Raw genomic sequence first — 136,680 nt, forward strand, 5'->3', positions numbered from 1 at the left:
TTGTGGTCTGACTTCTGTGTTTGCAAGATTCCCCAGCTTCATGTTTTTCTGGGTTCTTTTATATTGGAGGATAACAAGTGAGTATAACAGAGGTCACTCCATGGCTTTGTCCAATAGCAGGTGTCTTGGAGAAATTATATGACTGTCAAGTGTGCACAGTGTTGCCCCTATGTACTTGTCTAGCCTCCAGGTATTTGAGACGTGGAGGCTTTTACCTAGACACAGCTTCTATCAGTGTAATAACCCTCAACATGCTTTTCTTGTATCAGCCTGTTGAAAAGCCCTTTGAATCTGAGCAAACTGCCAGAGCTATGAAAGCTGGAGAGTTTTATATTTTTCCCAGATAAAGCTGCCCTACTGACACCAACAACAGAGGAGGGGTTAGAAAAAGCAACCAGGTCAAATCAGAAAAGGTAGAAAGCTGGGGTCTGAGGTCCTTGGTGGGTATTGGAAAACTACCTCAAATTTCTTCTCTATGTACTGATACTTTATGTGTCTGTCTGCCATCACTTTTCACTTTAAACTCATAGAATCACAGGAAACAGGACTAGAAAAGAGCTCAAAATCATCTGTTGTAGGGCTATGTCACACACTGGCTGTGCTTGTGTCAATTTGTGTGCTTGCATCACTTTGTGTGCTTGACTAGCCTCTGACACCCCTGTTGATGAAAGCCCAGTGACCTCGCTAGGCAGTCTGTGCAAATACTTTGCTCATTTAGGAAGTATTTTCATTGTCCAAATTCTAACTTGCTTCAATTTGTTTATTCATTCTTCTCGTGTCTGTAGTGGCTGCTAAAAGAAAAAAGTTTTTTTCTAATTCTCTTTAAAGCAGTTGTAATATATTTGAAGGCTATCATTACATATGCAGAAGTCTTCTGTTCTCTGGACAAAACACTTGCATGTCTTCAATCTTTCTTCTAAGGCCATACCTACTGGACTTTTGATCAGTGTCTAAGGTTATCATCTGGAATTTACTCTTCCTTTGTCTATAAAGCTTGTAATGGCTATAGAAAGGAATAGGGTATACTTGGCATGATTTTTTTTCTTGACAAAAAATGTGCTGGAACTTTGCTGTTCCACTTTTTTCTAGAAATGGGATGCCTCGAATTCAGTTCTCCAGTTGAGGCCGAATCAGTACTGAAGATCATTTTCATCTTGCAGTCTTTCATGCTCCGGTGTATAATTAAGAGTATGTACTATATTTTTACATCAGCATAATGACTTTGACTTGAGTTCAGCTTAAAACCCCCTATTGCTTTCAGTATGTTTTCTAAAGAGTTGCTACCTATGCAATTGTATTCTCTATCACTTTTGCTTATGTTTTGTAGCTATGAGATCTTTTTCACTATTGAACTGCAACCTGTTTTATCAGATCACACCTTCAATTTGTCAAGATAAAAATGTAAACACGACAGGACTCAAGGCAGAGCCTGCTATCTGAAAGTGAGTTACTGCTACTCAGTATTTTTAATCATTATCTACTAGCTCTTTAGACTTCTTTCCTATATTGCATATGTGAAGTTGTCATGCAAGACAGCAGCAAAAATCTACTACAGTCAAACTATATTCTGCTTATTTTAGCTCATATGATGTGGATTAATTAAGTGGTCACTACTTTATACATCACTATGAAACATGAATTATTAATCTGGTATTTATTCACTTAAAATTTGTCTTAAGATTTTTTTTTTAAACTCTCATTTAAAAGCCTCTGAAACAATGGGAGTGAACACTTAATATGCAATCATCTTGGGAGTGAAAATGCAAACACATGTATGTATTCTAATATTTTCAAAGGGGAAGGAAAAAATACTTAATTCTGAAATCCTGGAGCTAACTTCCATATCTGAGGAACTTTGACAGTAACTGCTCTGTACAAGTAAGCAAAGAAAAAGACATAAATTAAAAACTCATCTTACCACTTACTGCTTTGCATGACCTTGAGTATTGCAACACAACAAGTCTGTATTGGTTTACAGAAAACCCAAAAATCCAACTGTGCATTGATTAGAAGAGAGACTTGGTGAGGAAGTATTTTTTTAGGTTAGAATGCTTACTGAGTTGAAAAAACTCTGAAAGATTCAGTGTAGAAAAAAAAGCAAGCCACAAAAAAATAAAGCAGTGCTTAAAAATAGCTCTGAAAAGAATTTTCCTCAGCAAATCAAAGTGCATTAGGGAAAGAATAGCTTCAGTTTTTCACATCACCAGAAAATACAGACAAAACAAATACTGTTAGAACTGGGGGAAAAAAAAAAAAAAAACGAGACACTGAGTAGGTGGGCCTTATTGTTGTATTTTTAAAAGGCACATTATTATTTAGGAAAGTAGTTTGTCTTAGATATAAGAGATTGAGTTTTTAGTTGGTAGTATAACATATGGTTTAAGTTGACTCTGTGTCAACACAATTTGTTCTAGGTACTTAGAGTCACTGTGGCTGGTGATTACTAGTAGCAAGGGTGCCACTGTCCCCAAAACAGGGCAGACTTTAAAGGCATACACAGCTCTTACGAAGCTCTGCTACTTAATTTGCTGTTTCTGTTTCTAAATCCTTAATTTGAGAGTATTACACTTCTTGCATTTGTTTTCAGAAACAGTAGAAGAGTCGTTGTACCTGCATGTACTGGCATGTTGTGCGGACAAAAGCAATATGTTTTCATATTTAGCTTGTCAGTATTGTATACCATAGTTGCTGCTATTGCCTTTAAAGAAGGAGAAGCTTTTTCCCTTATATATTTGGTTTCCTTGGGGAAAATTTTTTTTAGCCTGAACTCTACAATTGAGAGAAGAACAAAAACCCCGAGATCAGTATGCTATTCCTCTTCCCATCTTCCACCCAGATTCTGTCATTAGAACAGCTGAAACCTTCGCTTCCTGAAAACTTCAATGCAAAATAAGAAATTGCAAAGACCTTTCTCCATTCTTGTCCAGATACTGCAGTGTAGAAGGTCTGGAAGGTCATTTACAATGAAAAAAAGAACAGTGATCCCATACAAAGTTAATGACCTTGTACCTTGTCAGATATGGGTTTGGCAAATTCCAGGGAAATACCTGCCTGAAACCTTTGCATACCTCGCCAAAGCTAAAGTTATTTGCACACTGGAAATATTCAGATACACGTGAACAAAGAGGACATAATCTGACAATATTATAAAGTGTCCTGTAAATAGGATACAATGCAGGTAAGTCAAAGATTGTTTTTACAATGCTGCTTCTGATCTTTCCAGGCTAAGAGGAAGTCAGTGGGGTTGGAAAAGAGATATATAGATCCAGGAAGGAAGTTTTCAGAACAGTAGCTGTAAACTTGATTCATCTGCAGTGCAGAAATGTTTTGTGGACCACTAAATGTACAATCTGGGAAGGGGGAGCCATTATCATGAACAACACCCTTTCTCAGATCTGTCAGTTGCCAGAATCAAATGCTGGTATTGCTATGCATGTTGCAAAAGCTAATAATCTAATACTTAAGGATACAAGAACCCTTAAAAGGATAAAAAAATTCTGCCTCTGCTTTCAGTCCAATTGACTGAGGGGCAGGAGGAAAGAAACGTGAAGTCCCCGAAAACCTTTAGGGATGATACTGCACTGTCTAAACAATGGATTAGTTGTGAAGAGCCATCCTTTCTTCTGGAGAACACATTTTCCTTCTAAGCTGCCAGATACTTCCGTGGTTGGCCTGTTTACTTTTGGAATCTTGAAGACCATTTTTGTCTTAAATCTTTTTGTTTCTTAGAATGTGACGTGATATTAAATATGACCCCTAATTAACTGTTCCTTGGGTGGAGGGAGTATCATACTATGCTTCTGGTATGATGTTGCAACAAGTATTGTAACTCCAGACAAGAAACTCTTGTAATTATTTTGTTTGTCACCACACACGGATTTCTGCCATGGAATTTTATATGGGGCATATCAGCTTCCATGACTACATCAGAGCCTTCTTCTGAAAATACCTTTATCTTTCCAAGGAAGCTATGTAAATACTTCCTGACACCATTAGACTTCAAATCTGAAGGCTGGTGGATGGCTATGTGGTTCTCCTTAGTGTTCTATGTAGTTTTTAACAAGCAACTATGGAACAACATAGAAACAGTGGGTCAACACGTTAAGTTTCTCTGTGCTAGATTGCAAATGAGTTATAGCTTGATGTTTGCTCTTTGAGGAGGGGTTAGGTTTTTCAACTGCTATGCCAGAAAATCCTGGTATATTGGCAGTGTAACTGAAGTGTGCATTCACTGGTTCAGTTGGTCACTTTAGAGACAACTTTGCTAAATCAGGAAGAAAATTCTTTTCAGTGGTGTATGCTGCATCCTCAGCTGAAGGTGATGCTGGCATAGGTGTGTTTTGCAATCAACATTGTTCATAACAAACGGGACTACAGGAGGCTATATGCACCTATGTTCTATATGTACCAGATACGAAACAGGGTTATGTTGAAACTTACCAGGCTCCATGCTCGCCACTGACTAGTGATCAACATATATTCAGCATGATGTGATGTCTTCTCTTTTTGTTCAGTCCAACTTGATTCATTTGGACCTTTCAGACCTCACCCTCCTTGCATCTGCAGCTAGGACAAAATAGAACACAGGTGTAACATACGCGTCTGCTCGAGTAGCAGTTGTCAGACTTGCACTCAGCAAGACTGACTTTATTTCCACCAGTGGCCCTTTTATGAACCAGAAAGGACAAATACCAACACCAACAGCACATGAAGCCCATTTATAAGATCTTATGGTCAATGGCTGATTAAATAAAAATATAAATGCTGGTACAGGTGGCCAGGCAGTTGAGAATATCAGATTAATGTCACAGCACCCATTACACTACAGAGACTGGTGTCTGTTTTGTCCAGTGCTATAGCATTTTGCCTGTTTTGCTTAAGCTGAATAAGATAGATAACTCTGTTTCATGTCGGAATAATAACGGATGAAGTTTATAAATGAAAATAATTAGTCTTATATACTTCAAGGGCTTAAAACCAAAACATGTAAATGCATTGCAAATTATGCTGATCTGTTTCTTCTATGTGAAGTTAAATGTAATTTTTAAAGGTTCAAAATGAAGCACCTCCAACTTTTTTTTATTTGAAGAGAAAAATACTGAGGCCTTCATAAAGTAGAAAATGATTTTAAAATATTCATAGCCCTAGGAAAAAGTCAGAGACAGGGAAAATGATGCCAACATTTTAATCTGATATATATTAAAACAGATTGGCCTTCATTCAAAAAAGTATTCTAGTCTACAAAAATATTAAGTATACTCAATTATGCATATGGAAACTTTGGAGCTGGATCTTAGAGCAAAATTTAACTACTCTTTTAATTTTCTCGTACGACTGAAACAGTTGCTCCAGGCAACTTAATTCCTCTCTGTTCAATGTATTTGTTTTTGAGGTGTTATAAATCTGTATAAGTAAGAATTCTATACTCCATTTTAATGATTTTTAATTTTTACTATATTAGCAGTTAGTGTCTAGGCTATCACTCTAGGTTTCTAACCTGTGTATCTGATTATTTATATTCCCAAAGTCATTCTTCCAACCATGTTGTGGGGTTCCTTCTTTTTTCTTGTCAAAGTGAGTGCCTCATCTAATTGATCAGAGCAGTTGCTCATATATTGAATGGTACCATGCAGCTCTCCATATATCTGTGTGTATACATGTCTGTTGATGAGAATATACATTACCTATGTTCAGATTTTTTTTTAAAGATTTGTGATCTACCATATGACTATAGATACTAAACACATAATGGCATCATTGTGCACAATATATAAGGGTATTAGAAAGTTGTCAAAGGGAGTCTCATGTTCAGCTAGCCCTGTTTGAGGATTTTCATTTTATTTTTCCCTAGATGTCTGCCTACAGCCTGGAGAAATCCAACTGATGCAAAACAGTACACACACATTTATGATGATGTAGTCACTGTCCTATTGTAACTAAAATCCTGGACATTTTTTCATTCCTACCAAGTGACACCAATCCAAATTTTTTCTAATATTTTGGGAACTAGAAGCTTTTAATACTTAACTTCTACTGTTTATACTTCTGTTAATGCCTCTGGAAGAATACTAAGAGAAAGAGGTTGTTACGCTCCAGTGGTCTTATTATTAATATTAGCAGTACAATTTAAAAACATCTATAAATATAGCATTTTAAAAACTTTTTTCCTTTTCCCTTGTCATGGTTTGAGCATGGTCAGCAGCCAACCACCCCCCAGCTGCTCACCCACCCTCCCCCTCAACCTGGGAATGGGGGAGGGAATTGGAGGGGTAAAGGGAGACTCGCAGGTTGAGATAGAAACAGTTTAATAATGGTAATAAAATGAAAACAATGACAGCAATAGAAAATATAAATGGGCAATGCACAATGCAATTGCTCACCACTCACTGACCAATACCCAGCCCGTTCCCAGCTAGTGATCCCGAAATACCAAGATCCTGCAATCGCAATCCTGGAATTGAGAGTTCCTTCCTGACCACCCCTCCTCTATATAGTGAGCATGACGTTCTTGGGTCTGGTGCTCTGGCCGTGCTCCCTCTCTGCTTCTTGTGCATAGGCACAACATGGGGAGTCAGAGAGTCCTTAAAATCTCAGCAGCAGCCAAAAATATCAGAGTGCTATCAGCATTCTTCTCATACTAAACCCACTGCTGAGTCCAAAACACAGCACTGTTCTAGTTACCAAAAAGGAACAGTAACTCTATTCTAGCCCAAATTGGGACATCCCTCTACTTGCCTCACATAACTCTGTACTTGTTTCTGACTGCACAATCATACATAACCAAATCCCTTTTCTAACTACAATGCTACTTCAGTTTAGAGACCAACACTATGTATGATGCAACCTGAAATCTCAACAGAAATTTACCATCTTTGTAGAAGTTCAGGGTTGAATATTGTAGTTTTTTAGAAAACAGTACTGCTGTCACGTTTGCAGCCTGCTGAAGTGTAACTTCATTCTCCCTGTTCAAACTCGATTGTGTGTGGTATTAGAATACAATGCCTCTGCTGGGTATGTTGTAAGAACATACAGGATGGTACTCTTTGGACAGAGTTGTTTGGGTTCCTGTAGGGTTGCTAAATTTCTGGCATTCCATGTGAGTTCCCTTGATAACAATCCCCCAAAGTGAAGGGTTATGTGGTTTCCAAAGTGAATCTGAATCTGGAATACAGAAATAATGAGGATAAATCCCAATGACATTTGAGAAAATGTAGTGCTCAGGGAAAGTGTTATGTAGCATTAAAGTGTCTTTGGGTATTGTTTCTGGTGAGAATACCCCATTCTCTTAAGCAGACATATCTGTAAGTACAACAGATACAGTATTTCAGACGTGAGAGGTCCCAGTTATTAAATTAAAAAAGAAATCTGGACTTCTGAGACAGGGTGAAGCCTATCTGTGTTTCAGGCTTCACAGTCGACTCCATCTCTCCAGTTTGAGTCCCGCCTGCTCACCTCTCTCCCTCTCACACCTGCCTTCAGGCTACAGCGCTGCACAAACCCTAGTGAAAAGCCACCCCGCTGGCGTAGGCCGATCGTCCGAGTGGTGCAGGGCCCCAAGGCTGTGACTGGGTGGCGAAGAGCCATTTTCTCTGGAAACGAAGGCCGGGCTACGGCCGAGGAACGCGCTTCAACACTGCTTCTGTGGCTCACGCCACCACCTTGGGAAGCCGCGGCCTGCGCCGAGGCGCGAGCAGCCGGTGTTGTAAACCCGAAGGCCTCGACTTTCCTGTCGCGACAGTCACACGATGCGATGGAGCAAACCCGCCCGCCCCGTCCCGTCACCCCTCGACGGCGCGAAGCCGCCGGGCGGGCGGGCGCGCGCGAGCGCGCGCGCAGCCGGGTCCCGCCCCCCGGGCCGCTGCCCCGCCGGGCGCGCGCGCCCCCTGCAGCCGCCGCGCCCCGCCCCGCCCCGTCCCCGCGGCCCGCGCGCGGCGGGGGCCCCGCCGGCCGGCTGGCTCCGCCCCTCTGCCTCAGGAGCCGGGGGAGCCCCGCAACCAGCCCCTCTTCCTGCCCCCTCCCCCGGGCGGGCTGTCTCTCTCTCGCTCGCTCTCTTTCCCTCTTTCCCGGTGGGATGGAAGTCCCCGGGAGTCCTCCTCCCTGGTAGCTGGCGGCGGGCCGTGTCGGTGCAAAATGCTGGGCATGTACGTGCCGGATAGGTTTGCCCTGAAGTCGTCAAAAGTGCAGGACGGGATGGGGCTCTACACGGCCCGCAGAGTCAAAAAGGTGGGTGATGGCCGGGCGAGCAGGGTAGCGGCCCGGCCTGGCCCGGCGGGGAGCGGCTGCCACGTCTGAGAGGGGGAGCGGGGCGGCCCCTCCGCCCCTCGCCGCCGCGCTCCCAGCTGCACCTCAGCGCCGCTTTGTCGGCGCTGCCTCCGCCTCCGGCCGGCCGGGCTCCCGCTCCTCCGGGGAGGAGCCGCCCGGTGCCCGCGGCGCTGCCGCTTGGGGCGGGGACGGGCCGGCAGCCACCCTGGGGGTCCGTGGAAGCTTCTCTTTGTGGTTTTGGCTTTTTTTTTTTTTTTTTTTTTTTTTAATATCTGTTTTGTTTCCCCCGTTTCTTTTAACTTCGCTCGTGTGTCTGGCGCTGTGATGAGGGTAGACCTCCGGGCGGGATGGCCTCCCTGATTGTCGCTTGGCTTCAGACCGCAGTCGCGTCTCAGAGGTGGAGGTACCGGCCTGTCGGCCGCAGGATCCTGTCGCCTCCCTGCTCCTAGAGCGCCTTGGGATGGGTGATTTAATTCGTCGTTTCGGGATGATCAAGCCGGGCCTGTGAAAGATGTGATTCAGCAGAACTGCAGGTCTCTCATACCCCAGTCAGGTCACATCCCTTGACACCTTGTAATTGAAGTGAAAGTCTCTTGATTATCTGAAATCCCAATTATAGCTGTCCAGGCGGCTTGTTAGAACAGATAAGGGCATGCCTCAGTTATGAACCCTGCATTAGTATACACCTCTATGCATTCTGTATGTTTTGCTTTTCATCTTTGTCCAGATTTTGGCTCTGAGTGGGTTGGCAGGGCTGCCTAATTTTTCAGTGGTTTCATCAACAAGGCTTAGACACCATGGGGTAGGGGTCTCTCATTTTTAAGGTGTCCCTGAGTGTTAACGAGGGATGAAAGGGGAACAATTTTATATCACTTGGCTTAATTTTTCTCCACTGAGGTTCTGAACTTTCAACTGAAAGCTTTGGGAGTTCACACCGTAAGGAAGGCTGTACACTACTAGCATATATTAACCCCTGGCCTCAGAAGCAGAGCAAGGTCTAGAGTGAAGCTCATAGAAATCATCATCTGCATGTCAATATTGATTCAGAATTTCTGTTCAGGGTCTAAGTCCCATTCCTTTACACTGTTGTCAACTGAACCATTAGAGCTGCATGCTAGGAAAACCAGAGCATTTCCTTTCCTGAACTACTCCATGTTGCTTTTGAACTCTATAAAGGCAAAGTATATGCTGTCAGAGCTCTGCCTGTGCAGCTCAGCCAGGGTGAGTGTGTCATACAGGACATCCTAGTGAAGCCTAGTGAAGCAAAACTGAAATGTTGCAAGTGTGACGTGTATGGCATGTGGAATGCAGAAGGTAAAGGCAGAAGCAGTTGTAGTAAGATCTATTTGTTTAGGAGTGTCTGGTGACAGTGTTTGTTACAGGCTTGTCCTCTGGCAGTGAATCCTCTGTGCTGGTAGCAGACAATTGTGGTATGCAAAGCCCTGATCAGAAGTATGTGTCTGACAGGCAGACTTTGCTTTTTGATAGGCTGAGGAACCAGCTCCTGAGTTGCTCCATAGGCATTTGTTGAAACAGGTATTCCTAAAAATGGTTGGAGGCCTAAGCACTGCGTGTCGCCACGGCTGTTCAGGGAAGGGTGGATGTGTAAGTGACACAGATGATATAGTTAGGCTGTGCGCTACTCTTTTCCATGGAAAGAAAAATCACATCTGAGGTGCTCTCAACATACTCTCCTGCCCAGTGATGAGGCAGCAGTACTACACTTCGTGGCTGTAGCTAATAGCTGTTAATTACTTTGAGGTTTGGGACTGGGAGAAGGTGTTGAATATGACACTTAATTGTGAAGTAACAACTGTGTTGCCAGGTAGGAAATCCTGCACATTTTCTCTACATTGCTGTCACACCACTGCAGTGGTCTTAACTGAAAGTAACACACATTTCAGATGATCTTGTAATCAAAAACTGCAGTACTAACTCTCCAAGTGCTAACTAATCATGAAGTGGGCCTCTGAAAATTCTGCTGTGAGCAAAACTGGGTAATAATTCATTTTGAACTGCTGTTGTCTGCCATCTGCTTTTGCCCCTTTAGGCATTATGCTGTGCTTTCAAGCTTTTGTTTGTAAACTTCTGTCATACAAGGTGGAAACTTTCTGTTTTGTTTTGCTACCTTAACAAAAGCTGTGGTTTTCTTGTAATTTCTTTTTTCCAACATGTGGCCTTTGATTACAGCACCAGTATCATAAAGCCCTTGGTATAATCAGCAGAGAACTGCTAAATTTCTCAGTGTTTTGCTGTGACTGGAAGATTAGTTACTGCTGCCTTCTTGAAAGCAACTGTTGAAAATAGCTTTTTTGACATTTGAATGATGTACCTTTCATATCTTGAGTCATTTCTGTAGTTGACTTTAGTCTGTGTTGTGTGTCTCACTTTAACTGATCAGAGAGGAAATTGAAGTCTTAGTATGTTTTGGATCAGTATATGTTGGCATATGACAGCATGTTTATTATATTAACTAGGACTAGTAAATACATATATGAAGAAAATGCTCCGAAAATCTAAATGAATAATTATACTTATTTCCATGGACCAGTGTGTTCCAAGGCAAGAGGTTTTGATGTACCTAATTTCTGCTTTCCCTCCAAATTTGAGAAGCTACAAAAAGTGCTTAGAAGTCTGAATCACCTACTCTTCATGCTACATTTACTTTGCATTTAGAAATGGATGTCTTGCCTTTTGCATTTGCTATTGTTTTGAGCTTCTAGAAGGTCTTAAACAGATTTCAGAAGTTTATTGATTTGGAGTAGCTGAGATATGAATGATATATGGTGTTTCTTGTTTTGAGTCAGTATGAAGTATTAAGCTGTTGCTGTGCTTCATCCCAGAGGTGATGTGTGCTTCAGTGATGGGTAAAATTAACACTGTGGGTACTTTATAAGGTATCTAGGGATCCTTTGGATTGCGGGGATGAAAGTATTACTGAGGTGAGGGTTGTGGAAGCCTTCCAAGTAGTTAAGAAAGAAATTAATCTCTTTATGCTGTCTTAAAAAGTGTTATTCTACTGCTGAAGTGAGTGTGGGAAACTATTTTTTTCAGGTTCCTTATTCATTACATCTTCAAATAATTTCTGCATGAAATATATGGAGTTTTTTCCTTTTCTTTCTATAGTACTAATCTAGATTATAATACAATAAGATTTTTTTTTTGTTTTTATAATTGCTATGAGTAATGAGAGATTCTGCAGGTGTGATTATGCCTTCTCATAGAGCTCAGCAATTTTAGTGAGCTGCTTTCCGTGTTCCACCAAAACTACTTGGTTAGTTTCGAAGTGAATGGGGAAAGCCAGTTCAGCCTGGCAGGAGGTGTCTGCAGCAGAAAGGGACTCCCTTATCTTTACTGAGCTAGATAGGACCGCACATTTCCAGAGCATTTCCAGGTTTCCTTTGCCACCATCTTGACTTGTCCTCCTCCTTAATCCAAGCAAACAATGCGATCTAAGCAATTGCCTCCCACGTGATACCTGCATGGCCCCTATGAGACAGCAGTATGTTTGCTGGGGTGGCACTCGGTGTAAGATGAGAATGTTGATGGCTGCACACATATAACTCTCTTGACCTGTTTTCACCTTCATTGCTCATGAGGAGAAAGAAGGAAATTTCAGTTTGAGTATTAAATCTCGGGGTTTATGAAGCTAGCAGGGGAGGAACTTGTACCTTGTTTAATTAGCAAAATGATGAGTGGTATGGAGGTAGTGCCAGTTTTTGTTATCACTGCCTATGTTTGTGTCTCGATTACTGCTCTGGGCTCCAGTTGTTTTCTGCTGTTCTCATCTTTTTACCTTCTGCTTTGCTGTTTTTTCTAATGAAATATTTGTTGTACACATTAAAAAATACCGGCCCTCGATTCTGTTTTGTTATGCAATGCCAATTTTCTTTTCCTTTGTTTATTACCTCTTCAGGTTTAATTTTAAATACCATGATTTTTAAAATTTGGTTAGTTGTTTCTAAGCGGAATGATCCTTGAAGTTTTCCATTCCACTTTTTCCTCTGCGCTCTACCTGTAGGCAGTCTTTAAAAACTAAGCGAGAGGGAAAACATGTAGCAGGCTGTTTCTGGGATCAGAGAATGTGCCTGGGGGAAGGGACATGTGGACAAGATTGATACTTTCGTTAGCCAAAATACTGTTATTTTTAAATAAACACTGAAGTTGCATTTCACTACATAGTTATAATCTCTAATGCTTAAAAATATATAGTTTTTTGATCTGAATACTGAACATAGCAGTCTGCATTCCAGTTTGTGGGGCTTGTCGCTGCAAATAAGGGCAAAGGGGGAGTGGGGGAAGTTAGGTCTGTGGAAGAAGAAAGTCCTATTTAAATTACTTAACCCTGCTGCTAGTGTGATGTCTGTGAAGGAAAAAAAAAAAAAGCGATACCCAAAACTTTCAGAAGAACATATCAATGGATGCTTTCACAGCATGTGTTATGACTAGCAGGTGGTGTAACATATTAATTTTGTTTATGAAGGCTTAAATTAATTCATAGACACGTGCATACTTCCTACGATTTTAAATGAATCTCTCTGTATGATCAAAACCTCAGTTATTCAATGTTTTGATTTGTGGCACTTCAAAAAGTGGTGGTGCAAATAATCTTGCTAATAAATCTAATGTAAACTTTGTTCTTGCCAAATACTTTACATTTTAGTTGGATGTCTATTGCAAGGTGCTTCATGAAAGATGTAAGAACTTTGACTTGTAAATTTCAGCCTTATTTAAATAAAGAAAAATGCTGTTTCCCAAAGGGGAAATAAACATGTAAAGGAAAGGTATCATTTTAAGAGATTCCCCAAGCTATGAAAAGAATGGGAATGAGCTTGAAGTTGAACACTCAAGTCTGTGTACCTTCTTGGCATATAGTAGGATGACAAAGGAAAACTGTCCTTTTCCATTTGAAGCTAAAAATGATAAAATGATACCTCTGCTGGAGTTTGGTAAATCACTTGCCTTTTTTTTTTTTTTTTTTTTTTTTACTGATTCTCTTTCTTTTATAATTATTCCTTAGGGTGAAAAATTTGGCCCCTTTGCAGGGGAGAAGCGAATGCCGCAGGAACTGGATGAGAACACAGACTGCAGGCTCATGTGGGAAGTGAGTAGTCTAGTGTGACATCATCACACCTGCCAAAAAATGTTGTCAGAATGAAGTTTTACTGTAACAAATACTTTTTTTTTTTTAATTTTTTTTCCCTAGCTTAAAGATACTGTAGTGAGATTTCTTACTTATTGCTGCTTTTAAAATCTGCATTATGGGCAGAGGGAGGATCGACTTCTTTATAAAGAAATAGCAAATTATAGTTTCTAATCAATAAAGTGTGAAAAATATTAAGTCAGGCAAAACACAAAAGTATAACAGCATTGTGAAGAAATATTGAAAAATGTGAAAATAATTAAAAAATAAAATAATTTGAATAGGGGAAGATAATTGTAAGTTACTGAGATACTGATTCATGCTGATCAACAGGTGTCAGCTCATAGCTTCCTCCAGCTGTAATATAAAACGCGTCCTGCTGTGACACTTGTGCTAGTGTTTGGCAGTTGTATAAGTGAAGTTTTTAAATTTTAGCAACTTTGTAATGCAATCTGTAGTTGTGAGATCTTTAGTAAAATAAAAACCTGGTGCTGTGGGCAGATGAAGGCATAATGAGTTTCAGGGCTCTTCTAAACTTTTAAAATATGTATTAGGCAGCAACAATAGTTTATATACTAGATCTTGTAATTAGGTCCTTAACCCATCCTAGTTTCAGTCATAGCTGTGTTTCCCTGTAGCAAAAATCTGTCTGAGATTACACTAACTGAGAAGTACTTGCAATAACAACATTTCCAACTTGCTATAAATTCCTGCTTTTCAGTGCTTCTATTTTGTCTTTGTAATCTTTCTTTACTGCTGTAGTTCTTTGAGCAGAATTCCTTTCCTATTTTCCTTCCCTGCCCCATCCAGGTAGCTTCTATTGAATGCATATTTAGTCCTGTTTTACGCTGAGAAGGGGACTAATTTCCTACTTTTTCACCTTTCTGCAATTAGAGGTGTAAGGATGACTTTTATTTTCATGTTGTGTGGCACTGTACAGGAAAAGCTCATGTTTGACATCTGGCTTAAAGAACTATCTGTGCATTTACTACAAAATAAATGTTTATTTGAAGAAAACTCGATCATTAACGTTGCTGAGCGGCTTAATAAAGGGAGCATAGTATTGATACAGTCTTAGCAGAGCTATAAACATTGTACACACTGGGACAATGAGTGAGAGAATGTTAAAAGCCCATCTTATTAAACATATAAAAGTCAGTATAAATACAGTGAGTGGCAAAATGTTCCTAGATGAGCATTAACTCAACTCTGTGAATCCCTGTGCCTTTGTTTTCCCCCCTTTCCTTTTTTTTTGGTTTTGTTTGTTTGTTTGTTTTTCATTTTTAATCTAGGAGTGTGCTCAAAATAGCCTTTCCCAGAGAGGAGGAATGGACAATTAATTTCCTTCTCTCCTTTGGTTATATACTCAGAGCAACTGATTTCATCTCCCTTCTCAGCTGAAAACAAAATAATACAATGTGCTTTTATTGCAGCTGTTTGCTGAATACAATACATGTTAATACACCCTGGCTCACTTGCCTTTTCATGATGTTTCTGCAGGTTATTTCAAATCAGTAAAATACTTGAGCTAAAACAAGGTTTTCAGAAGGTGGGTGGATTATGGCAACGAGAAGGTCTTAAATAATTTCAGTTTTTTGGAAAGTCATGTGATTTTTTCCAGATTCTTCATTGGCGATGATTAAATGAGATTTATCTGTTTCTCTGTAAAACAGGAAATAAAAGTCAAATACAGATATTTACTGATGACACTAGTATGACCCCATTGACAGCAAATCAGAAAATTATTTTTTTATGAGCTGTTCTAAAAGCATTTCATAATATCTTATTGTAACCTAGTTTAGAGAGCCTTGAAAAGATTCTTGCATACCAAATTTTATGACTTCCTGAATGTTTGAACCCAAGTTGCTCATGTTTACTGAAGTTGATCTGAACGTGAGCTTTATAATACAATTTAAGTCATGCTGAGAGTAGTCTTAAGTTGAAAATAGAGACCAGGAATGCAGAAAATTAAAAGTTGAACAGTCCAAGTAGATGGTTATTCCAGATACTGTGGGAGGCAGTCACATCAACTAGCCAAGTTTATGTGTCAGCACTACCACAGATATTAAAAATAATTAATTTGAAGACTCCTGGATGAAGGCACACTAAAGCCTGACCTTACAGTCTGAAGGCAGTCAAAAGTATTTTTCAGATAGAAGGCTCAGTAGTAGAGGCTTTCTAGAAGTCAAGTAAAAATTAACAGTGGAACATTTATTTTCTTGGTATGTGATGCCTGGGGTCTGAGCTTCAATTTTGTGGAATAGTTTTCTGTGAGGAAGTTTACCACATACATTTCTAGTTCTGTAGAGTTGTGGTCTGTGATGTGGTCTGTTTTGATCAAGCTATTTTTTTGCGAGACCAGCATTGTGAGTTGGCATCTTTAAGACATCATGTTGAGACACTTCTACACGTTATGTTTTCTTTTGGTCTTTGGGAAAACATGGAACCCAAAAAATTTATTTGGTCCAATGATTTTCTTAAAGTTCTGCGGATGTTACAGTTTGTGTTTACATTGAATATAGCCAAATACCACTAGTCTGCCTATAGCTTGAATAGTTTTGAAGAAATCAAAGATGTATACTTGCTCAGTCAACAAATTCCAGAGGATCTGGGGCAGTGGGGGAAGCATCCTTGATCTTGCTGTTATCTTTGAAAAGAGCTACATGCTGAAATGTTTTATTTGCAAGTGATATGAAAGGGAAAAAACCCAAACCTGTAGTAACCATATAGTTAGGAGTAATAATAAAAAGCCAAGAAAATGTCCAGATGGCTTTGTGCTTTTTCTCTCTTTCTGTCAAAAAACCACCTCCCTGTTATCCCCCAACACCCATGTCATTATCTCTCAGACTGAATTGCATGTTGTACTAGTTAAGTATGCAGCTAGCTGGTGGTGATGAATTGAGAGTTTTGTTTTTATTCTTAGCATCCCACAAACACACCTTGATTAAATACTGCTTTGTTGGTTTGTATTAGTATACTTGGCACAGCAATTTTAAATTATATGTATTTGCTGGAAGAGCAAGTGCTTTAAGGCAAGAACAGAATAATCTTTAGGTATTAAAGTTCACAGAAGTTTTTGCCTCTGGAGGCTCAGATGTCCCTTTGCAAAGGGAAGATATCTGTTCAGTTTATTTTTTTTATTGTCCCTAAATCAAGAAAGTGGCATTCATTTCACTAGTATCGGATTGTGGCAGACTTACACTTTTGGTGGTGACTTTGGTAAATGTTAAAACAAGGAGGGCTGGAAAGACTTAATACTTCTTCAAATACTCGGACATACCATGAAGAAATGTTGGCCAGGATTGAGTGGCACATAATACGCCGTGTAATGCTGAATCTTCCATGTTTCAGGGTTGGTTTTTGTCTATCTGCCAAGATTATGTTCTCTTCATTGTTATATTAAAACCAAGAAGAACAGAAACATTCTGGAAATCAGCCTTCCAATGGAAGCTAATGTTCATGTTTGTTTGTATGAGAAAATGAAATGAACTTATGTTTCTACTATTTACCTCCTCACTTTCGCAGTGATAATTGTTCTCAGTTCAGTAAACCTGCCTGAAAACTAGTGAAGGCAACAGAAAATCTGCTGTTGGCTACTACCAGCTTTAGATCAGAGCTTTAATGTTTAGGATTGAGGTATGAGAAGTCAAGCACTTTAAGCTAATGGTATGGGGTTTGTGGGTATTTTGTTTGGTTGGTTGTGTTTTTTGTGTGGTTTTGTTTTTCTTTTGTATTTTTTCTTTGCTATCTTGCCTGTAAAATATGGTCCTGGCATAGGAAGGCTTTTACATGCAAGGCATTAAGTTGAATTATGTCCCGAGTTTCATGATAAAATAAATCTTAATTTGAAGAATTCTGTCTTTAATCTCAAGATTAATGTAATTCATATTAGAAATCTAGTTCTTAACAATGTAGTCTTTGTTTTTTTCTGTATAAGGACTACCTTCCCAGTCATTACTCCTCAGGTAGTATTTACATTTAAAATTGTTTGCTTTTAATGTTTTTGTGTGAGTCTTTGTTTAATTTTCAGAAATGATTTTTTCTCATTTCTTAGGCAAGTGCATCTGGATGCATTTTTACACAAATTGCATTTAAAATTACTTTTGCCACACATCAGACATGATTGCCCTATCAGTTGCAAGTTTGTGTCCTAGATTTTAAATTTTGTTAAAGTAATACCCACTGGGATAGATACATGTCCAAAGTAGTTATTAATATTCTCACCAGTTTGTTTATTTAGCTTAATTTCATTAATTGACTCCCTTAGAGTTTGATTTAGTCACCTTTATTCATGTTAAGTGCAGGACTTTTTATTAATTTTAGTGACTTTTAGAACAGACATCTTAATGATCTTCTGGTTTTGGTGATGAGAAGGAAGTAATGAGAATGTTAGCCTGACATCTTCAGTTATGGGTTTTAATTTCAGATGTTAGAAAGCACATGTTGATAGGCTGAGTTGCTAGCATTCTAATCTGAGCTTGTTATAGAAGATCACACACAATTTGCTTAAGGAGGTTTGGGTATCCTTCCAGTGAACATGAAGTTCAACCTTTCTTGTGAAAGCTCCATAAAACATTAACAGAAGTCTAGGAATGAACTTTCCGAACCGTTCTCTCTGACGTCAGATAACATCATGCACCAGAAGGATCTTCATTAACATGAAAAACTGTTGCTGTATATTTTGTTTGAAGAAAAATGTCACACGCTATCTATGTCCTAATACTTCTTAGTGAGTAAGCAAATCAACAGTTACTGCCTCATGTTTCCTTTGCAAGTGTTATTTTAATACTTTCTACAGCAATGTTATAATGTGAATTTCTACTCTACAGTGAACTCTGTGATGGAGGCCTGAAACTGGGAGTGTAGAAGTATTGCATCTAGCTGTTTTATACTATTAACAATAAAAATGTTTTCAGCTAATCAAAAAAAATGCAATGCAGAAAACAGTCCTTTTCTTTACATGATTGTTTGAACATAGATTTTTAGGTTTATAAATGTTTAGAAAATGATTTCCAGAAAGTAGGCAGTGTGTTTACTGCCTTCAGCAAAGATAACCATCTGCTTATTTTCAGTGAAGTCTTTTTTTCTTCTTCTCTTGCCAGGTGTGCATGGTAGAGTGTTTGCAATTGCACTCATGAGCATTTTGAAGTAGCATACATGACAACTTCAGAAGTATTTTGAAAATCTGGAGATAATTTCATTGCAGCGTAAAAGGCTAGTAGATGGAGTGGTGCATATTGTTGATGGGCATTACAAGCAGCTTAGATATCGTTTAGGCCTGTGAAGGGTTTCATATGGTGGTTTATACAATGACTAGGGGCACATTTTTTTCCGAATGCTTCTGTAGTGACATGGTGTTTATTGATGTGGCATAATTCAGTGATGTCCTGATTCATCTTGAGGTAAAACCCTCTGTGTGGTGACAGTGAAGTCAGGCATTTTGTCTTGCAATGAAGACATTTGACTAAATTAGTTCAGTAATGCCTTTTGTGTTGATTCTCAAGAAGATAATTCTTAGGCACCTCAGTTTAAGGTGCCCTCGTGTCTGCTGCATGCTTTGGATGTGTATGCAGTTTAGGTGTTGATTGTAGTGAGTGACCAAATATTGAGTGTGTAGTAGTAAAATGGAAAGATAACTTGCCATGGGTTATCAGGCATGAATCCAAATCAGACCTGCTCTGGGCTCATGCCAAAGTCTGCATATCCTTAAATATGAAATGAATTGCTATTTGATTATTTAGCCTGGGAAATCAAAGGTGACTTAATGTCTGTTCACATCACTCACTGGTAATAGAAACTCCAAGTTATTGCCATTGGTTACAGAAACTAAAGGAACATCTTGGTCTCAGTGGTTGAAAGGGCCTCAGCAATAAATGGGTCCTAAACCAAGATGGTCTACTGAACTACAGCAGGGAGCTTCAACTTTTGCGGATGTACCCCTTTGTTTAGAGGAAATAGGGATAAGGTCCTGTTTCCTGTTTTTAAACAGGAACAGGCATATCATACAATCCTTCTAGGTCTCTGTTGACCTATGAAGATGACTGAATCTTTTTTTACTTAGGAGTGGTCTCATGACTTAAGAGCATTTTTAGTTTGGTGACCTTAGAAAATCAATCAGAAATACTTTTGTACTTGACTTGTTAAAATAGTTTTTAAAATCCTTTCTGGAATAACCACTGTAGCTTAAGTATCTTAAGGAACACATCTCAAGCTAAGTGGATGACTTTGCTTAGCTCAGGTAATACCAACTGTATAGAAACTGTGAAAATACCATTCAAACATGGAATTATTCATGTAGACAGGTGACAAGCTCAAATGTCACAATTTTTAAATACAAATATTTTCATTAGCATTGGGAAACTGATCCTACTTAATAAAATTATCAGGCAACCTCAGTGCTGTAAAAATATTTTGCCTCTATTTTAGGTACCTTATAGCTATGAAAGATTGCAACAGTTCACATATGTGGGGGAAATGCAGTACTTTGCTCGCAGACACATTAAGAAAATCTTCCTTAAAGAATTTTCTACTTTTGTTTGTGATACACAAAAGTATTTTTTATTTCCTCTCCCTAAAATACATCCTCAGTTTTCCAGCAATTTCCTGTCAGTGATATTTGTGGTAGGCAGGTTGTCCTGAAGGTACTTGGAGTGGTTGGGTGGTGGGAAAGGAGTCACTTGGGAGCTGACTGGAAGCTTTCTTGCAGAATGAATCCTGTTTAGTTCTCCAGGTCTCCTATGGAGTTAAGTGGTAAGGATATGTATGGGAATAATTGTGGAAGAGGGTTCTCGGAGATAAAGAAAGACAAGAAACCTTATTCAGTATGGGGAGGTTTTTTTTGTCATGCTCCAGAAATGTACATGCTGAATCTGGATTCTGTGGCGTAGAGAAGTAAATTGCAGTATCTTAAAGTTTCTTGAGGAGCACATAATCAGCTTGACACCGTGGTCCCATTTTATTCCCTTGCTGCTACAGCTGGTGCAACTGCCAGGCTTGAGGGCAGATACTGGAGCTGCACAGAACATTTTTCATGATTTCCAGTGTCACTGATGGAGGGGTGCAGGAGGGAAAATTCCTTGTTGCTGTGGCTAGTAGAATTGTGCGGACCTATGGTGCAACATCTGTATTAGTGACAGCCATCTCTGGCCCTGTCTCTGTGATTGTAAGAACAGATTTACAAGCAGACCTAGGTGTAAGCATTTTAGCTTGTATTTGTTGATATATCTTCTAATTAAACTGATTTTCTTGTTTGGTGATCGTGCCACAAAGCAGAGGATGACTGAGGACTTTAGTGGACTGTTATTGGAGGGAGCACACCCTTTGGGATGTATTCCAAACTTCATTTTGATTTGTTAATAATTCAATATGGATGACATTGAGGTGCACTTACTTTAAACTGAAAATGTAGAGTCTATCTGTTTACGTCGTTAACTACCATGATTAGCTTGTACTGGCTTTGAGTTTGAGAAATATATTTGCAAAGCAAGAACTGGTCTTTTTGTTAGTTTGTTTTAAATATTAAGTTTAGGATTCACTGCTATGGTACATGTTCATTTAGGAAACTCACCTATCCATGCAAACAGTGAGAAAAGGAGTGGTCAATGTCACCAGTCTAGTCCATGTTAAGTACAGTGGTTTGATTGTTTTTCTTTACTTTTCTTCCTCACATCTGTGTATTTAATGTAGCATTATTTCTTTGCAAGGTGAAAAAAGCAATAGAAAATGTAGCATGTCTTTAAGGGATTTATTCTTTTATGAGTAGTTTCCTTATGTGTTAAGTCTTTGCTTTGTGTTCGATATTTCTTTATGGATTGGCAGAGACTGAGAAACCACAACTGAGATGATAGTGTAACATTGAAGTGAATATAAATTATTCTTATATAATTTAAATATCAGGCAAATGAAGAATGGATGAAAATGTAGACAGTGTAACATACGATTTTTGTAATAGGATCGTGACTGCTTCTCTTTCCAACTGAAGGCAAGGTCTAATGGAAACCTTTGTAGGATGTACATAGTGGGCTTCTGTTACCCATACTTTGGTAGGTAAATCACAAAGCTATTAGCTTGACTTTATTTACTCAAATATGTTAATATTCAGTGTTAACCATTTTCACTCAAAGTTTCACTCAAAGTGGGGTTCTGCTCTGTGGATTACATATTTAGAACTGGATGGTTATTACAATATAATCAAGGCAGTACTTCTGCTCGTCAGATGGCTTTTCAGGGGGTGAATACACTGTTAGCATGTATTTTTGTGTAAATTTGGAGCTTGCTTTTATGGTTTGATTGCATTCCCACATTCCTAATGAAAGCAACAGTTCCAATGACAAGCAGGGATTACTTCCCAAGGTGGTAGTCACAGAATGACAGAACGGCTGAGGTTAGAAGGCATTTCTGGAGGTCATCTGGTCCAACTAGCGCCAGCTGCCTAGGACAGCTTTTGTGTGTCTACATTTCTGAGGATGGAGACAATACAACCTTTCTGGGAAACTCATTGCAATGCTCACTGTTAGATAATATTGTTTCTAGGTGCATTCAGATGTGTAGGTTTCATATTTTTCACTACGGTTAATCTGTGTCTTTGAAAGTAAATCAACTTTAAAAGTTTGAAATATTGGCACTTTTTCATGATGTGTCCTTCTTAAGATACGATGTCTTCCTTTGGAAGAAGAGAAATAAATTCTGAAGACTGTTTGCAGAACTACAGTGGGATTTTTTGTTTTAATCTGAGAACAACATGCTGTCACCAGCTATTATTGTAATGGAACACAGTTTTTTCTTTCCAATGATATCCTAAATGTTTAGGTAATTTAAGCAGTCGTACTGAAGAAATATGATATTACATCTATTAGAAACAAATATAGCAAGAATGTGAGCAATTTAAATACAAAGCTATGGAGACTATCTAATTTTGATCTCACATAGCTGAAATCCCTAGCTCCTAGGAAATACCTGGTCTGGATACTTCTTGTTGACAGATGAAAAAGAAAATATGTTCATTATATAAATAAATCACATGGAATAATAGTGTGGCTGTATGACCTTTTTGTATGGCTCTCTGTCATCTGTATCAGTGGAGATTCAAGTGATCTATTACTTAAAACAAAACAAGCCATTTTTTATATTGCAGTGGCAGCTGTATTTTTTCTGCAGTATGTCTTTGTGTTTTGAAGGGGAAGAATGAGTTTGTTGATAGTAAGTTTCTATTTCTGTTTTTTTGTTGTTGTTGTTTTCTTCAATGTGAGCTGGAATTCTGTCAGTCATAGAAATTCTATGGATCTCTAATGATAGCCAAAAGCTCCTGATATGGTGTTGATCTATCTTGTGTGCCATCCACAGGCAAGATGGATTTTGCCCTTGGTAAAGGAAAAAAAAAAATTGCAAAACAAAACCCACAAAATCAAACCCATAGAAGACTTGAGAGGGAAATGAGGAATATGGTTTTCAATAAATGGATTTGGAATTTGCATGAAGAAGAAAAGTTATATTTGGTGAGGAAGAAGCAAAAAGAGCATTTAGTGATGGAGTAGTGGGATGGGAATGGAAAAAACCTGATAATTCAGGTTGGAAGCCAGCTGAGCAACTAACAACTTTACTGAAGAGGGAAGTGGCAAAGATAGTGGAAAAGTTGAATTCAGATATGGACATACTCTGTTTGTAATGGTTGCCAGTTAAGGTTGAGATGCTTCTGGGTGTGAAACTAGGCAGAAATAGATGGTTTTAGGAATTGGCTGTAGATGGTGAATAGGATGTGCTAGAACATAATTACCAGTAACCATGTCGGATTTGGGAGACCCAGGAGTCAATCATAATACTTGTTTACTAAAGGAAAGGCTAAGAAAAGAGAGGGGCAGCTCAATAAAGGAAGCCGACACCAATTGCTGGATTTGAGTTGCCCCCCTGTTCTGAGGTGAATAAATATGCTTATACAAAATGGTGAATGTGCACCGCAGCTGTGAGTACCTGTTGAATGTAAGATTCACTTGCAGAGTGCAAGCATGCCTCCTTAGTGTTTTACATGTTTGTGTGTGCTTGGTAAACAATTTTAATTTTGCTTGGTTTATTTATTTTTAATGTTTCAGGTTCGTGGGAGTAAAGGTGAGGTCCTTTATGTCCTGGATGCAAGCAATCCACGCCATTCTAATTGGCTGCGTTTTGTCCATGAGGCTCCATCACAGGAACAGAAGAACCTGGCAGCCATCCAGGTAGATTTCATGGATTCCTACCATTTTCTTCCTCTTACTGATTTACTAATCTGATCTCCTCTTTGGTCTTTATCTCTTGCACTAAAATTGCAAGAGGTGAGAAAAGTAGCAAACTGCTTTCCTTTTTCTACCTTTCTTTTTAGAAGTGAATTCTTGTGCTTAAATGTAATACCATAAATAAGATTGATAGGATGAAAGAACAAAGAGGTCCTTAGAATCTGATATTCTTTGCAAGGTTTGTATTAATCCACTGTGATGGAATTGCACTGAATCACTTACATGAAATATTTCTCCTGGCTTAAAATGAAGCGAACAGTTTACATTAAAAAAATACAGTAATTTCCAGAGTAGTTGACTTACTACTGTAACAGAAATTTAATTTTCTCACTACAGCCTTATTCAGCCAAGTTAAACTTTTTCTTGAGTGCAATTGTTTTCTGTCAACCTAGCTGGTTATCTACCAGCCTTCACTTGATTTTGTGCCTCCTACTTTCCAAAGCTCTGGTTTTACTGAACGTCAGCCTCTGACATTCCATCACATATTGTGGGCTGAACATGACTTCAATTTTGCTGCTGATACTGTTCCCTTGGACCTTGTTGCTGTTCCTGGTTTAGGTCACTGTGGGCAACTTAATCATCTGCTTTTCCTCTGGGCCTCTACTCTAGGTTGTCATCTTTGGTTCAGACCTCTTTATGTCTTAACATCCAGGCTACAGTTGAATTTTGAGAAATGGATAAGAAAAAGCGTTCACTATTCATCTATTCAGCAAAAACTCTTGCCAGAACTGCCTGAATGACTGCTTTATTATGCTTTTCCTGATGTCCATGACAAGTCAGTGGTTAATTTAGTACAACCACTGCCTATACAATTATTTCTGTTTTCCTTCTGTCTTTGTCTCTGTTATACAAAGATCTATCAAAAGATTTGTTGTCCTGATTATAGCACCAAATATGAAAGGTCCTCATAGGTGAGGAGTCGTAGGCATCAGTCAGTGGTTAGCATGTCATCAGTGCATAGGCAGGGTGATAGCAAATGACAGTTAATGTTAGCAAATGCAAAGTAAGGTTCTCAAGAGGGAGCAGTGTGAACAGTTACTGTTTATTATTATTTTTTAAATATAACACTCAGTAAAATGACCTGAACTTCTGATTAGAAGTTTTAATGGAGTATCTAGTGCATACCAGTGGGTTTTTTGATAATGAGAATGATTATTTAAATAAAGAAATGGAAAGGAATTGTTATGCTGTGTTTGCATAATGTTATACCTTCCTTTAGAGTGTGCTTAGGTTTTTTTACCCTGCTTTCAGCGGGTAAAACATTGGTGGAATGCTTCCACTAATGATACCCTTTAATTTGAATTGAAGTTGCCTGCTTGCCACCAAGATGATAAAATGATGTTTTACAAATAGGAAGAAGTTATGAATTACATCAATAAAGTTGTTTCAGCTTCATTATTATTGCTCAAGCTAATGTGGCTGTGAAAAAAAAAAGAAGTTGCATTGCTGAACAAGTACCTAAAATAATTTAAAAAATAGAAAGAATTTGTAATACAGATTATAACATCAAACAAAAAAAACCTCCTAGTTTTAAACCAACTGAATGATTTTTATAAAATAAATTAGAATATGCCTGCATAGTTATAGAAGGGGCAAATTTGCTAAATATGAGAAGAAATTAGAATATTTAGAGGTGGTTAGAGCCTTTGTGTTCTAACCAGCACATTGTGATTATCCTCATGAAATGTAAATTTTCTCCAGACAGTTGTATTTTATGAAGATTTTTGTGGGGATGGCTGAATTTTTAAACAAGTACTTGATTTTTCTCTCTCAGTTCTACTGCTTACTCTTTCAAGTGAATCTTCAACAGTGAATCTCACAAGCTAAAATTGATTAATGGAGAATATTTGAGCAAGACTAATGAAACTAGCCTACAAAATGTGAAAATGAAGTAAACCACAGTGGTAGAACACTTGCTTGTCCTAAGTCTGTTCTGCAAGTGCTGAAGAACGTAACACTGGCTGTGTGCTTCACAGCTGCCCCTCTGCAATTCTCTAGGAGACTTTGTATGAACTAACAAAAATGTGAACAGAAAATAATTATTTCCTTGTTTATACCCACTAATGTTGATTTTCACTAATTATATTTTCTGCTAGTTTTCTTTCCAGTCTCCAAATACTCCAACAGGAACTTTTTGGGATATTCTGAGAACATTTTCAATCCTCATGGCATCACGCTAGTAGTGATAAACATTATAATCTCATATCCAAAATAATGATTGATAATCAGTTTACTGTTTGATGCCTAGTGCTCGGTATTCAGTTTAAAGAAGTGTGTCCTTGTATACCAATAAAGTAAACCACATCCTGGGTTGACTGCAAAATACGATTAATTCATCGTGGCTTGATTGTACCCAGTGATCATGTTTAGATTGTGCAAAATGCTTCCTGTAGTGAAAAAGCAACTTAGAGGATATAGGATTTTTTTTCTTAAGTAAATTTGGTGGGGTTTTTTTTGTTTGTTTTGGTGTCTTTTTGGGGACATGGTGGGTGGGTTTGTTTTTTTGGTGGGTGGGTTAGTTGGTTGTTTTGTTTTGTTTTGTTTTTTAACTTCTCCCTGTAATGCTGTGTATTTTGTAAAACCGTGGTTCTGGTGAGAGCTCTTGGTGGTGTTGTGGGGAGCGTTCTGGGCACTGGGTTCTTCCTGCAGAGAGCTGTGGTGTTTGGGTTGCCTTTCACTGGGAAGGCACTGGAAGTATTTTTAACAACTGTGCAGTGAGTAATACCACCGGGTGACTGCTGGAGAAGGATGGAAAGGTGGGAGGGTACCTGCATATGTAACAATTGCTTTTCTGAGCATTTTGCACAACTGAAGTGCTGGAGGCTTCTCTAACTTATTTCAAGTAGTAATTGAGTGAGTTAATCCTCTACTATATTTAAAGTAGCTCTTGAATTACAACTTTTGCATTAACAGAAATTGCATGAATTGTAATCTTTTTTGCCCTGGGCTATTCCTACCTATTTACTTAGAAATAGGACTTCTGAAATGTAGGAAAAATGCAATGTAATTATCATAATCAAAAGGAAATGGCTCCTACCAAACCCACCAGTTTTGTTTTTTCAGTTCTTAGGCTGGTAGAGTAATATATTTTCAATATCCCTTTATCTAATGGATAAATTTATCTGTTTGTCAGTTGTAATTTTATTAAACGTTCTCTGCTTGGAGGTTAGAGGACAGTTTTCAGGACTACTTGAAACTTACTGATGGCTTGAGTGCTGCGAAGGAAAGATTGATTTGTTATGCAATGTAAGAAGGAACATGAACATAGTTGTTGGCTTCCTGCATGCTCAGAGGAGAGAACTAGAAATCTGCTTGATTTTTAATTTTTTTGTAGGGTAAAGGAGAATTTTTAAGTTCCAGGATCATATGCATTTATCTGTTGAGTACATATTGGTGCTGTTCAGAAACTTCTAATTTTGAATTTTTCAATAAAAGAATACCTGAAGAGTGAAATAAGTGTTTTTCTTTGTCAGATTGCTTCAACTATACCTGTTACATTTTTATTTTTTGCAATAGGAGCCTCAGTAATAGCAAGCAACTGTGAGTGTGAAAATCATTTAGACCCTTTTCAGAACTGAGGTTACAGAATTTTTTTTTTTTTAATTTAAATGTAACTAATTTCTGATTTTAGTCTCTCTTAATTCTAATCTGGTGCACAGAGTAGTGATATTAAGCTTCAAAAAGAGTTACCATTTTATCTCTCCATGAATTTCTAAGGGCCTCTTTTCCCAAGTTTTGCTATCACTAAGTGCTTTTTCTTGCCGAGATACTCTGTTATAAAGTAAAAATTCAGAATATGGCATTTGTTATTATCACTACATTTTTTTCTTAAATGTTTGGGAAGAAAAAAAAAAGTTTTAGCATTATATGATAAATAGTACCTTTTCAAGTAAATATAGTTATTGTCATCTATGTGTATTATTTTGAATGGGGAGCAGGGTGGGAGAGAGGCAAGTAAAGGGAGGAAAGAAATCCCTGCAGGAATCAAATTCTTGTTACTTCAGATATGCCTGGGAACATAATCAATTGTAAGAAAGACAGCAATAAGGGATATGAACATGTTCGAATATGTGCAGGGCGATGTGTGCTCATGTTATCTGCCAAGTCAAAAAGGTCTAATTTTTTCCAGAGAAGCCAAGGCCTTTAAGAGGCTGAGTCATCCAAAGTACCCTCATGATTAGATCCTCCTCATGCTTGCTAATTACTCTAGCCCTCCTAATTCCGTTTGTAGCTTCAGATATTTCTGTTCACTGTGGGGAGTGATCTTACTACATTTGATATCAATGAAAGTCTCATTGCATTTGGAAAGCTTTAAATCTAAGTTGCTCTGTCAAAAACATGCTAAAGAGCTCCTGGAGGTGTTGATCAGGTGCTTGGACTTTGCGAGTTAACGGAGAGTGCTTGGCATGTTTTACAGTGTATGGGTGCCATACGAGATGGTTCCTTGTTGTTGAAAGGTTGTTCAGTTGCTGAGTTCAGTGGTTACTTGTGGCAGTGAAAGTCACATATGTGAACTTCTATATATGTTTTACATGGTTTTAAGTTTTACTAAGCCAGCATTTCTTAAAACAGTGAAATGCCACTTTAGTTAAAGATAGATTTTGCGTGGAACGCTAAATCTGAACATCTGTAAACTTTGGTAAAATTGGGATTTAGATCCAAAGCGGGAGCCAATGACTATGGCTGTGGCTTCCTCCTGTTTTTGAGTTGAAAAAGGGAAAGAAATTAACAATTGAGCTTTCTCAAAAAGCATAAAAAATGCAGGGTCACTTCTGTGATGCTTTGGAAAAAAATAATGGAATGCGAATTGGTATTACTGCTAGAGTGGTTAACATCCTCTGCAATTCTGAAAACAGTATTCTCTTAACTAGATTTGTACAAGGATATCGTGGAATAGTTGAAAAGAGCAGATATCAGAAGAGAAATGTTCTGGATGATGAGGCAGAGTGTATCCTCAGCAAGCTTGCAGATGACACAAAACTGGGAGGAGTAGTTGATAAATCAGAGGGCTGTGGTGCCATCCAGCAGGACCTCAACATGAAATAGGGAGAAATGGTCTGACAGGAACCTCAGGCAACTCATCAGAGGGAAGTGCAAAGCCCTGCACTGGGGCAGAAGTAACCCCAAGCACCCTTACACACTAGGGCTCAAGCAGCTGGAAAGCAGCTTTGCAGAAAGAGATCTGGGGTTTTTGGTGCCCAGTGCCAGGACAAGAGGCACAAACTGAAATTTAGGAGGTTGCCTCTGAACATCAAGAAATACTTTTTTTTTTTTTTTTTATTGTGAAGGTGACTGAGCACTGGCACACGTTCCCCACAGAGATAGTGCAGTCTCCTTCCTTAGAAATATTCAAAAACTGTCTGGATGTGTTTCTGTGTAATCTGCTCTAGGGTGATCTTTCTGGAACAGGGTGGAAAGATGAAATGACCTCCAGAGGTACCTTCATTCTGTGATTCTGAGAGAAGATATAACTAAAGTTGGGAAACCTGTAGATTTCTCCTATAAGACCTCTATAAAAAGAAGGATGTAAACACATTGCTGAAATCTAAGCAAATAGATTACTTATGTTGTAATTGATGAGTTGTGTTTTCCACAGAGCTTCTAAAGGAGACTTCCAAGAGTACGTTGCAGTGTCTTAGTTTAGGATCCTGTAGGCTCATTAATATCTGCCAGTACTAGAAGGGGTGCCATGCTTGGCACATACAGAGCACATGCTATTAAAATGCTGCTGACATCAACTTTTCCAAGGCCGGGATGGTGAGGAAGTGTTTTACTTTTCACAACAAAAGCTTTCAGTCAGAAGAATTGTCCAAAATGTAAGTGCTTCCCTATAGAGACACCAGAATTGTGATGTTGTTGGAATTAGTCTTATGAACTCCCACTTCAGTTTTTTGTTCTCCCCACAGAGAAACAAGAATATTTTTAAGCTGGAAGATTGGACAATGTGTACTAAATTGAAATGTACAGTGAAGAATGGGAGGAACACCTTTGGGCAGGGGGAAAAAAGTTCTTCTAGCTCTCATGTATTGCTATTGTACACATCATTGAAATTCCTGAGGAGTTTAAATGCAAGATTTGGGTACGTAGTATCATTACTGCAGTAAAATACATTCTTCTGCAGATGAGAATTTAAAAGCAATGGCTTCTAATTTAATGCAAGATAATAACTACAACCAAGTAATAAAGAAGAAAGAAGTCTATCATAATACAGAATATTCAGCTGGGAAGATATTAACGGGGAGCTATCATAAAAGACTGCAGTATGGCATAAGAACAGAGGAGAAATGTAGGAATTGCTGGACCAGTTTAACCTTGTGCTCTGTTTAATCTCACCTTTGAGTCTCAAAGGTTGTCTACCTTGACACAAAGGCTGTCTGCCTTACAATGCAGTGCAGCACAATAGGAATAGATCACCAGATACAGCTGAGGCTTCTGTGTCTACTTTGTGTGCGGTTCAGGTGCTGTACTTCAGGTTAGATATAGCCTGAGTTCCTGGACTGAGCATCTCCATTACGCTTGTGTGTTAAAGGTTTGTTCTGTTTTTTTTTTTGAAGAAAAATCTCTCTGGGATCCATCTGCTTCCTGTCTGATGAGAGCTACGAGCATGCTGCACACCTGGGAGTAGACTTAGTACGACAGGGATATGTGCCTTAAACTGTCAAGCATTTTTCAATGTATGAACTAGTGTAAAAAGAAGAAAAGCTTCATGAAATCTCTTTGTGCTATTCATTTCCCCTTCCTTGCTTGAGAAGGGCAAGGGCCTCAGTTCCTAGCAGCACCCCTAGAAGGCTGTCTTGCTTCACTCACTCCCCCAGGGGCATCTGATCTGCTTTCTCTCTTGGAAAGGCATCTTCATTCTGATCATGTCTTTCCTGGCACTGCATGCCATTTTTGACCTTTTCCTGCACCTGACCTTGTGGCTTTGTCTTCTCCTGTAAGATTCCCCAAGAAATTAACTCCAAGCATTTCCTGGATTGGGGTTTTCTGCCCTCACAGGCATTGCCAAGATTGGATTTACTCTGACAAGCATGACACTCTGGAGCTGCAGGCAAAGATCAGGAAAGGGATTGTGCTTGTTTGGAGTAGCAAACCAGAAGTGGCAGAACAGGTAGGCTGCAGAGCTGGCTTGCTGCTAGGAGAGTGGGTGTAGAGGGAAGCCAGGTAGCACTTTAAAGGAGTGGTTGTGGACACAGGAGGGAAACTTGGTAAGGGCTAGGAAGGCTGTGTTGGAGCCAGCTGATCAAACTCTGGAGAATGAGAAAGCCGTACTCTCCCTCAGGTAACACAAGGCTATCTGCTTCTTCGTCCTGCTGTGTTTTCAACTTTCAGGAGTGATGACATATCTGTCTTACGCTTTTGGATGAAAGTGTAATGGGCTGTCAGTGCTTCTTGGCCCACGTTCCCTCTCAGCCTCCCCTCTTACAAAGCACATGTGAAGGTGTGTAACTGTATGGAGAAGCCACGAATCTGAATGGGAGGGGTGCCAGTAGTGGAGCAAAAATGGAATAGCAAGAGCTGTTGGAACAAGAAAACTATCTGCTGGGCAGGTGAGTGTGGATCATAGCTTAAAAGATGACACTCAAGGCCAGGGGCTGAGAGAAGCAGAGTGGAATAATAACCCAGAAATAGCGTGATGGTAGGTTGTGATGCCACCATGATCAGCACTTGGAGTTTTCTCCCAAGGACCATTGTGATCTGCTGCAGATAAATGTTGTTAGCAAAACAACAAGCATGGCCTAAGCAGATGAGCAGGTGGAACAACTACGGATGTGTTCTTAGAAATGGTAGGATTATTAAAATTATTTGAAACATTTCTTACTATGTTCTCTGGTTCTGTGTCTTCATGCATGAAGATAAATGTAGTTCATGCAGGTTTTGTTGGTGGAGGGAGAGACAAATTCCTTTGTGGTTTCTGGAGAACTTCCATTGGTTTCACTGAAGATGCTGCCCTGAGGAACTACTACAGTGTGGGTGTATCTGGATTAATTAGCATTCCAAATACCTGAGTGTTAGCATTTGTTTGGCTGGAAAAGCCAAACAAATTAGCCTTGGAGGAGAAATGAGTTTGAGCTGTGTTTTAGTTTAGGCTGGCACCAAATCTAATTTCTTTTCAATGCAAATGCAACCAAGAGCACTCAAGGATTGAGAGACCTTAGTACTTCTTCCGTTAATCTTTTTGCTAGCCAAAAGTACACAAATGTGAAAGAACCAGGACGTTTTTTTAGACACAGAGCTATAAAATAAGTCCCAGATGCAAATAAAGGAACTGCAGGAATGGTGAGGATGCAGCAGTATTGACTAGAGATTGGTTGTTGGGATTCATGCACTTGGTTTAGGATAATCCTGAGTAATTAGTTCTAGTTGCTCTTCTCCCAGATTTACTGTGTGGTGGAAAATATGTCATGTACGATCTAATTAAAAGGCTTACAATTTGGTTCTTTAATTGAGTAAGTTTCTGACTTTATTTTTGGCTGGGATCCATGTTTTATTTATTTATTGTTATATCTTTTTCTGGCAAGCCTGTAATAGGTATGTGCTTCCATTTATAAAGTTGTTTTGCTTTTAGAATGAAGTTGTCCTAAACGGTGGTGTATTGGAGGCTCACCCCAGTGATTATATGCTCTCTAAGTAGAGACTGAGTGTAGAAAGGCCTTTACTTTTCCTCACGTCAAGAGTTTCAGTACATGATTTGTTTTGAGTTTAGACTGTAGTAAATTAAAGGTCTCTGCAATTTAGGAGTCTTTTGGAAAACAGCAACTTCTAGATGTATGTAGAAGTTAGGGTCCCATGCTAATAGACATCTGGACTGCAGAATATATCTTGAAAAAATAATGCGTAATTTGTTTTTGTTTTCAAATGCTTCTGTTGAGATAAGGATGGAAAATTGGTGCCCTTGAAAGCAGCAGCTGTATCAAGTCTATTGAATTGAATAGCTTTTGCTTCTGTGTGACAGTATCTTGTGTAATATATAACAGACCTCCTAAAGCTTGAGGAATACTACATCCCTGTTGACGGTTTAAATTAATCTTAGTATATTATAAAAATTTAAAATCATTATCTTGTCCTTGTGCTAGGAAGCTTGTTACAAAATATATGGCTAGATGTAGTTTAAAGAAGCTTCAATTAACTTAGAATGGATGTTAATCAGATAAGCTTTAAGATTTATGATAGAATTTTGAAGTTTTCATTGCACAAAAGTGAGTCTCCTTTGACGCTTTGGGTAGTACCTAAAGCAGTTAGTTCACATATGGCAAAAAAAAAAGCAGCTCTGTATATCAGTTTAGGAGACAGCATGTTTTGCTATAGATCCCCTTCCTCGCCTCCTCCTCACCCACATCCCCTTGCCACATGCCAACCTTGGTAACTTTAATTAAATATTGTCAAAGACCAAAATTTAGTTCATGTATATATTTGGAAGCTTGTTTATTCACGATAGAGACAGTTTTGGAGCTTGTTTTTATGTATTTTGTCCTCTTATGCAGAAACTGGACTGGATCATTTGCCTTCTGTGGATCTGTGTATGTACACTGATTTAAACCATCAGAGGGTTTTGATCTAGTGTTCTAAAGTGCATTTTACAGATGTGCCTGCTAACTTGATAGTGAAGATAACTGACCAGGGTTGAAAACCTGTCCATGAAGAAGGCTGGGAATCTTTGAGAGAGAGAGAGAAAATAACACTATGAGCATGCTACTGAAAGCTGGGTCATAATTCACGCAGCCAACAGGGGACAGAGCTAAAGCTGTATTGCTTATTTAAATGTTATTTTTCCAATACTCAAATGTTTCATTTTCTAACTCTGAAGTTCTGGTCAGGCAAATTGTGCCAGGAGAGGAGGGACTTTAACAACACCTTCTCCTTGGTCTAGGCTACAGTGCATATTGGAAAAGCCTCAAAGGTTAGGTAGGGGAATGTTTCCAGAATGCCAGAATACAAGGGCACTTTATCCATGCAGCCACATTGGGAAAGAATTGTTAGAAAGGCTGTTCTAGCATTGTGCTCCCTGAAGAATGGAGCCAACCCTTCCATAGTTGAGGGCTGATATTAGTTCAGGGTTCCATACTTGTCTCTAGATTTTACTTTTTCTGACATAATTAGTCATTACTTCTACTTACTGCTTGCAACAGGAAGGGGAAAATATTTTCTATCTGGCTGTGGAGGATATTGAAACAGACACAGAGCTTCTGATTGGGTACTTGGACAGTGACATGGAAGAAGAGGAGGAGGAAGAAGAAGAAGAAGTAACTGTTATCCAGGAAGATGAAGACAATGGCAACAATAAAGAAGTGCAACCAGCTGGTGAAAAACTTGCAGGTGAGCAATATGTAAAAAAATAGGTTAATTTGAGAGCTTAATTGTAGTAACAAAGGAGAAAGAGAACATTAACTGTATAGGACTGGGGAACTGGAAGGCTCACCAGGTTTAGTCTGAGATCTTGTATGATTTTTATCTCATTATTTTGGTTTGAGCTGAGGTTCTTTCCTTTGCATACCAAGAAGCAGCCAGTCCTGTGAATGAGTGAGACGATATCATGAGAAGTTACCATTAATTTTTGAACTAAAGATGGACTTGTTTTCACCTGACACATAGTCTTATGAAAGCTAAGTTTTTGCTCTAGGAGGAGTAGTTTCCCTCTTAGTTAGATGGGAGAGAAATAAACCTTTTCATAAAACTGTTTGGCCAATCCTAATGTAGTATTTCTAAGAAAAGGTAGGTGACCTGAGCTGTCTGGTGAATTCTTGGCATTTTTTTTAAAATAGAGACAATCCGGATGACTAATCCAGGCTAATAGCCTAAATTACACCCAATTTAATTCTTTGTAGCCATTTTCAATAATGCTCATGGTAATCCAGTCAAGATAGGCTGTCTATAATCCATTCAGAGACAATGTCTTCTGTGAATTTTGTGATGCCATTTTGCATAATCTGTTTTTGACAGAGTCCCTCTTAATACAACCAAAATATTCCCTGAAAACTATTCCTTTACTGGTGTTGCCTCCAATCATGCAGATTCCCTCACCTGTAAAGAGGACCATGCATGCCCAAACTGTGAATCCAGTTTTGCTAGCCAGGAGATTCTAGCTGAACATCTTCAGACTTTGCACCAAAAACCCAGTGAGGAAAAGGAATTTAAGTGCCGAAACTGTGGAAAGAAATTCCCTGTTAAACAAGCTCTACAAAGACAGTGAGTAGAAACAGGAGTGTTTTTTCAGGGATCATGTAAATCAATTTCATTCAATCATTTATTTCTCTTGGCTTAATCACAATTTAAGCTTTAATTTTTATGCTTATGTATGTCTACCCTTACCCTTTACATTAGTTTTACAATATGTTAATTTCTTGTATTTGTTGGAGACTTCAATTTGTGTCATAAAAATGTTGCTAATTTTTTATGTTTTAAAATCATACACTATAGACCAGGTCAGAGCTGCTCTTCTGTACAAAACTGTTGATCTCCATCAGTGGACTATTTAGTAGTTTAGGAGATGCAGTTTGTATACTGAGGATGTTGTTACAGAACTAAAGTAAGATTTAGAAGAAAGTAAATGGTGATGTGAAAGGACAAAAAGAAGGAAAACCAGTGCTTCATGTTTTCTTAATGAAATAATTGGGCGATGGAAAAAGCCTCACAAATAGAAACATGAGACATGAGACTTCAGAGCACATCTTTACTGTCCTTGATGGTGTAAATACTCAGTTTTGTCACTAAAGTCATATACCTTACAATTATACTTTTGTACAAAACCACAACTGTCTGTTGTTGTTCATGTATTTTTTGTGTGCAATGAAATAGATATTACTTTTTATTTTACATTTAATTACAGATAGAACATTAGATGCTTAAGTGTTTATAGATAGTAATTTAATCTAACTCTCGTTTTGGAAAGAAACAGACTCATATTGCATAGAATGCACTTAAGGTTGCTCGCGTAATAAGTTGATCTTTCTTACATCTGAATAATGTGTGCACTCCTAGAACCGGCATTTCTATATGAAGTTTGTGTTCTTTTATGGAAATAAATAAAATTATATAGCAGAGAAATATTTGGTGGGGGCAGTTCAATATTTTCTCATGAATTTAGAATTGTTCCTTCTAGTCAATGGTGGAAGTTGGATTTATGTTGTATAACTAGTTAAGTAAATATCCTGACTCTTGCTGTTTATGTATTTGAATTGTCCCACTAAATTCCAGGGGATTTCATATGAAATGGATTTCTCACCTACTTAAAGATTTCTAGAGCTGTATATATGTTTTTAGCTACTGCAAGCCTGTGTAAGTTGTAGAATGTTGCCCTTTTTTTTTTTTTTTTTTCAGTGTTCTTCAGTGCACGGAGAATATCAGCCCAGGAGACTCTTCAAGAAGTTTTCAGTGCTCTGTTTGCAATACTTCCTTCAGCTCAGAATCGAGGTTTTGTGTCTGAGTTACTGGACTGCTGTCATATCATTGCTGGCCTCCCTTTGCATGTTAGCTTTCAAGCTTGTTAGTTTATGTGAATCCTAACAGTGAAAGAAGTCAAATGCTTTCATTCCTATTTGCTGTAAGTAATGCATGAGGTGGCCTTAGAACTCTACAGTGCAGCATGCGTTAAGCTCAGAGTACTTGCTGTGTGTCTGCTTTATGTAGATACTGATTTATGTGTTGCTTTTTTTTTTGTTTGTTTTGTTGTTGTTCTTTTTTACTGGTTGTCCCATATAGTTATGAACAGCACAAGGAGGCATGCAGAGGGGATGCCAGATTCATATGCAAGGCAGATAGCTGCGGGAAGAGGTTTAAGAGTAAGGATGCCCTGAAAAAACATAAAGAAAATGTTCACAGTGGTAAGAAAAAGTTTTATGTTTCTTTGGAAAAAAACTTTCTAACATGTTCCTAGCCTTAAACTTGCAAATCAGAGTAAAATTGTCTTTGGTTTCTTTTTTAATGGATTCATTTGTATCAAAAAGAAAATTAAGTAGTAACTAATTGCAAGAGTAACTATTCTTCCTCCCCCCAGGGAGAAATTACTGTATACCAGATGAATCGTTAGTCTACTGCAGCAAATGTAATAGGAATCTGGGGAACTTTAAACTAGGCAAATAATAGATAAAGCAAAACATTTCAGTAGTGAGGAATCAACCACTGGCACAAACTGCTACAGGAAGTGGTGAGTTCTTGATCCTTTGGTATTTTCAGGACACAATGGGTTGTCTTTCTGGAAGACATGCTTCACAAACGATTAGGCTTGATGAGGGTATTGCATAAAATTCTATAGCCACTGTTGTGCAGGAAGCCAGACCAGACAATCCACTAGTCCAGTTAGGCCCTAGTGTTTTTATATCTGTGCACTGTGAATCAATAGTTTTCAATCAAATTTCACTCTGTTTTCATGAAAGGGCAAATACTGCTCTTGGGTCCACAATGCAGATCTCAGTGCTGGCATTCTGCTCTCTCTGCATGTCCCCTCTCAATATCAATGGAAGATCAGTATGTGTGGGGTCAGCAGAATACCAGAGTGCAAAGAAAACAGTCTTTAGTTGATGACAGCACTGAGATGCTTTGTAAGATTTTCATTACATGAAATGTCTTTCTTCTGCCAAACTCTTACAGCGTACAGAAACCCTTCCATAACCATTTTTATAAAATAATATCTCCCTTTTTTGGTCTCAGATTTTTTTTTTTTTTTTCATCCATGAGCATTGTTATGTTCAGGTTTAGTTTTGGTCAGTTATGTGGTAGTATACAAATTCCACAATTCTCTTGAATGATCACTACAGACATGACTGAGAGCAGACGCCTGGAGGATACTTTTGCTCTGCCTCCACAATAAGCAATGCTTTTGTTTTACCACTTGGGAGTCATAGAAATCACAACTGGTGTCAGTGCGGGAAGGAAAATAACCTACTACTGTTGAGGGACACTTGTTGAGTTCCTTCCTGCTTTGTGTTACCTGGAGGCAAGGGAAATTAGAAAGGATTGTTATGTTTGTGGCCTGTTATGCAAAGCTATGAACAGATATTAACTATCACCTTTCTTTCCTCTGAAAAGGTCTCATTAGTGTTCTTGTAAATTGAGTTACGAAGTGTATGTCTGTATTTATGTGTATATCAGTATATAGAAATACTTTTAAGTTGTATGACAGCGAACACATATGTAAGATGAAGTACTTTTTTATACTACAAACTTCAGTATCGAACCAGTTGATTGACAGGGTACATTGTAATATGAACAATCAACATAATATGAATTCTTCAGTACAGCAAGAGCAGGAAAGATACAGGATGCTGAAAGTCTGAAAAATTGAGTTGGAAGCCATCTAATGAGTTCATTTACGACCCATACTTTGTCTGTGCTTGACTAAGCAGTACTCCCCTCCTCTTGCGTTCTGTGTATGTTCTTTTTGGTGTTCAATGTAATATGAACATTTTTTACATAAGTTAGAAAATATTTTGCATGGGCATGTAATTACAAACAAAGAATTAGGTTTGTGGTGGCTTTGTCTTGTAATAAAATAGGTTTGTGGCTTACTAAAATTAATTTCAAAAGATCAATAACAGATAAACCCAATTAAATGCTCTGTCACTTTTTAAAGCAAGTGTGAAAAGGGAAAGAAAATATATCTGGTAGCTGACCTGTAGCTTCTTTTGTAATATAGATTTTAGATGAGTTCAAACTCACGATCCGGTGCTAATACAACTTCCCTGTCTTGCTCAGTTAAAGATCATTAATGAGATATATTTCTATATAATAGAAAGCTTAGTGCTTTCTCAATAAAGAAAAATGGGAAATAGTGGTTTTGATTTCGGTTTGGAATCTTTTCTGTCATTGCTGCACAAACTCCTTTATTGACTTCTGGAAGAAATCAGCTGTTCAGATATATCTGAGTGAGTTCTCTTAGTTGTGAATTGTGCTCTTGATATTGGATTGATGATGTGTGTAACATCTATTTGAAGGGGTTTTGTCTTTATTGTTCTAGTTTTCTTGATTTACATTCCATCAGTAACTGGTTTGTTGGACACCCACAGAGATCTCCTGATATAGAACACTTTGAAGATGGGATACAAATGTAGAAATCTTATGTCAGTCAAATGACCTGTGAAAAGTCACAGACTCAGTGGAAATATTTAGATTCTTTCTTAGCACTTCCTTTTTAAAATATTGGTGGTATTTTGTTTCTGTTTCAGGAAATTCTAGGAAGAAGCTGATGTGTTCAGTGTGCAACAAGAAATGTTCCTCAGCAACAAATCTCCAAGAGCATCGAAAGGTCAGTAAGATGAAGGCTAACCCACAGCAGGCTTTGATTTCCCTAAGATGTGAGACTGTGGTGCTTGGGTCACTTGAGAGCTGATGGTATGCAAACCTTTGGGTAATCTTTCATGGTTACAAAATCGATATATATTATTGTGGGTATTTATTTCTGTTATCACAGTTGGTTAAACCAAAAATCTTCCTAAAGTTTTAATGCATCTTTTACCAAATACAAAGATGTTTGTGCTTGTATCATTTATGCATTCCAGCATTAAATCAAAGTTTCCTGCTGTTCTTCACCATTCTTAAACACTGTTAAATGTAGAAGTACGTTACGTAATTATAGGATCCATACAGACCATAAAATAGGTTAATGAGCCTTCAGTTTTTGTATAAAATACAATCAGTCATTCTTATTACTTTGTGACGTACTAGTAAGTGTGTTATTTGTAATTTAGTTAATGCAGTAGTAAAAAATTTTCTTCCTCAAAACCAGGTTTTTAACGTTTTCTTTTGTTTATGCATATAGTATTTTCTATCTAGAACAGAAAGGGTTAACAGTTTGAAAACCATTTATTAGAAATAAGAGGGTTCATATAGAAATACAGATGGACTGTGAATATGAAATTCTGAATCCATTATACCCAAAGGAAGTCCCTGCAAGATTAATTTGATAAATCACTAAAACCCGGGAGATTCTGTTTTTACAAAAAGCTACATTGTACTGTTTATCAGATTAACTGTAAGTCTCTAATAATGCCCTGGTTATAACCTGAATCCATTGAGGATATAGATTATATCAATTAAAATATGCTGTTACAAAGGAAATGGTGGGCCCCCTCCTTTTTCATTTGTTTTTCTCCTTGCTTGTATTAATATGCTCTGCATTTCTTGTCTAACGGGGCTATACTTGGTTACTCCTCAGACCAAATCGTGGTATGCCTTGCCACATATAATCACGATTTTTACACATCAGTTCATCTTATGTTGGCCCTGAAAATGAAAAATATCAGGGTTAGTGTGTCCATTTTATTAAAATGTTTGTTTTGTTTTGATAGTTGTAATCCTCTGTAGATACACTAGCTAACATAATTAACTAGTGACACACACCAACAAGCTTTTCAAGTAGCACGGATAGTAGATTAGTCAAGCACTTACTCATCTGAAGAATCACCATGAAGATTTTGTGCATAAAACTTTATTTCTTCTTCTTGATTGGCTCCTCTTTTAAGACATCCAGAAAATAGATATTCTGGATCAGATCTACATCAGATAGTGAAGGAGACTACATGTAGGAGTCATGACTTCTGTTTGCTTCAATTAATTTGCTTTTGTAAGAAGCTGGGCGGGATCCAAAAATTGCCAGAAGTATTTAGACAGGCAATAAAACCAGTAGGAAAATAATAGGTGAAACAAGGAAGAAAAGAGATTTTTTTTTTCCCCCCTACCGATTTCCTGTCAATGTAAAGGAATAAGAATAGAAAGGTAAAGTATAGCAGATAACAGAAAATAAGCCCAAACAGAAAGAGAGAAGTCTGACAAATGCAGAGAAAGAAGGTAAAGAGGGTGGCTGTAGGGCAGATTAAGAGATCTGTCTACTCTCTGAAGGACATGGTCATTCAGATCTGTAGCTTTCATGTCCTCTTTGATTTAATCACATTTTTAGTTTTGTGTGTCTTGTGGATAGCTTGTGCCTTAAATGTCTAAAGGTAAGTCCTTAGCCATGCACAATTAAATTTTGCTGTCATCATCTTCTGTCCTTTAGTCTTACCTACTTGATTTGCAGACTGTTGCTTGTATTATGCTAGTTTTTGGTGGAATGACATTTTTGTTTTGTTTCGTTATTAATTTATCTCAAGAAGCTCAAGGAAATGTAGGGAAGACATTTAGGAGGTTTTCTAGTCAATGCTATTTTTCAAAGGGGAGTAAGCTGGTACCTAAATCGTCATAGATATGCACTGTGTCATCATCTGAAAAGCTCTGTTAAAGAAAGTTCTACCACCTCCATAGGTGTCTCTTTGTATTGTGACTTTCAGCTGTAGTGCCATCCACTTTTTTGAATGTGTTCGTCAGTCCAGTGTTTGTCTTTTCTGAAATCCTACTTAAATCTTCTTTACTGCAAATTGAGTTAATTGGTCTTTGACATATCCAAGTGGATGCCAAGAAAAATTCACAACTGTCTTCTTTGTAACAATTAGCATATTGCAAGGTTGTTATGAACTACATTTGCTAGGCTGTACGAACAGTTATATCAACTGTTCTTCATGCATCTGTTTTTCCAAACTACTTTTTCTTTTAGTAAGCTTTCTCTTCCTGTGGAGTCTCTCCTTTTCACCTGTATGCTTCTTGAAGTCATCTGCCTAAAGAAGAAGCAGTGATGCTTAATTGAGCCCTTGGTAGTGCCAAGTATAATGGAATGACTGTCCTGAGTTGATTAATACAGAGAATATGTCTATTAATACATCTCAGAATGACAGTGCTTACTAACAGGATGAATCTCATTATTCATATTTTGTTTGGAATTCATTAATGTTTTCTGTAGTGGTGCAATGTAAACTGTTGGTCATGTAACGTTTGTGCATTTGATTTCTCCTTCCTAAATATTGACTGTTTTGGAGATTCATTCAGTGTGGAAATCATTTTGGATTCTGATCTTGTCTTCCTTTGTGATTACAGTCCTACCCAGAATAGTCTCATCTACATTTTTTTTTTATTTTACATTTGATTTCCTAAACTACTTACCATAATACAACCCTGCTCCTGTGTGATGCCTGCAAAACATTAACAACAGTTACGATGTTGGTCCGCTGGTATTACTGCTTTTTGTAGGGAGCTGGACTTCCTGCAAATCTTTCTGTTTTCCATTCTGTCTATATCCCCTTGTTCTCTTTTGTCTTATCCTCAAATCATAAGTGACATCCTTCTATCTGATATTTATAGTAGTCCATGAATTGGGCTGTTGAGTTATATGGTAGTATAAAAAAAAATAAAATCCCAATAACCACAACTCAGGAAATCCTGTACAGCAGCTTATAGAAGACTAGGTAATAGAATGTAGAGGTTTGTAAATCTGCTTTCTGCAGGTTTGTAATGTCTACTGCCAGAGCAAATGAAACACCATCTGAATTATATTCTGATACTATGTTCTAAAGTTTAAGTAAAATGCAAAATTCAACCATTCAGCAATGATAATAATGAGTAATCAAGGAGAGTGTTGTCTTCATTGATGCAGATTCTTCTTGAAGGGATCCTTTTGTACCTCTGAATATAAGTATCTAATGTTTTGGATTTGAATTTCTCACAGAAACGTAAAAGTGATCATATATATGTGAATAGCACAGGTTGCCAGGCCTATCCACTGTGGCTCTGCTGTTCTGTAAGTGGAAAGGGAAGAAAAATTCTAACAAATCCCAGTGCTGCTGGTTTCTTTTCCCAGGATGATGCAGTTAGAATTGATAGTGCTACTATTCCAGTACTTGTAGGCAGGCTGGTGGCGGGGGTATGTCTCTGGCTGTACAGCTGTGGGGTGAGTTTCTGACTCTTGTTGTAGGCAGGTGTTTTCAATGGTAGAGTAGTAAATTCTCCTGTTAAGAAAGAATATTAAGAACACCTTGGAGTGTAAGGTGGTAAAGCTTTTTTGACTTTGGAAAAGGTCATAAAACAAATGCCTGTATGAAATGCAGGATTGTGCTTCATGGGTAAGACTAGTTTGTGCTGTTGCCCTTCTGTTTTTTCTTAGCAGATTTCTTACAACAATCTGTAAGATTCCATTAAGAGGCATGCTGTAGCACAGTCTGCCAGAGAGAAAATGACAGAACCAAGAAGAATCCTACTCATTGTTCTAAGAGATTGAGAGTGTTCTATTGTTTATGAAAAATCCTTGATACTTTCTTTGTTGTAGAGCTGGACTTCCTGCAAAATTATGGTGAGGAGAGTTACTCTTAAACATCATCTGTGATTTCCCCCCCGCCTTTATTATCTACCAGTTCCAAGCATCTGTGTTGGGTTTTTTTTCCTGCCTTTTTTGTTGAATGCTGGGCATTTTCTTCCACTGTGCAATCTTTACTTTTCACAATCACTGTGAAACCCATAGAAAAGTAGAGGAAACCTAATTTTGAACATCACTTTAAAATTGTTAATAACATTTAATGAATTCAACTGGATGCAATATTCTCATATCCTTGCTCTCTCAAAGCACTGCCCTCCAACAGAGAGAGAGGCTCGCCCAGTTCTTGGAGTGGTGGATTAAAATTCAAATTAGGTTTTGGAAAAGCTGAGCATGAATTACTTGTATCTTCAGAGTTTTAGCTCAGTTTCACCCCTGAAACTCTTTTGAATGAATGTTTGATTTTCAGTAGTTCTCAGGAAAATTTTAAGGTTAGTCTTGTAAGTGAAGGAGTATATTTATCTGAGCGTATATTAATCTTGTTCAGATGCTTGCTGTTTTGTATAGCACTTAGCAAGTTGTTACCTGAAGGTGTAGCTCTTCAAATGCCTGTGAAACAATTGTGTGTTCTAACTTTAATGTAACAGAGGTTTATATTGATAGCTGTTACAGCCCCCTAATAAGACTAATTTTGTTATGTGAATAAATCATTGCATGAGCACTTGTCTATGGTATTGAAGCCTGTACACTCATAGATCATGTTACTTGTCAAATTTTCTTAAAATGAATATCTGTTTGAATATTATTATTAATAAAAGTGTTTGCTATATTTTATTACTGTTGTTTTACCATGTAATTGTGCACTTTCTAAAGAACTGATTAAAGAGTGCCAGCTATAGAATATATGATAGCTACAGCTATTTAATGCACGTGCACACGAGTCTGGGTCTGATTCTTCTCTAAAGAATTGATTAAAGAGTATCAGCTACAGAATATATATTTGGTAGCTGTAGCTTTTTAATGCACATGCACGGAAGTCTTTGTTTTGATGCAAATGCATTCAGTGAGACTGTTTATTAAACAATGCTCATAAGTTGAAATCAGACGTTTGTATAGTGTTAAAGCACAATCTAGGTTCTGATGTATTAAACATTATGTTTAAGAATTCCTTACAAGTTATTTCACATAATTATGTCGGGGGGGGAGTGTGGGGTGTGTGGTGTGTGGGGAGTGTGGGGTGTGTGTGTCCTGGTAGCACTTGGTTACAGAATTATGTAAACTTCAGTCAACAATCTAAGGAAAAGTTTACATCTTTTGGGAAAGGGTAGAGTAGTAGCTTGTGTGTGCATGTAAGAGAAGTTAATCTGAAATAAAGCTGGGTAAACAGAGTATTTAGAATGAATGATCTTTGAGTTTGCTACCTGATTCTGTCTGAGCATTTCATTAAGCATCACTGGCCAAACTATTCAAGTTTGCAGAGACTGTAGGAAATGGCATAACTCCTCTTCAGTTTATTAAAACATTTAATTTGCTCTGAAGTTAGTTTGTGAGTAGCATCATAAAAACATGGTGAGGCAGAATACTTATGGAAAATACCTTTTTTTTTTTCTTGTTTTATTTGGTTTTTGTTTTAAGTGGAAGCCTTAGTTCAACTTCTTTACTGTGCTGTCCCCAAATGTTTTTCATTAGCGTATTGTGTTGAAATGTTGATACTTATTATTTTTAGCTGCTAGATTCTCCTACAGAAAGTTTTCAAAAAAAGTTTAATGAAATGTTATCTCTGCCTGGAAGTTTTGCTATCTAAGGCTGCAGTTCCAAAAAGCTGAAATGTATGTTCAGTTGCAGTGTTTCTAGATTGAGGGGAGGCTGCCGGCAGCAAATGTAATACAGAATGGAAGGTGAATGCTAATCTTGATGGGTGGGGAACTATGTATGTGTTGTAATTTTGGGGAATGATAAATAACACAGGATTTTTTAATTGATTATCAGAAGTTGTAGCTCTCAACTGCTTCTTCTATTTTTCTAACATTTAGTCCTTGATGATATGTGCTGTGATGTTGAAAATCCTGCAGCTTACTGCATTTCCAGTTTGAGACACTGCTGCCTCTCCACTCTCTTGCCTTCAAAAGCTCTTAAGAGAAACAGTCCTGAAAGAGTTTGATAGTACTTGTTTTTTAAAATTCTTAGAGCAGTTTTGAAGTAGTTATTGTGTTATTTTTACTTACGTTTTGTTGACTAGTGGGAAATGTTCTGAAAAGGTATTCTGCATCTATTTTTTTAATGCTTTCACAATAATTATATTTTAAATGAGTCTGATATTGCAAATTTGCGTAACCTGTGTTTCTAATTATAGTTTTAGTGATAAATTTTTGTTTGCAATTATGAATATTTATTTTTTGAGCGATACTGTTGTTCACCAAGGGAGTAGCAAGGGGGAAATCACAGAATATTCATGAGTATTAGTATATCTACTGGCTAAGAAATAGTTACGGTCTGTTAGACAATTTCTGTATATGTGAGATGTGTGATCTTGTTTGAGACACATATTTAATTATCATTAAACACTCATTTTTCAGGTCCATGAGATCTTTGAGTGTCAGGAATGTGACAAGAAATTTATTTCGGCTAACCAGCTAAAACGCCATATGATAACTCATTCAGGTAACGTACAAAAATAACACAAACCTGTGTATATGTATTTAATGTATATTGAATTTTACGTGAATTATTTTCTTATAGAAGGTTTGATGAATTCTGTGTTGTCCTGAGCTGTTCAAGCAAATCTCAGGTTCCAAGGAAACCATCTAAGCTACCCTTTCCTAAGCCTTTCAAAAATTCAAGTGTAATGCTATAGTTGTCTTATTGCTGCTTTGTCAAGCTATTTTTTTCATGCTAGCTGGGGTAGATGATGTCAGTTAGCTGGGATGGGGCAAAAGATGGCTATTTGGCTTGTAGAGGAGGTGAAGAACTGGTGCTTGAAATTTCATGGTGAAGAGAAGGGGATGAGAACTGAAGTATGCTGCCAAACAGAGATCTGTGATTAAAAAGGGGAACATTCATTCATGTATATAAGTATTAGTGGACCCATGTGCATGTAGTTTCAGTCAGAGGAAAGCAGCTCATACTCCGCACTGTTTCATAGACCACACACAAATGTTTCATTGTGCCTGTCCTCTGCCAGAACAGGTCACTGTGAGCCGGGAGTGGCCTGTCCGTAGGTTTGGCCGTATGACACAAATTGACTCTGTCAGGATTTCTGATCACTGCAATCTTATCGTTTCTGTGTCTTTCACCAGTGATTAGAAACATTAACCAACACAATGGAAATGCAAGCATTGTTCTGTCAAATACATTAGCATTTAAAGATTGCAGGTTTTTACAGCTGCACGGGCTTATAATTAAACTGTTTTCTTGGTACCAGTCCACACCAAAAGCTCATTTCTTGTAACATAATCTATATCTCAGAGGCTCCTTTCTTTCTTTTTACACTTCTGGATGAGCATTAATGTAGTTAAGTTGCAGTCACCAGTTGAAGAATAAAGGCTTTCTGCATAGGAACTTTTGGTTTTGGAAGCTAATATGTATATTGTTAATTAAGTTTTAAAACATTTAAATTGTCATGCCCTCTTTCACATTTGTAATCTGGAAACAGAGCTTTCCTCTTTGAAGTCATTCTCTTTTGATTTAAGCTAATTAATCAGAATTTAGTTTTAGCAATGATTATTGCAAAGAATGTGCCAATTTCTTGAGATACACCATGGCTCATCTTTTGTGAAGTGACTTAACTGTCTAACATAAAGGGCATTAGATGTCTTTCTAATTGGTTTAATCTTAATTGGGTTGACTTAATTGCAAAAATCTCTCTGAGGAGATGACTGTCTCTGCCTTTCATCTTCTCCCCCTGTATAAACAGGAGATTAAATGTCCCCCACTCATTTTCTGCAGAAAAACGCCCCTACACCTGCGAGGTTTGCAATAAGTCCTTCAAACGACTTGATCAAGTGACTGCACACAAAATAATACACAGTGAAGATAAACCTTATAAATGCAAGCTTTGTGGAAAGGGATTTGCCCACAGAAATGTTTACAAGAATCACAAGAAGGTAAAGCACTCTGCTGTTGTTGTTTACAGGTCTGCCAGCCTCAGATTTGCAGATTTTTTTCTTTCAAGTGGTTCATCATTAAGCTCTGGCATGCTTATAAACATGGGATTAAAATATTGAATAATGTATTTTTTTAGTGTTCTTTGTTATATCCAAAATCTCAAAATACTAAATGAATTCTAGTTTTTTTTTTTTTTTTTTAAAAAAAGTGAAATAAGCAGAAGGAAATCACAGTTGCTTGATTAAAAGCATTGAATAAATTCCTATTTTCACTTTTGATTTTTTTGATGCTATGTTTTGTTTTTTTTTTTTAATATTAAGCTATCAAGTTAAAAATACAACTGATCTAAAATATCTTCTTTTTTTTTTTTGTTTTTAAAAGAATACCATATTTGAATAAAACTAAGTGTAGTCCTGTTGCAGTCATTGACGGACTTAGCAGCAGATGCTTTCAAACTATATTGGATTTGCACTGGGTAGTGTTCACACATTAAAACAACATTAGAAGAAATATTACCTGGAAAATAGGCTTATGAAGGGGTGCTGTGCTTCTGTTGATTTAAGCTCAAATCTGCTTGGCCTAATTTCTGTAATGCCTGTCATTATTTTTAACCTGGGGTTACATCTTTAATGGCAAGGCTATATTCATGACTGCTGTTTCACAATTATAAGACTGTAAAAAAGAAACAAAGAAAAAAAAAAATTACCTGTTTGGTTTTGTGCCCAGTATTTGGAACCGTTTGTTCGTTCTTCTTTTTTTTCTTTACATTTTTTAAATACTACCCCTTTTTTTTCCCCTTTTGATGAAACTGATATACCCATACTTACAAGTCTTTCGTAGCTTGGCTTATATGCCATCTGGGAATTTGGCACAGGATCTTTGCACCATCTCTTGCACTTTCAGCCATAAATCATGTAAGGGTAATAATAATGCCTCTCACAGGATGAAATGGTGATGACTGTCTAAAACAGAAAGCATGCAGAAGCCTGCTGAAGGACAAGATTAATTTCCATATATGCTGTGATTGTATCTTATGTTTTAGACTATATTAAGAAAATGAGGCAGAATCTCACAAATTGGATATAATCTAAGGAAAATGTATGAAATACTGTCTGGAAAGATACTTCTGTATCTTAAATGAATACTTTTTACGTGCTTCCCTATGTTAATTTGCAGTTCATGACTGGTAGGGAGTTTGGGCTGAAAATGGACTTCAGGATTAAGTATGAATGTATAAACGCTTTGACCCAATTCTGTGTTTAAAGCAGCAGCACCATTAGCATAAGCAAGGATTAGAAGCAATTCTTAATGGGAAAAATATTAAAATTTAGACAGATTTAGTAAGTACCTAATTTTGACAGAATTCCTTAAAATGTGTTGGAATACTTTTTTCCTGAACCGGTTTGCCCATAGTACTGTCTGTAAGTCAACCTTGTCCTATAATGAAAGAAACTTATTCCTGTTTTTACATAAAGTTTACCCAAACAGCTGTGAATATTCGTCCATCCACATTGAGGTCTCTAATTTCACTTGTTAAATGAAGAGATGAGCATGAGAGACAGGAGACTGACATAGACGTCCTGAATTGCTTTTTTAGACATGCCTCTCTCCATCGAGTAAACAAGGAGAGGTAGTAGATGGGAGTATGGGTGTGTATACACAGAACCAATTGTAAGGTGTAAGTCAAGGATGGTAGTTTGGGATGCAAGAGTAGCTGTGCTATGATTTCAGAGGGCTGCACTACTATTAGGGGAAAAGGACAATAGTTCTTTTGCTTGTTCACAGGAATGTCGATCTACTAACAGTGGAAATTTAAATCTTTATTGTGTTTCATACTTATGTATTTTTTCAGCTTGGGTTTTTAATTATTCTTTAGGTACGCATTCCTTTAAGATTTTATTTTCTTTTGAAGGAAACAAAGTTGGACTCTGAATAATTTCACAGTGATGTTGAGTTCCAGGATGCAGTTACTGTGCTAGTAGCAGGGAGCTTAGAATTGTGCAGTAGGAATGATGTGTATAGTAGTTTAAAACACTTAAATCAACAATATTTAACATAAAACATGCTTTCAAATTTGATAGCAACATGCTTGAAAAAACTTTTTGGGTTTTACAACTGAGCCTAGATAGTTTTTAATAAGAATTTTGTGCCTTTGAATTATTGTTTTACATTTTAGATGGAAACCTGGTGTTGCTGTTGTTTCTGTGATTCCTTTATGGGGGTTATTTAATTTGGTTTTGTGTTGGAAATACCAGAATAAAAATAGCTCCCACACATGTGCTTTTAAACATCTTTCAGATGTGAGTGAACGTTGGGTCATTTCAAAGGTGCAGAAGGAGATTAGTTCCTCACATTTCATGGGATTTCACTGTGAGATAGACAGTGGAGTTGTTGAGAATGTATCTGCTCTGTTGAGAGGAGCATTGTGATGTGAACCCTACCAGCACTCATTACACCCTTACAGCTACAGATCTGAGAGGCAGGAACTGTTAGTCTTCCTGTGGTACCTCTCTGATGTGCTGCTTCTGCATACGAGTACTGTGCTGCTCTGTGTAGATGCATGAGCAAGCTTGATTTGTCACTTGCTTGGAGATGTCAGCACTGGGAAGTGTTATATGATGTGCAACTAGCTCAGATGTCTTCTGAAAAAGCTCAGACTATATGACTAAGTGATCATATGAAGAATATGGTTCCATTTTTGTAACAAGGGAAGAGAATAATATCTGAAATTAGGAGGCAAATGTAGTATTGAATTGTGCTGCAGATAAAAGTAGTCACCTTTCATCCAGGTTAGATTGGATGAAGGTGCATGTTCTGTGCAATACAATTCAGATTACTTACATACAGGAGAAAACTAAGTTTTTGTTACATCTGCTCCTTTGTTGCTATGCACAGAGAATGAGCTCAGAGAATAAAATATGAGGATATGACAGTGAGCAGAAATAGGTCAGCAGACAGGATTTTAAAGGTTTTATGGTTAATCCAGGGTTATTTGGTCCCAGGGAGCATAATAAATTCAAGCAACTGTATTCCCTCAGTTTCTCTTTTGGGAACAAGTAGCCTTGGGCTGGATTTAAGTGTCCACAAATGCTATGGTAGGAAAGGCAGCCATGAAATATTCCATAAGAGCCCATCATCAGTTGCTTTGATTGTATGCCTGTCCCTTGACTGAAAGGAAGACATCAACAGGACAAAAAAGGACAGTATTAGTACTAATATGCTTGTATGAGGGGATACCTCTCCTCATTAAGATTTGCATGGCTTTTTGTAATAGATATAGCTTGTTTCTGGACCATTCACAAAAGGGCAGATCTGTGTACCTTTGCATGTGGGTATGTCCAGTTAGGTGTTTTTCTTTGTAGTGAAGTTAAGATGTGCAGATGAATAGTTGTATTTTGATCAAAAGACGAGGAGAACTGTCAAGGAGATGCTAAGAAGGAATTCTGTACAAATCACTGTGCTCTTCAGAACTACCACTCAAGTGGTGAGTGTTCTAAAACAGGACATTTTAAAAATAAGCAACATGAATTTTGCGCTCGTGAAAGGTGCCAGATTGACAGCCCTAGAGACTGAACCCTTCTATTTATCCACAGAACAGGTACAGCACAGACAGCAGCACTGCGAGCTTCCCCACAGTGTCTCGTCAATATGTCTCAACCCTGTTCTGGAGGAACCACCTATTGAGGTGAGAAGGTAGTTCAGTCTCTTCATGTCCTGTCAATCCTTGGCCTGACTGCTGAGACTGCCAAGCAGGGTGTCAACTAATGCAAACTGTGATGTAAACCTGTAGAAGCTGGACTGAAACATTCAGCAGATTTTATGCAACGTGTGATATTATTCCACACATCTGATGGTGCTCCAATTACCTTTTTGCTTTAAATGTCATAGGCTGATGTCAAGGAATTGACTTTGAATCCAGAGCCTCTGTATACCATTGCAAGTACTCTAATGTTTTGGTACTGTTGTGTATGCAAGAGGACATTTGTGTTAAAATCAATCTAGGTTCAAGGCCCTCAGTCTACATCTGAATAATTATGCTGACTCCCCACAGTCCCATTCTTTCTCTGTAGCTTAAGGGATAGCTATAAATGTCGTATGGTATTATGAATAGCAGAAATAGATTATATAAATATGGACTATGCTCATACTTACCCTTAGTCTACAAAATTAACTCATTTACCTAATGTAGTGCATATTATAAAAAAATTAACTGTCCATCCCCTTTTCCTCTTGGCATTGCAGATTCTACTTAAGGTCCTTGTGGGCTAATACAGTGTTCAGACACTGATGCTTTAAAAACTTGCTTACCTTTCAAAAATAGTAGGAAATTGGGTAGGTAATAAATTGTATGGATTAATTTACTGTCTACAGTGGGACAGCACTTAATAACACTGGGAAACAGGTAAAGTGCTTTGAAATTTACACAAGTAGAATGAAACTGGATGTTTCCCAAGCTCCAGAGGAGAAATTAGCTTCAGCAACTCTGCAGTTTGAGAGATTCATCCAAGCTTAGCTTTTTATTTTATTCATGGCTTAGAGGCTGTTTCTCAGCTGTGACGTATTTTTCAACAGCAAACAAAGATCTCCGTACTGATGCTTCTATGTTTGTGGTTTTGTTGTTTTTTGTTTTTTGGTTTTTTTTTTTCCTCTCAATGCAAGAAACTGAAACAAGGATATATAAGGCTAGTCTCATGATCTGAGAAATTTTCTTTGCCAAATTTTAGATACCATCTTGAGATAATCGGATCTGGTTTACTTTCAAACTTAACTGAGGAAAACAGGTTTGTGTACATGTGTTTAATTTTAAAGCATTTATTCATATTAGTAAGTACTTACGGACAGTGTTAGTACTAATAAAGCAATGCAGCTGAGCTTGTACTATTTTTTCCTGGTTATCTGATATTTTTGTTTCTGTTTACACGCACACCCCATGTAACACTTCTGAGGACTGGGAAGGTATGTTTATTCAGTAGCTGCTATGCTGACTTTCAGGATTCTGGATAATGGCAGAACGATTGTTTTAATTCCTCATCCCCTGATGTTTCAAATTACTATGATATCCCCTCCTGAATCCAGTCCAGAAAATTAGCTATAATTACTGAAATGATAGCTAATTGATTTCCCTGAGCCTTTCCTCTGACATGTTGTCTTTCATCTGCAGACCCATTCTGAAGAGAGACCATTCCAGTGTGAGGAATGCAAAGCTTTGTTCCGAACCCCATTCTCTCTACAAAGGCATCTGTTAATCCATAACAGTAAGTGCTAAGTCAGAGAGGAAAAAGAACTTCCTCGGTTCTCACATTTGACTGAGAAAAACAGACATATGGCACCTTGCTCCAATCTGCAACTTGCTATATTAAATTAGTATTAAGATTCAACTTTAACACCAGGGAGTTAGAAAATTCAGAGCCAAATTCAAACCTTGTCTTTAAATGCATTTAAATGCAAATCCAAATATGCTGTAGAAAATCTAGCAATGATTTGAGGTCTGATGACAAGAGATTTATTTCTGCATTAAGTGTGATAGTATTACCTCCATTTTAAGAAAGGAGAGATGGAAGCAGAGGTAACTTGGTGGCTTACTCAGCTTTTGTAGGTAATCCCGTTTAGAACTTGAAACTGAGATTCTCTCTCCTGTGCCAGCCCAGGCTAATGTTTCCTGCCTCTGGCACAGAACTAGGAGCTCAGATAAATCCTGTGGCCATTTTCCCTCATGAGTAACTTGGTCTTGGCATTCTGTACTGGTTTTTAACTGACTGTGTAAAGATTTATTTTTGGTGGAATTTTCTGTCTTTAATATTTACAGACCCCTAGACTACCATTCAACCCTATTATTGTCAGCAAATTAGATATTAGAAAATATTTGTAATCTAAAATCCTTGTAGCTTAGAAGACAGTATTTTGATTTGGGGAATATTTACACTGGTTATAATGAAGAAAACCACAAACCTTTATTTTTTTTATTCTTGTATAACAGTGTTTTTGCTAGGTGAATTATTAGACTGGTGTGTTTAGTTTGTTTTTTTACAGTTATCTTTCAAAGCTTCTGCAATTTCATAAAGCACTGAATTTTGTAAAATATTTTTCTAATGTTAAAAATGATGGGGGGAGAAAGTTAAAACCTATTCAGTAATGTGTATTCTAACGAACCAAGCATTTGCAGAATATCCAAAAGCAGTAATTCACAGTATGCAGAACTGTAGGCCTTGGTAAAGGTTTCTCTAAAAGCATATACTTTGACTTTTTTTGGATAGGATGGGAACCCAGGAAACTTGAGATCTTTTGAGTTAGGGTTGTGATTTGTGTAAGGTTTAGCTGTTCCTGATCTGCCACTATTTAAGCAAATATTAAGTATATCAGACTGTGAACTGCAACAACACAGACATTGTCTAGTCAGTCTTCCTTGGTGCAGAAGAACACGTCTTATTGAAGGACAGAGCAGGTGTTTGAAGGTGGTAACTTCTGCCATCTTAGCTAAAAATGAGTCAAAGCCTTAAACTAATAATATTTTGGTGTTTTTGTTAATCGCAGGGAAGATTTTTAAACCTTTTTTTTCTTTCTTTGGGAAAAAACCCCAAGCAACTGACCAACTTAACAAGGAGGCCTTAATACAGCAGAATATAAGCAAAGCTTTTGTAGTTATACTGTATCTCTCTTGTCTGTAGAGCCCTATAAGAGTTGGCAGACCAATAGCAAAGTGAAAGTCATTACTAGGATGGACTGAAGAGTAAACAGTTTTTAGTTCAAGGCTGTGATTAAAACAAGGGGCTCTGCTGTTTTCTGAGAAGAGCTTGTATTCCCAGTGAAGAAATGTAGAACTCTTCCCCTCATGACCTAATTCTGAGACTGACAAGTGCTGCCATGATAATGAGTTTCTCATAGTTGAAATAACTCAGAATTATAGGCATTGTCCTGTTACAGCTGGATGATAGTCCCTCTCATAGCACTGAAAAAAACCTGTTCTATAAAGAGAGAAACAAACCAGAACCTCTAGATGTATTTAGCTGGCTTTGCTGTTTTGTCCTGTAGGAAAGAAAAAATTGTGAAACTTGAAACTTCTAGGGAAAATTGAAGTTCAGCCTACATTATATATTTTATTTTAAATTCAGTATCCCCTCGTTGTTTTAGAAGAAGGCACTCTGCAGAACGATGTAGAATGACTTAAATTTTATTTTACAGACTTAATTTACTGAAAAAAAATATATTTCATAAACTCACTTTTCAGGTGTTCCTGTCTTGAAATTGGAAAAGGTGTCACGGATATGACTTTCAAAATTCAAGATCAAATATGTCTAACAAATAATGAAAAAAACCCCTCCAAACTGTTTTTTTTTCTTCTAGGTTCTAGCTGTGTAAATGTAACTTGTCTTCTGAGAGTCAGAAAAACTTTTTCTCTTAGGCATACTGCTGATAATACTTTTAGTAACTGTGTTCTCATTACATCATTGTCAATGCTGGGGCTGTAGTGTTTAGGAAGGATATATGATACATGATAAGTGTATAAGCTAATACTTGCTCATGAGGCTGTAAGAGACCTGGCTAACAAGAATGAGTAACCCTGAGCATTTTTGCTTGGATCATTCAGTTGTCTAGGATTGCATGCATGAACAGGATTGCATTTCTTGAGAAGGACATCATCCTTTTTTATATATTTGCTTTCCAGAGAAAATCCACATGCAGAATGTTTGTTAGTAAGAGAAATATTAATTATCTCCTTCTACATGGGTCAGTAGAAATGGGCACTGAAGATTGCTCGTTTCAAGTAAGGCACAAGTAGCCCTGATTTTCATTTTCTTGTTTTATTATAAGGAGAGTGAATCAGTGGAGTAGATCAAGCCAGCCTCAGAAAGACACACACATTATATTGTGTATTTCTGGAGGAAAGCAATGTAGGATATATCATGTCAGTGCTCTGTTTCCATCTTTGGAGGCATTTTTATGGATATTGATATTGTAGTTTCATGACAAGTACTCTGAAAAAGTTTCCCTCCTTCAGTAGTTTCAAGAGTGGAAGTCAATGATATCCTTTCTTGTTTATTACCATTCTCTAGAGTGCTTAGGCCTGAAGAGAATCTATGTATATCTTTTGCTATTTTATTTTTTAACAAACCTCCTGACCTAGCACAGTGCAAACCTGTTGACTGAAAATACATAATGGACATTCTTTCTTTATTTCTTACACATTAATATTAGAAATTTATTTGGTGACATTAATATTATTCTTATCTGCCAAAGGCGATGGAGAGAGTTTGAGTTTTGGCAGTGACACTGTCAAATATTAAAATTTTAGAACAATGTAGCAACATTATGGCTAGGCGAAGAAAGATGTTCTTTGATATGTTAAAGCCAAAGGCGTCCCTAATCAGAGGAACAAGTAGATAGCCTTCTTTGAGCAAGGACATCCTAGACCAGTTAGACCTTGAAGAGGGTACATATGCCAATTTGGCAAGTAAACTCAAGGTCTGTGTATGTGTAGCTGGACTATCCTCATTATAATACTGAAAATTATACCTCCAGGTCAAGATGACCCTTGCCCATGAGAAGACCCTTCCCCTAAGCATATGTAGTAGTAGAAGTACTGTGTCAACAGTATTTTAATTATATTTAAATTACTAACCAATTGTCGTGGAGAGGATGGACTTGGAAAATTACAAACTCTGCAAGTTTTGTGTATAAATATATCATGGAAAGCCTGGTGAGCTTGCTTTGTGAGATACCACTGAGCACCCAGGCTTGCACAACCCTGAAATAAATTAGCAATACTTCTCCTGAGTGTGTGACCATCGACTTACTGCACACTGGGCAACAAATGTGCTTTTTGGACAATAGTTCTTAAGCAACAGACATGTTCTTACATTTGCCATATGAAATATGTTTGTTCTTTATCACAACAATGAGGTGTCATGAAATAGGTTGTGTAGCTCTTTTTTCCTGCAATATTCTACGTGAGGATTGCCAGGACTGCTCAGGGAGTTTTAATACTCGTATCTTGGTGCATGTGATTTAGACTTCGGCTTTATGCTGTTGAGGTACCTTCTGAAATGCCTTCCATAGTTGTGTATTAATGGTATTTTTAAATTAAGAGCTCGTGTATCTTTGTCTATGGCTTAAAAAAAGGTCAAGACACATGACTGTTCAGTGAGACAACTGTGTGTGGAGACAGTGCTCTGATGGCTCTTCTGTAATGACAAAGGGTTTCTGCTAAACAAGGAAGCTGAGGAGAAACACCGATTATTTGTCTTCATCCAGGATAACATTTGAAAAAATGTCCAATTCTACACTTCCCATTAATTTGCATGTTGAAAAATTTTGCTAAACTGAAGCCAGCACTTGGCTAAATACAGACTTGGCATTGCAACTATATGTAATTGAAGAATATTATAATGTGTATACACAGAAGAGATATGGTTGAACAGTATGTTAGTTCTGAAAGTCTTGACTTCGGAGGCTTTTTATTTGAAAACTGGTTGATCTTTTATTACCTTATTATTTTTTTGTTGATTGAAAATCATTTATCTTCAAATACAAGTGCAGTACTGAAAATGATAGGAATGATTGCAAACAGAACTTTAGGATAAAAAGGACAAATCCTTCTGAAACTCAACAAATGTTGAATCATGTCTTAAGCCGTAATGATATCATGTAAATTTATGGAAATCATACAAATATTTCTTTCTTCAGAAGACATGGCAATTTTTTCAAATCATGTCTGGTATTGCTTCATTTTTTTTCAATTTATTTTTAGACTTGGAACTAAGTTATTAAGAGACATGAAGAAACAAATGATTTAAAAAAAAAAATCCATGAAGCCTAGAAGTTCTTATAAAAAGTAACTTTTAAAAGAAATTACTTGAATGCTATTTCTTTGTTGAAGCAGTAGAAAATTACATGTTACTTTAGTAAAGATAGTAATGACTTCACTTTGTTAGCAGGGTAGTCTCATGTTCCCAAGACACAAACTGAAGTGATTCACTGAACAGTTAGAAGCAGTATCAGTGTTAAACCTCCACATAACAGCATATTAAATTGCATCCCTGTTGACCTTGAAAATTTTTCTGAATAGCTACACTGGAAGTATTTTAGGATAAGACAACTTACACTCTAATACCTTTTAGCATATTCTTTTTGTGTCATCCAAGACAACACCAGATTTGTTTGCAAACCAAGAGAAAATAAGAGCTTTGGGTTTTTTGGGGGGCTAGAGAGGGAAGTTATGGTTGATTTAGGAGGGAGAGAAACAGGCTATCTAGGCTTTGGAATGTCTATGGGTACTTAAGGCAGCACTGATAAGCTTCACTTATATGTATTACATGTATAATATATAATAAAGAAAAAAGTATTTTGGTGCTTCAACATGCAGCATTAAATGGCCTTTAATATGCAGCGCACTGAAATTGATTTCCGTTCATATTGGCCTTTGCACTGGGACCAAGGCTGGGATGATTTCATCCTTTAATGAGCTATAGCAAGGAAATAAGTGTACCTCTACATATACATCATTGCTACTGGAAGAAGTAGCTTGTGCTTATGCAAGTCTGTATCTTATTCATATGGAGCAGGATGCTGCAGGTCAAACCTCTGTCCCGAAAAATAAGAAGTGGAGGGTAGTCCTTAAATTATGGTGATCTTTATTTTTGATGTAACTGCTTGGAAAGTTTTTTGGGATATGGGCACCTGATTTCCAGTTCAGACTGTGGATTTCTGAAGGAATGCCGTGTTGCAGATGTTTATTGTAATTTTAATCAAGATGTTAACAAATAGAAGAAAATATTCTCTTCTGCATTCACAGTAGTGATAAAGAAGAGGTTCCTTGTAATGATTTCTCTGATGAATCACATGTTTTTTTTTTTTCTTCTCTCAAAAGATGTATGCAGATTTTCAGAATACAATGTCTCTTCCCCTCTCTTAGGTAATTAATTGATTTTTAAAACTATTAGCAATATTAACCTGGCCTCTGCCATAACCTTCAACGACATCACCACAGTTTGAATAGTAATACTGCTATGACACTTAGAAGTTGTGTCATCTTTGTCATATGAGTTTGCCTTTATTGATGTGAATAAGATAGGTTACTCAAAGCAAGTATTTTCTGTTTTGAGAATTCTTTTAAATTCAGGAGGATGTCTTTTACCATTTAAGTTTCAAAACATGAAACCTATTTCATCTTTTTTGCTTGTTGTCGTAAAGTCTGTTACTGAAGGTGCTGTTAAAACCTGTGCTCCATTTCACTGGAAGCCACTTCCACTGGTTGCCATTTCACCTTTGGCTATAGAGTTTAATCTCGCATTTCTGGCTATGTTGTTCTCATGACTCCTTAATTTCCCAGTGACATTTTTAGCTGATGTGACGTTCCTTTTCTTTATGTTCTCAGGAACCATTTTTTTCATTTGTCTTCGCTGCTTTTATTCATTTTTCTGAAACAATAAGCATTATTGTATTTCCACAAAAATCTGCTATCTTTAAACCTTGCTTTTGTCTTTATAAGGTGAAAGGACCTTCAAGTGTGATCACTGTGACGCTACTTTCAAAAGAAAAGACACATTAAACGTTCATATTCAAGTTGTACATGATGGACATAAGAAATACAAGTGTGATCTCTGTGACAAAGCTTTTGTAACACCCTCAGTCCTGAAGAGTCATAAAAAAGTGAGTAGAATCGGTTCTGTCATATTCATTCCTTCTGTGTCCTTAAGGCTGTGACTAAACATAAAATTCCCAGATGCTTCTGTATTTCTGGCTTTTCAACAGAGAGCTGTGATGGTGCTTAACATCCTAAAATGCTCATTGCAGTAGTGGTGTGCAGAATCTGCAGTGGGTACGTGTATATAAATCCAATATAGGTACTCTGGCATCAGGTGTGTGGCAGGATGGGACCTGCTGCACTGCTCTTACCGTGCTCCATTCCACTGATCTCTGTAATGGAATTGTGGTAAACTTTCTTCTAAAGTTTGCTCACTAGTTTAGCCTGAGGTAAGATTTATGTTACTGGGAATAAAAGCGAAGAAAATAATTGAATCGAGAACAAATCAGCTGAGACAGATCAACTCAGGTGTTGCCACAGGTTATGAGAATTTGTTGAAAAACATCATGCATATATTTGCCATATATTATGCACTTCACATATGCACGTACAATTGTAATAACAAAAGTGAGTGTAACTGAGTTACTTGCTACAATATTTTCAGCATGTGAATATGGTGAATACTGTGCATTACAACACACGTATGTATTTAAAATTGAGGAAAAAATGTAAGGGAGTCTCTCAGTGTCTTGCGAACCCTACTGTCTCTTATGGATGTGGGAACTAGTACATGTCTTTGGAGCATAAACCAAGTTATTGGGAGATAGCAGACTCTTGAATTCTCTAATGTATCAGGCGACACTGTCTCCTTAATATGTGCTTGATTTTTAACATGTTTACAGATTGCAAAGAGTAATGGAACCAACTAGGAACAAAGTCTGTGTGGTTTCTTTTGTGGTCTTTTGAAGGTCTTGATCTTCCATTAAATGTATGTTAATGCATTTGCTGTCTGTCTGCCTTCAGTCTGTTTTAAATGCTGCTTGTCTCATATTTAATATGCATTAAGTGACTTAGTAATTATAGTTCCTGGAAAATAAAGTTTCCTGTGATTGATTGACATAGCTGTGTAACCAAGATGTATTTCTCCCAGATGTACAGGTGAAAATCTTCCACTAAGTGTTTCAGAAGAACTAGAATGACATGGGGTTGCCTTGTTTGTAGACTTCAGTACATGTACTATAAGATGATTGAGATTCAAATTATCTGGTTCATCAGCTGTTGTTCAGTCTGTGAAATCAGTTGAATTTTGCTATAATAGAGACAGACTTTTGTATTATAGGATATTCTTCCTCTTTTCTCTTATTACTTTTAGAATAAGGAGTATTAAAGCACATTTGTTTTTCAAGCCTCAATGTATTGGTCTAAGGAACTCAAAAATAAAGTGTATACAAAATAAACTTGAGATTTGTTTCTGATTATGTTCTTGGGGAGCAAGCCTTTAGGAAGGCATAGTATCTTTCATTAGACAAACTGATTTGTTTGGAAAAAACAGACTGCTTTTCAGACACACAATCCTTTTCACTCAAATCTACTTATTTTAATCACTTGAGTAAAATACATAGCCTATAATACTGATATATTGATTTCAGATTAATTTTTTGTGAAGAATCTTCCCATGATGGGTTGTAAGATCAAAAAATATTACCTGGAATCATAGATGAGCTCTGCATAAATTTTTAAATTTTCTCAGGTTCTTTTCTAAAAAATTCAGTATGATTTATTACTTCATGTTAAAAATGGCCATATATGTATTTGTAGTTTAATGACAAGCAGCTAGCATTTGTTGTTTATCACTCTTCTTTCTTTGACATTCCTTCTTAATTGTAATTGTTATTGCTTTGTGCTACTGTCAGACTAGTACTAGCTGTATGTTTGTGAGCCTTGTAGTTGTAATGTATTGCTCCCAGAAATCCTCTTTTTTTTTTTTTTTTTTTTTTCCCCCTTTGTTTGGAATGATTTAATAGCTGTCTACCTGTTATCCCCCATTGTCTCTGTTAGAGATATAGGTGGTTTCTGAAGAACTCTATCCTATTCAAGAGGGTTTTAACATTCATATCCCTAATTTCAGGGAATGAAAACTATGCAAGTCCATCCAGTATTGAAATGATATCTCATTTACTCTTCCTTCAGCTGCAGCATAATATGTATTGTGTGAGATAAGGTTTTGATGATGTAATAAAGAATTTTATGTCACTTCAATGTCTTTCATAAAAACAAGAATTAATTTGCCTATCTGAAGAGAGTCACGTGCAAAGCTTGAAACCCAGTCAGCTGTACATATAATTTAATGTGTTACATTTCCTATCCCATTTAAATTAACATTTATAAATGAAGTAATCCAAAATTTTACATTTAAAGAGCAGTCACAGTTATAAGGAAAAATTATTCAATAGGCGGATAAATCTTAAGTTCAAAATTGGGCATTAAAAGTACAGTGAGAAAAATGCTGAGAACCCACGTATGTAACTTACTTCAAGGTGGTCTTGCTGCTGACCACACAGGTTGGATGGGAGAGTTTGTGATTACTCTTTTTTTTCCACTTTGAAATACCTCTTATATCAGCAAGGTGCTCTAGCCTTAAAAGCTTCATTTCAAAAGACAAGCTCAGTGTATGAATTAATATAACTGACAATTACAATATACTTCTCATGATCAATTCTCTAAATGCAATCTGATTCTAGCATTTAGATCCTATCTAGAAACTAGATAGGATCCAATATGCAATTTGTGTTGACTGAAATCACTGAGAACTTACACTTTGAAGGATTGTTGTCTGTCATATTTCAAATGATGTTGGCTATGTTTCATTGATATGAGACAGTCAGTCAGAAATCATACACACAAATCTCTACAGAAACCTTTTAAAGCTCCAGTTCAAGTTTGCAACAAGAAAAGTTATACTAGGCTAGGTAAACTATTTTCAGTACATTTCATAATGTAATAAAATTCTGTGAAATTGTAAGCTTTTAAAAATAGACCCATTTACGAAGTTTAGTTTTATGAGGTAATCAAATTATTGCTTGCTGGCTTAGAAACCACTATCACAGATATCAAACTGAAAAACAGGTGACTTATTCTTGCAATCATGCAAAGATACAAAGGCGAGTTGGACATTTTTACTAGGATTTAGGAAACGGTAACCTTGGGAACTGAAAAGCCAGTTTATTTACATTAACATTGAGATTTGTTTAGAAATTTTAGAAGAAAATTGAAAGAACATCTATAGCTAATTCCTTAGAATCTCTGCCTGATGTGATGGTATAAAATATATAATGGAGATAATAGTGGCCAATGCCAATAGAGTTAGAATATTCCATATTTTGCTTCTTTTAAACCTATGCTGAAGCTTTCATTCTTGTCTTTCCCCACCCTGTGCAGACTCACACAGGAGAAAAAGAGAAGATTTGCCCATATTGTGGACAGAAGTTTGCGAGCAATGGAACACTAAGAGTTCATATTCGAAGCCATACAGGTACAGTGTTGTTTATTGTAATGAACAGAGAAGACTTTCTAAATATATAACAAGGTATCTGAAGTATGTCCACAATTTGTCTAGCTACAAACAGAAATGCAAATTTACAGGTAGGCCTAACACAGGATCTTTTTCAGCCATTTTACCTGTTTAATGTGTAAAACCACATTCTGTTCTCAACTTTAATTGTGTGTGAATGTCAGTGTGTGTGTATATATATGAATATTTATATGTATATACGAGTTCATTCATGTCTGTGGCTGCTAAGGTGTTTCAAAACTCTGATTTCATATTAATATAACTTCTGACATTATCACAATCTGCATGTTACCCAAATTAGAATATTCTACCTTAAATCTGCTTTAACTCAAAATTTATTTTTTTGTTGCAACATCTGACTCATGCTGCTGGTCTCCTGATATTCCTGCATCTGAGTTGTGCAACTTCCTCTATATTGCCACCCAGACTGTATTACTATTTCCCTATCATGTTATATGTGTGCTCTGTAAACACACTGAAAAATTAGTCAAGTTGTCATGTTAATAGGTTTCATTCTGTGAGCTTACATTTTCATTCAAATAAGTGGCAGGCAGCTGAAAGGGGTTTCTTTGTGTAAATTTGTTTCCTACATAAAATGGTATAGAATTGCCTTTGGCAGTCAAAGCATCAGTTAACAAATAACCTCCCTATGACATTTCATTCACTTTGCATAAGCAAATTTGGTTTGCAGGGAGATGACAGAATTGGTGTGTTTAATCATTTGGCTTTATACTATGTTTGGAAAAGTCTTAATCACTTCAGTCTATCAAGACCACCTCGTAAGATTACAGATTTTACTAGGTTTTGATATATTGTGATTTTTGGATTTGACTGCTATAAACATGAGCTAAAAAACAAATTTTTATCCTGGTCCCACAGTCAGGATAAAAGGCTAAAACTGACTTTTATCGTTAGCTCTTATTCTTTACTAAATTCCTTGTTTGGAACATTATCACTCATAGCAGCTGTATAAAAAATATATATATATATAAGCCTCTGTATAGGCATTCTGCTCGGGTGGTTTGCGTCTACTGTATAATCATAGAGACAAAAGACAATGAAGGTCAAAGCTGATGACCCAGAATCACAATGCAGCAGTTCTGTTCATTCCTCCTCTCTGTTTTTGTTCTTTGTTCTACAACTCCACCTTATCAACTCCTTTCAGAGTCCTTCCTGCACTATCTCACCTGTTCTGTCTTTCTCTTCAGTCTTCTGCCCTGTAAGCTGTGGGTTTCACTTCTCTTTTTGACTTCCTGAAGATGCAGAGAAGAGGAAGGAAAAAACCTCCAACTCTCATGAGGAATGTGGTATGAGGATTTAGAGAACCCTTGGGTACTCTGCCTTTTGGAAGGACCAACCACTTACCCACCTGGCTGTACTTTGATGAATCACATAGACAGGAGTAAAAGGAAGCAATTTAATAGTGTTGTTAGTCACTCCGCACATCAGTCCAGCTTCTAGGAATATGGCTGCCTCAATTTCTAATCTGTCTTAACTTTTTTTCATGAAGTTATCTTGGTGTTTTAATTATGGATATTTCTTTACTTTTACCTTGCCATCCCATGAGGAATCACATTACCCTTCAAGTTTCTGATATTTTGACGTACTAGACTTTCATGAAAATGGAGACTTCTACAGATTATTTATTCTTTTTTTTTTTTTTTTTTTCCTTCCCTCAATGATTAAAGAAATACCAAAATTTTACTCTAATTCTTCATTAAAATGTCTGGATTTACATTTCAATCTTTTTTTGCGGGTAAGTCTGCTTTATTGCCTTTACTAGTGTGGCGCTTTTGTTTTTTCTTATATCACTGGCCCTTTCCCTAAACTTAAGGTATGTTTTTTTGTGTACTATTGATGTTATACATCATATTGCACAGAATAGAAAAGCCCTAGTTTTTCAAGTTGATAATGCAGACGGGTCTTGGGAAATGCTTTACAACTGTCTGAGTGAAAATGCTTTTCACACATGTGCTGCTAACAGTTACATTTAATGTTTCAGCTCTCTCAAGCAGGCTTTCCTAAAGTTAGGAGTTAGTCTAAGGTGAGTTTCATGAAACCACACACCAGAGACCTCTAACCTTGACTATAGAGCCTTGCAAAATTTGTAGCCACTATTGTATGAGAAACAGTAAACTACGACAATTTGAAGTTACTTGAAGTAGAAAGGCACTGAAGATTTCCAGTACATTTGTAAATTAAATATGGTGGGAGAAAGTACCTTGCCAGGAGATGATACAGGTTGGAATTACAGGAATATACAGTGTGAAAACAACTTATGAAACAAGGACACTGCAGAAGGAGGGAAACTTTCGAGGCCTCTTTCTTTAATTCAAAAGCTAGAACCACTCATTTTGAAGAGAGTTACTAATTTAGGAAAAATGCCTTGCTAAATTAATTTATAATGATCTGTGATAAATAAACCCTGGTCCTTTTCCTTTTCCAGTCTAGCTGATATTGTGATGTCAATCACATTTTTGGTGGAAAATTTTGTGATTCACATCCTTCACTGGGAATCAACCAAAATACATTTTTGTGGTTGTTCTTGATGTCATTCTATTATGGTTTCTGATAATTTCTTGATTATCCAGATGAAATGTCAAAAAAATTTTAAAAAAGTGGGTGGGGTGGGGAAAGGGAGGAGGGAGTTTCCACTAAATTGTGACTCGTAGTTTAAAAAAAATAAACTGTAAGTTATATTGCAAAATGCCTTATGTGAAGTTTAGTGAGAAAATGTCAGTGTTAGATTCATGTTGTACTTCTGGAGAGGCAGTATTGACTTGTTCTGTACCTGAAGACTTCAGGCAGGTTGTTCACAATCATAATACATGGACACTAATCACAAAAGGAAGCATAGCTTTCTGAAACATAGGTTGCATCATTTCCAGAGAAATCAAGGGTAGTTAGTAAAGAGAATCAGTGTCATCTGCAAACAGTACAAAAAAGGTTGAGTACTCATTTGATGGCTTTCAGTAATAAAGTTCACTGCATCATGAAAATCCTTGACATTTTTTCAGGGATCTTCTGAGCAGTAAGGAATTTTCAGTTCATCAAACAGTGGAGCCACAAGCTTATTTTATTCAGTGATGGATGTTTGGTTTCTAAACGTTGCGTTGTTCTATACTTCATGCTCTTGATATCTATTAAATTCTGTGGTTTTGAATTAATCAATTCAAACTGTGCCCTCCTTTTTTCTTGGTCAGCCTTCAAAGTATGGCTGTTCATTCTGAGTTAGAAGTGAACCAACCAGCCACTGTCCGTTTTCAAGATGATTCATCTTTGAGAATAAGTCTTCAGCTGGGACTAAGCTTTTGGTGCATCTAAGCAGTACACCATAAGCATAATTATTGCAAAGACCTTTATGTCTTAGTGATTACAGCTGATTAGGTTTGAGGTCCTGGTGCAAATGTTTGTGTTATCTCATTCTCTGTGGTGTGGTCAGCTAGACTTTATTAGCTACTTTGTATAAGAAGCTTTGTTTCTGTATTTACAAAATAAAGCCAGATAGAGTTCTTTTAAAGAGAGTTGTGTATCAATTTCTATCCTTTTTTAACTTATAAAGCTGTTTGTTATAAAAGCTGAGGTTCTCGTGTACCCTCCCGATTCAGCTTTGGAATTGTGTATTTTTGATATGCTTACTAATCCATCTACAAAAAAAGAAGCTCAATGGGTTTTTGGCTTTTATTTAATATGCAGCATGTGTTCTTAAATATTGTTACTCAGAGATGTATGCATGCTTTCTCAATAAGCAATTTTCCTCCCTCTTTTACTTTAGAGTAAGACTCTGTAAATGAGCCCTAACAGTACTTGCCCTTTTGCAGAAACTGAGCTGGTTTGGGGTGAGTGAACATGTCTGCATGTGCATATATAGAGGGATGGGGTTGATGTTTGCATCTGAACCTAGCATATTGCTCTGTAATTCATCATCTGGGCTTCCAGCCTTGGCATGACAGAGACAGCGCTCTGTAGGTCAGCTGAAACACTATAGCACATTCTCCCTCTGCTGTATCCTGTTGGTTTATGACTTCTTAGGGTCAGAGGGAGCTGGGGTTAATTCAGCAAAAGAATCCTCTGACTGTAATATAAATTCCTTGGCTCGTTCATAAATTGTAAAAGAAATTCTATGGTCAGCTTCTTGGGCTTGAAAACTGGGTGCCAGGAGGTTAATTACTTCCCTAAAGTTTCAAGCAACTTTCAGTGTTAACAGTTACTGGCTGCAGTTTGTGCAGTTTCGCAGTTGTCTTGTACATAGGTATTTAAATATGTTAATTGATGTCTCGTGTATGTGCCTTTGTGTGTGTATGTATTTGTGTGTGCCTATGTAATATATATATACACACACACATGCTTTTTATCTGACTGATATTTATACTGTTGCTTTCCTAACGACTTGTGTCCTAATCCCTTCCGTTTTTGGGATGTAGCACATGAAGTTGTGGAACAGTGAAAGTTGCTGTGAGCTAGTTTGCAGGTTAATTTATTTTTGAGTTAGGAGAATTAAGTGTTTTAACTGTAATTCTGTCTTTTACCAACTCTGTTACATAGGGACTGGTGAGGGACAACTGATGACCATACGTGTCTTCCAGAAAATGCTTACACATGCAAATATGGGTTAAAACATAACCTTGTTTTGTTTTTTCCATCACATTTAGTCAAAGTGCTGATAAAAAGCCAGTAAGATATCTATGACTTTACATCTGTCCTAAATGTTTTCTGAAAAGATTAATATTTCTATTCTATACCATTTAAAAGCCTGACTTAATGTGGCATTCTTATATGTTATAATCTCTGGTATGTCATAAAAGCAGCTTTATTTTGTAAAAACGAGTTGAGAAGGTTCTTTGTAAATTTGCTTCCATACACGTGAATAAAAATTAATACCAAGAGGTTCCATTGAAACAGCAAATAGCGTTCTGACCATGGACTTCCATATCTTTTGTGTCAACACAATTAAGTTTACCTTTTCAATTTCCATTTCCATAATTAAAGGCTGTTTTATAAGCTCGTGAAAACATTTCATCATACTTGTCCCCTATAACTTTATGTACTGATTGCCTTCTTGAGGTGTCTGTCATCCTCTTCACTGAGCGCCTGATGTTATGGTCCTAACTTTGCCGTTGTAGTCACATTTCTACAATTTGATTAACTAGTCATTTGAGCATATTTAAAATCATATTGAAGGTCCAACTGGATAAAAATCTAGGTCCAAATTTTGCACTTTTGTGTAAAAATTCCTGAGTAACCAAAAAAATATTAGTTGTGTAGTTATAATATAAATCTTTGGTTATAACAGTAGTTTAATCATCTAGGAACATGAAAGACTTCAAAGTAGTTTAAGGAAGTAATGAGTTCAAGTACAGTATAACTCTTGGTTATGACTGTGTAAAATAATCTCCACACTTTTAATAGGTACACAGGCAACTGTTTGTTCATGTACATAAGAAATAATGTACAGTTAGGATCCTCATTCTCGCAAATCTTCCTGCAAATTACCTTATAAGTAACTTACATTTTCTTACAATAAAAAAAAAGATAAAAGGGAAGCTTGAAAGAACTTCCTCTTATATCACAATGAATTTTGCAGAAAAATGTATCTGTATCTAGTCAGTGAACAGCTTGCAAATGTCTACAGATAGGTCGTTTCTATACAATAACTTATAAATGATCTCTCTTTTATCTACCAAATTTAAAAAGGGGCTTGCAGAAGGCCTCAAAGGTAAGGATTCTGCATTTCTAAACCTTTCAGTTTATACATCATTGTCCTATTTATCTCCAGACAACAGTTAAATCTTTAGAAGTACCTGTAAAGTTTCATGCAGCTGTCAGCTTCTTGTTGTCTGCTTCCATGAATGAAGAAATGTTCTTGTGAGGGGTAGATTATTTGAAAACTAGTGTCATCTTTAGATCAAATGAATTAGTGATTGATTAATGCCTATACTTTAAAAGAATTGGCTGACCATTGGGTTCACTGAAGTCATAGATGTTAATGCTCCATTCATAGGGAAACCAAATTGCCTAATTCCACTGATAGATGCAAAGAATGAAACTGTTTTAATCTTTCAAATGTGTTGTGGGGGTGGTGTTGCGACTAAAATCTTAATACCACTGTAGAACTGATGTAATAATTGTAGTTTGTTCGTGCTTTATTGTACAGATTCAGATGGCTGTTTTGTAGGGTCCTTTGTTAGTCCTTACAATTCGTTTAGTACAAATAGCTAAAACCTCCAGTATATCATGGTAATTTTTATGGACCGCATAGGACAAACATTTTGAATATTGGTCTTAACTATAGGTAATCTGAATAAACCCAAAACCTTGCAGAAAACAAACTTTCTCAGCTGTGAAAATACCACTTCCGTGCCTCAAAGAATGAGACATGGCTAAGTACTTAGAAGAAAGTGTATAAGTAGGAAAAAAAATTGTTAAAGTTATCTGGTTTTCCCTTATTTTGAAAAGAATAGGATTTGAGGTTTTTTTTTCTTACTAAATATGTGACCGTTTTTAGTGACTGGGAAGTGCATTTGGTTAATTTACATAAAAACAATTCTAGTTCTCTCTTGTGCCTGGAAAATACACAAGATTGGGGCTTGGTTAGAAAGCATTCACAAATAGACAGGCATAGTGTTGTTAATCATCAGTACAGGAAAAATAAAAAGCAGAAATATTCAGTCTTCAGTCTGCCAAGTTTGAATGTTGTTTAAGAGGAAGAATGCATATGAAATCTCTGACCCGTACCTGAGTATTGTTTTTCCATTTCTCTCAAGCAACAGGACTGCTCTCCTCAGAGCAGTCAAAGAGCTATCCTTTTCTTTATCTGGCTGACTGTGAGTGTAGAATTACATGTATATTTGGTGTTTCTGGGTCTTGTCCCAGCTGACATCCACAAGTATTTTATCTTTCAAACCATGAACTTGTTTGGCTCTTGGCATGAGAAAGCTACTCCTGTGTGGGTACTTCTGTACCTTCTACAGTGCTAAATTTTGAGTGTTTAATGGTCAAAAGTCAGGCAGGCCAGAATTTTTTATAGTCCAGATCACTGTTTTTATTGTCTGGTCCAGATTAAGACTAGTACAGGTGTCGTAAAGAGAGCAGCTAGCTGCTGCAGTTGGCCAAGCTTCTTGATTACTTTCCTGTTGTTTTCCCTTCCTAGAATCCCCGGTCAGAATTATAAAACATGTTTAAGAGACCTAGGTTGTTAAATGGTTTTGAAAATACTACTTGGTATCTAGAAAACTGCCACCTGTACACAAGAGGAAATTTATTATTTTGAAGAAATGTTTGTCTTTTGAAGGGTCATTTGACATGCTGTACAACACGAAGGAGGTGAAAGTTACTGAGTATTTTCTTAAAGTCTGAATATTTAATCTTTGGTTTTCGGGCATTTTATAATTTAAGTTCTGTTGAAATCACTTGGTCCCTTGAGTTCGTGTTTAACTTCATTTTAATTCCTAATGAAGTTCTTTCCATGTGGGAGAAATTCAGTTCTGTGTATCTTGTGTTTCTTTGTCTGTGTGCGTGTACATATTTGTAGAGTGCATTAACTGAAATCTGTACAGTTAAGGACACAAACTTCCTTTTTAACTTGATGGGAACACCCTCTACAGAGCAACAGCAGCTGAGGATAAATGTGTAAAGCTGTCAAGTGCTCTGTATGAACAGATAATGTTCTAAAGCATATGTCACAGATTATAATTTTGTTATATCCGTTAACCTTTTGCCCATCCTTACTTGCTGTTGAATGCTGTCATCACCCCAGATTATTTCTGTCTGAAAAAGCCTTCTTGCAATTCCCATTCTGGGCTGCCCTGTTGATCATCTGGTATGGAGTGTTGCATGTGTGATCCAGATGGCCCCCTTCCCTCCAAATTCCTCCCCAGGTGAACTGCCTTCTTTCCACCACAGTTGGGCGATGCTCGAGTCTCCCTTCTTCCTCTCTCTTCTACACCAGTTTTATGTTAGGCCTTTAAAAAGGATTATACTTTAACATAAAACCATAACTGTTCTGAAAATTGACATTTTGAAATAATAAACTCGTATTTATGTATTTTTAAAATAAATAATCTTCTAATCCTTATAATGAGTAGTTCAACATCTGAAAATGAGCTATATTTAGAAGATGGTAAATGGTCTGTGGAAGATTCTGGGGGACCACATTGTCATAATTATTTGTTAACTTTTTAAATAAAACCAAAGAAAACAATTCCTTTTAAGTTACATACACTGCACATGATCTGATGTTCAGTTCTGCCTGTCATAAGTCTTTTTCTGATGTTTCTGAGTGTTGACCTAGACCAATTGTGCTGAATACCCCAACTGACCAAGCATAGACATATTAGTATAAAAAAAGCCCCTTAATAATTTTGCTGCATAATTCAAATTCTTTATTCCTTAGTACAGCACTTTCTGTAAAGACAGAAAGCCAGAGAATTCATACATGAAGGCTAACATATATACCTGAAAATTGTATACGAGTCACCAAGCAAGATTCATGGGAATGGGGACAAAAAATATGACTCCAGATTTAACAGAATGACACAGAAGTAAAGCCCATATATCATTTGGAAGAGTTCTGTGAGATTGCTTCCAAAACTGAATGTAGTAATTCATCAAATGCATCCTTTGCCATGCTGTTGACCATCTTCTCTGCCTCTGTTTCTTTTTTGGTTTGCTGGTCTCTTCATACACTTCTGTTCATCTCTTCAGAGTAGGACATTTTCTCTGTTCCATGTTTCATTTGTCTCATTTAATGGGAATATTTGTCACCTGTAAAGTACATATTTGCTTGATCTTACTTGAGGTCATTTTTTCCAAGTAGTCACTAACATTGGTGTTTATATCAGCTTTCTGCCTGATTTTGTGATTAGCTCTTTTTTTGTGGCTAAAATGACTACAGAGAATGCCAAATACAGCATAAAAATAGCAACACATATTTGAATTACTTTGTCTCAAAGTCGTTACTAAATGTCTAGCTGTAGTCACTGAAATCTTGAAGAACTAACGTGTGTTTGGTTTTGTTTGTTAATTGTTTTGCTCCCGGAGGTATCTGAGTTTGGGAAATTGGGGTGCTAAACTCACTGTAAGTACTGCCTTACAGCACCTTTGATTGCTGATGTCTCATAGAAAATAGTCCATCCTGAGCTGAACAGGAATGGAAGAATCTGGTGTTTAACTTTTTATGCTACATTAAGGTCCAGTAGATATTGTGATCTCAAGCTAGAGATGTACGCACTTGAGGAAAAAAAATAAAATTCTATCATGACATGTTTTCAGATCAAAATCCCATATGGTTTTCAATCATGGAATTGGTTTTTGTAATCCTTGTATTAGGGTTAAATTTATTTTTATTATGTTAAAAGCTTTGGTTTTTTTTTCATAGAAAATCTGGAAGTAGAATGTCTAGACTTTGAATTACATTAAATCCACTGTAATTTATCCAAGGATTATTTATTTGGGGTTATTTGTACAGAAGTACCATTCATGTGTTGAGCAGTTTGTTCTTGGACAGCAGGGACATGACAGTTAGATGTTACCTGAGGGTAAACAGCATTTATTAAGTCTGTCTTGAATGTTTTGCTATTTTAATGATAGCAGTTGTTCCTAGTTATTGTTGCATTCACAGCATCACTTTTGGACATGTTGATTGGACAAACTGTCAGATTAAGATGTATTTAAAATGCCTACTGGATTTTGATACTGTACTGAAGTAGAAAGTCTGGTGAAATGTTTTAGTGAAAAGTATAGATCATAGTCTCAGTTGTGGTTTAATGGCAGAGTTGCAAACAATAACACAGAAGACCAGGACTTTTTCGAATATTTTCCAAATGTGAAGTGTTAGGATTAAGGCTTGGTAGTGTATTTGGAAGTTAAAAGATGTTGTTTTCCCCCCACATTATACATATTTTTTTATGTAAATGAAATTTAAAAAACCACAACAAACCACCCTTACTTTGTGACATAATACCTTTGAAAACCTATTTTAAGACTGACTTCAATGAAAAGGCTTTATAGTACAAAGAAAAACAGTGCACTGATTTACTTCAGTATGATACCCCTGGTAAGGATTTATCATTGCCTCCAAACGTAAAGGTATTTTTATATCTATTTATATAGAAAATATATTTATATAAAAATACAGAGTGCAAATGACATAATTGTTGATTGTCATCAACAACTTGATCTAAGGTGCACCCCCTCTTAGTATGATGTTATAATACATTGACACCATATCTCATAAGTATGCTTCTATCAGTAAATCCAAGAAGAAATTGTAGTTTGTCACAGGGGAAATAGCTTTCTTTAATTTTGCTGCTTACTATCTCCTTTTTGAGAGGACAAGAGAAATAGATCCCTGACTTGCAACACCATTTCATTTGTTCATCTTAGTCATTCTTACTTTTAATTTCCTCATAATGGATCCATTCCTTACATCTAGAAATCTCCAAGTATGTATTGTGCGTGAGTTGATCTGAAGTTTAGTATTCCAGTGCTTATAACTGATTTTTGGTGGTCTTTGCTTGATTGCAGACACATGTGAAAGCACTGATGGATAATGTCATGTTCCCAAGAGCTTTTAGCATATTGCACTCGCTTTCCAGTTTTATTTAGTGACAATTCTAAACTTTGTCAAAGCACAAAATCCTCTCATTTGTGGACAATTGATACAGTTCTGTATGAAACATTGCACTTCAACAAACCTTCATGTGCGGAAGGAATATATTTAGCATTCGTTATTTCAAACCTGTTTTTTCTCTGTTGTCATGCCGTTTGCATCTCCTAGTATTAGAGAAAGTATCTGCTATTCCTGTTTATCTTACAGGACTGAAAGTGGTTTAGACTGTGAAAGACTTTTCTTGGGGAACACCTGCTTCCCCAGTAGTCTCATTGACAAATCTGTTATTGGGATCATTCTTATGAGCAGCTGACTGGTAGCATGAATAATGTTTGCCTAGTCTAGTTCTGAAGCAAGGAGGGAAGTTAATTTTTACCAGAAATAGAGAAGTTAATAAGTAGGATTTTAATAATCTTGCCAAAATCTGCTGTCCATAAATCCAGACATCTAATCTGAATTAGTTGCCTAGGCTCCTGATAAAGTAAATAGAGTAAAAGATGCATTAACCGAGGGCAGTTCATTCATTACTCAGGCAACAAAACTAGGCCCTTTCCAAGAGAACAATTCATACTAACTTTCTTTTATCTTTAATTTCACTAGGATTCAAAACAACTAGATAAAATTAGACATTATATTTTCACATGGCTGGTGTCAAATGAGGGGAGTCTTATTCTTGCTCACAGATCAAAGAATTTTAAAACACAAGTTACTCTTTATCAAAACCAATTATAAATATCCATATATTTCTTACACAGTGGCACAAACTCATCTTCGGATTGAATACAAAGATATTTAAGAAGTTTATTCTAACCAACTTGGCTGTTGCAAGCACAGATTTGTTATAAGTGGTCCACAGTTAATTTTGTAAAATCCTAAAATTCTCTGAGGTAGAAGACAAGTTACACATTTAGAAGATGTGTATGTTCAGAGGCAACAGTTGCTTATGTAAGCACAAGGGTGCTTGTATATATTTTGGGCATCCAGGCTACAAATATTAGGTGAAAGAAAATAACATAAAAAGTAAGAGCAACAGTAAAATTACTTGGGGTCATCTTTTAAGTTGTTTTACTGACAATTATTAATGACACAAATTAATGAGAAGTTATTTATATAATTTAGAAAAGTAGGATGTCACCAATCATTAATGTCAAGTTGGAGCTTGCAGTCTGTGTTACCCAGTAAACTCGGTTTTTGGAACAGCTCAGATTTTGGAAAATTTACAGTATATAACAGCTGCTTAAAGCCAGTCTTTTTCAGGTGTAACATGTTGATATGAAGTCACACTGTTGCCCTCTACTGGCATCTGCTGAAAGCTCTTAAGGCCTTACTCATCAAGTACCATGGTTTCCATGGTTAATTTCTGAAGGGCACCGTTAATCCATTTCAGACAAACTCAAAACCGTCCTTTGAAAGCAAAAGTCTTTCTCTTCAAAAAGACTCTGGGATGGGGGGAAGAGAGGGAGGAGGGGTACAACTCCTACCTGTCAACGCTCTTCTGCTTACAAACTGCTGAAAGCTTTAACTTCTACATTCGAGAGCCCTAAACCATAAAAATGTCAGCTGAATTAATTAAATATTTGAGTACTGACAACTGTTGGAGTGTTTGAATTTCAGAGGCATGGATTAAAGACATGAAGGGTTAAGAGAGTATCATATTTCAAACTACTCAGTGAAAACACAGCTATAACACAGTGATTGTTGTCATCATCCTAAAAAGCAAAAAGCCAAGTACACACAATTGTGCTTTCTGAGAGATGGAAGAATACAAGAGGAAAACATATGTATTCCACATACATATATATATTTTGCTATATGTTTTTTTTTCCTGCTGTCATTAACAGTCATCTAAATAGTAATAAAAGACAGAAAAGAACAGAATATTTAAATAGTTTTTTTATCCCCATTCTTTTAAATAATCATCTAATCTCAGCTGCCTTCAAATCTCTACACCACCTGTGTAACTATATGGAGATTTTATGTACAACAGTGACTATCAGTTGATCAGCTGTACTCTATTCACAATTGGTCCTTCCGAAGAGGTGTTTCTGTAAGCTGTCTCCATTACATAATTCTGTGATCCTTTTCTTTCTTGGGAACAAGATGCCAAACATCCAGTGTCTTCCCTCTGAGCAACACCTTACATGGAGAAAAGATAAGAGGAGGAATAAGGCTTCCTTTCTCTGGATGTCCCTGTTATTAGAGACTGTGGAGCTTTAAATGCTTATCTCTCTTACTGCCACTCTCTTATACTCTGATCTTTGGTATATCACTGAAATATGTCTGACTTTTTTTTTTTTTTTTTATCTGTAAAATGTAGTTAATCGTACTTACCTGTTTTCCCGGATTGAATATGAATGCTAATAAGTGTTTGACATGTGGACTGTGTTAAATCCCTCTATACGTGCAAAGATTCTTTCATGAGTGGAAAGCTGTGCATTAACATAGAATAGGCTTTGCTTAACTTGTATTTTCAAATAAAGGTTTGTTACATCTTCAAAATTAGGACTGTGTAGAAACAATTCCATTTTGTTAATAGAAATGTAGTTACTGTATCTTAATCTGTTGATCTGTGTTTTTGTACTAGAAACCTGATATTTGCTCTTGAAGTGTTACGTATAGAAAGAGGAGGCAATTGACTCAGATTCCAGTGCATTACCTAAAGAGCTAGAAAGTAAAATGCCCTTGGAATTGCAAAGTTTTATCACTTCTTCCAAATTATGGAGCTAGCTTAGAAACTCTTCACTCTTTGATTCTGAATAGCTCAGTATCCACGTTACACTAATGTGAGTTTGGGAAAATGGATGCTAAATGACACCAGTTTATTGGGCATCAAACTAAATACATTCAACATATGGGATGCTGCAAGGGAGATGCTAAGATCCTTCTGCTTCCATTTCAATTATAAATTGCAACACAAAAATTGCAGAAACTTTTGATTTAGCTACCTTCTAAGAGTTAGTTCACATACAGCATTAAAAAAACAGTATATTTTATATTCCATTGGGATTCAGACACCCAGAGTGCTCTAAGAATGACCAGATGTGAAACAGAAGAAATATTTGGGAGCAGTTAATGCCTAACCATAAAAGTGACCTAAAAGTGACCATGTGTAAGTCACTGTAGAATGTGGTATGGACAAGGACAGCAGGTGGGGGTTTTTGTTTGTTGTTGTTGTGGTTTTTTTGTTTGTTTGTTTTTTGTTTTTCTTTTCCCAAGGTTCTCTGTGTGATATATTGCTAGAACAAAAACAAGCAGCAGGGGGTAATGTTTTGATCTAGCCCTGCATCCTGCTTAGGTGGACCTTTTTTTCTAATTTTCCTAATACTTAGATCTCTTCTTGTTTGAACTGAGTGTGAAAAAAAGGCCAGAAAAAAAAAGTACTTCTGTTTGACAACTAACTGTGCTGCAATGCCTTCATATACTGAGGCCATATTTATGGATTCTAATGCTTTTCTTGTTTTCAGGTGAGCGTCCTTACCAGTGTCCTTACTGTGACAAAGCTTTCAGCAAGAATGATGGATTGAAGATGCATATTCGCACCCACACAAGGGTAAGACCAGCTTAGTTTTTATGGTTACTTGAGGCTTGCCTATGAATTGTGTGTGACAAAAATTAAGTAATTACTGTCTATGTAGAGATTAGGCTATACCAACCAAGATATTTGATACTTATCAAAATAAGAGGCAAAGATTTAAGTCACTAATGGTTAAATTCTAATTATTCCCTACTGACCTCATTTTTCTGTGTTTGATTTCTTACATGTTGAAATAACAGTACTAACTTCTTCCTTCAACCTGTGGTTATTTATAGATATAAATTAATGTTTGTGATTGCTTACTAAGTAAACAATTATGTAAAGGCTTCACTATTCTTGAAACTTCAATATCCATTCCTTTGATTCTGATTGTCTCCTTAAAATCCAGTTACTGTGAGTTTCTGTAGAGACTGTACTTTACTAACTGATGGCAGATATTAAGATGCAAAATGACTTTATTTAACTTTTCTTTTGCCTTCAGTTAAATAAAAGTCAAAATGCAGATGTGTCCAAGATTATTTTTTGAACGTTGAGTCTCTGTTAGCACAAAGGTTCCTCATTTTAGGGAAAAGAATTGTATGTATATTTACTAGAGGACAAAGGTGACAACTTGGCCCCACTCAGGCAGCAAAGAGATGGAGAGCTGTCTTCAAACAGCCAGATGTGAATTCCCTTAAAGGTGAAGGTAAGCTGGGCTAGCATTCCATATACTACCTGCCTCTGGCCTCCCCATCCACCATAACAAGGCAAACAAAAATTGAGAAGTAAACTGTAGCTTTTACTAGTAATCCCATGGGAGCTGTTACTGCTTACAGATGTCAAGGTCAATTCATCAACCGAGAAAGTTCTTTATCTATTAGGAAATAGGGAGAGTGATGATCAAGTTGGTAGTCTCCATATGCAAATCTGTACACAGAGTAGATTTCTAAATAAATAAAGATAAGATCAAAACCATTTGTTTAATTTTATACCATTGGACCTAGATAAAGTTTTAGCTCACGTACCCCAAACTTTAGTTTAGAAGTTATCAGTAGTTTATTCAATGCTTCCTGCTGGTTCACTGGGAGCAGGCTAGTCCCATGTTGTTAGTTGTTTCTCCTTCTTTCCAGCTGTTAAATCACTCTAAGAAGTGCTATAAAATCTTTTCTGTTGTTACTGTCCCATACTACTGGTTTTGCACCAGGAGATATTTCATTACCATATATGTTCTACATGGTGATGTGTGGGAGGAGCACTAAACAAGACCAGCTCTGAAATAGTGCCAATTTTAATTTTTTCCTGATTTGTCATACAGTTTGAGTAAAAAGAACAAAAAAAGAAAATAATTTAAACACTGCTTATGAATGACAGAACAATTCAACAATGTTTGTTACTTAGCTAATAGGAAAGGGAAGAGTTAGAAAAATAGATTTTACAGAGCAGAGATTTCTTTTTAATATATGTAGATGTTGTAATTAGACTTTATATTGCACTAAGAACATAATTGCACTAACATAATAAAATTTGATTCAAAATGTCTCAAAATGTTCTGCTGTATCATGTAGTCAAAATATCATCCTTACAGAAAGAAAACTCAGTTCACACCAAGCGTAAGACAATTGTTTCCATATACTTGAGATGTCATGATCATCTAGATCTGAACAGGTCATATTTCAGTTTTTTGTGTGTGAGTGTGCTAAACAGACTACTCAATCTTTATCGTTATACTAGAGGATTAAAACATGCAGGCACAACATGATTTTTTTAGACCTTGGTTTGGGGTTTTGGTTCTTTTTTCTGTCATGCTGTTTATATGCTGTTCCTATTCCGAAGCTTCACCATGAAGTTAATTCTTATATGAAAGGCATTACATATTCATTTATATCCAAATAGATATATTTTTTTACTTTGAGATAATAAGAGTCGATATTGATAATGTTAACATTATTAGCTCATTTTGAAAACTGAATTCTGTTGCTATACCCTTGCTTCTCCCAACTTTCCCTCTTCCTCACACTTGAACAACTTATTCAGTATCTAAATAGAACTGGATAGCTAAAAATGTTAAAGTCTTAGAAGGACAACAAGGTTGACTACTAATATTACTAAAAGCAATAGAACAGAAATCAAAGCTTATTATGAACTTTCACAGATATTTAAGTCAGAAGGAGTGGTTATGTTGGGTCTGTTCTTCTGCAGAACGTTATCCATGCAGTACTGTAGGATAATAAGCTGTTGTTTAATTGTTCAGATGAGTAAATATTAGTACAGGTGTAGGGGAATAAATATGTATTTTAGGTTGTGTGATTCAGACATAAATGAAAGAGAACAGAGTGGTGAAGGAAGTTTGGGTATTTGGACGGAAAATGAATGAAGAGGGAGAGAGAAAATAATGACAGGTAAATAGAAGAGAGGCCTTTTTTTGCAAGAGCACTTGTGTGTTTGTCAAGATCATGAAGATTTATTTGATATTTGTAGTATTTGATGCTTGTCATGAACGAGTGGTTGACATTCAGGATCTCATTAAGGGACATTGGAAAACTTAAATAATTGATCTTTCTGTGCTTGGTGTTGTTTATGCATGATTTTTAACTCGGTAGTGTGTTGAGAAGGGAAAAAATAACTAGAAAATTATAATTCAGGAAACAAACAAAAAAAATCCCTTTTAGGAGCTGTTGAGTATGTAGGTTATATAATAGTTTTGTGATATTAAGATCACCTGCCCTGAGGTTTCTCTGAACACAGGGATGCTAGCAAAGCTGAAATCAGTGCGCTGTCTGAGACGCAGAACTAGTGACAGTTTCTGCCATGTACTTTAAGACCAAGCATATCTGTTGTTACTGCCTGAGGTGTTCTTGTTCTCTCTTTTCCTCTTTCCTACCATTTCATTCTCAAGGAGGTATGTGCTACTTGTTGGAGAAAATGGTGGGAATTCTCCAGTAGTCTTGCTCATTTAGTCAGATTCTCTCTTTGTTATGTAGAGGTGATTGTGTTACGGATATTAAGATGGTTTACTTTACGAGGTTGATAGCCTAACATATTTATATGTAGTATTGATAGTTGAATTTCCAACTTTGAGCATTTCAGATCTTTAACCAAGAGCAATATAAGCTGAACTGAAAATCACGTGTCTTTTTTTTGAAGTGAATGCTCGTAGTCACATTGTAGCATGTGCCTAGTGCTCAGGCTAGTTGTGGTCTAATTCTTCATTCTGGAAATCAGAGACTACGTGTATGTTGCAGTAGTAGGTATGTCAAGGGAAATGGTTGGTGCTGAGGACCTGATGTTCATCTTGTATTGTGTTTCAAGTATTTTACTGCAGATTATGTGTAGTCCAGTCCTATGGGCTGAATGCACAGTAGCACTCCCTGGAATGCATTAAACCCTCTGGTTTAATTTTCTCCAAAAGGAATCCAGGTCATGCAGTCCAAAACATTTTGGAAGTATGCACCAAAGGACGGTAAGGGGGGACCTTTAGGAAGTGTACTGCAAAAGCATACGCCTGATCTGGATATAAGCACTAAAGGAGATGTAGTCTAATTTAATATGTAAGATCTTTTCTAGTGAACAAAGATTATACCTGTGCAGAAATAACTTGAAACTCCTCAGCATGATAGTAATTCACTATAGCTGCTTCTGTGATCCTAGGCCATTTAAACAAAGACAAAACTGAAGATTGGCAAACACACTACATTTTTTTTTTATTTCCTAATGTTTATTTTTGTGAATTTTAAGAAGAAAACCCAGGAAGTCACACTTCAAATTTCTTCAGGGATCTGATGTGTTGACTTGTCAAAAGATTATAAGGATGCTGGCTATTTCTTTTCTTACCAGTTCCTACACATGCATTTTATTTTGAAATTTATTCTTGCATGCAGAAAAATTATTCAAACAACAAAAGACAAGATGTATAAATCCAGAAGGTATTTTTGTATCAGCTAAACCTAGCATTGTAGAAATAAATATAATCATAGCACCCTTCCTTGAGGGCTATTCTTGTAATTATTTTGACAAAAAGATTCTGGTCTTTTGGCCAGAAAAATTGTGAATTAGCTTAAAAATAATAATATGACACTCAACAAGGAAAATATAGAGATTAAATCTATATATATTTTACCAGTGGGATTAAATGCCAAACCTGATCCTGTGGATCAGGGAAGGCTGCTGGAAAAATCATTGTAGCAAGTTGATTAAGGTCTGGCAGCTGCTAAACTGAGTACAACCTGGGTGGTCACAGGTGTCAGCTCAAACTCTGGAATAAACAGAGAAGGTAAGCCAAAGCGCCTACTGACAAAGTAAGAAGAAGAAAATGCCAACCACCTAATATTAAAATGTCACCTGAGTACTGATTTCTATGAAAGTAAATTTGTTTGGTTTATGGTTTGTTGGGGGTTGGGTTGTTTTTTTGTTTTTGTTTTTTTGTTTTGTTTTGTTTTGTTTTTTTCCTTAAGAAGGAGAAACATAACAGCCTAAGAAAACATAAATGAAGAACTCATTGATGTTCTCGATGAAATGAATTTGCAGACCATACCAGTTTTGAGGAAAACCATACATACTTCCAGACTTCAGCTCTTTCCTAAGGCTTTATTCAGTGCCTGACATATTACATAGTTTGAGCCTAAACTTGTAGAGGTATTATTGTAAGTTACTACAATATAACTGTTAATTTTTGTAAATATGATCATTGATAGGTGTCCAGAGTTACTGTCATGTCAAATTGATGTTTTTATTACTTCTGAAAATAGTTTTCTTACAGTTTGTTTGAATTAAATACATGGCAAGAATGGAAAACAGAAACAGTAGAAACCATTTGCAAATGCTTTTTCATCATTTGGCTTGAATATTTCATATTTATACTTTGAAGTTATAACAGATATATGTAATTTTTATAGCTTATTTACAAATCTGGTTTGTGGTGATTGGGAGGCTAGTGGCTGTAATGCTAAAATTGAATATCTGAGGTAATATTTAAAAATTAGAGAAAATGCAGTGTATTAGTAGGTACATTTCTTTTTCATGCATAAGTGCCTAGTGCTTAAAAATGCATGAATCTTTAAGTATGTTTAAAAAAGCACTTAGTGTTTAGAGATTAGACTGTAAGAAATAGAGCAAATTAAGTGATAAGCATATTTTTAGAATTCTACAACTAACTTTACTTGTCCACACTTGAAATACTTGGCCAGTGAGTATATTTTATATATATATATATATATATATGTATACACACACAATTATATATATATATATATATGTTGAATGGAACTGGTCAATAGATTGCAGTTGATGTTCTGTAGCTTCTGGGCACTTAAGCTATCAGCACTCACAATACTGTTTAGAAAGCTTTGTCTCCTATTTCTTGTTTATTTGAAGCTGGGCATCATGGATACTGTTAGCAGTGTAGCCTCAAAATTGCAAGGATTGATGTGATCCAGTGGCCTGAGTATCAGATGTGTTTTGAAGTCAAGTCTTGGACTCCTTATTCTCATAGTTAATTTGTTAGTGGGGGCTGAGAGTATTAGTCTGAAAACTTTATGAATACGTCTGCATGGGCTGCAGTCACACAAGTGACTTCAGTGTAAAGATATCCTTAGAAGCTAAGGACTCAAGGCCTGACATGCTATGTGTGAGTGTTAGCCAACCTTGAGTTAATTTTGAATTTTATTTATGGATTTTGTGAGAAAAGGTGTAAGTCATTATAAGTATGGAAGCTAAGCAGTCTCCTGTTGAGGTTTTTCCTTCAAGTCACTGTTTCAGCTTGCTGCTGTGACAATACAAGAAGAAAATTGTCTTCATCCAGGTCTCGAGTTAAACAGGCTTTCCAAGACACTCATCTGGAACTTCACACAACCCACTCTATTTTTTCTTTTTTTTTTTTAACATAGAAGAATATTAAAGTAAAATAATGATAAAAAAAAAAAAAAAAAAATGCAGGAACAATATTGACAAATGTGACCTAATTTCCATTGTCCGGTATTTCCCAGGAAATATTTGGGCTTAAAGTTTTAAAAAAGGTCATGTGTTCTAGAAACAGCAGACTATTCTATTGCAAAAAAAAAAAATTTACTTTGGGTACTAAATATAGTCTTCTGTGCACATGACAGTGTGTAATGAAATACTATGAGGTGTTGATTGAATTTTGAAATTATTTCAATATTAGATTTTCTCTATATTTCCCTATTGGTGAGACATGAGTGAGTTCCCTAAACATCTGTCTGAGGATGATGACTTTGCCAGTGCTGTGGTTTCCCTGCGTGTGAAATCTATGTTTGTATACAGAATATGGAAGGTTTGAATCCCACTGCACCTATATTTTCACACTTTTTTTTTATGTAATGTTGACTGATGTTCATCTTTTCCTCATAGAGTGAAAATGTATTTTTTTGATATTGATACTGTTCTTTTTCCAAGAGCAGATCAACATCTATTGAATTTTCATCATGGCTGATTAAATAAACCCTCTTTCACTACATCTTAGGGACAGAAATTACTTCAGTGGTTTGAAAAACCCAAAGATACAAAAACTTTACCGACTGTAGGTAGCAAGTAGGCAGAACTACTGTGGAAATAGGAAGATAATGGTATAGTAAAGTCCAACTAAGTGCATATAATAGAGGTTTTGAAGAAATATACCTTTTTTCTTCTGGCAGGCATTTCAGTGAGGATCCATGTTTTTATTTTCATTAATTTTATTTCAAGAATTTAAGATTGATTTAAAAAAAAAACCAAACCAAAACAAAACTGAATTATTTGAGAACTTTTCTAACAAAAACATCAGTCACTTCTAATAAAAGTGACTTTTTTCTTTAAATTTGACAAAATCCTTTCACAGTTGTTTCACCAGGAAAGTTTCTGTGCCTGCTGTAGTTATTGAAGATATTTTTTAAAGGATTTTACTTCTCAGCTGAGGAAATGTGTACTTGTGAAGTGATTGTTTATTGAGTTTTAATCATTATAAGATTCAAATCGCTACTACTTCTGTAGATTTGTAAATTCTCATCAGCGTTTGTCTTCCTGTGTCAACATTAGTAATGTAATGCAAGTCTGATAGTTTAAATAGGCCCTCTGTCTGTGGGTGAGCCACTTGCTATAACTTCCAGGAACCTTCCAGTTACTAAGTGAGCATCTTGTTAGTTCATGTACATTTTTCACAGTTAAATAAAAAACTAGACTCCATTAACTTGAACCATCTGTGATCTGAAGTGACTTAGCCTCTCTTCTCAACAGGGGATGTGTTGCTAGTGGTGAAGACCTATCAGAAACTATCACTGATGTTGTATTCCTGACATGAATCAGCTTAGTCCTTTTTAGGGCTGAAATTTAACTAAATGTCATCTACACAAGCCACCCTTGTTTCAGTAGGTGCTTTACTGTCTTCCTTACTGCACTATACCTCAGTTCTCAGTCCTTCAATTAAGATGAAAGCTGGTCTTTTAAAAAGAATTGAGCAATACATTGCACGTGACAACTTCATTGATAGTGAAACTACCCATCATGCTTCTTAAATTTAGAAAAAACCTTTGCATTGACACTGGAATTTGTGGAGGCTCAGAGGTCTATTACCACAGCTGCTGTCTAACAGGTTTTCTTGTAAAGAATGACTTGCTTGGCCTGGCCCTCAGCATGGTGTGAGATTATCTGTGAGGACTTCCTAGACCAAGCAGAAAGATCCATCCAATACTTTAGGACTTCTGTTACTCATTCATCACTGTTCTGCCTAACTTTTGGTAGATGTTTGCCGTTAGCAAGGCTGCAAGGTATGTTGCAGGTTGCTTATGGGTGTGCATCATGAACCCTGTGCTAGGCTGCCTCTGGTTGGACTCTTTTCCAGGCCCCTGAGATCATGCTTTTCAGGGTGTTGTAGCCCTAAACCTTCAGTTCACATTCAGGCATTCACACTTTGACAGGATGTTACCTGTTCTGGTCACCATGTTTGATACATGCCATGTACAACCGGATAAAGAGATCCTGAGTATGGTTTGAGGAACACATCAACATTAATAATTAGTAATATTTGAAACAAAGTGTTACTGGTACTAAGAAAAGGTTTAAAACACACAAAAAAGGAGTTTATGTGAAATACACAGGTGTGTTAGATTTAGCATCATTCCCTCAGTGCCTAAGGTGCCCTTTAGATAATGCTTCTGTATTTGTCACTGTCCTCCTGGTTTGTAAGCAGATAACACCGCTGTCTCTTCTGCACTTTCAGCTTGGCAAAGCTATAGGATTTCCAGGATTCTGTTTGAGAGGTCAGCTCTTGGTAGCTGCAAGCCTGACTAGTATATTTTAATGTTGTCTGGCTGGATGTGTTGTTCATGCTAGGCCACATTTTTCCATTCTTGCTGATTTTTTTCAAAACAATTTTTTTACTAACCCTGTGTTCCAGTGATAAGGTAAATACATGTCGCAAATGATATTTATTAAGAGCGATACAAATACTTTAGAATTCTCCACATGAGGTGTGAAAGCAGATAGTGTTACTGTATCTACATCTCATGTGTAGGCATTTTAAGACTTTCTCTTTAGAAACAAAGCAAAGGTCTTTGTTTTAGAAAAGCATTTAGAAAATTGCTTTTTTTTGAAAGCAATTAAAAATAAGGAAAAAAAAATCAGTGAACTAAAGGATGATTTATGTATTTTAAAATATTTTCCTATTGAAAATACAAGCTGATATTTTTCTTTAGCTCTCTGTTTCCTGTTGTGAAAATAAATCTCACCCAGAAAAGTTCCATTGCCCACTATTTCCCATGGGATTTAGGTAGCGACCTTTTCAGGCTTATTTCGGTTTTACCAAGAATATTCATGTATATACTGAGCCTTTATTTTTCAAAAATACGTCATGTTTGTCTCCAGATTTCCTGTATCATCACCATTGTTCATGTCTGGCAATTTTCATGCTCATGTCACAAGTGTAAATGTTTACAAGTAACATAAGATCTGATTTACTTGTTTCTCTGAACTTCTCTGAATGTTCAGTTCTCAGCATGTAGAAAATGCAGATCCAGCAAGTTGACAGTCGTATGAAACTTAACATGGTCAGTACATCTAAGCCCAAGTTGCTAGTAGTTCTAATGAGTGCTTAGATGTATGAATGTGATCTACAAGAAGAAACATACAATATATGAAATTCTATGGTAATCAGAAATAAGTCTGCTGAATTCAGTAGGATATTAAAGAAATGAGCAAGAGAAAGACTAGATCCTAGATAGCTCTAGGATTTTAAGTATACTCTATGTCAATTAAAACGTAATTGGTAAAAAGGATTATTGATTAACACTTATGTGGTAAACAAGTTCACTTTTTTGAATAGTATAAATCTGTAATCACTGTAGTAAATTAATGCAACCAAAATAATAAAGAATAAGGTCTTCTGAGCGTGGGTTCAGCCCAGTTTTTACTTGCTCCTGCCACCTTGGAAAGAGTTACTAGAACTCTTCTTAACTCTCATTTACTGAGTCTTGAGTGATGATATATTTGCATATAGTAGTGTCTAGATTATGTTTTTGTTGCTGTTGAGCTCATGTAATAGTTTGAAATTCAGGTTTAAGAAGTTATTTGGAGATCCTCCTACCAAAGTCATTCTTGTTTAAATTAATCAATTTAATTTTACCAGGTTTACAGAAACAACCACATGCACTAGTGGTAAGCTAATATACATGATGTATTTATATTTCTTAAGGGAGATACAGTGAACTACAGCAGCAGTTAGCAATTCACATATTCTGCATTTAAGTGTTTCCATCTGCTGTTGTTGCAGGATACTCTGTACACATGTTCTATCGATCTGTTAAAGGTGGCATCAAATGGCCTTGAGAATTTATCGTGTTCTGTTGTCTTTCTAATGCAAAGCACAATTTGCATAGAATCCAAGGTAGTCATTTATGATTTGGCTGTCCACAGACAGATGAAGTGTGTATTGCAGGCACTGTTTTATTTGTCATAGTTGTTAAAATGTTGAATTCTTCTCATTTTTAACGTAGTGAAGTGAAAATCATCAGAGACGGGAGCTTCTAAATTATCATACCAGTTTTACAGTAAAGTGCCTTCCAGAATACCAAGTCCCATTTAGGCTCTCCTTGGCCTTTCTTTGTTTAGAGGCAGGAAGGTTATAAATCCCTATCTACATATTTCTATTTATAGCCAGTATACTTAAAACTGTAATATTAAATCACTGCTGTATCAGCTACATCCTGTCTCTCTCACTCTCCCTGCTCCCTTCCTCATTTGTATCATCAATAAAAGAAAACACATGTAATCCTTTGGCTTTGCTGCCACCATAGTCATGGCCTGGCAGATGCTTTTTGAACAGAGGGTAGATTTATAGTACTAGCAGTTGCTAACTTCTCTGAAGTCAGACTTACATGACCATCCCAGTGACCTTCTGTTTTGTTGACAGCAGGTTTTTCCCTTTGCTTGATGTTTTACATTTGTCCAACTTTTTTCTAATCTCATTGTTAGTCCCTGTTGTCCTTTTGCGGTGGCATTCACTTTATTTCTGAGTTACTGCTGTGGGTTTTATCTACTCCTTTTCTGTTCACATTTGGAGCAGTGGTGGTTATGCCAAGCTAACATCATCTTTTCCATGTTACAAATGTTGCCTTTTCCAAGTATTGTGCAATGGAAATTTGATATGAGGGGAAGAAGGAGGAGAGAGAAAAGGAAAAGCACAGAATGTTTTATTTTGAAGAAATAAGTCTCTGGGAGTGATGTCATCTTCAAAACCAACAAAAAAAGTCTTTTAATCTGGAGAGAAATTTAGGGCCAAGTTTTGCTCTGGACAACACTACCGATTTTACTGAAATGGACACAGATGTGAATGAAGGGCAGCTTAGCTTAGGGGAGAGGGGGCTGGTGTAAATCAGAATTGTGTCTACTGAAGTCACAGGAACATACGGATGTAAGGAATCTAAAATTAGATCAAAGGCAGCTTTGGTTGTGATTCATGTACTACATATGTGAATTTGAATACAAATGTGAAGGGGATGGTTAGATATACACTTTTTTTGCCATAGAGAATAATACAAATAGCCAAACGTAGCATGGTGAAGATGTTATAGCCCAGTTTGTGACTTCAGCTTCCCAGAGTTTATAATGACTCTTTCTCCAAAATGGAATCCTGAAGTCCATTTCACTCTGAAATGAATAAGATAATCATAATCAAGTTAACTGTTCAGATATCTGAAGAACAAGGTGATAAAAAAGGAGCAAGTACACTTGGTATAGTTTGCAATAATTAATGTTTTCATAGGTAAGATGTACACATCATATACTTTATTTGCACTTTCTGTGGAACAACCTATACAGAGAAAAACTGTTTTCAGAGAACTCACAGAAAATGTGGTTTACGTTAACCACAATGCAAAATCAATTAAGGGGGTGTTGTAGAAACCTGATTTTCATATGGCTTATTCGTACATTTCCATAAAAATTACAGACCTACTCTATGAAGTCTTTTAGTCAGTCTAGCAAAATTCTCTGTGACATGGAGTTTTTGGTCTGGATGATGATTTTTTTAAGATCAGCTCAGATCTTTAAGTAACTTGTTATATTTTACTTTATACTGAAGAATCATGGAAATGACAAAATTAAGATAAAGATGAAAAAACACAAAGATGATAAACATGTGTAAGGAGACTCTTGCACAGAAAAGCTCATTAGTGGCTTCCCTTTAGGCCAGTTTGATTATGTGCAGCTGGGCACTGTGTACTCAGCCTGTGTCAGTAGAAATATTTGTCCTGCATCGTGCTGAAATGTACTTATTTATCTCATGGTTTACTCATATCTGAAATTGAAATTGCTGGAGAAATGCTTTTCCCTATGTACACACCTTATGGCCTGGTTTTGATGAGCTAGAGGATTCCTGCCACTACAAGTTGAGATATTTCAGTCTGATGCTGCCTTTTCTAGAAAACCTCCTGGGAGGGTAGTCCAAAATGAAGAACCCAGTCTTCATCCCCCCTGAGATCTCTGGACCTGCAAAGAGCTGCCCTAAAGAGAGACCTTGAGACGTATGCAGAACAACACTGTTTTATAGTCCATTGTATTATGTGTATGGTTTATGCTGAGTACCTGTCAGGATTCAGCAATATAGGGAGACCTGATTGCCCCCTACATACTGAGAATAGAAATTCAATAACCAGAGGATTTCTTTACTTTGTAGCTTCAACACCTAAGGCGAATTGTTCCTTCTCACGTATCCTTGGTTCTCATGTTACCTCCCAAAAGACTGTTAAGACTAGTGCCTATTATTTGTTAATTCATAGACTTGGCATTTTTAGTGCCTATTGATTTTCTGTCTTTGCTTTCAATTTAATTTAGTAAAAAATGTTTACCTTGTTGCCTAAAATACCCATCTTTAGAACTTAAGCAGTACAGAACCAGTGACCACAGGAAAAAGTAGAATGAGAGTGAAAGAAGTAGAATTGTTTGATTCAAAAATAAAAATGCCTCTAGAGCATCAAAATTTTAATGAGGCAGTGTGCGTTGTCATAATACAAACTTTTTCATTTAATTGATTTACTTAAATGTTGTTTTCCATACAATTTTTTTGTGACTTTAGTGGAATAAATGAGCCATTACACCTTATATAAGTTTCTATATTAAGGAAGAACTTCAATGAAGAAAATCTTTATGTAAGTGGTTTTCCATACATACCTCTAATTATTTATTTGAGGTCAGTGAGCTTGCAACTTTATAACATCATGTGTTACAGTAGCTGCTAACCAATAGTTCTAATAAAAATACAGATGGCTTGGTTGTCATCTGCACTTCTTTTGAGGTTCTGCAATGAATATGTGATTAACCTTCTGTCACCACTTTTCAAAATAAGCTTTTTCTCTGCCACAAGCTCTCCTTGTACCCCCTCTTCCTCTCCTCACCTCTTCCCCTGCTTGGAAACCTGCTAACAAACCTGAGGTTTTTATAGACATTTTACTTGTCTTTATGCTTTAAGCTTTTGTGGAGGATAAAGGAAAGTACATTGGAATTTTATGTTTCTGTACCTTTTACATTACGAAAAACAGGCTCCCAAAATGGCTGGGTTTGAAAGACTGGAACAGATAATTAATTCATAAGTGGGTGTTGAAGTGGAAACTGTCAGGCCACAGCTTTCCCAGCTTTCACTTAATCATTTGAAAGTCGTTTTCTGCTGTTTTCACTGACTGTAATCCCGTAGAGAGAATATAAAACTTGCACCATCCAGCATGGAATTCCACTCTTTTAATGACTTGGGCTCTGTGTTGACTCACTTTCACTCACTTTCACTCACTGTTGTCATTTCATACAGGAAAAGCCGTACCAATGTTCAGAGTGTAACAAGGCTTTCAGTCAAAAGCGAGGCCTAGATGAGCACATGAGAACCCACACCGGAGAGAAGCCATTTCAGTGTGATGTGAGTTGATCTATCCCTTTGTCGTCTTGACCTCAGTGCAGCAGCAGGACTTAATTTCAGTGAGACTATGCCCTTGCACCTATTGGCTGTGGCATAAAGTTACACTTCATATGGTCTTTGATTGCCTAACTAATGAAAGACCATTCAGAGAATTTTATGTACTGTCTTCAGTTGCCAGGAGCATTGCATACCCTTTTGCTTTATGGTTTTGGATCCCTTAAGGGTTATTTTCACTATTATTTAATGCAATTTAGATGTTGCAAGTTACAAATTCATGCTGGTTGTGTTCATGTATATATTGTATGACAGGTTAATAGTTGGAGATTAGCTTATACAGGAGAAGGTATTTAATTCATTACAGGGAACCTGAATGCTTCTGATGTTGCTGAATGACACAAATATGAATTCAGAATTTCCAATTTCTGTTTAGTGAAATCTGGTGTGATATTTTCAACATCTGATCATAGGTTGTTTTGGGTTTTTTATTGTTCAATGAAGAAATCGTGAATGCTTGCAGCATTGAATTTCAGCATATCATTATAATTCATACATCACTGTTAAATACCTTTTATTCAGCATACCCCATCCTGTATACAACATATCTCACAGATTTTTGTAAGGTAGGTGGGGAGGCTGAATGTGCAGAAACGGTTGGAAAATAATGTCTTTTTCAGAGTTATCAAACGCGAGAATGTAAGTTGTTGCTTGAGGATTTAGAGAAGGGCATCAGAGTAGGGTATAGAATTAGTATAGGTGCTTTGTTTTATGATACTGGCTCTTAATGAACACATTACACAAGGGAACTGTCAGCTTTCAGTTTTATCCTAGATGGCTCAGTCTGAACAGTTGTAAATTTGTTCACAAATTTCTAAAATTAGATGAAAAATTAGAATAACCACTTGGCTTGAAAGTTGCAAGGGTCTGTTAATTGATCTGGCTTTTAATACATAATCTGGTGATGTTTCATTGCAAAAAAAAATGTATTAATTTAATAAAAATTTCAGCTACACTGTTTTGCTGATGTCTACAGGTCAGGAGATTTGCCGTATCCTTTTGAGACAATCCCAGCCTGGTTTAGATCATACCTCGAGGATTTCTTAATTCCAAATCATTGTCAATAACTTTTTCAGATTTCAGATTGCTACACTTTTTATCAGCTGTTGGCTAGCTTGCAACGTAAACACAGTTTTTTTCACACTGTGAATCCTAGATGCACCGGTCTTTTCACTGGTTTATAGTATTTTTAGAACCAGCTGTAATCTGTGTCTAGTCCTAATCCTTCCCTGAGAATTTTTATGTACCTTAATTTACTGTAGATTTTTTCTTACACTTAAAATTGCTGCCATTTTTGTGGTTTAAACACAGCCGACAGCCATGCACCATACAGCGGCTCACTTACCCTTCCCCACCAGAGGGAGAGAACTGGGGAGCCATTTCACCAAAATTGTTCTTCAACACTAGTCTTTTGGCAGCTGCACATTGCAGAGATTGCTAACTTTTTTTGGGATTTGGACATAAACAGTGGTTGCTTCTACTGTTCATTCGTACACTCTTCAGTTGCCCAGGTGCCTACCAGGGTCTGCTGCTTAATGCACACTTGGACAGTGTTTAAGGTTCTGTTTTCAGTACTCCTTGTTTCATCTGGACTCCACTTCTATGGATACACGGAACATAGTAAATGTCACCCAGAGCAGACCGTTCCTTCAGACCTGTCATGCACATTACATGTTACCAGATGTTTCAGCAGAAGTTACAGGAAAAACAGCAGTGGACAGGTACTGGAAGATGTACCTATGGGAGACATTGCTGACTCCCCAATAATAGAGTGCTTTTTACACTCAAATATTTTCACATACAGTTTTTTGTCCTAGTAAGGATAGCTGTAGATGTTCTCATTATTTTTCTTATAATGAATTGAGTGGTAATTTAATGCAACAACTTCCACAAATTCTGAACTGTGGAGAGAGATTTTGGGGAGAGGAGAGTGTGTCAGGTTACTACAATGGAATTTCAATCATTGTCCTCTAGTTATTTCATTAACAGAAGGGGTTGATAGTTACTCCTTTCATTGCTTTGTGTACGTGTGCCACATTCCTTCTTAGTCAACTTGTCTGAAGTCCTTTCTCTTTCTGACACCTTGTATGATGAATTCCCATGTTCATAATCATTTTTGTTACTATTTTCTGGATTTTTTTTTCCCCATTTTCCATTGTATGTTTTTAAGAGGTGAAGTCATGCTACCGGTATACCCCTATTCATGAAGTATTAGAAATTTCTGGAAGTCCAATGCCTAGAGCTACTAAGAATCCTTTAAAGCTTAAAAACAGGCTGTGTTTTCAATGATTAGCATATTAATAAATTTAATCATATATGAAGCCACACTGCAAGACAGAAGTCTTAAGAGGATTGAGGAGTTTGGTCTTATCTCCTACCTGTTATTAGAATCAGTCATAGGAACTGTTCAGCTCTTTCTTTGAAATAACATATTAGCATTTGCTGTCAGAATTTTTTTTCTTTCTTCGTACCATTAGCATTTACAAACAGGAATTGCCTTCAGTGTCAAAGAACTGAAGGAAAGAAACTTTTGGCTATTGAAAAAAAAAGGTGTTCATGGGCTCAAGAACAGGCTTCACTTGTCAACACACCTCTCCCCACTCAATATAAACTCTAACACACCAAGCTTTTAGACTGCATTTTTGCTTCAAATAGAATTTTCTTCCAAAATCAGAAATAAAAGTCACGTTTTATCTTCCTCTGACACTCTTCTCTCTCTCAGGCGTATGGAACAGACTTTACAGTACAAGATAAAATAATTTTTGTATCCTGTTTGTTGAAGGTGCTACAGTTTATTTATGTGGCTATTTCTGTGTCTTATCAGTTAACAAAGGCATTTTCAGATTTTAACGACTCAGAGCTCTCACATCCCACTGATTGTAGTGGAAATTGAATATTCCCATTTTAAAGTGAAAATTCTAATCTTTATCACATAGGACAGTGAAAATAACTGAAATGTGGAAATACAAAGTATGGCTTTTGCTAGTACATTATATTTCTGCCCTCTGAAGATCAGCCTGGTTTTTACTGGAAGACCAATTGAACTTCAGTTGCCTCAGAGACAACAGATTATTCTTTGGGGGCAGAAAGGTCAGATACTGCCTGTCCTGGTTTCTTTCCAGTAGACTATTTCCCTCCACTCTGCCTTTAGCTGACCCTACACTTACTTTCAAATGTCAGTCTTTTCCATCCTCCCTACTTGATCAAAACTTTGATCATTTTGAAGAGATTGATTAGTGTTCAAGTGTATGTTAGCAAGCGTGGTTGTAAATCTATAAAATGTCAGTCTTACTTATTGAAATACAAAGCAAACTCTTAAAAAAAAACAAAAAAAAAAACCAAAAAAACCCCAAAAAACAACTCAAGGCTTTTATGCAAGCATAGCACAAGATGTATCGTATTTTTAATGATCTTATGCATTCCATGTTCTTTTTGAAGAAGCTAGGTAGTAGAAAATGCTAGAGCCATTAAGGGAGATCAGGATACATTATACTAGTTACATGAGCATTCTGAATGAAAAAACGTAGTTTAAGACTGTTATAAACTCTTTACTTTAAAAATGAAGAGGCGTGTGTAAGATGCAGAGAACACATACATATCTTGTATGTGTGTATATCCTTGATTGGCTTCCTGGTCTCCAAGAAACATGGTTACAACTATATGATACTTTTAACATGTTGAGACGACTGAGCAAGCATGATGGTTATGGTTAGATAAATGTTATGTGTGTTCTGTGGAAGAGGAATAGAAGCAAAAGCAGTATTAAGACCTGACCAGTGGATGCTGTAAGTGACGTTCACTGTCGCATAACAAAAGGGTGACTGTTGCTTGGGTCTGAAAGAGGTAATTATACATTGATGGGAAAAAAGTTGGAGAGTTACAGTTGCTGTATAAAAGTCCTTGGTATTACGTCATGTCATAAATTCAAAAATGTCCCATTTCAACAGCACATACAGTGTACAGTGTTCTTGTCTGGGGAAAAATTATTTTGGGTGCAAGATTTGCCTTTGGCAATTGCCCTTTTTATGGTCATTGTATGGTTTTGTATTACTTGGCATAAAATACAGATACTGCAGGTCAAGATTATCTACTTGGATAGTTAGCTCTATTTGTCTGTCTTACTTTCAGCAGGAATCAGTAGTCATTCAGCATTTTCAATATTAGTTTGTTACCGATATGAATTTAAAACAATTTTCCTAAAGAGTGGTTGTGCTGGGTTCTCTGAGTTTCCTCTGCATGGAAGACACGTGCAGATGTTGATTCTTATTTAATTATATGACTCTTGCCTATTTAATTGGTCAAATCAGGAGCATGCTTTCTATCTTCTTTTTTTTTTTTTTTCTGGGAAATTTATGCATACGGTATATACCTGGATGGAAGGTGAATGTGACAATATAACTGCGTGATTTCAATTGACTTGATGTCTTGACTTGTCATTCTAACTTCTCTTGGCTGAACTTATTCTTAACATTTCATCTTGACTTCCGTAGAGGAATTTTTATAAGTGATAGTTTTAGCATGACAGAGTCCCACATCCCTCTATCCATTTATTCAAATAGCAGAATGAACTGGACTGCTTAGAGTACAGTGGAAGAAGGGAAGCAACACACCAGATAATACAGCAAAGCAATAGGAATTGCACCTTCATTTACAAGATGTCTTCTGTTTTCCCGACCAGGCAGAGGAAGACTTGAACAATGAGGTTTCATCTATAATAATTATTAACTTTTCTTGCAGTATTCAGAGCTTATTTTTTCTCACTCCTTCCTTCTTGTAACTGAGTAATTTGAACTGATTTTCTAGGAACTCGCAGATGTCATTCTGGAGGTCAGGAAGGAAATACTTCATTGAGGTTGGATTGACAGAGGCTTGTAATGTTTTGTCATAATATTTGCTGCATCCCAGATAGAAGAACAGGGTTTTTTTAAAACAAACCAAACCAAACCCCAGTGTAACTGGGATATTTCAGTGTGTTGATACTTTGAAGATTGTATTTCCTTTCCCTTTATATTTTCATGTTTTATTTTTTTTCCTTTTTTCCCCCCTGTGCCTGTGGTACCACTGTTAATGTACAAAGATACCAGACAGAGTAATAATCTTTAAGGTGCTCTTTGAAGGAGTTATTCTTCCAGAGACCAGCTCATTTACTACGTATTGCAGGTATGTGTGGCTGTGTCCTCAGTGATGTAACTTTTAAGACTCTCTGTCTTGTCTTCACTGCCTTAGGTTTGTGATCTGTCCTTCAGCCTGAAGAAAATGCTGATCCGACACAAGCTGACTCACAACCCCAATCGACCGATGGCAGAATGCCAGCTTTGCCACAAAAAGTTTACGAGAAATGACTACCTCAAAGTGCACATGGAAAATGTCCACGGTGAAACTGACAGCTAATTACAGTCAGTGTGGGGAGAATGGATCTCATGTTCCAAAGTGCTCCATTTGTACGTGTACAAACTCCAGACTTCTCACCTGACTAGTAAGCATAGTCAGGAGAAACAACTGTAATATGTTCACAAGTTATTTATCCCACTTATTTTTTTTTTAATATACTAGTAGGATTAAAACCAAAGACAGATATTCACCTGAAGTAAAACATAGCTTGAAAATAAAAAGTTGAAGATAAAAGAACTTCGGGAAAATTTTATTCTCATATAAAGAAAAAAAAAAAAAAAAAAAGGAAAAAAAGAAGCTTTAAGCAAACTTCACCTTCTCAATTACAGCTTTAGAAACTTAGATATTGGTGGTGTTACCTGGAAATCCTGGACATTTGGAACTCAACCCTTGGCCATCTGCAACTTTATTTCTGTATCTAAGCTTTAAGACTCCATTAAAATTCTTTAATTTGAAACCATGCAGAATTTGTCATTCTGATTGACTGCTGATTGCATCCAAGCACATTTTATTCAGGTCTTAATTCTGCATTTTATAGTAACGTTATTTTGTCTCATTTTATTTACCTCTTTCTCATTACTAGATGAAACTCACTAACTTGAATTGTTTCTTGAGATGCCAAAATATACAGAAACTTTGGAAATCTGTTATACTAAGTATTTCTGTATGAATATTGAGGAGGACGTATTTCTTCTGGTTACATGAAACAAGACCAAAGTGAAAACTTTGAGCAAATTAGTTTAAGTACTATATTCATACTCATCATTGTGATTAGCAAGTCAAGTGGAAAGACATCTTAGCAGAGTGGCTTCGGCAGCTACAGTTGCCTAGTTAACATGTATTTGATTTCCTGGTGAACAGCTCATTCCCAAAATGTTTCTTCCTGCTCAATCAGATGCCTCAGATTTCTCCATCCCACTTAACTACCTTGGTTTTCTTAGTTCTGTTGAGTTTCCACAGGCCCTCCTGTACCATGGCTAGATAGATAATCAAGAAATTTTTATCTACAAGGACAGTAAAACTGTAACTTCAGAGGGTGATTGCATGTGAAATTCCTGAGTTATCAGCAGTTAATGTTAAGGCTCTGTCATTAGTGAACTGTTCATATGCATTTTGGACCCATCAGTGTTTTGTAGAATGAACTTGCATTGGGACATCTTCCTTCTAGTTTTCATGGGAAAAGAAATCAGCTTCTTTCTGAACTGCAGCAGGGACAATTATGCTGAAATGAACAACATAATTCTTTATCTCATGGTAGACTTTCTACTCAAATCTGTTTATCACATGGTAGATTTTCTGCTCAGAAGAGCAAAAAAGAAATAGCAGTAATAGTATTTCTAGCCACAGAAATAGCTAGCAATAGATGATGTTGATATATTTAGTGATTAACACTTCTTTCCTTCTCTACTGATAGTCTGGATCCCATTCTTCTGCATCGAAATCTCTGTTACATGTTCAGTTCTGAGATCCAGCACTAGATCTCAATAGTTATCTTTTCCAAGGCCATTACTTTTCTCCAGAAAATAAGCACAAGGCACTTTGTGTTTTTCTCAGAAGCAGAAGGCGGCATGCCACTAATAGGGGTAAGTGTAATTACAGGGTCTATATCAGAGGGTCTTACTTTTTTCTAGGAAGCCTCCTGTTTTGTTACGAGACTGTTTGTCTCCAACCTCCTTCCTTTTCTTTTGGAAGCCTTTAATGCTCCATGACAACAAACTAACAAGTTTGCAGGTGTCCTTCCCACTTACAAGGAAGCTGTACACTCAAGTTTACAGGTTCCCTTTCTTAACGAAGCAAGGTCACTTACTGCTAGCAATTCTAACAAAGTTGATCAGGGACAAGCAGGAACTGTTGCTGTTTTCAGCATTACAGAAAACTTTGAAGTGATGTCTTCCTGTTTACTTCAAAGGTCCTTGGCTTAAGTTACATGTGACTAGTTAGGCTTGAATGAGCCACCTGCAAGGTTTTGACAGACAAAAGGGTAACCTTCAGCTGTATCTGCAGGTTTGAAATTGGAATCTGTTGTCCCACAGGCTGATCTGAATTGAAAAAAGAATAGGACATAGTAAAGCAGCAGACATACGATCCGGACCATCATGTAATTGTGTAAAACAGGACACAGGGGTTACACTAATAAAAACATTAATGTGAAGAGGATCCTGGAGAAGACCTGCATATGAAGAACCCAATTTCACATAACGTTGTTCTGTAATGTATCGGTTCAGCATGGAACAAGTGACTTAGGTGTTACCCTGGTCTGTAACAGAAAAATGTATTACTACATGTATGTGTTATGTAATTTTGTGTTATGTTGTAACCTCTATGGTGTTATGTAATAATTTTTATGCTCTTTTTAATTTTAATTAAATACAGAACTTATTTTCCTATAATTGTAGTAGATTTTTGCACCATTAATTTTGAAGCCAAACTGCATGGTCGATGTTTCATGAATTATACTTATTCAGTAACATGAATATTTTATTGCATTCAGTTTGCCTGTTGAAATGCATATACTTAATTGTTTCTAAATTGTTTAGGATTCCGGCAGATTTTGAAGAGGTGCAATTATGAATGTTTCACTTGTTTGTGACAGCCACCTATGTGCAAAAGCATACTAAGTCTTCTTCATGCCCTTTTTGTTTCCTGAGAGGTACGTGAAACTTGGGGTCTGCCAGTTCTATACAAATCATTTTTTCATATAAATCAAATATATTGTATGTGCGTAAGACAAATATAGTGGAAATAGACATTATAGAGTTGAGTAAAGAATATTTTCTCTCCTTAAGTGGAAAGTTTTTGTTAGAGAGTTTATCAGACTAGTATATTTCTAGGTCTAGAGAACTTGTAAGTTATTGCTATAGTTATTATAAAAATTAGTATCATTTAAGTCTTCAGGTAGCAAAATCAATCAGTATCATATACTGAGATGCCTGATGGTGTTTTAATTATGAGCTCTTAATTATCTGCAAGGAGAGTTAGGTTGGTGTCTTTTTTGACATGTCTGGGGTGGGACAACATGGAAGAGGTGACTTTATTTTTTTGTTTGTTTGTCTTTTTGACATCTTTAAAAATCAAGAATTTAGTCCTAGAAAAGTTGAGATTATGATTTTTTTATATTTTTCTTCCTTTATATTTTTCCTTCTTCCATTTGATCAGCGCAAAATAAGTCACATAGAACAGCAGAATTAAAAATCCCATAAAACAAAAACAAGTTTGAAAGTGAAGATTTTTGTAAGAACTTTAAGGGACAATGTTATTAAAACAAAAAGAAGAAAATCCTTTCTGGAAAAAAAAAAAAAAAAAGAAAAGGATAATATAAAATATTTTACCTATTTTGCACAGGGTTTTTGCCAGAGATATTGGCTGCAAAGTTGTGTTACATGCTTATGAATAATTGCATTTGAGAAAAACAGCTATTGCAGAAAGTCAGTACATGAAGAAGGGAATGTACTTTTTTTTGTTGTTTATAATTATTGCTGGACAAATTACAATATACATGCTAGGATTAGTCATGCTGTATGTAATCAATAGCAGCAGCTAACTGACTGAAACTTCAGTCTTCTTAATGGCTTCAGTAGAACAAGGGATAGACAGGATCAAGTGAGTGAAAGACTTTAATGGGGAACAAGAAGTAGGTGCAGGAGGTTGAAGCCCAGCTCCAGGTGGTGACTTCTTGATCGTGTCCTTCAGGAACATTCCTTGTGAACTACGTGGCTACAGATCTGCCTGGGCTGCTACAGAGCCAGCACCTGGCTTGGCAGCTGCAGGTGTTTCCACGGCAAGAACTGCCTGGTTCTTTCCATGAGGTGCTCGAATTTCTCACAGTTGGAGGTAATATGAGTCACATTGCTGAATTCATGGTGGTGAACTGTATAACTAAGTTTATATGCAATGCAGACTTACCATTATGCAGTACATTTCTATTTGGTCATAGCTTTCTTAAAAAAAGCCCAACCCCATAAACAAACACAAAACCAAAGAAAAAAAACAAGCTAACACCAAAGACTTCTCCTTTGAGCAAATATTTCCAGTCTCCCACTTGGTATTATCTTTGGAAAAGATAGACAACATTCCCTTCAGCTGATTTTGAGAAATGAGAAATTGAAACCTGTTGATTTAAAGTTGATTATTAACTTTATTTAGAGTGTGTGTGTGTGTGTATTTGTTTTGCTTTACTGTTTACTATGGCAAACAGAAACAGATGAAATTCATTAGTAGTTAAAATACTGACTTTTCCATGGTAAGTTGTGACATACAGGGTAACATGAAAAGCTAGAGATATTCCTGAAATAATGTGTAGTCACTGCAATTTTAGAAGTCTGTGATACTATTTTTTTTTTTTTTCCCCTACATTGTATATTTTTGGCAGATCATAACTTTCAGTCTGTTCTCTCTACTTTTCAATTACAGTTGATCCCTCTTGGAGAGGTCACCTCTGATGTTAGGAAAACCAGCAATCTTGCTAGTACCTTTTGCTTTCCATTCTGATCAGATATACGGCCAAAAGCTGATAGAAATCATTAATATGATAACATTAGCAAGTGCAAAGGGTATTTATAATTCTGTTTTGTCTATATGATTGTGAAGATTTTGATACATCCTTTAGTTTACACTAGCAAGTTCTAATTAGAAATCAAACAAAGGAGGAAATTGTGTAAGTTAACACGTGTACCGGGCATTTTATGTTGCTATATTTGTATGTACAGACATAATGTAGTCAAAGCAATTTTTATGTTCTGTGAGTTAATTTGTGATGTTGGTATAAGAATATGTTTCCAGTCTGTGTTTTAAATTGCAACCTTTCATGCTCTTCATCTGTGTCAATATGTACCAATACCATTATTCTTCAAAAACCTCTGACTATAGTTTGTATTAATTTTTCAGTTTAAAAGACACAGCATAATAGTCCCTCTAAAACATCACTTTCAGAGGTGGAGATGCTCTGTGTGCTGTTACCAGTGAAGTTTCAATTTCAGTTACATAAATACTCATTGAAAAAGAGTGTAGAGATTCCCTTCATAGTGAGATTTGAAATCTGCCTGTTTTGTTTTTTTCAGACTAGTGCTAGCTCAGAATATGATAGGAGTTACAGCTGTAAATCTCTATTCTTGAACACATTTGAATTCTGACAGCTTATTTTTGTCTCTTGTATACACTGTGGCACATCAAGAAGACGGAGTAGTTTAAGGATGCACAGTAACAGCTGAAGAGTTGTCACTGATAAACGGTTTCCTTGACCTGGAAAATTATTTGTTGAACATTTCAATTTGGAACTGCCAGTCTTAATTTTATTTAATATTTGTTATCTATTTTTTTTTTAGTCTATTTTACCTCCCAACCCCATTCCCTTGTAAGCTGGTACTGAATCTGTAATACCCTGTGAACAAGGGCAGATACTATACTGGCAAACTCAATGTTTACAAAGTATTTGCTGCTATGCTGTGTCATTTTCACTGAGCCCTATTTGTTATGTTCAAGTAGCATGTCTTTGAGTTTGCTAACCTCAGCTACCTCTCATGTTATAACAGGAGTGTGTTCAGAGGCTGTGCATGACACATAAACTGTCATCACCCTCCAGTCACAAAAGAAACTGGGGGAAGCAACCACCCATGTCATATACGGAGGAGAGATTTTATGGTCCATTTGTCTCCGTAGACCCCAGCTGAGGTAGGCAAGTAAATATTCTTGGATCTCCATCACTGCATGTGTCCTGGGCCTGGGCACCTCAAAAAAATCTAGGTAGTAAGATGGAGGAACAACAGCACAGCTACTTAGTGTTCCACTTGTTGGTCGAAATGTATGTGGTAATATGTATTGATGCCCACCTTGTAAGTGGTGGCAAGTGCTTTGTAGCTTAAACAAAACCCCTTTGATTTGAGCGTATGGCAGGAGTGGGAAAGAGCTGTGCTGTTGAGAAGTATGTTCATTATAGAGTGGAATTTTCACCATGATTATTGGAATTTTGGACAACGCAGTCATTTTGCACTGACTATGTAATGATCAGTTGTAACTGGAGCCTAGTGAGTCCTGAGAGAGTTCTCACTGCTCTCAGTGTGCCCTGACTTGAATAGGATTTCGATAAGTTACTTAAGCAATGTGTGTTAGAAATGTTCATGAGATACATCGTACATACAAACTGATACTGTTTAAATCAAGTAAATTAGATGCCTACCCCCTTTCTACTGGGTATAACTGAAATCTGAGATGGGATATTCTTGAAGGAAGAAAATGAAGCCTCCTGGTGTTAGTTGTAAGACTGAGGTCCTTCCACCAACTAACCCAAAGAAAATCTGGAGTTAGGCATTATTCCTCAATTGAAAAAAAGATAAAAGTAGTAAGAGTTGCCACCTGGGTTTTTGAAATGGTGTGATTTCACAAGAGTTTTACAGACAGGTATGCATGCATATTCATAAACTATTATATAGGTCAGATATATAAAAAGACAGTCTAGCATGAAGAGGTGAGATCACAGTTTTGTAGAGCTCTGACTTCTGATTCTGTGTGTGCTTCTGGAAATCAGTGGAATTTAAGTAAATTTTGGAATTTGGATACATTCTTAAGGTTTTTCTTAACAATATGTCCCGGTAAGCAGGAAGTCAGTTCTATACAAGTACAAACATACATGGAAAACAGTTATTATTTGAATTGATGAGTCATTTGAGTTCAAGTGAGAAGAGAATTGAAACCTTTATCTATAAAAATAAAACAAATTATGTTTAGCTGAGAAGACATTTTAACAGAGTCATGGTTTCTCAGACCTTTTCACTCTGGAACAATCATGAAGCCCAGGATAGAAGGTGCCTGAGGAACTCTGAAGCATGCGGGTATTCTCTTCCAGGATCCGTTCATTGACTGCCACTTGGACATTGTTTTCCCCTTTCTCTCTTATCACTGTTTTCTTCCCAATTAATCTCTGAGCTCTTCAAGACAAATTATCTCTCTTCTGATTATATAACCACTTGCATTTGCCTCTGCTTAGTTACTGTACTGAATGTAGTAGTTAGTAATAATTAGCATTTCTTGATAATTACTGACAGGGTGGTAGGACCTGATGGGAAAACCAGTACTTGAGGACAGTGAATATGGCTGCAAATAACCAGAAAAAGTCCAAGTTTTAATTAGGTGGGTTTTTTTTTCTGTTTGTTTGTTTGTTTTTTTTTTTTTTAATTAGAACAACAATCAGACAAAACTGTAGCCATTACTACATCTTGTCATCTTGTTGGTTCTGTGTAAGATTAATTTCCCATGAGACATACACATTTGCATCACAAGCAAATACATAGTGTCACAATGGTGTTTCAGCTGTTGAGCAACACAGTTAACTTAAACAGCTATACTTCAAATATCATTGATCATGTGTTCATACCCAATAGCTATAAAAGCCCTGAAGTAATGAAAGTGTGTCTCATCATGTTTGTACAGCAGCTAGCATCAGGTAGGTCTAGCATGTAATAAACTGAATAACTGGTTCACAGTTTTCTTATTCCATTTGTTGCATGGTGAAGCAACATGTTTGTTGAACAATAGTTGAAGAGAGGTTTTTCTAATTTCTGGTTTTCTTTGAGAAGGGCATTCAGCAAGAAGGAACCATTAAAAAAAGTAGGTTTGGCCTTTTTTGGTTATCCTTCTACAAGGAAAAGACTGTAAGCCCTTAAATCCACAAGTTCATTTCCAGTTTAACAGCTGTTCAAACAGAACTGGGAGGAAGTGCTAAAACAGGTAATGCTGCTGCTGGATTAGAGGCCTTCACTGCGGCATTATCCAGGTTAACTCTTTGGTATTAATATCGTGACCATTTTGGGTGTCATGCCTCAGACTTTAAAATATTCTTTAACAAGTTTTATTTGCTAAATTCAAGGTAGATCGTAAATCCACTTAGCAAGTCAAGAAGCACCAAAGTTGTTTCACAAAATTTTATCTTTTTTCAAAATACATTAAAATATGGAAGTCCGTTTGTCTGGTATATACTGACTTTTTAACACAGGTAATTTATACTGTGATGAAACTCAGAAGAATTAATCTCTACATTATCTTCTACATCCTTTTGCACTTTGTTCAGTTTCATAGTAGGTAGACTGGGGATTGAACCTGCTGAGATGAAACAATAAAAGCTCTTTGGGCATGGAAGAAAAAGCCTGTGATTATAGATCTCACTTTAGTTTTGATTTCTTCCTTTATCTCTGTGACTAAAAACTAAATTATTTAAAACTTCAAATAATAAAACTAAAATTGAAAATATCTATTTAATCAAATTCAATCTACAAAGTGCAAGAGGAGGATGAATTATTAAATTAAAACTACACTAACCATTACAAAAGGACAAGATGCATGGGTTTTGTGTTTGTTTATTGAAGCTTGCTGTTTCTATCCAGAGCTACTTGCTGTCTTCTGGTTATAAGCACAGTTTAGTTGATAACTAAATCTTGACAGATGTCCTCTGCATAAGATGTCAGTGTCATTTTTTACTGTTTTGCTTTTACAGAAAGAAAAGATTGAATTACTGTTATTCTGGACAGAGGGTGCCAAGATCTGAGCTTTCATATCCTTTCTTGCGATTTAAGGTTTGGGTCATGTAAGAACACCTTCTGTTAAATCTCTTCCTACACTTTTGTTTTCTAAGCTCACCTTGTGTGTCTGAGAGAAAATCCTGCAGTTGTTTTTAGTGACCTCGTCTAAGAGTCTTTCTCAAATGTGTGCAAAGGAAAGTTTCTTCTGCCTTGAGAGTAAGTTGTTGGTAAGCCAAGCAGGTGAAGTTATCTCTTTTTAAACTATCTCCTCACCCAAGTCCAAAATATCTGTGTGGGATGACAGGACTAGGCTTAGCTCTTCAATATAGAAAAAGACCATAAGATCATCAAGCCCTTTGTTAGAGCTATGAATGAGGGCAGCTGTACCGACCTGCAAACCCAAGTATCTGTAAATTCTTCTGCCCGTTCCTTTACAGTGCAGCAAGGATGTCTGGAAGCAAGGATTCCTTCTCCTTGCTTTGATATTTTTCATCATCTTAGGAGTTATAGTAAGTAAGGTTTGAATATTGCCTCGGAATTCAAATGAGGGTTGGAGTGGAAAAAGACTATGAAATCAATGATTTGGACTTCATTTTTGATTTCCTGATTCTAAAAATCAGTCTGTTGAAAGCAGGCTGCCTGTTCTACTGCAAAACTGAACATCCCTAAGCTAATTGCTGGAGAGATGGCAAGGGGACTGCCTATTGGTTAAAAGTTACCTGTTCTCAGTAGGGAAGACTACTATGGTACGCAAATTTAATGGTTTCTTTTTAAACCGGCCGATCAGAAGGAGAATTAAAAAATGTTGAGTTTCCCTGGTGTAAATTAGTGCATTTGCTTTGTACCAGGATGGTACCTTTCTGCTGTATATTTCAGTGACAATATAAATTGTCTACCCTTTCAGCTGAGGTTGTCTAATTTATTTTTTTATTTAATTGACAAGTCTTATGAAGAATCATCCTACTTAGATTTCAGTCTGCTAGCTACAGGCCATGTGATTGCTCACTGTGGGCAATGAACAGGGTTCTGTTTTCCGAGTCCTATTCGTATAAGGACTTTATATATATATATTAGTATATCTTCATCTTTCAGGATTAACTCATGATTTGATTTCTTTTTAAAAGACTAACAATAGAAGATGGTATTTTCCCATTCAATCATGTCTCATAAATCAATATTAAAATGCCATCAATAAGCAGAAATACAGCCCTGAGGCAGTAAAACAACCAGTTTCCAGTTAAAAGTTACAAGGCAAGATTTTTCCAGAAATAGGAATTCAGTAGTCGGATTGTGGAGTCCTTAGTCCTGATTGTAAATTGTTGCTCCTGAGCATAGTACTGATCACTGTATCAACGTATTAGTAAGGTGAATAAATTTATTAAACCTAAGAAAGCTTAACATGTGTGTTTCAGTTGCTGGTAACTTCCCTTGTGGATATAAAAGCCCAGTCAGTAGTCAATTCAGTAATTGCAAATTTCATCTCTCTATCAATAGAGGATAAATACTTCAATGTTTTGCTTCAAAATATATTTTTCAGAAAGATAAAAAGGACTTAGGAAGGCACTTACTCTAAAAGAATTGAGAGCTACGTATTTGCTGTGCACTTGACAGTGGCATTTGCCTTTTCTTTTTCTAAAAGCAGATCCTGGCTGGATTGACTGTTTTTATCATCTCTTCTTCTGCTAAGTATCCCTCATGCTGTATTTTGAGAAGATTCAGATATAAAGAACAACATTTTCTAGAAACCAAGCAAAATAGATCACAAATGAATCCTTGGGACTGTGTTCCATTTCTGACTTACATTATGTGAATCCGCAGCTGCTGTAGATTTTGGCAATAAACAGGCTGAGAAAACTGAAAACGTTTTCTTGTTCTCATCTCATACTTCCTTGGGCAGTTGATTTATACTGGTGTAAGAAAAAGAAATTACTACAGTGAATACATATGTAAGTGTGTGGTTATGGAGTTCACTATTTACAATAGGCACAAACAGTATATTTCAGAACTTTACATATGTATGCATGCATGCACATAGACAGACCTAAATGTGTATACAGTAAGAAAGAGAAGTTAGGAATATGACTTAAGTTTTACACAATGACCGAACAAGACAAATCAGGTCCATCTTTTTATTGGAAAGGATGAAATCCTGCTCTATGTATTAGGCTGAGAACATTCTGTCTCTGCCTTGTGACTGTGAGGAAGAACTCACGGTAGTAAGGCAGCCTTTCATTGATGAGGTTCATTGTACAACCCGTTAATAAAACATAGGATATGGCTTCCATGTATGCAGACTAACAGAAGCATCCCTGTTTATGAATAGACTTCACCAAAGTGTGAGATACACAGCTAATTTAGATTGACCCTAGGCTTGGATTCCCAAAATAGCTTAATTGGAGGCCTTACTGTAATTAAGAGTGAAAACTGAAAACAAATTTTAAATCTGCTAGATAATAATAACGTTAGGAGAGAGGCTGCAGTGGGCATGTTTCTCTCATGCCTAATTGTGTCCTTACCTGGGCACCACAGAGAATAGGATTTAGAGTAGAGAACCCTTATCAGGTAGGTGCTTACCTACTTTGAAACAAAGTGTCTAATCATTTTGACTTTATACTGATTACATGAGTCAACTTCCCTCTTGCACTTTGTTTTCATGTACTTTCCACGTATTTTACAAGATGGATCTTGGTATCTAATTTGGGGCTGTAGTTTCTGCTGGGTGAAAGAGTGTCTAGGAGTAAGTCTGTCTATGGCTGTAGCCCCAAGTACTTGAATGTCTTTTGAAGATTAGCTTTAGGCTTCCAAGTCAGGACAATTTTGTCCTGTCTTGTTAGCAGACAGCATGAGACACTGTATGTGAGAAACCAAACGCTCCAGTTGCAGTGCTATTTGAGTTGGACTAGCTGTTGGACAAACGGATCATATCACTGCCAAGCTGAGGATGCAGGCTTCCTCTGTGTGTTTTTAAAAGTCATTATATCATTGGCAGCGATTAATGTCTTTCCAGCTGAAATCAGTGAACAAATATGAATGATTAAACTGTGGTCGTTTTGATTATCTGTGGAACCAAAGCAAGCCAGTCTCAGAACAAATGAATTGCCTGAATCTGGTTAATAGGATTCATATTTTCACCATATGTCAAGGCTATATGTTTAAGTAAGTGTGATTGGGAATCTAAATGTAATTATGAATCTAATTTCCCCTGCCAAATGATCAAATTCTCCTTAAAAAATCAAACCAAACCAGACGTATTTCTGAACACCAGCTTCTTGAGCATCTTTATTTGCTGTCTATGTGGGTCTTTTTTACATTCATCAGTTTACCTATGCTTCTGCCCTCTTGTGGATTTTAAATGCATTAAATACCATAGATTTGTATTATCCAGGTTTTAAGACTACATGTCATTGTAATGATCTTGTGACTAATTTGCATTATCTAGAAAAAAAAAAAAATGGGAGCACTTGTTCTAGGATTCTGCTGCATTTCTTCTGAGTGCATTGTCTGACTAAAAGAATTGCTATACCTATCCTGTGTTTTGGGAAGTTCTTTTGTTCTGTTTTTAAACCATATTTGTCAAACTGGCATAGCTGCCAGATCTTTTACATGTTGTGCTCATTTCTCATCCCCCTGCTGTCACATGATTGCTCTTCAAATTTGACTGTGTCAGGAAACCATGAATTGAAAGGTAATGACCATATATATGAAATACCACTGATATATTCAAAGTTTTGGGAACTTTTTCTAAGTTCATAAGGTGAACAGATCAGAGCCTTCTGCAGCATAATGCTTTGCCAATACTAACTATAATTTCTATCTAAAATATTGCTGTGTGTGCAGAAGTAATAAATTGCTTCAAAGTTGGAGGCCAGGGATCACTCAGTGTGCTGAATACACACAGGAGGATTAGCGTATGTAAGCCTGCAAGGTAAAATATAGTAAATAATGCATAAAAATGAAAATCCATGCCCAGATACTCAAAACACTATATATACATTCTGTGGTTTTAAGTCATTCAAATTATCTGTCACTTTAATTGTGTTTCTGGTTTTTTAATTCTATGCAGTTTTGAATTTTGCTACAGAACTAAGAGAAGGATGTGTGTTATGTTCATAGTGTGCAACTGGGAACAGAAAAACTTAGCTAATGTGTAAAATGACCTAACAGACAGTATTGTTGTGGCACTATAATGGTCAATGCAAAGTAATTTAGATAACCTCTTGGCTTATATCTTGTAAAATCTAACAGTCAAATGACAAGAAAGGGGAAATAAATAGCATGGGGTCAAAGTTGGGAATTAAAAAATAAGTGTGGAAAGTGAATTCTTGGATAGAAATTTGAAACGGGTTGCTGATTTCCTAGAAGGAGGAGGTATTCTAGCGCCAGAGAACATTCTGGAGGAGCAGTCTGAAGAGGTTTGTAACAAAATGGAAGTAAAGACTAAAGCCCATCTAATCCTTCTTTTTTCCCCTTCAGTTTTCTACCACTGCTGCTGTCAGCATTTCAACAAGCACAGCAGCCAGTAATACTAGAAAACTGTCTCTGGCAAGAGCTTGCAACAATCACACTATTTTATTGGAATCCTGTTCTCTTCTCTGCACACAAACCGGCCTACTGGAAAAATTCAACATATTTCTGGTAGAGGCCATGAAAATTTGGGCAAAAAACCCTAGCAGCGGTGTCCCCAATCCATCGTGGGTTGGGAGCGGGTGACCGTGGAGGCTGGTTTTTCTGCATGGCGTGTGCGGGTAGCGGCATGTGCCACTTGTCAGGCCCAGGCTCACACTGTCCAAGGTGCTGATGGCACCTGAGAGACACGGACAGCCTCCGTGCCACGAACCGGGGACCTGCCCTCTGGGACCAGTAAACCCCCAGATAAAGGACAGATCTCTCAGAACCAAGCTGTGTTCTGTTCTGCACAACTGCATGGGATGAGTAACTGTCAGAGCCTATCTTACCGGCAGTGTCGGTATTGTGATAACCTCTATGCACAGGCATAGTATACCAGCCATCACAAAAGCTTGGCTATCTGCATTTTGGCCTGAATGTCCCCAATAACTTAACCTTATTCCTCTCTGCTGATATTTGCATCATTTGCATGATGTTGCAGAAAAAATGTTCTGTTTATTTTTAGGAAAGTAGTAAAAATATTCCGGGCTTATGAAAATTAATTTCTTGTTGGTAGCCAAGGTTTTATCATGAAGTCTAAATGCTTCATGTAGACCTGGTTCCTAATTTCTGTAATTTCTCAGGTCAAATCCTGCCTTTGTTGTTTTATTTTTTTGTTTGTTTGTTTGTTTGGTTTTTTGGTGTTTTTTTTTTTTTTTTTTTTTTTTTTTTTACGGTGTCAATGGTCATTTTCATGCCTGCAGTATTATGACAGAGGCTTTAGAGGTCACTTAGGTGAAGGTGGAGGTAGGAGGCTGCTGTTATGATGAGTGAAACAACAAATAGAAACAGAGAGACAAAGGCATTGAAGTAAGCTTATGTTATTTCTTTGGCAGAGGTCACACAGACCGTAACTCCTGGACTCACAAAGCTGCTGTTACCATGCTGTGACATTTATGGAAATGGAAGTAAAATTTTATTTGTTGTATTTGATGTTATATGTATTTGACATTACAGGACATTTAAATCTCTTGAAACTATAAACTCAGTTTTGATTGGTAAAGGTGGTGGTCCTCTTTTCTGTGCTTTTGTTTCTTTTCTATTAGGCACCAGAACTGAGGTGAAGGAGCACAGAGTTTATCGGATGGCTCTGTTTCTAGGAAAGCACTTGACGGTTGAGGGGAGACTTGTTATTGGAAGGAATTTATCCCAGCTAATAATGGAGCAGCAGCTCTCCCATTGAGAAACTAAATACCTGACCATGTTGTTAAGGGGAACATGTGACGTGGAACATTCACTTTCCGAAAAGGTCATCTCATTTTTCCTTCTACTCCTCTGCATTGTTTCATTGACACAGGAATGGAAAATACAACTTTTCAGAAGAAGAGTATTTGATCATGTAGCTCACTCAAAAGGACTCTCATTCAAGCTCAGAGAGACAGTTCCAGAGCTGTGGGGAAACTGAGGGAGGATATACGGCTGTGTTAATGTTTGGCCTTGACTGTCAATCACTTCTGCTAACTAAAGGGTAAGCAACAAAAGTGTGTTAAAATGTAGTTCCTTTGAAAGAAAAATCTGAATTGAGGCAGTATATATTGAGAGTAAAAATATGCAATTTTAGAGGTGCTTGCCAGCTTCTTTTTCCCGTTGTAATACAGACAAGTGCTGTCCTTGCAGAATTACTAATAGTTGGTCCAATAATTATGAGACTTCTAATTACCCACTGTACTATTTTCATGATTCTGAACTTGGAAGCCAACACAACCAAAAAGACAGAAGGTGACTGTAGTGTAAATACATGTGCTTAGTGCTTTAGATGATTAGAAAAGTGAGAAGCGTGGAAGGTCAAGCATAATTCCTATGTAAGTGCAATAGTGTCCCTCACAGCATCTTCTGAAATGGGTCTTGTGGCTCTAAGGAGATGGATTCTAAAAATAGATGGATTCTGTAGGATGAACATGAAGATTTCAGATACTTTACCTTTTCTGCAACTAGGGGAGAGAGAAGTGTATTTTAAAAGAACAAATGTTGGAATCTCTACATGGCACAATTTCTGAGTAGAAACTCTCAGAAAGATCACAGGTACCAGGAGATGTGTAAAATATCCTGATGTCTGTCATGGCTAGAATGGAAATAACATTTGTTTAATTACTTTTTTAAAGCACATTCATCTCTACACGTGAAAACAACCACATAAATGTTGAACAGTGTTTTGATGATTAAGCCTTTATTATAGTTTTCACCATAAGTTTATGTGTCCTGCAGTGCTGCTCTTCGGTATATGTATGGGGGGTTTTATTCACTAGCTAGCACATACATGTGTGTATATGTTCACAAAGACTCCAAGGAAACATGTAAATACATGTTGGACTTCTGGGAAAGTCCATAGGATGCAGATGTGTTTTAGAATATAAGGAAGATGCATTTGAACACTGTCCTAAATAGGCAAGTAAGGATGTGAGGAACTGAGACTTAAGGCTGTGTTTGACATAGTTGTTCTCACTAAGTAACAATTTACTTTGTAAATGTCTTGGGTTTTTTTCTAAACTGCTGCCTATTCTGAATTAGTGATAAAAACTTTTCGATATATTTTAATACTGACAACAAATTCCCTTATTCTGCCTTCATAGCATTCTCATTTTGCTGAAGAAAGCTTAAAGTCTGCTCTTTTTTGTATCTCAACTTTCAATTCTACTAAATCTTTCAATTACTTCTCTTTACATCTTTATTTTCAGCACATTTAGATAATCTGTGAGGTTTTAAATTTTTTTAACTTGGGTCCATTGTGAGGCGTTAATATAGCTTTGACAAGGTACATGGTGTGGAACGTTTTGGTCTGTAACACCAATAAAAACAGATGGGGGAGCAGAGCCACGTATGACGTAAGACATGCAAAAATGAGGATCTTGCCAATTAATCGTGGCGTGCTGCTGACAAATAAGTGACAGTAATTGATGCAGCCCTTTGAGAGACAATCTGGAACTACTGCAACCTGGGAAAGCTCATTCATTTCTTCTCTTTTGCTAAGATAGTGGTGAGTAACAGCCCTACTTAATTGCTGCTCAGTGTTACTTTATAAGGTAACAGTGTCAGTGACAAGTCAGGAGTCTAGCAGTTAGAGCCCTATCTGGCTAAGTCTTGTCTGTGTTCTGTTTCTGCAAACTGTTGATGTTTTCTTTTCAGTATATTGGCCACCAAAGGGCTGCTGCACATGCATCTAAAGTGTATATGAATATCTAAATGTGTTCTGTTAGGTTTTCTACTTGACAGTCTAATTATCAAAATGTTTTCATTAGTTTTAGTCATTCTGCACTCCTAGGCTGTAGTGTCAGGATTTCTAAGATGCTCAGTAGATTCTAGCAATAAAATGTGTGCACTCTGACTAGATCTAACTTGCACTCTGTGCTTTGTTTTAGGTGAACTTGTCTGACTCAGAGTAAAGCCAGTAGGTCTTATGGCTGTAAGAAAACATCTAATTGTTTTAATAGGCAGTATGCCAGACTAAGGCAACATATATTCAAACCACTGTCTACTGCTAAGGTCCTGTTTGCAGAATATTCCCTTTTTTTTTTGACAGCAGGGAGAGAAATTGAGGCTCAATCCAGAATACTAGAACAAAGAGATATTTCTGCTGAATTTTCTCTCCAGTAGGCAGTGGCTGCTTCCATTACATTGAGGAAAATTTCCTTCCAGAGCAACAATAGCCTGCCTCAGTTATTACTGGAGTGAGGCCAAAATATTTCACTTCAGTGCAATAATATTTTTACAGCGAAAGAGCTGCTGAATGGAGCCTGCTAGGACTATCATATTTGCTGGCAGGGTCACCTCCTACCCAATCATGATTTAGATCTGCTGCCGTTTCCTTGTAATTATTAGTCTGGGTAGGATAGTATTTAAATCCATGTTACTCCTGAATAACTCTGACAGTTTCCTTTTTCACTTTCTTACCTCTTTTCTGCTGCAGCAGAACAGGTGTCCCCAGCTTTGAGAAAAGGAGGAGGCAGCCAGATAGGGGTGGCATAAATAGCTGTGTGGGAAGATGGGTGAGTAGGAAGGAAGAGTGTTGAGGACTTCCAGCTCATTGCTCTGGTGGTTTCATTAAACAGAAGCTAGTCAGGCTGTAACACTGGATAAAGGAACTGGCATAATGACAGACTGTCGTGGTCTATAGGAAAGAGGAAGTTTTCAGCAGTTTTTGTGTAAGATTCTACTGGCACTTTAGAAAGAAGGAATAATTGCTCCCATTTTATGGATGTGGGAACTGAAGCACAAGGCATTTAATTGCCCTATTTGCTAGTAATCCAAACACTTGCGTCTTCCGTTGACTGGAACAAGAGCTGCAGAAACTTAGGATCTCTGTGAACCAAGTTGGTTACATGTGATTTGCACAACTTCTGTAGTGATTCAACAACAGAATAGAATGGAGGTCCAGGTATGTATGTAGGGAGGGGAAAAGAGGTAAACTGCTAATGAATCCTGTGTTTCCTTACACTAAAATCCCTTGCAGTGTCGATGGCAATTTAGATCTTCCAGGCAAAGCACTGTAGTTCCTCTGTGGCCACGAATGACTGATGTGAAGAGCTGGAGAGAACTGGAAATGCTGCACAGCACTGAGAAATGCAGGTGTAGTCACCTGCATGTGAAGTGACTTGGGAAGAAAGGCAGCTCCTACATTGACAGAGGGGCTGCACCTACCTCCAGTCTAATTCTCCAGAGCCCCACAACATGTCAGAGGACAATGCGTATTTCACACAGGTATAAATGAGCATGAACTGAAAGGTTACTTACAGCATCCTGACCATTTGCATCCTTGTCACCAGGTTTGTGGCCAGGCCTCAGAGCTACTGAAATCACAGCACAGCGGTATTTCTGGACACTTGACAAGTTGACAACATTAGTGTTAATATCCTACAGATTCAACTCCTCCCTCAAGTTCTTTCCAGGTGATGTGCCAATCTCCTTTTGTGGAACAAGGACTTGAGTAATAAATGTCCATTACTTAAATTATTTCATGATTTTTGTGCTTTCACTGCCATCAATCCATAAGCGCTATCATCTGTGTCCAGTCTGAAGGGTTTTAAAGCATGGGTATGCCAAGAAAGGAGCAGTCACAGGGGACTTTTTCAGCCCCTTAAAATCTTAAATCATTCTGCTGAATAGTGGGCTTTTATAGTATTGGCATACCCACAAATAAACCTGTAGTTAAAGCGGTGATGTACAGAATTGCACATCTGGGAGTGCCTATGGAGATGGTTTGTTCAATGCAGCATTGTGGGGGTTGGTCAGTGGTAATTCTTGTCTTGCTGACAGTGTATGAAAGGTAGATGATCTCTTTTGGACACAGTACAAACCTTTCTGGATTTAGTTTGAGATTGGCAGAGAACACTGTAAAGACTTCAAGTCTTTTAGCACACGTCATATAATCTAAGCACAAAACTGAATGAGCCATGCTTCATTTCTCCATGCGACTCATCATCCAGCCTTTTCTTCTGGAAACACTCTAAATGGTGCTTTACTTTTTTTTTTTTTTTTTTTTTTTTTGTGAACTCTCCAATTCCTGATTTTTTTTTTGTTGTTGTTTTTTTTTTTTTTGTTTGTTTGTTTGTTTGTTTTTCCCCCTCCAGCTTATGAGGGTTTTTTTCTATTTTCTTTTTTCAAACTTCTGATTTTCGAAGTGCAGCAGGCACTGGTGACTGAGCAGCAGATTTTTTTACTTCCATTTGGCCATATTTAATATTTAAACACAGATTTCCCTCTTTAGAGCCTGAATTTTTTCCTCACATCATTCTTGTTGCTTTGATATTGCAGTGCTGTTGCTAGAATAACTAGCTGAGAATGTGCTAGCAACAGACTGCTAGAATGTCATTCTTCTCTAGCAGAAATAGTAAAAATGTGGTGCTTTGCAGGGAATTTCCAGCAAGAGAGGAAATTGATGGCAATATAAAGAAAATCTTCAATGAAATCTTACTTATTTACAAGGAAGGTATAAAACTCTGTTCTTCTGAATGCAGAAAAATTGAAAACAACCCCACAAACAGTTAAAACAAGTCTAATAAGTCTTTGAGTGTAATTCCAAGAATTTCTTGGTAGTGATCAGTATAAAATGCTCTCCTTCCATCAAAGCTCTTTTTTTTTTTTTTCTTAAGGTATATGCACATGCTTCTCTCTCTGACTTCCTGACTGGCTTTAGTTTTCTTTTGTCTGTCGTGTTTTGCCTTTTCATTTCAGATAGCAGATACACGGTTCTACCATAAAAAATATCCAGTGAAACACCTCCACCTTCTGTGTGGTTTTGCTTCACATGAAAGCATATGTAATGTTTCATCTGTTTGACTCTCTAAAGCAACTTTAATGGCTTTAGAAAACTATCTTAAGTGAAAGGCCAGTGCTATTCCAACCCATCTTAATGAAGTTTAATCCAGACTGCCATCTAATGACAAGATCCTTTGACCCCACATTTTACATAGGAGTTACTGGAAGTGAAGATGTACGGTAACAGAATGGCTTCTCTTCTCTTTGCAGATCAGGTTATTTGCACCATTTGCTATTGTTACTGCATTACCTGCTGAAAACTGCTGATTTTATTGAAACAGCTTTTGCTGTCTGGTACTGAAACCTCAAGTGTTCATGTAGTTTTGCCTGGAGGGAGAACAGCAGCAATCCACGATTTCTATGGGACATTATGCTTACTTTTAGTGAAAGTACATGTTTGTGTGATGAAGGGCTGTGAGATGTGTGTAGGCTACAAGCAGGAAGACGACAGAAGAGAGATGTTTGTGGAATTTTAGGTAGATATCCATAGCTTTGTATGTAAATTTATGAGATAATATCTTGGAGACTAGGAATAGTGTAAATGAGTGCAGGAGGAACTCATTTTATCTAAGTTGAGGTGGGTTTGCATGTGAAATAGAAGGAACTGGATTTTTAGCTGTTGCAAAAGTCATGGCAAATGCCAGGAGTGTTTCCCTGGAAGATTCTACATTGTGTTCTCAGTTCCACTGAACCTTTTGTCTTGTTTTAGTAGAATTCTTGGAGTAGATTAGGTATGATACAAAATCCGTTTCCCTCTTAGGTTTTTTTCCCCTCTTTGCCTTTTCCCTTCAGGTTATCGTTGCTATTACATGTCAACTTCTCAACCCTTCCTTTCCTGGCTGTCTTTCTCTGTGTTTAGATCTTTCCCCAAGAAATCTGGATGATGCACTCATCTATTTTCCTTCCAAGCAGAAGAACAAAAGCACAAAACGAGTAGTGTATTCCCTGATGATTTCACAACTTGAACCAATATTTTTCACAGTGTTTTCGCAGCCTTCCTCCAGGGGCACCTGCCAGATCTTGATCCCTGCTCACACTCTCACTGCTGTGGTTAGGCACAGATGTGGATTACTAGGATAAGATATAACCTAGGAAATTTGACTGCAAGAGGTAAAAAGAATGTGTTTCTGTAGAGAAAAGTTAACACTTCCTTTGAATCTGAGTTTATTAAAAGTAATTATGCAAGTTCAAGGTCCCTAGAAAACTATGTTCTGTTATCTTTGACACACCTTATAATGTAATTTTAACTTCGATGCAATGTAGCTGTCACCATTTCCTTCATGCTATAGCCATTTTACTGAACCGCTAAAGTAGTCTTCTTTTTAAACCATGTTTTTCTAACATTTTCAGAGCTGCGTGAATAGAGGCAGTCAACATTTCTGGGCCTATTCAGAAGAGCACTTGAGACCGCTGCTTGTGATTATGTGTCCAGGCAGTGACTGGGCATATAGATACCAAGATACTTAGTTCCTTACTACATTTGTAGTTATCTAACATTTCAGTATTTTCAAAAGAAGCAGCCGAATGAGACCCACAAGTACTCATGAGAGAAGGAGGTGTTGTGTTGGATGATTAGGTGTCCCATCCCTTTGGGAGTGCTGTTCTGCCACCTACCTTACACAACAGTGAGGAGCCCGTTGCGTGCTGGTCCCTGTGTAGGCTGCAGCTAGTGGCAGCATTTTCATAACATGATTTGTTGCCTCAGGAAACTAGCAAAGGCAATTACAAGATTTAATGTGGCATATTTATTGAAAGCGTTTGTTAGTAATGTAATGGTTTATGTTTAGTTTGTTTGTTTTCCTTTTTTTTTTTAAAAAAAAAATCTTATTTGTTTATTGCAGATATTTTATTCATTATATCGTGTGGTGGTTTTTCCATAAAGCAACTCCAGTTTGCAAAATTGCTGCTTTTCTAAGTGTCGGTCAGAGTCTACATGTGAGGAGGGTATTGGGTGGACTTTTCTGCAAGTTTTTCTGTTCAATAAAGTTAGTACTAACACTGTAAAAGAACACTTGTTCTGAAAACCTTGTTTTCAGCTTGGAGTAGTGTTTGCGTGTTACATGAATGGTCAGCATTTTTCTGACTGTACCTTAAACTAAGTGTGACTCTGTGTAGAGTGTGATTTTTTTTTTTTTTTATTTTATTTTATTCTTAATATGATAATAGTTAATTACTATGCTAAAAGATTTTGATTTGGGAAAAGGTGTTTGCTGGGTGATTTGTGAACTGAAACCTCACTCTCAGTTGAAAATGTTACTCTAAGAAAAATGTTACTCTAAGAATTACAGTTTTATTTGATGTGTGCACTTTGGTCTTCTGCTTGGTCTCATTTACAACCTAGGGATGCTATTTTACTTTGCACTGTTTTGCACCTACCTAGTTAGTTAATCCTAACTAGTGAGCTTGCAATTTAGATAAATAAATAAGAAAAAGGAAGAAAAACACTGTTTCTAATTTTGTGGTTGATAAAGGAGGAATTAAATAATGAATTGACCAGGCCATGCTCTGAAATCTGCAGCAAAGCTAGAATTTGAAACTGTGTTCTAAGTCAGCTATTAGGTCCGACTCCCTGTCTGGGAAGAGTTTCAGCTGTATAAAACCTTTTTAACATGGAATAGTTTGAATGTCACATAACAACCCAAGTTCTCTTCTTGTTTTGACATGAACAACGAGATTTCCTCTTTCACTGGCAGACTTCATTAACTATGTGGCTTTTTTAATCACCAGGCACTCACCCAAAATAGCCTACACATTGCTGGAGTGTCCTTCCTTGTAGGAAGCATGACCTTCTCTCTGATACTGGACCACCAAAAAGAATGTAGTAAATTTTTATGTGATTGTAACTTAGCCAGCATTTACATAAAAGAAAACAATGATCTTCTTGTTATGGAGATCATTAATGAAACATCAGCCCTGGTCTGAAAATGCTACCATGTTGTGATCCAGCTGAAAAAACAGCCTTGTGTAACTTGAGTACATTGTATAACACAGGAAGTGGAAAAACAAACTAAATTTTCAAGGATTGTTTACATTTTAACTAGATCAGAATGAAAAGTCTACCGTGAATAGCTTTTTGAGTTACTGGGATATCCTCTGAAGGAATATCTCTGAGGCTGAATATATTCTTTCTAGCCTGTTCAGTGCTGGTATTTGTGGTTGCATTTTTCAGAGTGTTAATCTAATGTTTGAAATTCAAATAACATTGAATTTCAGATAAGTCATGTGGCGCTGTTTCTGTTTCCTATTGGAGAAGGGCATGAGTGCTCTGCGGTCAGGATATGTAGGTGATTAAAATTCATCTTCCTTTCAGGCATGTGACTTTGAAATTTGCTTGCCAGTTAGTGTCTTGAAAGATAAAAGCAGTAATTCACGTGTTTTGATAGGTGAACTCATGTTCCAATAAACTCATGGAAACAATAATTTTCAGAACTTGCTTGATATTTTTTATCTAGCTGTAGTTCAACACGTTTCAATGCAAGTACATTCAAGAAGTTCAACATATTTCAATGCAAGTACATTCAAGGCAAACTCATTTCCCTCAAATAGTATTAGTCAGTTATATCTCACTGTAGAAAGACAAAGTTGCAAAACTCATCAAGATTTCAGGAGGAGGCAGTCAATCAAGAAACTCCCACCATTTTCAAAAGTGTTAACTTTACATGAAGCTCAAGTGTATAAACAGTGATGTGAACCTAGGTTTTGGCATTCAAATCTGAAATGTTTGTTAGCAGCTTTAAAAGTTCGTCCTGGTATTTTTAAACTTCCCAGATCGGAGATTTCTTTAGGATGAGTTACAGCCTGTGAAAGTTTATCTTGTTATAAAGTTTTTGAATGAAATTACATCCAGGCAAAATAGGGTAAAAATTGAATTTGAAGACTGAAAAATCAGAAAACTGAATTGCAAAATAAAATCGTTAGTTCTTGTTATGAGTGGTGTGTAAACTAACGTGCACAGAGTTCAGGAGACTAATGTTGACTTTTCATTAGCTGAAGATCTGTTTCTGTAACCCAGCTGAAGGAACATAGACATTGCAGACCAAAAAAAGATTGCTCAGCATCAACCAGCAGATTGATACTGGCCCAGATATGAATTATTAATGAATAGGACAGCCACATCATGAATTGTATTTTGTCTTTTATTAGTGGGAGACTAGGGGAGAGTGCCATGCTGGCTTATTTTAATACGTAGAGTGGAGTTGTAAACTTTAAATTTCTTATATACTGAACTGAACAGAATTGCAAGGCGCATAATCATTATAGTTTCTTTTGTTAGCATTAAAATTAATAGCCATCTGATGAATATCAGCTTCAGTAGAGATGTTTTTTCATTTTGGTCAGCCTTCAGTGGATAAGTGAGAGGCACGGAGGATTTACGTCTTCTTAGACATTGCTTGGCATTTGGTGTTTTCCACCAACAGGATCAGGATCTAAGAGTAGAAGATGAGAAAGCAGTTGACAATGGATATAATTCCTCTATACCATGGGGCTAAAGTAACGTTCTCAGCCTGTATCATCTGCTCAAATAAACTATGTAATTTTAAGTATGCATTAATAATTGTGGTTTATTTGATCAGCAGAACTCTCCCATCTCTTCTGTCCCTGCCCCCCAAGCTACAGATGCAGCAGTGGCTTTTCAGTTGAGGACACCACGTAATTTATGGTTGCCTGGGGACTATTCTTTGGATTTGGGCTAACTTAAAATTTGGCTATGTTTTTATAATTTTTTCCTTTATTTTACCCATGTGAAAAAAAAAATCTGCTTTTGATATATATTATTACCCATGTATTTAAAATATGTGACAGTATGCAAAGTATATTTCAAACGGTGCAGCGGTGGCCAATTTCCAACCTGGGTAACAGTATATTGTATTGTTTTGTGTCAAATTGTTGAACTGGCATGACCATTAATTTTAACAGACACCTCTCCTCACCCCCCCCCCCCCCCCATCTTTCTATATGTTAAACAAATTTTATGAAATACATCAAAGAGGTGAAAAATGCATGCTTCTTTAAAGGGCTGGTTGTTTCACGGAAAATATTCTGTCTAGAGATTTGTTCAGATTAAACCGTGTGTATTCCATATTCTTATGTCCCCTCTGTATTTCAGTAAAGTCTAGAGGTCCTTGACACTTGTGTTAAGTGCTGTACTCACATAATAAGAAAAGTGGGCTTCCGTGCAGTTGTAGAAGGGAGAAACAAGAGCTGGATCTGAAGAACAATTGTAGAAAGTGTAGTGTGTGCTTTGTGAATGTATGTTTTCTGGTTTTTTTAGCTTTATAGCATACATGTGAAAACAAACTTTCCTGTTCTTGTTGCTTCATTTCTTATTTCTCTCTGAAGTTACGGTTCTCTCTTCCTTCTGTTGATATCAAGTAAACATGATATAGTGAATTAAAGATTCCATAAACTCAAGTGGGAAACCAGACAAGACGACTGAGATATATCATTTCACCTTTGTGAAAATCTGACCCATTCAGGCCAAAGGCTTTTTTGTGTGTGTGTCTGCCATAGCATTTGCAGTGATATAGCTGGGAAGATCTCTAAATCAAATATTTTTCAAGTGTGACAAGGCATAAAAATGCATTTTTAAATTTTATTCCTTCTGCGCCCATGTCCTGATATAAAGTACTTATATGAGTCTGAAGTTGTGATTGAATGTGTGTGTGGCAAAAATTATTTGGGTAGTAAGTATCTTAAAAGTTATTTGATTGTACACGTGTTCAGAATGTATATAGTACGTAATTATGAGTAGATCCAAAAATTATTAAAAATGTGGATCCAGCTCCAAGAAATAGTAGTCATAAATAGAAGGGGGAAGTAAAAAAAAAAGGTGAATAAAGCCAGAAATGTGGATGTGTTTTAATTCTGTGTATTTTTTTTTAAATAACTGTAATAGATTATCTGTAATTTTCTATAAAATACGTAAAAATTAAAGGGTGTTTGTAATGCTTAAATGTAGGCTCAAAATGTGTTGTTTACTGAAGCCCTGTTTAATCACTTCCTAAATCTGAAAGGATGTTATTTGTTAGTGATACTGTTCTAGAGATCAGTAAAGACTCGCAACTCTTTTGTTGCTGAAGGTGCCTTACTCTTGTCAAGATCAATGTTTCCTTTCATACCTGCAGCCTGGGGGGTGCCTGTATTAGGTACGTAAATTCCTATATCTCTTGAAGTCTTATATCAGAAGGAGTCATGGCAATATAATTAATAGGAAAATGCTCTACACCCAGCACAACAATGGCTGCCACTTTCATTTACAACAGGTACATGGAGTTGGCATCTGTTCCTTTTATCCAGTATTTCAATGTCTGGAGTGTGCACACTGACCTTGGGAAACTTGGATTGGGTTTTGCCCTCTGATTTTACTAGTTTGCAGAGCAATGGCCTGGAATAGTAGAGTTTGTTACAGTTTGGAATGTGCCATTCTGAGGAGAGAGGGAAGCAGGCAGGTGCATCACTGTCCTTAAAAGATGTTTTTTGTGGCTGTCTATCCCTGGAAAACTGGTTTTGTAACCCAAGGCTCTGAATCCCAAAGTGGTAAAGGAATGACCCCTAGGATTCTTTATGAACCTTTTTGCTTCTGACACTACAGCAAAGATGGTGTCTTAACAGCCAGGTGGGACAGAGACAATTTTCTGTTAAAAAACGTACATTGTTTTTGCACTGCACTCTTTTGTTTATTTTTTGTCTGCTTGTTAGTTCATTGTCCTCATGTTTCTCCATTTACAAATCTGAACAGGAATATAAAACCCTAAATGTTTGCCATACTGAGAAGTAATGCGTTAGAAATATAAAATGAAAAATGGGTGCATGGTTTGTTTATCCTCTTAATTAAAGGTAGATTTTTCTTCTAAGTACTTTTTTTTTTTTTTTTTTTTTTTTAAGAAAGGAAAAATTATTTTCCATGCAAAACATTGTTTGAGAACTGTAAACTGCTGAATGCCTTGTGCCCTCAAGTTCGGTGGGAATACTTTGGAAACAGCTATAATCTAGAACTCTGAATAATTTACTGGGGCTATTTTATTCTGTGATCTGTCAGAGCCAGGCTGCAGTAATTGAAGCTGAAGTAGCTTAGCCACTGGAACTATGTAAGACAATAGGGGTGAATGTATTTCAACAGAGTATAAGGGTTTGATCAAAGTTCTGTACATTATCAAAAGTAATTCCCTGATGTAACAGGAGATTGCCTGCTGATACACATGTTTTTAACAGATACCAAAGCCTATTTTCTATTATTTTTGCAGGAGGATGAACTTCCGTTCAACAGCCTATCCTTTAGTAGAAGCAAGTTCAAAGAAATGCTGAGCAAATGTCAGTAATACTTTCGAATAAGTGGTGCAAGTTCATGAGGTCACTTGTAAAAGTGATGTAATATGCAGAAAACCTCTAATAACTGAACATATGTTGTATGTAGAGCAAGAAACAAACTAAACTGAAATGCTGACGTGAAATTGAGCAGCATGTATTCTGTATCCACATCAAAGGTCTGGATGGAAGGCATTTGAGACAAGGACATGGAGCTGGTAATGTCTCTATTTTCTGGCTGTAGCATCAAGCATGAATATGTTCTATTCCAACAGTCTGAACTTGAACCGCTTAAAAGCGGTTCAGACTTGAGGAGATTTAGCATTAATGGCACAGTTGCAAATAATTTGGGGTAGATTGCTTGCTTGTTTGTTTGTTTACCTCTGTGATCAAATTTATTAAATTCGTGGATGTGGTGATATACATTTAATCAAATCCTATGTATTAAATACCATTCAACATCTTTTTTCTTCTGAATGGTCTAAGAGGTTACATGCAAGAATTCTGATGCTTGTTGCAGTTGTATTAAAATGCACAAATTCATTCTGTGTTAGTTAACAGTACTACGAATTAGCATGCTATGAATTGATCATCTTTTTTCTTGAACTAAGCAGAATGCCTACCCATTGGGTTTGATGCTTCATGACATTCAACCATTTACATTTGCTGCTTAGGTTTCTCTGTAAAACTGTGCTCATAATTAGGACGAAAGTAACTGGAAAAGGAGTGCCAAGACCTCTGAGTTAGCTCTGATTTGGAGAGGCTGTAAGGTATAACTCAATACTGTGTAGATAAACTAGTGTTGATACTTGAAGCAGCAGAGTTTAGTCTTGGCTCAGTTAGCAAACCCACTTTTCAGGTCATCTTAATTTGGGAAAGGGCTGTGCAGTCTCAACTACATGGTTTCCAGGTTTGAAGGTAGCTCAGTGCATCGTAGCTTTGGCTGTCTGCAATGTAAATTCCTCTGTGATTTCCTTGGAGGAGGGACAAAACATTGTCCATTCCTAAAAATAAAATGAGATTACATTGTAAGATACATCCTGTTGTTTGAGTTCATATGCAGCACGAAACAACTGATTCATTGATTGCCTGTGCTGGATCAAACCGTTTTATACCGCTGCAAAAAGAGTGTAAAACCTATGGCTTACTCTGGGAGGTTTTTAAGTGCGTTTCACTTTTGTATTTATGACTGTCTATGTTTCTGAACTGTCTGGACTGCCCAGTCTGGCTAATGGGTAACTGGGATTCTTACTGCCTGCCACTGTACCCCAGTATCTAGTTGTGATGCATGCTGTACATGTATGGATAGAAATGGTGAATGCATACTGTAATATTCTGTCCTTGCTTAAAATTGAATACTTTGGGAACTTATGGCGTGTATATATGTGTGATACCCGTCTTCTCAGATATAATTGGCAGTTTAACTGAGGATCTTTGTACAATATAGCTTGTAATTTGATTTATTTTGACTGTCAGCTGTGGTGAGGTCTTATAAAATCACTCTGAAGCAAATCAGAAAATATTTCTCAGAAAATAAGTCTTTTGATATCTTCAAGACAACAGTGTTATTCTCTGTGCTCAGGATGAACAAAGACATACTTTACATTCACTGGGGTCCTCTCTGGTTTGGGTTTGTTTTTTTGTTTGTTTGTTTGTTTGTTTGTTTGTTTGTTTTTGTTGTTGTTGTTTTTGTTTTTGTTTTTTTTTCTAAGTGCAGGAAGAGCACAGCGCCTCCAAAACAGCTAAGCATTACTGTGTGGAGAAAATGTGTTTAGAGAGCAGAGCTTTTACCCATCAGCTGTCCCTAAATACATCAGCCAGAATTAGGTGGCTATGGAGTCAGTAACATTAAAATTCTGAGGGAGATGCCAACATTGGCATAGGGTGACTTATGGTCCTGGAGCCTTCATGCAAAGTGTAGAATATTCCTCTCCTCTAATCAGAAGCAGATCCTCCCCTTACAGCTGTCCCCTGTACTCTTGCTCACATTCTTCCATTAGTAGCGTGGGCCAGGCAGTGAAAACTTCATTTCCCATAATATCTTCAAGGAAATCCATGGGATTATCACCACCTGTGACCACTGTGCAGCACTCAGATGCTGTTCCATTCTGCAAGGTGAGATAGAAAGTTAAATGCAAGTCTGAATGACAATTGAAGGAGCAGATGGCTGTAAAAGAGAGCCTTGCAGGTAGGATTTCCTGCCTCAGGATCCCTGTCTGGTTATCTCAGGACTCTGCACTTCAGTCCATGTTCTTCATCTGTTTATTTGGCCTCATCATCTTTGTGTACCTTTTCTGGTGTTTCTGTGCCTCACTAATGCTTATTGATCTCTTGTTTTCCAATTGGTTTCCTAACAGAAAACCAAACCCCAATCAACAAACAAAAAGTTGAATTTATTGTAACAGATCTGAACCTGCAGACTCTGATACTGGCAAGGCATACACTGTGGGTGGGATTCAGTTGCTTGAGCATTAAGCCCTGTTATGTTCTGGAAGATGCCTTGGGCAACTCACTTGGGTCTGCATTTGCCCAGAAGGGCACGAGGCCCCGTCTCATTTGTCAGCCTCATGGAGACATTTCCACATGCCCTGAGGCAGCTGAAATGCCACTGGACACCTATGTTTACACAACTGAGTCTCACCCGAAGGGAGGCATTGCACTCTTTGCAAAGGCTGAGAGAAAGTTTCCCGATGAGTCTTTTTGACCGAGAATTGGGGGTTTATTTATTCTTTTGTGTGGTATGTGCCTTTCCAGTGGGCAGAATTCCGAACAAAAACTTGGTTGTTCAGCTCATGGCAGGCACACACCCTGCCAGAGGGGAAAGAAACATTTTCCAACCAGTTTCGTAGCAGCAGCAACAGCTTACTCCAGTGACTCCCATGCTCTGTTGTACATTATTGCCAGTTACGAAGCCTTACATTTATAATGGAATAATGTGCAGTTTGGAGGATGGTTTCTACTATTTGTGAATCTTCCTTTTTATCAGAAAAAAAAACAAATTAGAAACAATCAGCAGAATAACAAGCAATAGCAGGAATGCTTGTCTTCCTATCATAACCCTAAATTGTTATGAGTTCATCTGGAAATTGAATAATTGTGTCTTGTTTTCTGAGAGATCTTAGAGCAAATAATGAGAAGGTAGAGAAGACCTGAATGTTTTTTAAAGAAAGATAATATATTCCTGGAAGAATATGGAACAAATTGCTGTTCTGGCCCCTTCTTTTTGTTGTCTGCCTTGCCTTGTGCAGTCTTTGTGGAGAGTGCATAAGAATTTATTTAGAAATGCAATCACTCTGGTGATCGTCTCCACATGGGGGCAGAGGTCTGTATGATTATCATTTTTGCTGGGTGGGGGTATTAATTTTTGGAAAGGTCTGGGTAACAGACAGCTTTTATGTTTCTGGTATTTCTTAATGGGGTTATGGTGGCTTGTGCTTCCCTCCTGTCGCTGAGGAGGGGATTTTCAAAAGTGCTCTGTTGGCCAGAGTCTGTTTCTATTAAAGACATTGGGGGGACTCTCCAGGGGGGTAATGGAAGTTGAGATTGGACAGCAATAATCAGTCTTTTTAAAAATATCATCATTTGCAATTTTGTAGGCAGCAGGTAGAAGAGCTGAAACTAAATACTTGGTATACAGGCATCCTGTCAGTAGCTGCTAAGAAAATGTGTATGCCTGATTTCTGCACTGAGAAACAGAGTTACTAGTGTGTGCTGACCAAAACTATTTTGTGACAATTTTTGTTGCTGGACAAGAACATGGACGGAAAATGGAAATTGAGGGTAGAATATATGCTGAGAACATAGAAGCTTATTAAAAAAAAAAAAAAAAAAAAGATGAAAATCAATTTTTGTTTTGTTACTTCTCTGCAGGAATTCTTGATTTAAGTATTCTCATGTCATTATCCTATAACAATCCCCCCATCTTTTGCTATTACTTATTCCAAAGTATGCTTAAACAGCATCATGCATGGTTGAAAAATATTGATACAATTTATACAGCATATGAATAAAAAATGTTGGTGGGGGAAGTCCACCTAAGTGAACTAGAACAGGTGAAATACAGAAAAGAACTGAAAGCGTATTTTATGTTTCTTCTCAGTTACCTCATATTAGCTATGACATTGGTTGTAGCTATTCTGATTGCCTGAAGATCACACTAGCAGTATTTTACCTGTAGCATAACATGTAATATAGACCTAATATGCATTGCTACTACTTGTCTCCAAGGAGAAGTTAAAAGGAGAGGAAGTAGACATCCTTGAAGCACTCATGGTCTTTGCTGAAAGGGGCAGAATTTATATCCATCTGTTATATCAGTGCACTTTATACAGTATTTCAAGCCTTTTGGATGATATTAGTCCAAAGCAGAATTTTTTCGAGAATTGATACAAATGTTATAAGGGCCATTTAGTGCTATCAGATACTTTTCTGGCAGCTTGTGATAGGTTAGTTGAAGAATATTCAGATCATTAGGCCTCAGGTATTAACCATGTTATTTCTTGAACATAGCTTTTAAGACCTGATTTATGAAAGCCATTTGATCTTTCTGTACATTTATGGAAATCTGGTAGTACAATCTGACAGCCATGAGTTTTTGTTAACTTTTGAAATTTAGTTAGGAAAGCTTTTAGCTGGAAATCCCTGATACGGTTTCCTGTTTTATCTATTTTGGGATTAGTGTAATCAGATGAGTTTTCAAATTGGCTTGGACAGTGCCAATATTGAAGTATTTCTCCTACAGCTATTCTAATATCATCAGTATTTGTCAGTGATAGTTCCTCTTTAACACAGTATTAAATTTCTAGCTTATCTGGGTTTTTTCCTAGCCTTTCTACATACATAATATATATCTCAGCTATTTCATTCATGTTATTTTGTTAGGAAAAAAGGGATGTTTATCAGTCTATATTGGTAGACTTATTAGTAAAAGGATAAGGGGAAGAGTTTTGTGGTTTTTCAGCATTGGGCCCACAGATGTTTTTATCCAGTAACATTTTTTCTCTTTATCTGCTGCCTTGAAAGGAAAGGAAGAGTGATGCTGAATTTCAGATTTACACAGTCACGTTTATTTTGTAAAAAGTTTCTGCACTTGATTGGAAGTTGCTGTGACAAATGTGAATAAAAGAGGGATAAATAATTGCTACTTTGCAATAATTAAAAATGTAATTTCAGAGTCAGTGTTACCAGCTAAATAAACCGAGCCAAAAAATGTGCTAATGCTGCTGAATTTGGTTCTGGGTGCCAAAACTGATCTTCCCCATTGATTTCTAGTATAGTATTATAATCCCATCTCATTCCAGAGAGAACTGTGGTGTTTTGATTTATTTTTGATATACAATCTACATTTTCCTAAGCGAAGCACGCTTTCTGGAGAAGGATGCAAGGTGTGTGTTGGGGGACATTGTTCCCAAGTACCAGACTGGTCCTCTGCTTATGAAAGGGAATAAGGCTGGCTGTGGCACCTAGGTCTTTTTCATTAGGATTTATGGCAGTAAAATATTACCTCTGTCAGGAAAAAAATAAAGGAATCAAACCCCCACATCTGATATTCTCTAGGCCCAGCTATAGGTCCTTGCTTATGTTTACTAAGCTTGTTGTATCTGTCTGAAGCCTGGAGCTGAATAATGGAAAAGGTGTCAGGATTATCTTCACCGTAACATGGCTAAGTTGGGAAATGGAGAACTGGTTCGTCATCTGTCTGCTGGATGGCTTGCTTTGGGGAGTTCCTGGAGTCCCAGCTGGGATTTAAATCTTACTTGCTTTGGTGACAGCTCCGTCTGTTAGTAGTGATGGCGGTCTCTGGGAATCATTCCTTCATACTCATAAGGGCTGTTTCTTCCCTGCGGTTAATTGCAGTGAAGCGAATTAAGTACTAAAGCAAGGTTTTGCAAGGAAATACACACCTTTTAAAAATGAACAGAACATTCACTCATTATCTATACTGATCCACTGTGAGAACTCTTAAATAAAGTTACATTTTAAAAACCCCTAATGTCTTAAAACTATGCAACTCATGGCTCTTGTGATGAGTTGTGGGCATAGAGCATATTTGGGATGGGATTGTTGTGACAGGTGTGATTTGCAAACAACATAGTGATCAATATTTGGGAAAAGAGATTTCTTTAACCCTGAACTAATTTACATATTTACAGGGACTGCAGACCTACTGGTTGCTGACAACAGATGGCTCAGAATATTCTCACAGGAGAATGTGAAGTCAAAAGGGAGATGGATAATTGTGTTCATGCTGTTGGCCCCGAAGTGCAGAGTTGTTACAGGCTGCAAAGCAATGCAAAGAAAATAGCTGACCATAATGAATGTATAGCAGTAACAAGGTGAAACTGCATTACCCTCTTCACAGAATTGATAGAGTGTTTTAAATATTCCACTCTAAATCATTTGCTTAGGAGTAAATGAAATGTCAGAATCCTTAGGTGTCTAGTAAAAATGTTGTTAATTCAACTACTTAACTGGTGTTGAACACGCAGATCTGAGAACTGTCTTGTATTTCATTTATTTATGTTTAAAAATTTATGCTTCCTCCCATTTGATTTGGTCATTATGTTGAATATATTCAGCAAAGAAGTAGGAACTGTGAGCAATTGGAAGCATTTCCAGATGGGTTCTGTGTTACAAGTGTGAATATACTCTGTGGGATATTTGTGAGAAGGGATATATGCCAATATACAGAAGTAGAGTATACCCGTGACTTGAAAGTACATTTAACATAGGTGCTCATAGAAAACCCCCAGAATACACCAGGAGTGGAATGCACTCTGAAAGTGATGCTTCATCATTGTCACATATTACTGCTGGTGCTTCCCTCCAAATAAAGTTTTCAAGGAGACAGGAAATGTGGAGTGACAGTACGCTAAGGAATGCCTTGCCACCTCTCAAGCCACATGGCAAAATTTTTGCTGGAGAACTTATCTGTTTTGCTTCTAATCTTATATATGTAGATCTGAGAAACACATACAAAGGATATTACAGAACACAGCATCAAAAGAAAGCCCTGATGTATTGGCTGTACAAGCTTCCTCTAGGGGATTTTATAGAAACCATAGTTTCATATCTCATTGCACATGTCTAAATAAATATTGAAGACAAACGCTTTGCATAAGATATGCTGTGGTGCAGGAGCAAGATTATTAATTTATTTGCCCTTGGCAAAAGCATTTCAAGGCTGTAGTCATCATCTCCAATTATTTGTTATAGTGTCTTGACTTCTATGAGTATTGTTTATCCAACAGTATTTACACAGAAGCTCATTTGTGAGAGGTTTTAACATTTTTGGAGGTTGAAGTTGGTATGTGTTTAACATACATGCAAATTATTTCAGAAAATGCGGTCAAGACACACAGATCAAAACTGGCTGTAAACTGCTTCTGAATTCACAACAGGGAGTTGGACTTCCATGAGTTTTAATACTTCAGATTCTTCCCCAATCCTTTTCTTTCCCCTTTAGCAATTTCCAGCAAAACCACATCTTATTTCCCTTCGCTGAGACAGGCCTAAGTATTCCCTTTCTTTGAGAACATCCAAATTCCCTTAGGCAGACACCCAGGAATGTGTAATATTAAAAAAAAAAAAAAAAAAAAGGGAGAGAGAAAAACTAAGTAGGAGAGAAAAGGAAAAATACGATGAGGGTAATCCTGCTTGCATAACTAGTTCCAGAAAATAAAAGAAAATATAAAATGTCCTCCGAGTGTAAAAACTTTCCATCAGTAGTTAGGTATTTGCACTCGATAGATATTTGCATTTATGTATTTGATAGGTAAACATTTGATTTGACCCTCATATATGCATACTACTAAAAGATAAGGATTTTTCCATCTTGTCTTGCAACAGATACTACTTTATGGAAATGACAAATGGATAATTGTCTGAATCTTTCATCAGAGAGAGAATTGTATATTTTTCTGCTCCCTCAAGGAAAAATGAATCATTCTCATTCTGGCCTTGAACATCCTTTGAAAGGAAAAGCTAGTTTTTTTAGGGTGTGTAAGTTCTCATTGTGTTATAGAAAATGCTGGGGGCCTTGATCTAGTCTGTAGCTACCTCCATTTTGTCAGTAAATCCCAGACCCTCCCATAAATGTTTTCAGAAATTAACCTCATGGCTTATCCTCCCATGTTTCCCTCTGGAGGTGGAATGGCTACTGGACAGGTCTTTAGGTAGGTAAGAAAGGCTGCCAGATTCACAGCTGTGGAGATATCCTGTGCCTGCGTGTGCAGAACACTTCAAACAGTACACTCAGGGTGTGCCAGGGTTGGTTCAAGATGGACCAAAACAAGTTCACACCATTCCAGTGAGGAATGCCAAACTGGGCAAACATCTGATATTATCCTGATGGGGATGCAGCTGGTCATTGATCATGATGTGGCCCAATTTTCAAGGTCAGTCAGTCTTGTAGGATGAACATCAACTAAAATCTTGTAGGATGAACACCAACTAAAATTGTTTTTGTTGTTGTTTTTTCATCCTGTTATTTGTGCTTTCTATTTCTAGTCTAAGCAGCAGATTAACAAGCCATGGTGAAACCTGCCATTAAGAGTTTTGGTATTGATCTAAATGAATCTTTTAATATAAAGAATTTCTTTATGAACAAGGGAGTATCCACAGAAGCAAAAAGTAGAAAGAACTTTAAAATAGAAAATTTGACATTTTGTATGCAGAAGGGTCTAACAAGGCTCTTCCTCTGTCTTGTTTGCCTGCTCAAGTTTTGAAGGAGGGTTGCTTTTTTCATAAATTCATCTGTGACCTTGAAGAGCCATGGTGACAACAATTCTAAGATGATCGTTCCCAGTCATTCAAACCCCAGGGCAATGTTTGTTCTATCTCTAACAAAGGCCAAAATATTGGATTATAACATAGTCCCTGCCATAAATTTAGTGTTTCCTCTCTTTAAAACCATCAATTTAGGTCTTACTGCCATTGTGTTCCTTCAGAAGTCTTCAGAACTGAAACCCTTCCAGAAGTTGAAAAATTAAATTTCCTGCCTGAGAAGTACTGAGAAATAAAATCTGCCTTGTTTCCTGCTTCTGTTTAAAAATCCTACCATTGGGTAAAATTGCACTTCAGTTGGAATTATTTGCATCATGAACTGTTAAATGAAATGTTTCATCCATCAGCCTCTAATTAATTCTTTTGGTGCTATGTACGTTATTTTAGAAACATCTTTGTATATCACATTAAAAAGAAAAGTTTCTGTGACCATGAGAAATGTATGTGCAATATCTCTGTAAGAAGTTCAGATTTATAACTCCAGGCATACTCCTGTTGGCTGGTCATTCCTTGTGTTATGTTGTTCCTTGTCTGATGTGAAGAGTAAACTTTCTGAGAATGGAAGGTGTCTCCCCTATATTAAAGCCCTGTCCAAACTAGAGGTACTGCAGTGACTATATAATTAGTGGCAAACCTTAGAGTTTCTGTCTGTCACTTGGTGCTGGAATTGTAATACTTGGATATGTGCTTCATTGCTCCATTGTGTAAGACACGAGTTATGAAGGTGATGTTCTCCTTCCAGCAAGTTTTCAGCTTGAAATGATACAGCAGAAGTAGAGGTGTGAAGTAGCATCACAAATTGAGTCAAGAAATTATAAAAGCGATTCAGTAACTGAATTTGATGGTGACTTGCACACAAAGTGAACAGATTTTTTTCCCCAAAGCTGAAAATTTTGCAGGATTTTCTAAAAATATTCCTTTAGCTGTGATTTTGTGAAGCAGATGTGTAAAGCTGATAAATTAATGCTCAATTAACCAATGTAATGCTTCAGCAGGCACAACTGCAAGAGAAATGGACTATTTCTCTATGACAGCGATATTCCTGAAATATGGTAGGTGTAGTTATTTTCATATTTGGTAGTTATTAACATTTCTGAAGTGGCTGAATCAACTGGCTTGGCTCTAATGTAACGTACTTTTTGAAATTATAGTGTTTTTGTGATCCTGTTGTTTCGTGATGAATATTTGCACATTATCTTGGACTTGTTCCAGTAATTTGCAAGGAGATGCTTTGTAGACTGTGGAAAATCCCAGAAAATTTTTTGGCTGGGTTTACTCAGACAAACTGAAATAAACCTTCAATTCAAAGATATGATACATGCTATTCCTGTTTTGAACTCTGTACCTTCATTGCATGTGACTTTGCTGTTTGATGATTTGGCACAATGCCACAGCATAATTCGATGATCCACTGAAAATCATGGTTCTTTCATGTGGAAAACAATAAAAAGCATATGGTATCAATTATACTTCACTATTTCTCTGAGAATTCAAGCACCAGAAATAAAAAACACTGTCTGAAGACTTTGAATTTCCATTAACCGGAAACAGTTGGTATAAATTATTTTTACTGAAACTGCTCTACCAGTCCTGGGTAATAAAGTTAAAAATAACATTGGCATTTTATTAACTTCATAGGTGCAAAATATGTCATGCTCAGAGGGAGCATAAAATTCCAGGTCAGGCAGTGGAATCATTTTATTTAATACCGTATATGTCATAGAGAAGCTTGGAAGAATAGGTTTCCTGTTACTTTAATTTCTATTGCATCTCTACTGAGCATGGTGATTTCTGTCATCAAATATACTGGATAATGAATATGATGAGTAGCTACAGTAAAAGAGGAGGTAAGAAGGGAGTCTTCTAGAATAATAAGACTTTTGGTGGAAATCAAAGGTGAGTTACTCAAAGAAACAGTTTTACTAGCAATGTATTTCTAAAGCAGGACGTTGATCTGGGTTTTCAAAATTTCAGAGCCTGAATGTATTTCAGTGCCTTATTCTCCCAGTGAGCATTTTCATTATAACCAGCCTTAAGGAAGTTAGTTACTATGCAAGGAGAGGGCTTCTGTTTCTTTGTTCTTTAGTTTAAGATAGAATTACTTGGCAGAATCTAGAGTAGTTTTGATGTGGTAACATCTCCAGTCAATTGCAGTCAAATTTACATTACATCGTGTTTGTCTTAACGCCCAAGATTTATCTTTATTGTTTTCTCCCACAGTTGGGAAATACCATTTTTGCTGTGGTTACTGTAATAGGAACAACTCTATAAAAGTAGTAGAGTGTACTCAGAGAGAAACTTAAATGCAGTGCACTTGGAATTATTATGGTAAAGCAACAAGCAAGTCAAAATCCTTGTTAACCAGAAGCTAAAATAGGAAAGCAGGTTAGCTTCTGGACTTCTAAATTTTGTACGTGAGGAATACACTCTTATACATGTTAAATATGACTTAGGTCAGTAGGGTTGCTTGTGTGATTAAATACCACCTAGCATTAAGAGTTTATGTGACTAAAGATTTATAGTGTAGGTTTATTAGGCAATACTTATTACTTTCTATTTTTATTCTAGAGCTGGAGCTGCATGAAACAGAGAACAGAAATTGGCTGTCAAACTTGGCATAAGTCTCATTGAATGGGTTAACAGATGAGATAAATCGGTGTGCAAGAATGGCTGAAGTTTGGAAACAGGAATAGAATTTCAAAATCGTGAAAACAACAATGGAGAAAAAGGAAACAACATTACACTGAAGCTTTTTGTCTGTGGGTAAAGTCTGCCCAATGACTGATACCTGTAAAGGTGAGAAATTTGCTAGAGATCAAACATAAACAAAAGTTTGAAAAGCAGGTGGGGGCAATGAAAAGAAACCAATAGATCCCTGAAAACTCCAGATGGGCCTCTGTGGGCTTCTGTTAGCATTTATTGACAAGCAAGACTCCATTTGCATGTCTTTTTTGCTGCAATTAGGATCATTGCTGTGTTAAAATATGCTGTATTCTAAAGCTGTGGTGAGAGTAGTAGTACCACTGAGAAAAATAAGTGGACAAAAGAACTGTCCAATGCTTTTGTGATAAAAGATTATGTTAAATACGTCTTCTTTTTTGCAGAGGGTCTTGTAGGAGTCTTGGGCATATGGGAAGAAAGAGATCCTATCCTAGGAGTTTGATAAAGACTCATTGAGTGGCATGCTACCAAATTCCTCTAAAAACAGCTGATTTTCAGTCTCCTGTTCATATCAGTTTAATGGCGTAGCCATTATCCTGTGTGCTGGTAAAATACTGTGCCAGTGGCACTGATGTAGCCTGTTTTATTAAGTTCAGGTAGAGCTACAAAGGTCCTTTGGTTTAGGGTCTCTGTGCACATCCCTTTCCTGATTTATGATCTCTTGAGCCTAACTGCATAATCCTGGAAGCTAATATTCATGGTAGGAGCCTGGATCTCTTCCTCAGAGCTCAGGGTGTCAGCTCATGTCCTGTTGTTGACCCTTGATGCTGTCTGAAAGTCTGGTCCGTTATATGGGGTGTGTTAACGCTGAGGACTGGCCTTTGGCTGCCCAAATGCACCAGTTTTGCTCAATGTCACTTCCAGTAGCCTGTGATACGAATAGTGACAAAGCACCTTCCCATGGATTTCTTCTGCAGCTTCTTCCCTTTTAGGCTATGAAGAAGATATCAGACCCTGGCAAAATGGAACTTCTAGGGCTGTGCCCATAGCATGACTTTCTTTAGTTCTGGTTATTTGAAGGTAGGTGTATAGTTGCTTACACCTGAAGCAAATACAGGCAACACCCATCTGAAGTACCATCCTGAGTTCCTTATACTTGCCTGCTTGGCCAACCAATTATTTCTGGACATCCCCAAGAACAGAAGGGGCACGGGTAGCTCACCTGAGAGGGATCATGCTCCATACTGTCCCTTATTTAGGTCAGTTAACCCACATGCCTACCTGGGCCACCAAGCAGGGCTATTGCCCTGAAGTTCTTTCACTTAACTAGGCAATCATCAAGGTTTAATGACTCTCCATCTTCCTTTTTCTGAGAGATGAGTGACAGTGGTATGATGGGAAATAGTGACTTTTCTCTTTGAGGTATTTGATAACAGAGAAATTTCATAAAATTAACTGTAAATTACACCTATTTTCTGCAAATAGATTTAGCTTCAGTACTGATGGCCCAATATACAAATTCTTTCACCAACATAACCAAATTTACTGATACTAAGAAAATCATATGTATTTGGAAAACATTAGGATTTATTTTTATGAAATAGTATCTGATAGTTAAACTGTCATATTTTTTTCAGGCTTCTTTCATTAGAGAGACTGATGACTATTACTACAAATATCCCACAGAGTATTCAATTATGCTGGAAGGAGGGTGAAAACAACATGCCAGAAGCTATGCAAGAGAGATGATGCACATTATTCTAATTTTATGAGGTTGTAGATCTTGGGCAAAGGAGAGATTTATAATGCCACTCCCTACAATAATTAAGAAAGTGTGTGTGTCTGATTTATGTATATGTAGCAGGAAGATGGGGTAATTTACTGAAAATATCACAGAAAGCAGAATCTCTGAATAAAAATGACCTGTGCAATCTTTGTTTTCTCAAGATACGTTGCAAAACTCCACATTTTCAATACTAATCATGAGATAAAAGTTTATTCTTCAAATTGAAAAATATCTTTCTTTGCTTTGGTGGCCAGCCATTGTTTTCTCTTTTGTTTACAGGGATTTGAAGCTAGCTAAAAAAAACATGTATTCAGTGGAAAAGCACCCCTGATAAGCCATCAACATAATGTTTTGTAAATCTTGTCTTCTGAACGAGAGCAGAAATTAGGTAGAGTTTCTTTACTTCAAACTAAGCATTGGCATGATTCAGCAGATCAGTTAAGCGTATGCTTGCTGGTAGTTCATAAATGCCATTGAAATAACTTTTTTCTTAAAAGAAAAAGTCGACTTTGTAGGAATTACTACGGGCTTATATACTGTGTTGACTTGAGGTCAGGGACAACTGTACGTGTGCAAATCTTGAGGTAGAAGTTAAGGCAAGATGTTTTTCAAAATCTTTGACACCAGATCTTGTAATTTTTTTCCCTTCTATTACAACTCAGTATTCAGTCTTCAGATTACTATGTGGGTGGTGAAATAGTCCAAGTCATTTGAATTAAGTATATTTTTTGTATTCTTCAGGTTGCATCCTTTGATAATTTGCTTTGCTCTTGTTCCAAGAGCACATAGGGAAAGCAGGCCCTCATTAAGAATAAAATGCAGTTTCTACTAGAAATTATACATAAAATTTGACTGGCTTAAAGAGACAGTGCAGGGACAGTAAATTAATACTTCTTATAACTGTTGATTAACACATCAGGCTGTGTTGTAGGATTGATGAGACTGTCTCATCTGGCAATGTTTTCAAGCGAAAAACAGATCTTAAGGTTGGTTTTTTTTTGTTTGTTTGTTTGTTTTTTTCCTTCAAGTCTTCATTTTTTCCAGCAAATTCTGGCTTTGCCTCTGATCTCACTTCCAGTTGTGGTAGGCTAGGGAAACTCCACTGATATTAAATTATGTTATTTTGTTTCAATACAGGATTCAATCAGAAAATTAAAAAAGGCACCATTTTCTGTCTTGTATTTCCCACTGTTTGTTTTCAGAGTAAATATCAGGAGTGCAAGTCTGGTTTTGGCTGCTTCCTATGTATCCTTAATGGACTGTTTATTAATCTAGACTTTCTAAGAAACATGAAAACTGGCTTCATTGCCTGATTCATAGTTCGTTGATATCAGTGGTGGGATTCCTAGTAATAGCAATGACGTTTTGCTCTTCATAATTATTGCTAGTCTAATAGCCTGGGCTTGAAGTGTGGAAGTAACTAACAATCTGGATTCATGCAAGGATGTTTGGTGGGTTTTGTTGTGTGTTGTTTTTTTTTTCCCCAGCAAGACAAAAGAAAACAAACATCAAAACCTTTTTGTTTGTTAGCTAGGAACAAGAGAGCAGAGGAATTAAAAGTGTGTGTATGAAGATCTATATATAAATATGAAAACACAGCACCTAGAGTCAATTCTTTTTAAAAGTACTTTAGTTTTTATGCTAATAACTTTTCAATGTACTGTTTATCTTCTAAAGAAAAGATCTGTAGCTGGGAGATACAGATTATAATAGTGTAGCTAAGTCTTTTAAACCCAACTAGCACAATCTAATTACAGTTAAACAAGAAAAAGTAAATGTGGCTTTGCAAGT

General features: G+C 36.9%; 1 protein-coding gene across 5 annotated transcripts; it reads left to right on the plus strand.

The window, feature by feature from the left end:
- Positions 1 to 7,916: 7,916 nt before the first annotated feature.
- PRDM5 (PR/SET domain 5) lies at positions 7,917 to 95,391 on the plus strand. Of its 5 annotated transcripts, XM_042796517.1 has the most exons (18): positions 7,917 to 8,223; positions 13,283 to 13,366; positions 23,491 to 23,613; positions 33,798 to 33,984; positions 34,680 to 34,854; positions 35,986 to 36,078; positions 36,367 to 36,488; positions 38,829 to 38,908; positions 45,355 to 45,439; positions 46,724 to 46,881; positions 50,481 to 50,567; positions 52,044 to 52,137; positions 57,747 to 57,791; positions 58,368 to 58,528; positions 61,842 to 61,935; positions 76,048 to 76,133; positions 89,380 to 89,484; positions 94,765 to 95,391. In XM_042796517.1, exons 1-18 carry the CDS (start codon positions 8,131 to 8,133, stop codon positions 94,927 to 94,929), a joined length of 2,037 nt encoding a protein of 678 aa, XP_042652451.1. In that variant the 5' UTR covers positions 7,917 to 8,130; the 3' UTR covers positions 94,930 to 95,391. The 5 variants fall into 5 exon arrangements, with proteins under 5 accessions (XP_042652451.1, XP_042652452.1, XP_042652453.1 ...); XM_042796518.1 differs by lacking the exon at positions 57,747 to 57,791; XM_042796519.1 differs by lacking the exon at positions 50,481 to 50,567.
- Positions 95,392 to 136,680: the final 41,289 nt, after the last annotated feature.

The sequence above is a fragment of the Tyto alba genome, unplaced genomic scaffold (assembly GCF_018691265.1).
Source record: "Tyto alba isolate M040663 unplaced genomic scaffold, T.alba_DEE_v4.0 Super-Scaffold_23, whole genome shotgun sequence".
Classification (NCBI taxonomy): Eukaryota; Metazoa; Chordata; class Aves; order Strigiformes; family Tytonidae; genus Tyto; species Tyto alba.

Excerpts from the sequence above, each read along its gene's own strand:
- PRDM5 (XM_042796517.1), top strand. The coding sequence starts at position 8,131 with ATGCTGGGCATGTACGTGCCGGATAGGTTTGCCCTGAAGTCGTCAAAA. Across the intron at positions 38,909-45,354 it reads ATCTCCAAGAGCATCGAAAG|GTCCATGAGATCTTTGAGTG; the intron begins GTCAGTAAGATG and ends CTCATTTTTCAG. Across the intron at positions 52,138-57,746 it reads GCATCTGTTAATCCATAACA|ATGTATGCAGATTTTCAGAA; the intron begins GTAAGTGCTAAG and ends TTCTCTCAAAAG.